This window comes from Thunnus albacares, chromosome 19 (genome assembly GCF_914725855.1).
Source record: "Thunnus albacares chromosome 19, fThuAlb1.1, whole genome shotgun sequence".
Taxonomy (NCBI): domain Eukaryota; kingdom Metazoa; phylum Chordata; class Actinopteri; order Scombriformes; family Scombridae; genus Thunnus; species Thunnus albacares.
This window is the reverse complement of record NC_058124.1, coordinates 22,750,656-22,894,834: the sequence shown is the minus strand read 5'-3', so window position 1 is coordinate 22,894,834 and position 144,179 is coordinate 22,750,656. Positions and strand designations below refer to the sequence as shown.

At 38.0% G+C, this 144,179-nt stretch overlaps 6 protein-coding genes and 3 long non-coding RNA genes across 21 annotated transcripts in view; 4 read left to right on the top strand and 5 right to left on the bottom strand.

Moving 5' to 3' along the window:
- Positions 1 to 13,396, bottom strand: part of rnf19b (ring finger protein 19B) — a 41,302-nt gene extending 27,906 nt beyond the window's left edge. The window contains exon 1 of one of the 4 annotated variants that reach the window (XM_044335252.1): positions 13,160 to 13,396. The gene's annotated coding sequence lies outside the window, so the exon portion shown is untranslated. Of the gene's footprint in view, positions 164 to 562; positions 674 to 13,159 lie in introns of those variants that run through there. The other 3 variants (XM_044335250.1, XM_044335251.1, XM_044335253.1) reach the window with 3 other exon arrangements.
- A 1,793-nt stretch (positions 13,397 to 15,189) lies between these two features.
- On the bottom strand, positions 15,190 to 32,098 carry ak2 (adenylate kinase 2). Of its 3 annotated transcripts, none has more exons than XM_044335284.1 (7): positions 31,900 to 32,098; positions 27,357 to 27,482; positions 26,606 to 26,716; positions 25,623 to 25,717; positions 23,006 to 23,078; positions 19,695 to 19,914; positions 15,190 to 15,495 (listed from the first exon to the last, which is right to left on the bottom strand). In XM_044335284.1, the coding sequence occupies exons 1-7, from the start codon at positions 31,996 to 31,998 to the stop codon at positions 15,488 to 15,490; spliced, it is 732 nt and encodes a 243-aa protein (XP_044191219.1). In that variant the 5' UTR covers positions 31,999 to 32,098; the 3' UTR covers positions 15,190 to 15,487. The 3 variants fall into 3 exon arrangements, with proteins under 3 accessions (XP_044191219.1, XP_044191220.1, XP_044191218.1); XM_044335285.1 differs by having other exon boundaries at positions 19,711 to 19,914; XM_044335283.1 differs by lacking the exon at positions 15,190 to 15,495 and having other exon boundaries at positions 18,935 to 19,914.
- LOC122969544 lies at positions 15,502 to 17,142 on the top strand. Its single transcript, XR_006399038.1, has 2 exons — positions 15,502 to 16,754; positions 16,801 to 17,142. It is a non-coding gene; the product is annotated as an uncharacterized LOC122969544 (long non-coding RNA).
- Positions 32,099 to 34,043: 1,945 nt separating the features above from the next.
- Positions 34,044 to 54,360, top strand: LOC122969533 (CD209 antigen-like protein E). 5 transcript variants are annotated; one of them, XM_044335278.1, is made up of 10 exons: positions 34,044 to 34,424; positions 34,677 to 34,754; positions 36,320 to 36,442; positions 36,676 to 36,753; positions 36,932 to 37,030; positions 52,102 to 52,200; positions 52,452 to 52,511; positions 52,653 to 52,804; positions 52,955 to 53,079; positions 53,171 to 54,360. In XM_044335278.1, the coding sequence occupies exons 1-10, from the start codon at positions 34,361 to 34,363 to the stop codon at positions 53,355 to 53,357; spliced, it is 1,065 nt and encodes a 354-aa protein (XP_044191213.1). In that variant the 5' UTR covers positions 34,044 to 34,360; the 3' UTR covers positions 53,358 to 54,360. The 5 variants fall into 5 exon arrangements, with proteins under 5 accessions (XP_044191213.1, XP_044191216.1, XP_044191215.1 ...); XM_044335281.1 differs by lacking the exons at positions 52,102 to 52,200; positions 52,452 to 52,511; positions 52,653 to 52,804; positions 52,955 to 53,079 and adding exons at positions 37,280 to 37,348; positions 37,490 to 37,641; positions 37,790 to 37,914; XM_044335280.1 differs by lacking the exons at positions 52,102 to 52,200; positions 52,452 to 52,511; positions 52,653 to 52,804; positions 52,955 to 53,079; positions 53,171 to 54,360 and adding exons at positions 37,283 to 37,348; positions 37,490 to 37,641; positions 37,790 to 37,914; positions 38,005 to 38,480.
- On the bottom strand, positions 36,356 to 43,962 carry LOC122969543. The gene is made up of 3 exons (XR_006399037.1): positions 43,404 to 43,962; positions 37,457 to 37,611; positions 36,356 to 36,440 (listed from the first exon to the last, which is right to left on the bottom strand). It is a non-coding gene; the product is annotated as an uncharacterized LOC122969543 (long non-coding RNA).
- LOC122969542 lies at positions 46,516 to 48,350 on the top strand. Its single transcript, XR_006399036.1, has 4 exons — positions 46,516 to 46,888; positions 47,040 to 47,273; positions 47,479 to 47,557; positions 48,276 to 48,350. It is a non-coding gene; the product is annotated as an uncharacterized LOC122969542 (long non-coding RNA).
- Positions 54,361 to 61,909: 7,549 nt separating the features above from the next.
- Positions 61,910 to 64,335, top strand: LOC122970315 (CD209 antigen-like protein E). The gene is made up of 4 exons (XM_044336447.1): positions 61,910 to 61,936; positions 63,096 to 63,290; positions 63,441 to 63,565; positions 63,656 to 64,335. The coding sequence occupies exons 1-4, from the start codon at positions 61,910 to 61,912 to the stop codon at positions 63,849 to 63,851; spliced, it is 543 nt and encodes a 180-aa protein (XP_044192382.1). The 3' UTR covers positions 63,852 to 64,335.
- A 2,589-nt stretch (positions 64,336 to 66,924) lies between these two features.
- Positions 66,925 to 112,660, bottom strand: LOC122969511. Of its 2 annotated transcripts, XM_044335236.1 has the most exons (48): positions 112,403 to 112,660; positions 111,531 to 111,644; positions 110,265 to 110,421; positions 109,919 to 110,111; positions 108,924 to 108,998; positions 106,702 to 108,589; positions 106,506 to 106,598; positions 105,556 to 105,669; positions 104,475 to 104,631; positions 103,852 to 104,044; positions 101,186 to 101,257; positions 98,537 to 100,430; positions 98,213 to 98,305; positions 96,366 to 96,959; positions 95,162 to 95,235; positions 94,735 to 94,854; positions 93,965 to 94,125; positions 92,720 to 92,879; positions 92,405 to 92,599; positions 88,203 to 88,362; positions 87,804 to 87,874; positions 86,969 to 87,222; positions 86,084 to 86,264; positions 84,571 to 84,774; positions 83,991 to 84,141; positions 83,450 to 83,520; positions 82,982 to 83,074; positions 81,944 to 82,176; positions 81,099 to 81,279; positions 80,642 to 80,827; positions 80,143 to 80,293; positions 79,701 to 79,816; positions 78,123 to 78,269; positions 77,619 to 77,769; positions 77,186 to 77,358; positions 76,524 to 76,659; positions 75,963 to 76,082; positions 75,731 to 75,768; positions 74,579 to 74,696; positions 74,320 to 74,432; positions 73,133 to 73,349; positions 71,707 to 71,975; positions 71,396 to 71,567; positions 70,662 to 70,813; positions 69,312 to 69,426; positions 68,976 to 69,224; positions 68,473 to 68,590; positions 66,925 to 67,642 (listed from the first exon to the last, which is right to left on the bottom strand). In XM_044335236.1, the coding sequence occupies exons 2-48, from the start codon at positions 111,637 to 111,639 to the stop codon at positions 67,411 to 67,413; spliced, it is 10,914 nt and encodes a 3,637-aa protein (XP_044191171.1). In that variant the 5' UTR covers positions 111,640 to 111,644; positions 112,403 to 112,660; the 3' UTR covers positions 66,925 to 67,410. The 2 variants fall into 2 exon arrangements, with proteins under 2 accessions (XP_044191171.1, XP_044191172.1); XM_044335237.1 differs by lacking the exons at positions 103,852 to 104,044; positions 104,475 to 104,631; positions 105,556 to 105,669; ... (5 more) ...; positions 111,531 to 111,644; positions 112,403 to 112,660 and adding an exon at positions 102,947 to 103,050.
- Positions 112,661 to 112,748: 88 nt separating this feature from the next.
- On the bottom strand, positions 112,749 to 136,409 carry zmym4.1 (zinc finger MYM-type containing 4, tandem duplicate 1). Of its 3 annotated transcripts, XM_044335240.1 has the most exons (29): positions 136,182 to 136,209; positions 135,871 to 135,936; positions 133,679 to 134,381; positions 130,856 to 131,017; positions 130,396 to 130,557; positions 128,588 to 128,664; positions 128,287 to 128,439; positions 126,662 to 126,900; positions 125,952 to 126,141; positions 125,515 to 125,718; positions 124,374 to 124,524; positions 123,357 to 123,472; positions 122,857 to 123,039; positions 121,927 to 122,077; positions 121,584 to 121,756; positions 121,331 to 121,475; positions 121,096 to 121,191; positions 120,936 to 120,973; positions 120,435 to 120,579; positions 120,058 to 120,170; positions 119,442 to 119,670; positions 118,578 to 118,808; positions 118,240 to 118,355; positions 117,852 to 118,029; positions 116,987 to 117,138; positions 116,520 to 116,634; positions 116,150 to 116,398; positions 115,196 to 115,325; positions 112,749 to 114,373 (listed from the first exon to the last, which is right to left on the bottom strand). In XM_044335240.1, exons 2-29 carry the CDS (start codon positions 135,901 to 135,903, stop codon positions 114,127 to 114,129), a joined length of 4,881 nt encoding a protein of 1,626 aa, XP_044191175.1. In that variant the 5' UTR covers positions 135,904 to 135,936; positions 136,182 to 136,209; the 3' UTR covers positions 112,749 to 114,126. The 3 variants fall into 3 exon arrangements, with proteins under 3 accessions (XP_044191175.1, XP_044191173.1, XP_044191174.1); XM_044335238.1 differs by lacking the exon at positions 135,871 to 135,936 and having other exon boundaries at positions 136,182 to 136,409; XM_044335239.1 differs by lacking the exon at positions 136,182 to 136,209 and having other exon boundaries at positions 135,871 to 136,175.
- Between the last annotated feature and the right edge of the window lie 7,770 nt (positions 136,410 to 144,179).

Here is a 144,179-nt window from a genome sequence, read left to right as displayed (position 1 = left end):
GCTGCTCAATTCAGCTCTAACACACACACACACAAAAACAAATGTGCACACAGACAAACACACATATACTAAACCTCCTCTTCACACTCTCGATGCACTGCAATGCATTTTTCTTTCTTCTATCCTTTCTCTTGTTTCAGTGTCTCACTCTTTCTCGTCTCTCTCTGACACACACACAGACATACAAACACACACAAACAAACGTTACTAAGGCTGCTTTTATGCACTGCCTCCCCCCACCACCCCTCCCCCGCACTCTCAGACCTGTTTTCTATATTAAAGCTTCAGAGAAAAATTCTGTTAAGTTGCTCCACTTCATCCAAAAACTCAAGTTTTTAGTTTTCAGTCATGGCAACAAAAAGCTGAGTGGAAATAAACTAATGCTCATGAGTCTGTGTGTGTTCATTTGAAGATAAACATCATGCAACGTAACCCTAACTTGGACCAAGATAAAACTGTTGCTGAATGCTTCACAGCAGCTTCTTCCAAGTGAGGTGATTGGTCAAAGTTGGGTAATTCCCATGATGCACAGATAATCTTGTGTCATAACACCACTTCTCACCTTCTCTGGTTTTTCTCACGATGAAGGTGCCTGCTGGTTCTCATCTTTGCCAACCAGCTGTGCCAGGTGTATGCAATTAACCACAATTAACAAGCTGGTAGGATGGGGAAAAAACTGCGGCACTCTACGTTCCCAAAGCAGAGACATGCTGCTTTATAGGTTGGGATTTTTCTAAGTCTCTCCTGATTGGCTCAAGCTGTCTAATACTTTAGTTAATTTGAAAACTTCAGGCAAAAATGCTCATGAAAGGTGGTAAAGCTGTTAATGATTCCCAGAGGATGATTCATACAGATGAAGGTGGCAGCATGACTTTTGTTCCAGGACACGAAACAGATCTAAATTTCCACTAGATCAACATTTTTGTCCATGACAAGTTATGTTGTAAAGTAATAAAATCTGCTGAGGATTATTTTCTCCATTCATTGATTAATTGTTTGTCTATGAAATGTTGAAAAATTATAATTAAAGCCCTCTGTGATGCTCTCAATTCGTTTTTTTTTTTTTGCCTGTCTGACCGTCCAGAACCTTTTTAAATGACTGTTATATATGTCAAAAGAAAAATAGCAAATCATCATATCTAAGAATTTTGGGCATTTTTTTCTTGAAATATTGCTAAAATGATTAATCGATTATGAAAACAGTTGCTGATAATTTTTTATCATCAGCATGTTGTTGTTTAATGTTTAATCCAACGTACGCATACTGTAGTGAACTAAACACTGCAGCCTGTAGAGGCCACTAGTGAGGCTTTTAATCTTGTGTCTTTATAGGATGTTACAGTAAAACTATAATGCTCAGTGTTTCTAAACCACTATAATGAAACTTTATGGACCATTTTCAAGTTCGTAATGAGTTTTTCTGAATTGGACAAGAGAGAGAGAAAGGTGGAGAGAGTAAGAGAGAGAGAGAGAGAGAGTGAGAGAGAGAGACAGAGAGAGAGAGAGAGGCTGATATGTTCTGCAGGTAATCTCTTCTCAGACAGACTGTTCTGTTTTAGACGGTGAATCTGTGCCTCAGCACTTTGGGATCCTCGAGTCTCTCGCTGCAGGGCACGGCCAACCTACATGCTGCAACTGGCTGCACACACTCTGCACATCCGTCACACTGCTGGTTGGACGATTCAACCAATTTAAAGACGTCACCGTGGGCTCTGGGAAATTGTGACGGGCACTTTTCACTATTTTCCAATATATTGTGGACTAAACAATTAATCAATTAATAGAACGTTAGTTTCAGCCTGAGTATGTAAATGCAGGCATATGCAAACACTGAAAAATATCAGTGTAGCAGCATCTTCACCAGTTTCAGAAGCACTTTACTGAGCATAAAAACTACAGAAAAACAAGACATTCATTAGAAATGTCTCAATAAGAAATACAATGTTTATTAAATAAATTAACCATGAAGGATGAGCAAAAAATTAAGAATCAAAGAAGCCATTTAACTGATTAAATAAGACAAATAAACATCTAATAAGAGTTTATAAGACTGAACAGACTGAGCTGGTGTACGCTCCTCTGGCAGGTTACTCCACATTAGAGAGACAATAATGAAGAAAGACTGGCCTCACACACACACACACACACACACACACACACACACACACACACACACACACACACACACACACACACACACACACACACACACACACACACACACACACACACACAAACAGATATGAGCTTCAGAGTAATCGGCTGTGTGCTACAGGTGTGCTGCTGTGAAGGCTGATTGCTGTTATGCAACAGATTGATTCACTGCCAGCGTCGACACGTCTGCACAGGATTCACACGGCAGCACACACAAACACACACACACCATGTGCACACTACAGTACATATATGTGCTTGTGAATGTCCACACACACATATATATGCACAGGCACAATCCAAACAATTCAGTTTTACAAGAATTTAGTGAAGTAATGGAGGAAAAACTCTGTCACATAGTCACAGATAAAGTATGCGACAACAACATTAGTCAATCATCATCTTCTGTCAACTGATTATATCTTGAAATATTTAACTAGGTGTGTGTGAGGTTTAAGCAAGTAGGTTGTTTGTTGTTGTATTCAATGACAGAAAGAAAACAAACACAGAGATCCATTGACCTGTTGCAGTGAACTGTAGAACAAAAGACTCATAGATCATACTCATAAAGTAAATAAATCACTCTGTAAATTTCCTGTTTTCAAATTTTTTGTACTAAAAGTACAGAAGCATTTTCTGCGAAAAGTTCTCATTATGTTTAATGGCCCCTATCAGAGTGTTATATTTTATTTATATGATATTAACTACTTTTCAAGCTTTTAGGAAGTTTAATGCTTCGTATTTTATAAGATGATCATATATTTTAGATGTAAAATCTGAATCTTCAAAGGAACTAGAACTGCAGCTGAGAAAGAAGCACAACATTTCCTCTTTAAATGTATAAAATAGCACAAAAAGTAATATTCAGACAGGGCTGCAACTAACGATTTTCATTATCAATAAATTAATCCAGAGAGCCCGAGATGACGTCCTCAAACATCCTTGTTTTGTCCACAACCTAAAAATATTCAGTTTTCTGTCATAAAAGACTAAAGAAACCAGAAAATTATCACACTTGAAGGCTGGAATCAGAGAATTTAGACACATTTTTCTTAAAAAAATTACTCAAAATGATTCATCAATGATCAAAATAATTAGTGGTTAATTTAATATTTGGCAGCTAATCAATTAAACTGACTTATCGTTGCAGCTCTATACTCAAAGTACAAGAACAGTTACACACTCAAGCCTTTCTCCAGTCACGTCTCCTTCATATAATCACATCACGTGTTTGTTTTTCTTCATTCTGCATTTCTGCCAAACGCAATAAAATTAAATGCTCTGAGGTTTGTGTTTCCTGAGAACTTCAATCCTGTTTATTGCGTTTTGCAGATTCCCAGGAAAACAGGCTGCTCTGGCACCAAACTTTGTTCCTCTTCCTGCTCTACGCTTCAGCTGCTGCAGATCTGCTGCAGGAACTAAATACCTCAAACCAACTAAAATACCTAAAAATGTCACACCCACAAGATGCACAAACATGCTGCTTCACCCTTATACATACTGTCAACAAACACACAAAAACACTTGGTGCTAATACTGTATATTTATGATTAGCACAGATTTAACATGCCGCTATTAATTCAAACCAAGCATGGAAAAACATGCCCTGACACACCACTTTACCAGCCTGTATTTGTTATAAAACATGTTCACATGATTAACTTTTATAATACTCAACCGAAAGCACACAAATAACAAAAACTTAGATTTAGCCTTTACATACAGTCACTCACAGTCACACAAAACAAAAACATAGTTATCTTAGAACTAATCAGACTAAACTGATTAGCCTGCTGCTGCCCCCAGAGTTCAAGAGCATCTTATCAACTTTGGAGAGGAACGTCAGCTAAAAGCCTGTGATCCAAATTGACTGATGACATTGTTTCAACATGAACAGACAGAGAGAGCTGAGGTCCAGCAGACGGCTCAGCTCAGCCTCTTAGCTTGTTTGTAGTGATACTTAGTAAAAACCCTGCTAATCTGAGAGAGCCGGGGGCCGACAGTCTTTTGCCAGAACAGGTGGTCCCGTGCTCAACCATAATGCATTATGTGTGCCTGCGTGTGTGTGTGTGTGTATTTGGGGGAGAGCTAATTAGAGACTATCAGCTAATAGGCCCTGTATTTTGCAAACACTCCTGGTTTAACCCAAATATGTCTAAAGTTGTAACTTCCACTGGAGCATCGGAGCCCTGGAGGATGCTAGGACAACATTTTATTTTGAAATGATATTTATATTTAGGTATAAAGGTGAAAATGGTTGTTTGGAGACTGTTAAGCTAAGACAAAGGTTTTATGTGGCTAATAATCTAATAAGGACTTCAATCTCTGCCTGTAACTCCCACTGATGAGCCAAAAAGAGTTTTCTAGCTTCTGCGTTATGCAGCCCACTGAATATGCATAGTAGTGTTTTGCAGAAGGGCAATAGTGTGTCGGCCCATAGACACTTTTCTGGGCGTTTTATACGTATAAAGCCTTCATGGATTAAAAACTCATACAAGAAACAGTAATAATTGATCTTAAAACTGGCAGCCAGGCTGTCAATAGGGACCCACGTCTTCATGGCGTCGTGCCCATTCATCTTGATTAAGCACGTGCCGACTCGAATTCTTAAGATCGGATGGCTTTAGAAATTGTTGAAGTTTATTTTCACAACGGGCCTTTATAATATAATATAGAAACAAGAGTCGCTTTTCTGTATGTTTTGATCTGTATTTAAGTCCCCCCTCTCTGTTTGGGCAACTTGGTTCCTTCCAGTAGCAGCAGAGCTTGTAGAGCTAAGCTGCAGCTCTGGAAGTCGTACAGAATAATTCACTTCAACCGATCTCAGCTCATGTCATGAAACAATATGACTTGTTTGTTGTTTTTGTCAACAAAAAAAAAAATTACATACAGAGATTTTTACAAACAGTCAAGAGTTATATAGTTTAAGTAAAACAGCTACATGTTTGTGAGCAGTCATGAAATGATCAACATCTGGCTGGTTAGTGAACCAGCTAATGTTACTGCTGAGTTTAAAACCTTTTTATTAACATTTTACTGAAAATAATTATTGTGAATAATTTAAGTGTCATTCATTATAGTTCTAGAAGTTCTAGATAGGTACTGATAGGGGGAGCAGTTTCATGATAAACATAGAACACGACGCAGATAATTACTGGTGACAACTTGATATGAACATTAATATAATATACAATATCTGCATTAAAAAATTGTGCCCTGTCAGAAATACTGAATGCATGACGGCCCTGGTTGGAGTAGCTAATGAAAGCTAGTGAGCACAGTTATTATGGGGTTTTATTGTTTTACCTGCACTTTCCCAAGGACACTAAAGTACTCATTGTTCTGTTGTCAGGCATCATCCAGCCCTGAGGTCGTTAGGGTTTTAATGGACCACAAATATCACCAGCACAGATTGCACATCCACATTATTAGTGGCAAAATGTTCCCTTTAAAGAAGTGAGGTCAAGCGAAATGTCCTCACTTTGGAGGATCTCTGTATATTTGTGAGAACATTTGGTTCTCGTAGAAATACAAGAACACACACACATACGAGTTAACGCTGCTTCTAGTGAGCAGAAGGACCGGCTGAGTCCCACAGATTAGATATCACAACTGATTAACTGGGTTATAATGACACATTAGAGCAGAAAGAACTGGGTGCTAGCCTCATGAGTCAGTGTTGATTCACAGTGTTCTGGGTGACTTCACCGCAGTCTCTTACCACACAGCTGCCTTCATCAGACAACCTTAAAACTTTAGGATCATTTTCGTTTTATTAATTATTCAGAACGGCCCTGCCCTGTTTCAACATCCAGATGTTATACTCACATTCACACATTCACTTTCACACCTGAGACCTGCTCAGTCCAACTGTAGTCCTAGATAGGATGTTAGTGGAGGTAAAAGGAAATTTTTCAGGTAAATATAACTAAATATAAATGTCCCTGGTTCGTGTCCAACCAGGAAGAGGAAGAGGACCTGCTCCCTATGTAGATACAAAGGGCTCATTATAAGGTACCAAAAACATGACAATTCTTATTTTCCAGTGATTATACACTAATTAAAACATACTTATGAATATTATATTCCATTTCTGCCAAGTCTGTTCCACTAGATGCCACTAAATTCTACACACTGCATCTTTAAGGTCCACTCACTAGTTTTTGACTGATGAACACTTCACAAGCTTCAATATCCAAATTAAAAAATGAACTTTCACACTAAAATGAACAAGTCTAGAGCCATGCTAGTGACTTTGTGAGCTAAATGCTGCTGTTTACCAAGGTTCACCAACTTAGTTTAGCATGTTAGCATGCTACAATTTTGCTAAATAGCACTAAACACTGAGTACAGCTGAGGCTGATGGGAGTGTCATTAGTTTTGCAGGTACGAATGATTAAGAGATCAACAAAGTTACTACAATTCATCCTGATGGGGACACAAATGTCTGCACCAAATTTGATGGAAGTCCATCCAATAACTGTCAAGAAATGTCACTCAAAACTACAAATGTCAACCACATGGTGGCGCTAAAGGGAAGTCAGAGGATGACCAAAGTCAGTGGGATTCATCCTCGGGGCGCCATGAATGTATGTACAAAATTTCATGGCATTGTTGAGATATTTCAGTCTAGACTTCACTACTCCGCTAGCGTGGCTAAAAACAAATAAATTTCTTACCCTCATGTTTGCATAAATGGTAACAGACAGCAACTTAGCTGGCACATCTCCCAGCCTTTCTCTGAAGCGACTGGAATGAACAGGAAACTAAATTTTTAATGGTCTTCAAGTGGAGCAAAAAAAAAAGGCCAATGCTCTACAATCCAAGTCTTCTGAATTCACACGATAGCACAAAACCAATATTGAAACTAAAACCCACCAGAGAAAACCACAAGTGTTCACCAACTCATATTAATGCTCGGCTGGATGTAATAATAATAGTAATATGAACACGCAATAACTATCCACAACAGTTCCAATTGGATTTTGTGAGCAGAGAGTTGCCTTAAATTAGTGGTGATTAATACTACAAAAGATCCTTCTCTAATGGTTAAGTTTCACACTTCCGAATGCTGTTTACAACAACACCACAATCTTTTACAAGTGTCTCATGCTCTTGCCCGTTCATCATGCGTTCAAACATTAATTCACAAAGCCAATTGCTCCACTGAATCACCAGAATGGTGCCAGACGCAGCTGTAGATAAAAAGAGTACACCTTATCGGTCTGTAGAAAATACCAAGAAGTCCAAGATACCATGATCAGTCATTGCTGGTGCCTTTTCAAGTTGAAAGCTTAAGTGGACTGTTACGGTCATAAAATTAAGCTGTTTCACTTCCAGTAACAGTATTTGTTCATGGAAAAATCTAGTTGGATGAAACTAGAATCATTATTTAGTCAAACACAGCCTGAAGAGAGCTGAAGTTACTCTCGCACAGAACATGAAGTACTTATTGTTTACTGTCAATATTTCACACATCGACAAGAAACACTTTGCGACCAGCAGAGCCACCCACACAAGGTGCTGTATATAGGCTGTTATTTTGTAAGCAAAGTGATTAGATTTTGGCTCGTACATGTGGGCGAGTTGATGGAATGATATCACCCGTAAGGGAAGCAGCCCTTCGTTCTGTGGAAAAACCATGCTCACAACCAGAAATGATGGTCCGCTCTTCCCTGGAATACAGCCTACACACAAGATATGCACTGTGTGTGTGTGTGTGTGTGTGTGTGTGTGTGTGTGTGTGTGTGTGTGTGTGAGAGAGAGAGAGAAAGTGAGAGAACAAACCTCTCACCAAGAAAACCATCCAAATATCTGGCAAAATGTTGCTCACCCTAAGATTTTTGTTTCTTTTAACACCCTAAAATGAACACCAAATGAATCTGAAAGACATTTGAAATGTGTGTTTGTGTGTGTGTGTGTGTGTGTGTGTGTGTACGTGAGTAAGTGGTTGAAGATGTGTTATCTATGATGATGTTTACACACCCTTTTTCACTGGAAGTGGAACAGTTGGAACGGCGGACAATTTCCATATGGACACAGTAATGACGCTGCATACACGACGGCAGAAACTAGTGTGTCTGTAATCTCTCCTCTGTCTTTCTGTTTATTACTGACTGAAAGAAACTCTTTGTCAATGAAAAGTCACTGAATTTTTTGAGTAATCGGTTAAATGGATTCAATTTAAGAGGAATTTGCAGAAGGATCTCTTAAAATCTAGTGCTTGTTGAAGAAGTGGAAGCATATTTGTGAATATTCCTCTGATACAAAGATGAGATGAGAAGGGCTGGATATCAATGGATATTTTTGAGTTTCAGTAGCCTGATTATCAAACTGATTTGCAAGTTCGTTTCACTTCATTATTCAGTTTGACACCATTCTCTGGTTTCAGTTAATGTTAATTGAAGAAATATGCTATAATCAATATGTTTTATATCAATAATAGGTCAAGTAATTACTTGTATTTGAAAAATGTCACTCAAAAAGCTCTAAAAACCTGCTGTAACCTGCTGTTATTTGCGTTAAGTCGACTAACAACAGCTGCGTCCATCTCATCCACGCTCGTTCCTGTTTTCAACATTTTTCTTTTGCTTGTTTTCAGGCAAAAAATGTAAAATTTGCAAACTTAATCGGGAAATCTTTGAGTATGCAAAGAAGTCTTGACCAAAAGCTTCAATGCTAACTTTTAAGTGCTTTCAATACTCTGGTGCAACAGACACATTAAAAAAATACTAGGTTTGATTCTACCAATAAAACAGGACAAGATAGGACAGCGCTATCAGTGAATCGATTAGTCGATCAACAGAGAATTAATTGTAACTATGTAAATATTCAATTAATCATTTAGATCATTTTTGAGCAAAAATGCCAGATATTTGATGGTTTCAGGTTTTCAAATGCTGCTTTTCTTCATCTTACATTACAGTCTATTTTTTTGTACTTGAGTTTTGAATTGTTGGTTGGACAAAATATGACTTTGGAAGACATCACCCTCACTCTTAAGATACTGTTATGACCAATTTTCACTGTTTTTTTTTTGTTATGTTTTATAGACAAAAACAATCATCAAATCAGGAAAACCTTGAACATTGAATCGTAAGGAATAAATGCAGTTGGAGGCAGATGGGTACACAAATGGAGGGATGGAGCATTTTCTCTCTTTCACATTGAGTGTCATTAACACCACTCTCACTCCCCCCGCCGCCTCCTACCACTACACATACACACACACACACACACACACACACACACACATACGAGGTACATTGAGAGTTCAGAGCGATGCAGTTGAAGGTGGAGGTAGAGAGAATCAGGCTGGGAGCTTCTATAATTAGAGGGGGCATTCAGGAGCTATACTGCTGAGTTGTTGAATGTTTAATGTCAGGCCTGCAGGCGCTACTGTCGCAAAGAGCATACCTCTGAGCCCCTTTACACCACCTATTAAAACACACACATACTCACAACTACCCCCCCACCACCACCCACACATACTGAGGCCTGCACAGAGACAGATGATGTGAGCAGCAGTAACTGTAGTAAACTGGACAAGTGTAGATTCAGGTTTCAGAGAGGAAACGGCAGCACAATGCACGGATACAGACAGTACATTTGACAACTGAGTGTGTAATTCCCAGCTATTGTCTGTAACCTGAGACGAGTGCTGATACGGGAACCCAACCCTCCTCTGGATGAGGTAATGTCCAAACACATGTCACGAGCACGAGGAACTGCTCCCGACACAAACCGAGAGGACAGAAATCAGACTGTTTGACCTCACATCCTGCATGAAATGTGCTGGTTTTTTTTAAGACAGTCTGGTTAGGATTAACTTTCAACAAAATAATAACATATGGTGCATGTTTTGCAATCATCATATGAAGGATTTTATTTCCCCATCACACCAAATACAGTGCAAATGTGGAAAGATGTTGCGGTTTATCAAATGATGACTTTAAAATCTTGAGAAACAAACCAGAGAAAATGCTATTATGTCATCCTAAGATCATTAAACATTAAAGTTGGTTTTGTGAGCTATCTGATATGCTGTAGAGCTGCACCTGTCCTGAAACAACCTTAAATGGCTTCTCCTTGTCAACTCTATGAGCTGTTTTGAGGCAGAATTGGGGCCAATGAAAAAATATTCACAGAAACCAGATGTGAACTAAGATATCCAGGGTTTAAGGTTAGTTTCCAGTACAGTTCTTCCATCAGTGCTGCTCAAATTAGCATCTGCAAACAACTCTTAGCCTGTACTTTCAGTGATGCACCAATATGATGAGACTAGATTGTATCTGCAGTGAATAGGGCTGCAACTAATAATTATTTTTATCTCTGACAAAAATAGTTGCTGATTCATTTTCTTTCAGTCAACTCATCGATTAATCGACTAATAATTGCAGCAAAATCTGCATCATGTATGTGCTAATATTGATCTATTTTTTAATATAAATGCATCACAAACACACATTGTTGATACAGATCCTTTATATCTGGTTATAAATTAATTGTGACCAATATTGCACACATTAAAAGACAATCCCAACTTTGATTATATAACATGTTGCCTTTCACAAACTTTTATGTAATATTAAATTATTTGTAACATTATTTTACATGTGTGCATATCAAGTTACATGTAAAACTTGAAACATGTCTTTTAGCACATGCTAAATCATGTCACATGTAAAATGTTTGTTTTATATGGAGGGAAAAGCTCAAATATACATGTGAAATGTTGATTTTCACATATAAAAGTTTGCATTCAAAACATGTCTTTTATCACATGTGAATGTTTCATTTAACACATGTGACACTATCCTTTTCACATGTAAAGTTTGCATTCACATGTAAAGCTAAAAACATGTTGTCTTTTTTATCACATGTGAATTTTATGCTACACATGTGATTTCCAAGTGTGAAACTTAAGTTCACATATGAAATGTTTAACTTCACACGTGACACTATCCTTTGCACGTGTAAAGCTAAAAACATGTTGTCTTTTTTATCACATGTGAATTTTATGCTACACATGTGATTTCCAAGTGTGAAACTTAAGTTCACATATGAAATGTTTAACTTCACACGTGACACTATCCTTTGCACGTGTAAAGCTAAAAACATGTTGTCTTTTATATCACATGTGAATTTTACGCTACACATGTGATTTTACGCTACACGTCTTTTTTATCACATGTGAATTTTAAGCTACACATGTGATTTCCAAATGTTTCACTTCACATGTGACACTATCTTTTGCACATGTAAAGCTAAAAACATGTTGTCTTTTTTATCACATGTGAATTTTACGCTACACATGTGATTTCCAAATGTGAAACTTAAGTTCACATATGAAATGTTTCACTTCACATGTGACACTATCCTTTGCACGTGTAAAGCTAAAAACATGTTGTCTTTTTTAACGTGTGAATTTTGAGATACACATGTGCTTTCCAAATGTGAAATTTAGGTTCACATGTGAAATCACAACATCACATGTGAAACGTTTCAGTTCACATGTGAAAGACTGAATTTCACATGTGCTTTTCTCAAAGGGGAAAAGAAACTTCTTATTTCATGGTGGACAAACTATCTAATAGCGAAACTGTTTCCAAACAAACAACCTCAAACATATCTTTAGCTGTGCTGCTATTTCATGTGTTATATCTGTGAAAAAATAATATTGTCTGAATAATTTCCGCCATGCTGATTTGGTCGAGCTGTAGTTCTGGTATCAAATCATGAAAAGTAAAAGTGGAACTGATGCATATTAACTCCTCAGTCGGGTGGGGTTATTGCATCAGTACACTTCAGACAACTAAGTTAGTCACAGAATGAGCACTCGGCTGCCCCCGACGTCAACTCCCATCCACTCACCACTTAAAAATGTTAAAACAAAGGTAAATAATGATCATTTATAATTGCTGTTCTGCATTAGAACCAAGAGAAAACCTGTCAACACCTTCAACAAACACTTATCATCTATTAAATCTAAACAAATCTAACACTTTCATCTGTTATACACTAAATCAAACATGTTAAATAAAGAGTTATTCAGTCATACTTTAATTATAAAACATGTCTATTGTTATATGAAAGTGGTTACATGGACACAAAGAATAGCTTGTTACGACTTACTACAAAAATTCACAGCTGTGCCTATGACAGTGCAACTCTTTAATGGGTATTTAATTACACTTGAGCCAGACCTCACCCTTTCTAACCCAGACAGTTGGAAATATTAATAATTTATAGTATTGTAATGATGTTCACGTGAAACCTACATTATATAAACGCTACCAGAACACAATACAATATATTATGATGCTGAAACATACAAAATCTGGCCTCAAATAGAAATAAATCTCAAAAATATTCACATAATCATCCTGAGTGTCAGCAGTGCTCAGTGCCTTTACCTCACCTCCTCTAACAGGCTTCTTTATCATAATATCTCTGCTGTATTGGGCTCCGCTGCTGGCTCGTGTATCCAGCTTTCTCATTAAATTCATGTTTGAAAGATGTACTTTGCCCCTCATAGGAAAGACACACCATGTCCTCAGACCAAACATCAGCCGGGGAGTGGCAGAGCAGACAGGAATGTTTTAAGGGGGAAAAGCTAGGGGAGCAGTTTAACTCTCAGACATCCTGGATGACTTGGACAATGACTGTACAGAAGATGAAGACATTTTGGTTTTTTTTATAGTTTCTGGTTATTTCAAGACATGAAGCAGGATTTGTATAATCCCTCCATGTACAGTAACAGCCTCATAGCTAACATGTTTTATGAGATTTTTGTCCTTTCTGTAATGATAATTTGGCTGTTTTCAGCATGAATGGAGCCTCCTCACTGGCAGATAATAAATGCTTGTGAATAATTATACAAAAAAAAAAAATCAGTTATTGTAGGGTTGCATCACTCTCTCCTGTTTCTATAAATCCAGGTAATTGAAATCCATGACATCTCTAACATACAGCAGCACAGACAAGAGGGTTCACTACCGGGCACTTACCGGATTTCTTCGACAGGAGAGGCTGGGCTGCACCTATCCCGGCTTCCCTCCCTGCGTTTTCTCGCTCTTGTCTAGGATCTCTACGTGGGAACAGTCCCCGTGTTACCGTGCCCGCCTCTCTGCTCTCGGGTTTGGGGGGCTCCGGGAGCTCGGCGTTGAAGCTCTGTAATCTCTGCAGCTCGCTCTCTCTGGCTGCAGCCCCGCCGCCACCACCGCCGCTGCTGCTGCTGCTGCCCGCCCCCCCTGACGTCATGGAGGAAAGCCCCGGTCGGTGACATCACGCCGTCGACAATTACGGAAACCCCACCCCGTGGCATGGCCTCCCCTCAGGAGCTTCAGCTAGTTCACTGGAAAGCCAAATGTGCATGTGTGTGTGTGTGTGTGTGCGGGAAAGACTGGACAAAAGGAGAGTGGCTGGAAAATGTTTTGTTTTGTTGTGAAGTAAAACAGAAACTATTGTGCTCAGTTTAAAAGGTCACTGTGCTTTAAAGCTGCATTTATCAACAGTCTGACTGGTTTGACCCTTAAAATCCACCGACTGAATCACACTTTATGCCTTAACGTGTTTGACTTTTGTCTGTTTTTTTGGTAATGTTTATATCAGACAATCAGAAATCTTCTCTAACATCATGTTCCTGTTGTTTGCCAGACATGTTCACACTGACGCAGTACATCTTCTGCAGACATAACAGAAGAGATGGTGTAGAAAAATCTACAATCTTAAGCACTTTATCTTTTTGGTTTGAAGTTAGAGAGAAAACAAGTTCATGCGTTTTTATCAAGATTACAAAAAATGAGAGATTTTAACTGAATTTAACAGAAATTGTCTTCAAAATTTTACCAACAATTGAAGAGTTTAAAAATAGGCGTGTCCTCCGCGCTGAGACAAATGTGTAATTTTGAGCTGAATAAATAAAATTTTATTAAGATTAGTTGATACTGGACAAGATCAACATTGGTATTTCCCCAGTTTCACTGCAATCGTTCATTTTTATCAGTGTATCACCTTTAATTTGTTGTAAAATCATGTTGATGAGCCAAAAAACAGTCTTTATTTTAAAGCTTATTTTCCTTCTGCTGCAAGTTTCATTCTGAAATAAGAATAGTATCTGCAGGCTGTGAATAGACTGAATAGCTCTATGAAGGAGAAATGAAATACCTTGAACTGAAGTTTATATTTAACCTACAGCAGGAAGAAGGAAGAAACTGAAACGGTCTCAATACGCTGCCGACTGCACAATAGCACTTCCTTCAGTAATAATAGTAACGGTTGAGGGTGTTACATGTGCAGGTCATAAATCCCTTTGAGACATTTTTTTTTTATTTTGGGCTACAAGAATCTAAAGATGAGTCAATGTTGGACAAAAATAAGATGCAAACCTACTGATCAATGCACGACCTTCAGTTTGTTGACACTTTGGCAAATTCAAGTTGACTTGTTGCTTTAAATGCAACACGTCTTTATCTTTAATTTGCTGCAGGTTAAGTTCTGAAACAGGAATATCATACAAGATTAGCTACATCAGACAGAATATGAGAGAAAACTTTTGGGGAAAATGTTTGAAAATCTTTGTTGTTGTGCAGCTGACTGGATTTTCAACCCCTTCTCGTAAGTTACATCCCTTTTTTTCCAAACCCAAACAACGAAGGTAGCTGGAAATGACACGTCCATGTGAACCAAAATGAAGGAATTTTACTATTACAATATTTGTCTATATTGAGGCTTCTGTTATTTTATATTTTCATTAACATTAATGCTTTTCTTGTGTTGTACAACAACAGCAAGAACATATTTTATGTAATTTCTGGCTTCTTGGATCAGGAAAAACAGTCTCAATTTGGGGAAACAAGTTAAAAATCAAACATTTTTGCACCCAGATGATTAGAAGTGCTATGATGCTCCGCTCTGTGACTTTAATGTAACTGTGATACATGAGAGGAACAAACTGAGGCTACATTAGGGAAAACCCAATATTATGACTAACACAGCGGGAGAGTGTTGAACAAAACACTGTGAACAAGCGTGTGATGATTGTAGAAAAGGATGAGATTTATTAGAAGGGGAAAACATGAGGAATATGGCAATAAAATGGCTTTGCTCATTCCTGTCATAATCTACTGGAAATACAAACATGCTGCCAACTGGGAGCCCGACAGCACCACATTATTTTATCTATTAGCTTTAACTTATGGAACATAAGGATTCCTCTTATTTTCTGATTCCCTCCCTCCAACCACTGACCCATCCCTCCGTCTGTCCACCCACCCGAGCTCCATTGCCAACTCCAATCCTTCGCCTCGGTGGGAATGGAGCAGCTCACGACTCAACCAGCTGGAAGACAAGGGAGAGAGAGGGGAAGAAGAGTCTTTACAGAGTGAATTTACAGAGAAACTGCAACACGACCACGACTAATAATTTTTTTTTTTTTTTTTTTTTGGTCATTTAAATGCTGGAACCGTCAAGAGAACTGGACAAAAAAAATGACTCCCGTCCATCTGCGAGTGCAATTAGCGTTCACATTAAAGTGCAAATTCAAAAGTCACATTCGTCTAGGTTGAACAAAACATTCACAGATTACAAAGAGTGATACATAAAAAAGGAGCCAGATATTAAGGGATATTTAGCATGAAAAGTCTTGCTAAGCTAAATAAAAAAAGACCTGAAATCTGCCTACTGGGACTGCTGAACATCTGCTACTGTTTTTCATCAAAACAACCCCCGAGAGAAAAGAAACACATCAGTATTCAAGGGAACCTGCAGGTGACAGAGTCTGCATGCTAGATGTTTCCACTGAACACAAACACCAGGTGACTACAGAGCAGAAGCAGGAGTCAAGGACAAATCCCCCAAGAATGAGGTCATAGGAGTGTTCAGAGGCTGAGCTGTGATTTCCAATACGTCAGTTATTATGGAGGGGGAAAATAAAAAAATCAATTACTTCTCTGTTGGGAATTTAAGATAACTGAAATGTTTTCCCACACCACTCCCCATTGTATGAAACAAGAAATGTCTTTGGAACAAAACATAGTGCGCAAGGACTGAAAGTGCAAGTGGAACAAGAAGTGAAAAGACACCTTTGGGAGCAGCAGAAACAAAAGCTCGAATTCAAAACATTTCCGAGAAGGTATTTTTATGAAGGTCTGAGCGTCCAACATCCTTCAGAGCTCGCCTCTTTGATCCCGATTCCCTCCACAGAAACTGTGATGTCAGAGACCCGGCGGGTCAAACCTCACCCTTAAAAAGTTAAATTTAGCTCAGTCTTAAAATACTTGTTTTTGTTTTTTTTTTTTTTACAACTGGCCCCTGAACACTCAATGACCAAAAAAATTACATTTCCCAGTTTTAAAACACATTTCACAATAGCTACAACAGACTTAATTTCTTTTAAAGTGCTTATACTTAAAGTGCGTTTTACATTCTAACAAAAAAGTCCTGTAACCTTTTTTTTTTTTTTTACATTTTTTTAAGCAAACTGTTTGACAGATTTGTACATGAAGAGTAAGACACTCTTTGTTAAGCATCTTTGCTCCAGTCTTTTACATGACTTGGTGTTAAATACTAAATTATAGGCAAATAAGCCACTTTTCAATGTTCAGTTGTGTGATGGGAAAAAACAGCAGTTACTGTCATTTCAAGAGTTTTTTTTTTTTTTAAGATCATGTCCGTGCATAAAAAAGAAACCTTAAGGTGCCTCCACACTGTGCCGTAACAGCAATCTTTTAAAGATCATTTTATGTCACACTGTGCGAGACGCGTCAAATAAAACCTTCTTCAATCTGTGTCAGACTGTAAAATATCAGTTATGAAGCAGGTCAGACTGTGTGATGAATGCCGTCGTGTTTCAAAGTAAATGGGAAAAAGAAAAATGCAACCAGAAACACGTTATTAACCAGACTTGGCCGTAGTGCTGCCATTTCTATACATTAACAAAAAAAAAACCTCAAGAGGAGAAAAGTGTGAAGCAGAGAAAAGACGGCATTAAAAGTGAGTTTGAGGGAAATATGTGTTTTAGCTTTAGCATTAAACCAGCTTGTCAATGTCTTCCGGGTCATTTTGTGTCGTATCCTGATCGGTTGATTTGTAAACATGGGTCGTAGTCACACTGTGGGATTTTCGTTCTAAATTTCTAGAGTTAGACGGATAAATCGGCTCGGTCAATATATTGGCTGATACGCAAAAAAAACTGCAGAACAAAAACACCAAACTAGGTTTAAGATTATTTAGAAACTCTCCAGAGAGCACTGACAAGACGTTTCTTTTTACTCAGTTAAATGGTCCACTCACTCTGTATCTTGGTCACATAAATAAATAAATAAATAAATAAATAAATAAGTAAGTAAGTGTAATTGTGCATTTATGTTAAATTTGCCAGAAAAGTTCCTGCACACCATGAGGTCTTTGTGATCGGTGTGTGGGATCAAAAAATCTTGACTTAAATGAAACCAAAGAATCCCACGCACAGACCTTCACCTGAACTCACTTTATTTAATAACACAATGTTTCTGTTGTCAGATCTTCGTGTTACGTCGTGTTATTAAAGTGAGTTCAAGTGATGGACAGAGTGTGGGATTCTCTTGTGTTCTTTTCAAGTAATGTGTTTATGTTAAAAAAACAAAAACAATCTGCCATTATGGATTTTTTAAACTACAAATACTGAAATCAATATTGGCCACGACATCCAGTATCGGTCAGGCTGTGTACACTTCGACAACGTCAGAATCTTAATGTTTGGTTGCTAAAGCTCTGACGTCGGCTGTCGATGGACTCACAGTCTGATCTAGGATAACGGTTTTTGACTGAGGACCAAATATTACACCACATTTCTCACCGATCATTAACTTTCATGTAGGAAAACCTAAAATTGCAGATTACGAGGTCCTAAAGGAGTTCAGCATGCATCGCAGCAGACTACATACTGGACTTAGATGACCCTATTAAAGGTCAAGTTGACCACATAGTTCCAATAAACTTATTAAAAATATTTCTACAAGTATTCTTTTTGTGAAGTCTGGCCTTATTTCAATTCTAGTCTCCATCTATTTCTATTACTATTACAGTTCTTACAGTACAGAGAACAAAGTGTCAGTGTTTCTTTAAACATCCAGCATCACCAACGTTAACAATTAACAGTTTCGTCCCATTAAATTCCTGATAAGAGCGACAGGAAGTCACATGCTTTGCCATGAGGAAAATGCAGCCAAAACTCTATGAACCTTACAAAAACAAGCGCTGGTGTCGCACCAGGCTGAGCCGACGTCACACCGTTTAGGCCTTCAAGTAATGATTCAGCTACTTCAGTGAAAACACAGTACAGTCTGTTTCACTGTGAAGCGCATATTGATTTAGCAATTAGCCCTATCAATCAAACACCGAGTTATTTTTCCAACCAGTCTGACGTCTAGAGGGTCGTTCATGGAGTGCCGCAGCGTGAAAGCAGAACGGAGGAGGAGAACAAGGAGGGAAGAGGAGAAAACAGGACAAACAAAGAAAGGAAAGAATAAAAAAAAAAAAAAAAGAGGAAGGATGTCCCAAGTGAGAGTTAGAGGAAACAACGAAAGTGTAATTTCATCACTTCTGTTTTGAGTTTCCTTGGCTTAGTTCACATATTTGGTTATTATTTTCACATTTTTTATACTACACAAATTATATTTTGGATTTTGGGTTTCATTAACTTGCATTTACTCAGGTTTGTCATGGTTTCTTTGAGCCGACGTTTTAGCAGTAACACCTAAAATAAAAATGTTGCATCATTTTCTTTTTCCTTCCAAACTGTTTAACGGTCATTACGGTGTCACGTCACCTTATGAAAAGCGACGGCTTTGTTTCTCTCTCAGTGCTATAAATCAAAAAACAATTTGAGGATGTCAAAGGCCACTGAAAATGACTTGCAAATTGGACAATCCACATCCAATGCTTCTATTGTGTTTCCACCTGTAGGGAAGTAAAAGAGGAGGAAATATAAGCTAGATTGAACAAACAGCAGTTCTACTGTATGTGCACAAGGAAGAGAAAAGGGCAGAGTTACCGATTAAACAAGAGCAAACCTGTCCGGCGAAGGCAAACAATATGCAACAAACGTCAATATTTTCAAACACATTCTGGTGAAAAAGGAACATGCACGGCGCTCCGCTCTGCTAAAATGTCAAATCCTTAAATCTCATCGTTTCTATATTAGGTGAGAAGCAGCAGCAGCAGAGTTTGTTTTGCGATTATTGATCACTTCTACATCGGCTTGTTCTCTTTCAGACTTCATTTTGTGATAACGAGTAACAAAAATAATCCTTTCTGTTTCTACAACAGGGATCACACTGGCGGAACGCTGTGAATTTCTTGAATCACGTCGCCACATTGAGTCTCCGTCTTCCGTCTTTACACCTTCGCAAAGTTACATTTTGTTGCCGCCGTGACACTCGATCAACTCTTGTATAATCTCCAACCTTGAGGGGAAACTGGAGGGGATACAGGAACGAAGGAAAAGGGTTTTTTTTTTTTTTTGTTTTTTTTTTAAATGAAGAACACTTGGTCTTTACAGGCGGTAGCGCGGACCGGGGTTTCCGTGGCAGCTGAGAAGGCCGCTACGATGGAGGCGAAGACGACGTTGGGGTTCTTGGCGGCGTCGATGGCTGTGTGCAGTCCCCTGGCTCTGTAGTAATCCACCAGAGGGACCGTCTGACGGTGGTAGGCGTCCAGACGGGACCGCAGCGTCGTCTCGTTGTCGTCACTGCGGCGGATGAGCGGCTCACCTGTCACCTGGGTGAAGACGAGCAGGGAGGAAACACATGAGAAGAAGGACAAAAGACAAATAACACGAACAAGGTGACTGAGGTGGTGAAACCTGCACAACGAGTTTCAATTCATGTCTAAAATTAGGTCAGTGCTCTTCAGTTTCTATACATCGATCTCGTCGTGGTTTATACGGCGAGCTAATCAAGTGTCGCTTTATGCCTCTCGCTTTCTTTCGCTCTCATTCACGTCACATCTGTTGTGCTCTTAGAAACCGCAGCCTTCTTTTCTAAGCTCGGGGATTGTGTGTCGCTTTGAATGTTGCTTTGTTAGCAGACGAGCCGCTTGGCTTCACATGTTACATACGTAAACATCACAAAGAGTAAAAGCACACTAAGTAGGGATGCACCCATCCGGTTTGTCAGATCGGTATCTGCACCAAAACCGACCTCATTAAGCAAATCAGGTATCGGCCAGACATTAAATACAGATTCTTTGTTATGAAATTCAGTGTTTCCGCCGTCGGTTACATTCATTCAGTCACAGCAGCACCACAATAATCCCTGGCCTCATGCTACTTTATGTAAAAATGATCCCAATGGTTTATAGATTTTAGATTTGGGGAAGAGAAGAGCACCTGTATCAGATCTGTAATCAGAATCAGATTAGAAAACAAGAGCGATTAGAGCATTTTTATCATTAAGTCTCTGTTTCACATTCCCTCAGAAACTGTGTTTACGGAAATCTACATTAAGAGCAAAGATTTAAAGTATAAAATGTGGGAAATGTGGAGGAAAGTTCTGCTGAGACCTGAACCCTGTCCTTGTTTGTGTCTTTAAGATCTGACTTTACTAAAACGTTGAGACTATATATTCATATACAGTACAGAGACTATATTTTAGCTTCATTTCATCCATTAGTGATCAACATCTCACCAGGCTCCTGTGACGTACTGGCTACAGCCTCTCCTCTCAACCAAACCCAAACTGAACCTGAAGCTTTATTTAACAGTTGGTAGCATTTCTATGGAAGCTGTCAAGATGTCTACACACAAACACTATAAAGACAAATCTTTACTGCAATTCATACACCAGTGGGGAATCGTCAGGGGCCTCACAAGGAGGCCTAAGAAAAATCAAAATCAAATTTTTAACATTTCCCTAAAAATTACAAGTCAAAATTAATCTTCCAAACACCACTACAATTTGTCTTTGGTGGAAAAATCAAGTACAGGCAAGAAATGAATCAGGACCTGACTTTGGCTGGTTTCTGGGTCTAAAACATGTCAGAGATCTCTGAGATAAGTAGTTCCTCTGTTCATTTATAGAAGGCATTGCCAATACAACTAAACAAAGCTAAAATCTGGAGTGACATTAAAACTAAACAATCAAGATTGCACCTCTAACACGGTGACAACTTCTGCCAGCTAAACGGTAACAACTGAGGGAAATGGGAGATATTTATTTATGGCTGCTTATTAAGACAATTTTCACAATTGAACTTACAAATTACAACAAATTACAACTAGTGAAGAGTGGAAGAGATTTGAAGATTTGGAAATTACTGTGTTTAGACGGCCAAAAAACACCACTCGGTGTATGTGGCGTTACACAGAGCCTCCGCCAAATCCACCTCTTGGAGGCTAAAATTCCACATTTGAAGAAAAGTTCATCTATAGGGTTTCCTGCAGGACCTTGTCGAGCTGGAACGGCAATTATTTGATTATCAACCTCAGACTTACGTCAACTTCAATTTCCTCACACGTCCTGATTGCTTAATGTGACTGATTGAGTCATTTTTCCTCCACTTTTCCCGACCAGAACACCGAGTATGTTTGCTATTTTTCCTGATATTGAGACATGCTGCATTGAATGATTACAGCGAAGGGAAAGAAGTGCGGCGTGCCAACTGATCCGTACGTCAGCCATTATATTATATTGGACATATCTCATTATAAATGTACATGTAGTTGGTAGATAAAGGTCTAATCAATAACCTCGCTCGTTAGATATATATGACCTTTGCTCTGTTTTATTTTAATCCTCCTCCGCTCGAACAATGTGTTTTGCTTCCTGTCACTTTAGTGTGATGTTTGAGCTTCACTGTGCAGATTTATGTGCAGAGTTTGACACTAGACGGCTGTTTTCACTTTCATCTGCTGAAGGAGGGAAAGTTTCTCTGCACCTCACCTGAAATCTCAGTTTAAAGCGAGCAGGATGTGACATCACAACTCGTTTGGATCCAGTATTTGACTTATACAAGCGTGATGTGGAAACTTTAAACCTCCAGAGCACAAACACTAAGAGCGGACTTTACAGTGAAGTAGGAGACATCATGTGTCCAGCAGTTAAACTTTTAAAATTAATAATATTTACATATTCATTGATTCTTGAATTTTTAATGAGGGAGAAGGAGAGAAGACGTACATTTAAGAATTTTAATAAGGTAACTGAACCTTTTTTTGGAAAACCCATATTAGACATAAATTATTATTCTATGTAGAGCATTTTAGATAAATCTTAAAACATGTCTGGAGGGGATCTATAAATATATTCCTCTGGCGTTACATAAAACACTGCAAGAAACCTTCAGCGGTCATCAACCTCTAAACACAATTAACCGAAAGACCTTTTTCACACAAGTCATTTTCACGTCACAGTAGGAAAAGCACACACGTATGTAAATAATAAATTTAATCTTCAGTTTCAGGCTGTTTGTGTTGTGCACGCTGGCTCACAGAGACACATTACACCTTTCTGTTCTTAGTAACATTTGTGTGCTTTCCTGCTACGACGAGTCAAAATCTCTGCTGTGAAAAAGGCCTGTTACTCTCCCACTCAAGGACAAATAGTCGCTTTCTCCAGCAATCTTCACAAATGAAATCCAAGGCTGATGGCTTTTAACCAGACACATCTCAAGTGTTTTTTTAAAAAAAAAAAACAAACAAAAAAAAAACAGAAAACGAAATGTCCCGAGCGATTTATACAACCGGGATACGTCAAAGCACTTAGTCTGAAGCTGGCTGACTGTCACCAATTCTCAGCCTGGCAGTCACTTTAGGTAGGTGGCAGTTTAGCCAGAAGTGGTTTCTAAGTGGGTTGATAGTGAAACTACTTACGTCATCCTTCATGGGCTCTTTGGGGGGGTTGAACTCCTCGTGGTAGGAGCGGCCACTCGGTTGATGAATTAGTCTGGGGAAAAGGAGGGAGAGACGGTGAGAGGACAAGACAAGGACGGAAAAGAAATCAAGAGTGAGAGCAGAGGAAGAGGAGAACAGATGAGGGTTAGACGGCTACGGTGACTCACTTAACTACTTAACTGTCCTTTTTTTCACATCCCACTCCCTGCCCCTGTCCTACTTGGGCTTGAAAAGGCAGCAGCCGGGGGCCCCTTCCACCTCACAAAAGGCGTGCGGATAATGTAGAGCGGTTATCACGAAGAAAGGGGACAAAACACTGCGCTGCATTAACAAACATCAATAAACGATTTCACAACTCCCCTTTTTTTTTTGTAAAGCGGTAACACGTGTACGGATGAAAGTCTGCCTGTTCCATGTGTGGGTCAGCGTGTGATATTAAGCGCTTCTGAAACCATTATGTAAATCATTATTTGTTGCTCAGCGGAGGCAGAGGAGCAGGTGGGATGGAAACCTACCAAGAAATAACAATAACAACACTGCTGCCAATTAAGCTGTTAAAAGAATTACAACTTTCTCTTCAGTTCTTTGGCCTCATCCTGCAGAGCTTACATAAATAAACCGGTGCCAGGTCAGACCAGAAAGTTACACAATAAAAACGGATTTGAGCATCTTGAAGGATGTAGCGACTACTGTTGAATGCAGGAAGTTTCCTTTGCAGCAAAATGGATTAAAGGAGGAAAGCTCTACTGGTGTTATTATTTCAATGTAGCAAAAAATAAATTACTCATGACAGCAAACAGTCTGAAAGCTGTTGTGTAGAAACGTCTTGGATTTGTCACCATGGATGGAAAAATCACAGACTAATTTGAGGTTAACCGACTTAACAGAAACATCACCATGACTACAAATCCCATGTTAGCACTCGTGTAGCTCCGCAAATGCACAGAACAATGTCACTTCTACGACATGTTTTATTCCCTCTTATCCATTTTATTTATCATTGTTCTATCTAGTTGTTATTTTATCTTAATCTGTTTATTGCTTTTATTGTGTTTTCATCTTTGTTGCATGAATTGGTCTCAAATTGTTCTCACTGTTTATATTTGTTCTGTCTTATTATCAACTTGTCAGTGATCTGTAAAGCGCTTTCAATGCACTAACCTGTACAAAAGGGTGATTGACGGGTTAGGAACAGGCTGTGTGTGGCTTTCCAATTAATTAGAGTGATTCATGTGTTTGTTCGTACTTGTTCAAACTAAATTCTTTTGAAGAAGTGACAACCCTATCTGGAATTGCTTTCGGCAAAGTAGAGTTCTATAAAATTGGGTGGTGCGATACTGTTTGTTTCTGTCAAAAGGTCAGAAAGTTCACAACAGGTGAAATCTGTCCCGAGGCGATGTGTGAGTTTACTTTGCCTATGCGAGCGAATCCGCAGCGATTCCAGTGAAAAAAGAAACAGGTTTGAGTCATAATTACAAAAACTGGTGTGACTTGTTTTCAGACTATTAAACATTAATCATCAGTATTTTAACTTTATTGTTTTAACTGTGTATTCACCTTAGTTCCTGGCTTCTGAGAGTGAGGAGTTCAATTTTCTTAAAGGGGACGTATAACGCACATTTACTCGTTCTTTACTCAAAACATAAACTTTTCAAATACATCTGTACACGTTCGAGCCGGAATTCGATCCAAAATATGCGGAGCGGACGACGTGAACAGCCCGTGGAACAACCTTAGCAACCGTGGCTAAAAATACGGACGCCATTTGTGGGCATGCGCAAACAATCTGACATCATCACGAGGAGAAAATAGAAGTGACTTTGCAAACGGAGCATTCAGAGCAGGCTGAAGCCCTGACTTTTGACTTGCAGGGAGCATTTTACATATGTTCACCTCAAGTTTTGGAGCTTTGACCATGTTTAACAGACACCCGACATACTAATAGTATTTTAAAAAATGACAAAAAGCATGAAATATCCACTTTTAAGCACCCGTACCTATACTGACTTTTGGTTTCCTTGTTGACTCTTTAACTTTAGAAGTTTCTTCTAATAGTATAACCATCAAACTAATGAATTGCTATAAAGTTCTGTGTTTTTCGCTGTAAATTTGAGTCTTTCCTGAGCTGTAGCTTGGTTCTAATAATCACACTGAGGTTTTTTTTTTTTCTATGCACATTTCCCAGTAGACATTCATGAAAAGTAGCGTTTCACCACACAGTTTAAAAGCTCGATTGGACATTAAGCAGCACATTTCAGCAGGGACGGACAAGGATTCAACCTGCGACCTTCCAGCTGCGAGACTGCTCTCAAACCCCTTCAGGCCACCTTCTCTGTTAATCGCACTCATTCACGCTCCACTTCCCTCCAACATTATCTCACTGTCCCAGACTCCTCTGTTCACATGAATCAATCTACCTGCCCGGGTGGATTTAAGCACGCGGACAGAACGAGGAGTTTCTCAGACAAAGAAAAAAAAAAAAAAGCAGGAAAAATCATAAACCAGTGTTGTGTACTGGGCACGTGCTTGGGGGAAATAAAACAGATTGAATGTCTCTGGTGTTGAATAATTAATCGTCTGTCACGCCGGCTCCTACCTGCCACAGATCCTGCGGACTAACAGAGAGTCGTCGACAGCAAACTCGATCACGGAGTCCAGATTCTCGTGTCTCTTGTCCAACAGGTTATCCAGCTAGAAGAGACGAACACACAGGAAGTCACATATGGTTGACTGATGGTTATTTTTCCCAGCACTTCTTTCCCCCAATATGATGACTCATATCGGACAAAAACATCAGCCGAATGCCTAACATGGTGAAAATGTTGCCATAATAATGTATTCCTGTTGTTGAGGTAAAAATGTGAATTCTCAGACGCTGAGTGGTGTCGTCGCTTGAGACACGTTATTACAAACAGACCTTAATCCCTAACTTCCCCTCTATTATCAGTTTATCTAGTTAAAGCTTTAGATATGTATTTTTCTTCTTGTCGACGTACATCCTGGACCATTCAGTGTTTAGGCATTTTATCTCGGGGTGATGGTGAGGCGTTAACAAACACCATCTGGATCTGTTATTTGGGACCCGGTCTTTACTGAGTGTGGACTTCGATTTGCAAATTTACATTAGTTTTAAGTCAGACCACCATGCAGGTTTTTATTGAGTTTATTCTTCTATTTCGAGAAGGTCTCACAAGACTTAAGGTTGTAGGATTTTCTGCTCATGTGCAGAACTTTGAAAACTTTCCATTTAAATAAAAAACTTTGAGATGATAGTTAACTCTGACAGTTAGGTACTTGATTATTGTACTTGATTTAAATGAACCTACCATATTTTTAAGGATTTCTTTGGCATTTTTGCTTTTGGAATTGGGATTGTATTCAGTATGAGCTGACAGGAAATGAGGAGAGGGATAAAGGGGGGTCAGGGTTTATAGTACATGGTCTTAAAACCTCAGTCCACCAGGGCGCCCCCTTTGCTGCGCTCTTAAACTCTCTACATAAATAAACTCTACTAAAGATAGTTTACATGACAGCAGCGAGGAACAACTGTAGAAACACCAAACAAATCTAAATCCTAACCATCTCTGCTTGTTTGACTGTGCGAGGGAATCCATCCAACAGGAAGCCTTTCCTGCAGGCCGGCGTGTCCAGGTTCTTCTCTATAAGCTCCACGACCATCTCATCGCTGACCTGCAAGACGACAAAAGACAATTTTGTCAGCTTCAGTTTGATCACCGTCTATGTTGGCTCGAATCTCACTGCCAACAAACATCAGTATGCTCATTTATTTCACCTTCAGCGTATAAAAGGATAGGTTGGATGAGCATGTGTGATCTTTTAAAGCGACATATATTAACGGTTACAAAACAGGAGCAGACAGTCATTAATAAAACAGAATAACAAACAATACACAAGGTGCAGGCTCAATTAATTCATTTTATATATAATTTTACCTCCATTAGCAGATATTGTTTTATACAGTCATCAAAAATACTTATCATACCACTAATTTTCTTCATATATGGCTGAGTTCTAACTTGGAGGAAGGGAAACTTATAAGGAAAAACCCGGTTTGCCGTCTTATAGCGTCACACGCTGCATGCTAGTGTGTTCAACATCGGCGTCAGTTAATTAAGGCAAATGTAAACAGTAACAGGAAACAAATCAAAAGATCAGAAATGTGAAGCGATGTGGGACTGAGCATGAGGGGCTGTAATGTCAACAGCTCCACCAAGAGGGCAAAGGGTAAAAGAAAAACAACACACACACACAGACACACAGACACACAGACACACTCAGGTCATGAGAAGAAGACATGCAGAAATGTTACCAGTTTGCCAGCATCCATGGTCTCCTTGAGCCTTTTGCCCAGCTCGGAGCCTGAAGCCACCATGGCCCTCAGCATGTCTCCAGTGGCCAGGTGGCAAACGCAGTACTGCTCTGCTAGTCGAGGAGCCTGCAGGGAGGGAGAGATCGTTCACATTAAAGCTCTTTATAAATAATCAAGCCTAGAAATTATCATTACAAACCAGTCAAAATTCAGAACATTGTGGCTGTGGATTTGAACTTTTATTCTACTGCTATACAGAGACAGACGTCTGTATTTATGGCTGGTTAAAGCATGAAAGCAGCTTTAGTATTTTTCTAGTAGTTCAGTATGTAACCCAGTTGATGACAACTACATTTTAGAACATGTTCTCTGTATACTGATCAGGTGAAATTGTGGATCCTTAAGAGATTAAGCTGGATGTGATGCAACAACACAGCATTAAAAAGCAGCTCTTCAAAAAGGGATAGTTTGCATTTTTTTGAAATGGGGTTTTATGAGGTAGTTATCCACAGTCAGTGTATTACCTGCACTAGATTTGGGTCACCAACCCTCCAGCTCGGAGAAGCAGGCAGGAGTACTTCTGTAGAACTTATTCCTACACGTGCCACACACTGTATTAAGCCTCAGATGAGCTGGTCAGAAAGTGCTGCTGCGGCGTAATACAGAGCACAGCGTGTGTAGGAATACGGAAGTTCTATGGTTAAGAAAGTGTGGTGCTAAAGGAAAGGGTTGTCTTTCAGCAAGGTAAAGCTGTGAAAATATTCTAAATGTAGCGTAAACTTAAACTGATAGTGGGTTTTTTTTAGGTGGCTAGAATACATTTTGCTGCTGGCCCCGTCCACAGCAGTACATCACTTAACTTCCGTGCCAGGACTCCTGTATGCTTCTGCAAACTAGGAGCGTGCAGACCCAAATCTACTGCAGGCAATATACTGACTATAGAAAACAACCTCATACAACCCCACTTCAAAAAATACAAACTATCCCATCCATATGAAACAGTTTTTTAAAGTTGTGTTGAATATTAACCTCAAGAATACAGTCAAGAATATCCGTCTATCCAAGACAAATTAATTTACAGAACACTTAAAACATATAACAAGAATGCCACAGAGCAACGTACTGAGTACAGAGCATTCAAACCAGATTACAACACAGGTTAAAGAAACAAGAGACTGAACAAACGGGAGTAAATGCAGAACACGTGTCTGTGCTCTTCAACACACACATGTGACTGATCTGAGAGCACTACACGCAGCAGAGAGGACAGACAAGGTCATTTTGACATTTTTAGTGACAACACTTCACTGACTTCTGGGTTTCTGTGGCCTATAAAGTTGCAACACAGATTAATCTGAATTATGTAATTATGGAAAAGGGTTCTTACAGGCAAAAGACCAGCATGTTCTACTGGGAATGAGTCACTGCCCTCTACACTAACTGGCACTCTCACTGTCTTTAGTAGATCTCTGGTGGATTTTTCATATTAGTCAAAGTCAAAACTGCATATCAGTATTAGTTAATATACTGCAGAAATTACATGATATTTTTCACCAGCTTTAAAACACTTAATGGTTCATCCCCACTGTTCATTACTACATTATTAGAGGCCCAGCTAACCTACCTGAGGCACTGGTTTGACAAGAATAGACGCTGCTGAACTTCCACCAGGACATTCTCTACAACAAGACCTCTCTTGTGTTCTGTCACATACATGATGCTGGAAAACTGCAGGCTAAGCCGCCATGCTTAATGATGCAGCTTTGGTCACAGGTACCTTCGCTGTCCTGGCACTGTGTTATGTGGCATCAACAGCCAGCAGAACGATTTCATTAAGATAAATAGTGATGCCGGTAATTATTGGCTGGACTGGCCACGGACCGGCCCTATAATCGCGGTTTCCTGCTCTGATGCTCTCAGCTCCAGTGTTAAGTTGGTTAAAATCCTGTCTTGTACCAGCATCTCTACCGTCTCCTCCTCTACCGTCCAGTGTGATCGACTCTCCGGCTGACAGCGCCGTCAGCAGCCGGCAGGAGAGATGCTCCGCGATGCGTTTGGACTTTATAACTGAACTAATTACCAGGACACAAGCTTTTTATTTGAAAGACAGCATTACAACACGAGTCTTGCAGGTAAAACATGCAAACTCATGTAGCGGTTATATCAGTTTAGTGTGGGGCGGCTGCTCTGTAGGTGCGCTTGATTTGACTGTAACTGCAGTGACCAGGCAGACACAAGCCTCCAGAATTTGCAAACAAAATGCTGTCAAAACTTTCATTTACAATTTCCACCGCAGCCTCCTTAACCATGAAGGACGCAGAAAAAAGGTGCATAGAGGCATGAGGGAGAGCGCACAGTTAAAGCCCCCAAAATAACCATCATTCTGACAAAACACTCAATACAGAGTGAAAAACAAGAAACATCCTCAGAGTGAAACAGATGAAAGAACAGGCAGAAGTTAACAAATAATCAGAATCGTTATAATTAGAATTAAAAGAAGTTCTCTTTCAAATCAAACATCCCAACATATGAATGGAAAGTATTGTTCTTGCAGCTGAATTTATTTTTGTTTTACTCAAACGGTGCTTAACCATGACATGTGATGCTACTTCAGTACACTTTAACAACAAATGTTACTGGGACCATGACAGAAAATTGCAGATGAACATTTAATATCTAGGAGTTCACATTATAGACACAACCACTGACTATCCCTGTAACAAACTGGCCACAATTTCACACACTGACCACACGCTGTCCAGCTATACACTAGGTTTTGACCTAGTCTTGTTTTTACTATCAATTATCTTTTATTGTCTTAGTGAAAATTCTTGTTTTGTGTGACCACCACTCACTGTAAATCTCAAAGATATTTAATTTACAACGATATAACAAAGAGTAAAGCAGCGTCTGGAGCCAGAGAGTGTTTGTCATTTTCTAATTTATCTAATTAATTGCAACTTTAACAGTTAAGTGATCATCAAATCTGTTGCAGATTAATTTTCTGTTGATCAACTACTTGATTCAACTGATCATTTCAGCTCTAATACAAAACAAAGACAGTAAATCCTCATATTTGAGAACCAACACTCAGCAAATATTTATAATTTCTGTTTGATAAATTAAGTTGTTATCAAGTTTGATTTCAGCCGCCTAGTGAAGAGGCTTCAGTGTGAAAACCACATCAGACACAAGCGGCAAATAGACCCACAGTAACACTTTGTTACTGAGAGTGAACAGTTAATACTGCAGAAATGATAAATCGACCTATTTATAGGTTGACTGTCTGATAACCAATCTATGCCAGTTTTAATAATGTATCAATGCAATCTCTGCATTATATTACTCTGAACTAAATGGCCTTGTAATTTTTGCTCATTTGGCTTTGATAAACTGAGATAAGCATCGCAAACGTTTTTATAGTCTGATTAAACCAACTTATCAAGCAATAGCTGACCAATAACGAAACTAACCTTTAAACCAGTTCTGCAATTAAAGGTTCACAGTTTTTCAAGTCTGCTTTAAAACAACAGTCACGTGCCTAAATGAACATTGAAATAGTTTCAATGTTCATTTGAAACTACTTTAAACTGTCTTGACAGTGTCTTGACTGTCAAGACTTTAAACTGTCTTGACAGTTTAAAGTAGTAACTTTATAATGGAACTAAAAACATGTGGTGTACACATATTGTTTTGAGTGCCTGATATAAATTAGGTTACTATTAGTGGTGGAAGAAGTACTCAGTTTAGTCCAGTGGTTCGCAACCTAAGGGTCAGGCCCCTCCAAAGGGTCACCAGATGAATCTGACGGGTTGTGAAATGATTAATAGGAGAGAATATAATAAAAAAAACAAAGTTCTGATACACAAATCTGTTTTCAGTTTTTGGACTTTTTCCTCTAATCTTTGATTTTTGGTAAAATGTCATTTGACATTTATTGAAATGAAAGCATGTGAGAAGTTTAGAGGGAAAAATCACTATTTGGTGGAGCTGTTAACAACTCATAGACATCTGAAATGTGACCCTGACTACACAGTGCTTTTTGTAAGACGTCAAAAAAGTTGGAAACCACTGGTTTCATCTTTAACAATGTGATGTATTTTAAAAGCTTGTTATATTATCCATTGTGTCAAATCTTCATCTGAAAGTAACTAAATAAATATAGTGGAGTAGAAAGTACAAGATTTCCCTCTGAAATGTAGTGGAGTGGAAGCATGAAGTAGCATCAAATGGAAATACTCAAGTAAAGTGCAAGTACCTCAAACTTGTACTTAACTACAATACCTGAGTAGAGGTGTTTCATTACTTTCCACCACTGGTTACTATGATATTTAATTAAATTAATCATAAACCTGACGAACATATTGAGAAATAATGCAACCATAGTGAGTAGTAATAACTATATCGACTGTAGTTAGCAGATATATGAGTCCAGCTGCTAACTGCTGCTGTGATATCTCATAGAAACAAGTAGATTAGCATTAGCTTGTATTAGCGACCATGCGCTAACGGCTAACAGCTAATGCTAGCTCCGTTAGCTCACCTGAGTTCCCTTCCCGGCTCCGGGAGGTCCGAGCAGAATGGCACGGATCCCCTCCTGCATATCGGCTACTGCCTCTTTCAGCTGCGTACTGGGGGCCATGTCTTCACCGGGAGACCACCGGGGCAGAAACTTTACCAAACTCTGTCCTCGGTGTCCTGCTGACAGTTCAGCAAGTTGGCCAGGAGAGGAAGCGCCTCCGCCTCTTTTTTCACTACAACGCTGAAACCCCGCCCCTCCTAGGAACGCGTGCGTCTGATTGGCCGTCAGACTGTTCAGTTAATTGTTTTGTGCGCCGATTGGCTAAAATTCTTGCAACGCCTACCTTCGTAACATCCGATAAAGGTTTCAGTCCGGAATGTTAAATATTTAAAACAAAAACCAGAAAGTTCAACGGACTGCCAATTTATTAATTTTACTGGGAACATAATCAATAAATCCAAGTTTATAAAGTATTTTGAGTATACTGCTTGGAACAATAATCACCACTTTAAAATCATTAAAATTATATCTCCTCCTTCTCCCTCATTAAAAATTCCTGAACCTATAAATATGCAAATATATTTCATTTAAGAAGTTTAACTGCTGGACACAAGAAGTCTCTTTGTTCACTGTAAAGTTCACTATCAGTGTATGTGCACTAGGATTGGCTTGCAAACTAGTTGTGATGTCACAAATCATGCTTGTAGATTGGCCCCTTAAACTTAGATTTCACGTGAGCTTGTGAGAAACTTTCCATTTTCAGCAGATGAATGTGAGAACAACCTTCTAGTGTCAAACTCTGCACATACATCATTCTGCACAGTGAAGCTCAGATATCCAACTGAAGGAACAAGAAGAAAAACATATTTTTGAGTGAAGGGGGACATTAACTCATGTTCCACTCAAGCAAACCTTCATTTATTGATTAAGACTGTGGGGTACAGCTGAAAGCTCCAGAAAAATCTCTCTACATTGAGTGTTAAAGATCATTTGTGATGTTGGAAATTGTACAAAATAAATACAAAAATAAATAAAGGTCTGTCTGTCTGTCAGTTTACTGTAAAATGCTGTGAAGAGAAGAAGTTGAGGCAGAGCAAAAATGAGGAACAACAAATAAGGGTTGTAAAAGGGTATAAATATTTCTTCATCCGTTTGTCAAAGTGTGAAAGCTTTGTGTTTCCTGTTCGTCTTTTTCTTTTTTCTTTTTATATTATACTATATTGTTGTTGTTTTATTAACATCCAACTTTAAGATTCTGTGTGTGGGTGTGTTCATGCATAAGTACACGTGAGTACTCACAGTTGTGTGTCTGATGTTTAGATCTTAAACTGTTATGTGTGCAGAGACACCTTGAGTGATATGTACTATAAATAGAATTAAGTTGAAGTAGAATAAACAGCTCAGAGCTCTGGGTAAGGGAAGTTAGAGCCTGCTCAAGATGTGTGAGTGTGTGAATATGCACCAGATGCACCTGGGCGTCCACTAACTGAAATGTTTCACCGTGTGAGTGTCTTTAACCTGCAGAAGTACTTTGTTAATTTGCCAATATTTTGCATGAAATTGAACTATCCTGTACATACATCCTGTTTTTCTGATTTGCCAAAGAATCTGACTCCTTGAAAAAATGTAAGGATATTTGAAAGTTGTTTTTTTTTATTGACACATTAACGTTCCTACAGGCAAAAATTGTTTTATTATGTGCAGAGAGAAGGTGTGAACGCAGTAATACTAACATCTGTGTAAACTAATGCAACAAATGCCATTTTTATGACATTTATAATCTTTCATTTCTGTCATAATGATATCAGAGAGCTGTTGGTTCAACTGGTAATTTCTGCATTTAACAGAATGTTCAACAGCTTCCCAACAAGCGGTGTCAAATGGAGGGTCAAAGGTCAAATCACTTACTGAGAAAACCCCATATACTGATCTGAGATGTACTTGAATGCTCCTAAGTGCCTTTTAGGCTCCATCTATTTTTTGGAGGAGGAGTAAAAAACTGATTATGTTTCAGGAGAGTTTCAGAAGGTTTCTGATTGGTTGTGATGAAATAATAATGTACAATACCATAGCAGATAATCTTAAAACAAATGATAACTTTAATTCAAATTTTGATACTACTATTTTTTTGGCATCATCCTTTTACACAAAGACAAATCTTTCACTTCTTAAGAGTAACTGATGTTAGCGTTAGTCAGAGTTCAGATTCCTGACTATCTCACTGTTTCCATGAAACCCTCAAACTTAACCAAAAAAAAAAACAGACTACATAATAGAACACAACATCCATCTCTGACTTCATTGATAAAAAAAAAAATTTTAGTCCGAACAAAAGGGAAGTGACACAAATTTCGAGGAGCAACAATCTTGATAAAGCACTTCCTCGGACTTGAGTCAGACAGGAAGATTTTTTTGTGAAACTCAAATATAGTTCTCTCTCCTTCGTGTCTCTCAGAGTCACAGATGGTCACACAGCGGAAAAATGCCTGAAACTGAAGTACTCTACTCTGATGTTAAATTCACAAAAAAGAAAGGAGACACCACTGGTAAGTCTTAAATACTATTAATGATGAATGATTGATTTCTCCTCACTCTTACATTTCTAAGACTGCTATGAAAGCTGTCAAAGCAATGCTTCCAAGAGGAGTTTCTTTTGTTTATCAGAGCTCGAGTTAAACGTGAATATTTATAGAATAAATGGAACTCACAGCTTCCACACTCACACGGATGATTTTAAGAGTTAACACATGTTTGTGGCGCATTTAGCAGCAGTTTGAGGTTGTGTTTTTGTGTTGCAGAAACCGCTTCCTCATCGATTGAAGCCACTTACTCTGAAGTCAAGATCTCGAAAACTCAGCCATCCACCGAGCTGCCTGGTAGGTAATAAACAGAGATAACTAAACTAGAGGGTGAACTGTCACCTCCAGTCAGTTACCATAATGCCTTTTTGATTTTGGGTGCTTTAAACGAATGCTGCTGTTCAATCATACAGAGCTTTCTTCATTAGATCATTAAAGATGAGCTCAGTCCCTCGAAACAAAAAACATAAGATTATATTAAAAATACAAAAAGTTCAGGGCAGTAGATTTGATTCCTTTGATAAATTGTATTACGTAAAAATAAAATGTATGTGTTGTGTACAGCAAAATGTATCAAAGAAATCAAATTGCCAACCTGAGTTTTTTTGATATTTAAAAATACTGTATCCTCATGTAACTTTAATGAACTTGAAACCACCTTCAGCAATGTATAATAATGTTTAGTTCAGCTAAAAGGAGGATGAACTATATTCTGAAGTTCATTAAAGGCTCAAGAAGGGATAGATTTGAGATATATTCACAGTTGTAAATGAATAATTTTAGGTAAATTAGGAAAATTGCCATTTTGTGTGTTTTTCACTACTGATTATAGTATATATTTATAGTTCTGTGCAAAGGTTTTAGGCGCTACAAGTAAAGTTAGGGTGCTTTAAGAAACACTGCCATGAATAGTTTTTATTTATCAATCTCCCTCTTTCAGTTTGTCTTTCACTGCCTCTCTGCTAACTGTTAACTGACAGACTGTCAATCAAGAAACAATGAAAGAAACTGCTGAGTGAAGAGAAAGTCTGTCTGTCAGTTTACTGTAAAATGCTGCGAAGAGAAGAAGTTGAGGCAGAGCAAAAATGAGGAACTGCCAACAAATAAGGGTCATAAAAAAGGTTATAGATATGTGCATAAATATTTAGTCATCTGTTACTCAAAGTGTGGAAGCTTTGTGTTTCATCTTTTTCTTTTTTCTTTTTCTTTTTATGGTCCCTAATAGTTTTACTGGGTTGGTAAACAACATCAGATTTTACCATAATATTATATTATATTATATTATTGTTGTTTTATTAACATCCAAATTTAAGATTCCGTGTGTCTGATGTTTAGATCTTAAACTGTTATGTGTGCACAGACACCTTGAGTGATGTGTACTATAAAAAGAATTAAGTTGAAGTAGAATAAACAGCTCAGAGCTCTGGGTAAGGGAAGTTAGAGCCCGCTCAAGATGTGTGAGTGTGTGAATATGCACCAGATGCACCTGGGCCTCCACTAACATTTCACTGTGTGAGTGTCTTTAACCTGCAGAAGTACTTTGTTAATTTGCCATTATTTTGCATGAAATTGAACTTTTCCTAATCCTGTACATACATCCTGTTTTTCTGATTTGCCAAAGAATCTGACTCCTTGAAAAAATGTAAGGATATTTGAAAGTTGTTTTATTTATTGACACATTAACGTTCCTACAGGCAAAAATTGTTTTATTATGTGCAGAGAGAAGGTGTGAACGCAGTAATACTAACATCTGTGTAAACTAATGCAACAAATGCCATTTTTATGACATTTATAATCTTTCATTTCTGTCATAATGATATCAGAGAGCTGTTGGTTCAACTGGTAATTTCTGCATTTAACAGAATGTTCAACAGCTTCCCAACAAGCGGTGTCAAATGGAGGGTCAAAGGTCAAATCACTGAAAGTTGCCCTGGTGATTCTCTGTGTTCTCTTGGCAGTTGTGGTCATCGCTCTTTGTTATGTCTGTAAGTTTGAGCAGTTTTATTAAAGTGGGTTGATGTAGATTAACCTTCAAAATTCATAAGATATCTGCAGTAGTTATTATTCATAGTTACATAATCAGATAAACATCATCAGTCTAATCTTGGAAAGGAGTTAAGTTTCCTCTGATAAACAGACTCCTGCTCATTATCGAGCACTAACTGAGTTACTAAAGGAGTGTTTAAAGCTTTACTGAGTACTTTGGTTTTAAAAACAGATTATGATCACATGCAAACCAAGGAAATGTACCAAACATTGACAGCCAAGTATAAAGATCTGAAGAAAAATGTCACAGGTAAGAGTTTGAGTTTGACTCTTTCTACAAGGTTCTGTCCACATTTTTCATGCAAAACTGTTAACTCCATCTGCTGTTGGCTTTGAAATAAAATCCCTCAAAGTTTAAATACATTTTTTTAACTGAGTTACTAAATGAGTGTTTAAAGCTTTACTGACTACTTTTGTTTTAAAAACAGATCATGATCACATGCAAATCAAGAAAAAGTACCAATCACTGGAAGAAATGTACCAAACACTGACAGCCAAGTATATAGATCTGGAGAAAAATTTCACAGGTAAGAGTTTGAGTTTGACTCTTTCTACAAGGTTCTGTCCACATTTTTCATGCAACACTGCAATGTAACTTTAATGTTACTTTACACATTTTAGATTATAGTATATTTTCATTTCAGCTGACCAGTTAGATGATATAAATTTATTTTCAAGTTGTTGTCAATTATTATTCTCAACTTTTTTGACTAGTGTGAAAGATTGTTAAAAAAGACAGGATAAAAAAAAATGTCACTTTCATCAATCTTATTTAGAAGAGACACTGAAATTCACTCAAAACATGGTGCCACCTTCCTGCCCACAATCTCCTGAAATAAAACCAAGTAAGTGATGGATTCTTCCTTCACACTTTTGTAACCTCTGATGATGATTATAGAGGCTATAATAGATTGACAGGTAACAGAAGTTAGATAAACAGTGATTTGTTCCACCTGACTCAATTCCTTGCTGTAATCTCTTCAAAGATGATTCATGCTCGAAATGTGACAAAGGCTGGCTGCAATGTGGAGGGAAGTGCTATTATTTCTCCACCACAAATTCATCCTGGGAAGAGAGCAGACGTTACTGCCAAAGTCACGGAGGAGACCTGGTGAAGATAGACAGCAGGGCTGAGCAGGTATAAAACACTGCAGCAGGTTCATGTAGCACACTGACTGTGTTCTTGTGCATTTTTATCACATCCTTATGTTTCTGAATCAGTTAACATGGTGTCTCAGCACAGAAAAGTCATGTTACATATCATCATTTCAACTTTTCCTCTTCAGATATTCTTGACAAAGGAACTGAGTGACAAAATGAACTATCATGAGGACAAGTTCTGGATCGGACTGACAGACTCAAAGGAAGAGGGCGAATGGTTTTGGGTGGACGACTCACCACTGAGCACAAGGTTTGATTGTTGTGAAAACATTTCTAAAAATCAAAAAATCTAATCAACTCGTTTTTATTTAACCAAGTCTTTCTGTTCTCCATCCTTTAGTTGGTCTTTCTGGCGAAAAGGTGAGCCGGACAATTGGGAAGGGGAAAATCCTGAAGGAGAGCACTGTGTGAGGATGGGAGAGAAAGGAAGACCTGCAGAGCTGAACTGTTGGTCTGATAAATCCTGTGACGTGCCTCAAAGAAGTATTTGTGAGAAACAAGCAGAAAAAGGATTTAGTAGGGTTATGTGTTTCTGAAATCCAGTTGAGCTCAGACTTCTCAGACTATTTACAGTTTTTATCAGTTGCTTTGGCACAATTATCAGATAAAAATCATGATTCTTACAACACAGTGTGCTATTCTCAAACCTGCAGTTCATTTTCTCACAACTGTATTCACATTTCTTGTTTGTCGTTTCAAATATATGAGTCCAAATATGTTCAGATGATCCAGTGATGCATTGAGTTAGTGTCTCTACACTAGACGTGTATATCAAAATGTTCATTGTATGCAGAAAACTGTCCAAACTTTTCAAATATACATATTTCAAAAATATAATAACAAATTGCCGTTTTAGTGCAGCTTTTCACATGTTAAATGTAGTTTACAGAGTATCTCAGGGATTCCCATGTGATATGGAGGGGAGCGTTACACCATGACAAAAATATGTTGCTGGAGGACATTTACAATGTTTCTTTTTAAATAAATACTTACTTATGCACATGCATTTCTGTACTGAGGCCTTTGTTTTTACTGTACTTTCATTTATGTATTGTCTTTTTTTACATCACTGTTACATATATACTTACTGTCATTAGGGGACATGACAGAAAGGTGAACCGTGACAGTAAATACACAGTTGAAAACAGTATTTGTATGACATGAGTTTATTCAGTTGGCTGTAGAGGCTATTTGACTTTATTATTTGGTTTGTGTGTGTAAGTCTCAATAAGAAATTACATTCTGTCACACTGTCACATACTAAACATGTCGAGGAAGTTATTTACTTTAAAAACATAAGTTAAAAGTTTTGAGTGCTCAGTATAAAATGGTGTGGTGATTGCTCTTAGTGTTCACAGAGCTCTGACAGTGTTTCAGAAAATGGCTAAAAGGATAAGGCTGGCGATTTTCTACATTTTTCTTATTGTTAACAAATCTCATGTTTGGAGCCAAACCAACAATGAATTGATCTACTTACAAGTATTGTATGTCTAAAGCCTAATTTACCTTATTCCTCTGTGCTGTAGACCTCCATTGTTGCCCAAGAACTATTAAAAAACACGTCAATTAGGCAAACTGTTGCACTGGGTCGCATGTTCCTTCATTACAAGGGTTTGGTCACGTTAGTTTGTCTAGAGACGGCTCCAAAGACTAATAATAGCGATCATGTTTTCAGCCTCCGGAAGTTAAACGCAAGTTACGAAACACCTAAGTAACAATTAACAAGCTGGAGGCAGATCTAGCAACCAAAGAGGAACTCAAAAGAGGAACATGAAAAGAGAAACTATACATCATCTTAAAGAGATACGTCTCCAAAAGAATTCCCTGGAGACCCCACAAATGGAGCGCTTCTGGAAGGCGGAGTACACCTCCATGACAGCAGGATGGGAGGCAGGCAAAGTAGCGGCCTCGGAGCTGAGAGATGAAACGCTCCAGGTGAAGCTGCAGATTCAAGATAAGTGGCAGAAAAAGGTGAAGTAGCTGGAAGAGCCACTCAACCAGAGAGACACTGAAATCCTGACGCTCAGGAAAGAGAAGAAGAATCTGTCCGAGAGGCTGACGGAGATCTCCATCCAGCTGAGCAGCAAAGAGACTGAACTCCTCCAGAGCCAGAAAACTTGGCAGAACAAGTGCGACGCTCTGGAGGAGAAACTCACAAAGGAGCTGGCTGAGACAGAAGAGACCTGGGAGGCCAGAGTTAAACAGATGGAGGAGGAGAAGAAGAAACTGGAGGAAATTTGAAAAAGAAGAAGATGTTCAGATGTTCCTGGTCTCGCAAGAAGAAGGCGAAGACAGACAGACAGAGGAGGAAAAAACAAAGAAGGAAAAGAAGGAAAAGAAACAGACAGAAAAAGAGGAGAAGACTGAGAAGAAAAAAGCTTTTTGGAGCTGGATGTAGAAGAAGAAGAAGTGTGACAGCGACAGTAACGTGGAGGAAGCTGCTGGTTGTTCAGCACAGGCCGGACAGCAGTAGCTCCCTCTTCCTCCCCCCTTCACCTCTCCACCCTCCCTCCATCTCCCTCTCTCTATCCTCCCTCCTTTCCTCCCTCACCCCCACCCTCTCTCCAGTCCTCCCTCTATCTTTCCTAACCTCCTTCCCTCTTCAGGGCGGCACACTGGCTCAGTTATCAGCACTGCAGCCTCACAGAAACACCTCCACCTGACCAGCTGCTTATTTCTGTGTGGAGTTTGCGTGTTCTCCTCGTGTCTGTGTGGCTTTTCTCCCAGCACTCCAGTTTCCTCCAACAACACAAATACATGCAGGTTAGGCTGATTGGAAACTCTGAATTGCCCCCAAATTGAACAAAATACCTGATTAAAATTCAAATATAAAAAAATATTTGACAGTGTCTGCCTCCATCAGTAAGAACATATCAGTACAAATATATGACTTTATACTGGGAATGTTAGAAAGTAGAGGCTCTCTTATCAAATATTATGTTTCTAAGTTATGATATAAACAAGATTAAAGCTCCTTTCAGACAGAATGAACATCACAGGAGGAGATGAGGAATGAAATATTCTCTGTGCTTCTCTTTAATGGTTCCTGACAGCATTTTAATCGTAGGGAAATGACAGGATATGGCCTGTAATAGACATGGACATTCAGCAGGACAGAGCAAAAAGCCAAGAATATCAATACATGTTCATGTTTCACATAAACATGTATAAATATCATTCAGTGTAACTTCTTCTGCCCTCACTATGCGTGTAGGTGCACAGCTCTGCAGCGAGTTAAACACACTTCCAGTAAAGGTTGAATACAGCAGGTTGGGGCACATATCCACTTGATATGACTAACTCAGACTGCTGACGCCTCATATAAGCTCCACATGATTTTTAAATGAATTTTCACACAAAATGACTGTGTGGACACACTGTGGATTTTGGCCCCCATCACTTACATTGAAAGCACAGTTGAAGGGGATCTTTAAACAGCCAGTATGAACAGGAGGAATGATTACAGATTACTGAGAACCTCTTTCACTGTTCATTTGGGCATCTGACTGTTGTTTTGAGACAGACTTAAAAAATGTGAACCAGTCCTTTAATATTCTGTTCACTTTTTGTTCTGCTGCCCCCAAGGGGCCAAAAAGATGAATGCAGATTTAAGTTGACTCTTGTTTGATAGATTGCATCCACTCCTTTCACTGGGAAATCTTTGAATATGTAAATATTTTTCATCTTGAAAGTTTAACTGCTGGACACAAGATGTCTCGTAATCCGCTGAAAAGTCCATTCTCAGTGTTTGTGGGCTGCAGGTTTCAAGTTTCCACATCACACTTGTGTTGTTTCATACTGGACCACGATTGGTTTCCCAAACTAGTTGTGATATCACAAATCATGTTTGTAGATACACACCTTATACTCAGATTTTAGGTGAGCACAGACTTTTCCCCCTGAATACAAACTCTGCACACACATCATTCAACACAGTGATGCTGTGTGTAGCTTCACTGTGTTGAATGTAGTAAAATGTAGTTTCTTCAAGATGCTCCACAAAGGAAGGGATCACATGTAACAGATGACAGACAGTGATTGAACATAATTTGTGCTAAATATAATCTGACACATTGTTTTTAAAGGGGTCTGCATGGCAGTAAAAATGCATTATTATCTCATTTCAACTGTCTTATTTGTTGTATTCTCCTGCTCCAGTTCTTTCTTTTCCTGCTGTAGAATATGTTGTAACTAAAGAAACTTGCAACTGAATATATAAAAAAGGTAAAAAGACCACAGCAATAAAAACAGATTTAAAAAAAATATTCTGCAAGCAAAGATTCACAGTAAAGATACATCCAGAAGGGGGCAGTACGTCCACATCTGCTGTACTTCTAAATTTGTGTTCATGAATATGAAATGTTTTGTTACTGACTCTTGAGACTCTAGAGCAGGGGTCAGCAACCTTCAGCGTACAAAGAGCCATTTGAGCCCATTTCCCACCAAATAAAACACACCTGGAGCCGCAAAATCTGTTTGATCCCTAAAATGACGATTACACCACTTATAGTTACACTTATGAGTGAATATCTAATTAGGGGTGCATATTTCGCATTAACAAAAACGTATGAATGTATTGTGTTTTCTAAAAAAACAAAAAAACAATCAGTGGTTTAAGTTAAAATATTCATTCATTCAACATTAACAGCTTTTTTGATATTTTAAGGGAAAACATATTTTTGCTAGTTAGTTAGTCAACTATGTTATGGACAACCTGTCTGCCATTACAGACTGACTAAATGCTTTACTATTCTGCCATATGTACAATGATTTTTTTAGTTATTTTTAAGAATTTAATATTTTGCAGATATAATAGTCATATGCTCATGTAACATACACGTCTTGCATGTTACATTAAATACATTAGTTGTGCTTTAAATGGTCACTATGTCTAACAGCAAAATCTTTTAATATAGAATAGAATTTTGTCAGTAATTTTACCTTTATTTAATATTTGTAAGTTGTACATTTTGTGTTACTTTCATTATTTTATGCTGTTATGTTATATTTAATATTTAATACTTGGCTGCATAGTATCCAAGGTAACGATGCAGCTATAAAGCCCATCACCGGGGGAACAAGTCAGACCGGGCTTGTATCGTCCAGGTGAGTGTGTGACTATTAAATGAAAACCTGTAAATAATAATGTATAGCTGACCTGAGATAGACTTTATTACTAATTATAATTATATTGACATTCAGAGTGATTATCTATGTGAACTGATTCATCTGTATCAAGAGTGTGTTTGTGTAATCTGTAATATAGTGAGTTTTTGATCCTGATCAAGGTTAGACCGTTGACCCTGTAATTTGTTATTTAACGGTTATTAAGCTTCGTCACAGAAATCATTTATTAGTATTGTAAGTTTCCTTTGATTATGATTTTATTTATGTTAAATAGTTTTATTGAGACCGGGCTTGTATCCCCCAGATCCCGGAGTGCTTGTAAGCAATAAACAGACATCATTGAATCGACATCGGAGCTGTCTGGGTGTCTTCGTTGGAGTCAACTGATGTTACTAACTGTCAGCCGTTAGTCCACCATCATCATCATCATCACAACACAACGCAGAGACTGTAGGCTGTCACTATTATCAGCGATATAAAACAAACTTAACGGGGGTATTATAACCCCCCGTTACACTCGGCACTGTCATTAAGGTCAGGAGTATTTTTAATCATAAATCTGCCTGACAGGTCATTAAGATAGTTTTAAGATATGTTATGCAAAACTCCAACCTGTGTGGATGTACGATGTACCTCAAAGGAGATCAGAAGCAGCATGTTGAACGGCTTCCCGTGCCTGGTGATCTCCTGAGCTGCTACAAAACTAACCGAAGTGCATGAATTTGTAGACTTCATCCACCTCTTCAAAGTGTTTTTGCTCTGGTCAGTTTTCCGCAGCAGTTCCGAAACTGTTCTTTTTCGATCATCTCCAGTTGGGTATTTTTCAGCGAAAGCTGAGTGTTTGTTTTGGAAATGTCTCTCAAGGTTTCATTTGTTGTTGTTCACCAATTTCTCCCCACATATTAAGCAAACAGGTGAACCATTCTCGTCAACAGTAAAAGCAAATAAATCTGTCCATGAAGCATTAAAAGTTCTATTTTCATTAGAAATCTTTCTCTTTTTTGGATTTTTCCATCGTTAGCTTACCGGGGTAGACCGCTCAAAAAATGCACTTACCTGTTGCCCGGCAACGGCCCGGCAGGTGACGTATATTTCGACCGACAAAATATTAAAACACGTTTTATTTTTATATTACAAGATCACCTAACTCTCCAAAATAACAAATATTACATTAAAATAAAATAACTAAATAAAATAAAATAAAATAAATTAAATAGCCATTATTTATTGATATTTTGTTTCAAAGCCACAGGGAGCCAGGGCAGAGAATTGAAAGAGCCGCGGGTTGTCGACCCCTGCTCTAGAGAGTCTGACTCTATATTCATTAGTTGCCGTTGTCCACCAGTCCACCAGATGCTCTCAGACTCTTTCTCTGTTTGATGAAGACTGGACTGAGTAGGAGATGTGTTACTTCTGTACTTAAGTTATTTTAATGTATATTTGGTTAAGCTATGCCAGTCAGTGTGCAGAATCATTTCTTATGATGTTCTGTTGTTCACTTTGTTGCTGCAGCTCAGCAAAGACAGACTGGACCTCAGTAGTTACGCTGAGTAACAGAGACTCTGTGGCACTGGACTGCTGAGAGAGTCCAGGAGTATCAGGAGCCATGGGGACCACGCCTCCTTTTGGAGACTCCTCATGGAAGATACTGGGAAAAGGGCAGGGATAATGAGGATGATGCAGGGCAGGTGAAGAGGGAAGAGTGGAGGGAAAAGCAGGCTGGGAACACAGGAGGACAAACACAGGGCAAACTGAAAACTAAAAACACAGCATACACATGAATATAACTTAAATACACAAGTCACACTGAGCAGAAACAGCACAAACACCTCAACGTAGCATTGACAACCTTAGCATCCTTAAAGAACTCAAACATACATTGCTGTTGACATAAACATCAAACAACAAGTTTGTCAAGAGGAGTGGCCTGCATGTAACAATAAAAATAGGACTGAAAGACAACTGTTGCTCTCAGTTTCAGTTCACTTTTGCACATAATATCTATGAGGGTCAGTGTGTAGCAAGCAACAGTCTTCAGTCACATTTCCTTAAGATAAGTGTCAAAGCAAACTTCAGTGTCAACCTGCAGGGCCTACTGCCACTCAGTCCAGTTCAACAAACTGGGAAAAAGTCCGAGGGCATCTGGTGGACTGGTGGAGGGACATAGAGCCAGACTGGGACAGAACCAATGATACGGGGAAAGGTCAATGGTGAGTCTTAAATACAAGTCTGTCTATCTATCTATCCATCCACCCATCTATCTATACATGCCAAAGCTTTTCAGAAAGGTACTAAATACTTCCACAAGGTGTTTTCATTTGTTATAACTTGAGTAAAATATGAACTTTTACAGAATAAATGGAAATTTTATCTTCCGCAGTTACACCAATTATTTCAAAAGGACCCAACAGCAGTTTAGTGTTGTGTTCTTTTGTTGCAGAGAAAGCTTCCTCAGTGACTGTCACCCTTTACTCTGAAGTCAGGATCTTGAAAACTCTGCATGATGAGTCACACAGAAGGTAAAAACTAGAAATGGAGGTGGTGGTTAATCTACTCGGAGGGGAACGATGACCTCTGACCCCTACAGTCAGACCCCAGAGGTCATCATCAGGCAAACAGCCACCAGTCTAACTGAAATTGAGTTTTTTTCCAAGAGAAAAACATGTATTCTTCCTCTAAAAGACTGTAATTTAAAGTAATTTCAAAGTGCTTGAAACCAGCTTCAGCTTTGTACCTTATAAATATTTATTAACATTAGCATTTCAACACAAGTATTTCCTGTTTTTACAAAGTAAACTTGTTTGTGCAAGTTTGTGGTTAAACTTCTTTACCAGAGACACCACCAAGATCCTCTTGATGACCACTTTTAAGTTGATGAAATTTTCTGCAACTTCAGAATTCTCAAATACATCAGATTTTTTTTCCATATAAATTTGAGGTATATTTACAGATATGCTATTTGTTTAAGGTAAAGTTGTATTTGTATTTAGTGTACTTTGGATTATAATTGAGGAAGTAGGCCTGCTTTACTGCTTTAACAGCAGCAGAAGAGGTTCGTCACACAGGCTTCAGCTGCTGTGAATGAAATATAGACATACTTCCAAGTTTGACCAAACCTTATGGCAAATATAATCAAACTTTAAGTTTTTAATCAGACCATGTTTGTGCAGCTTTATTTGTACGTCATCTCGTTCTCCTGTTAAATCTCTCCTGTTTTTCTTAACTGTCTCCTTACCTTTTGCTAAATTACTTGTCTTGCTGATTGTTATTTGTATGCAACCAGGAGTGTTTTTAAGGCAAAAGAAGTTAAAAGTAGATAAATAGTTTTTATTCTTAAAGCTATAATATGTAACTATTCCACATTAACATGTTTAACAACAACTAGACCTATGTTATATGTTTTGTTGAGTTGTGTACTTACATTATCCCAAATGTTTCCAACAATTTTCAAACGCAGTGAAATCAGTCATTTTAATCAAGGTAACGGACCGTTTCATTTGGCCCCTGTCAATGGCGTCATCCTGAACGATGGAACGATGAACACTGGAGTAATCCTATCCCGGAGGAGCTTGTTGTTTAACAATGAAGACAACAACTCCCATGATCCCACGCTACTTCACACCGTCATCACACTCCGTCTTTTGTTATTGTTTTGATTGAGAGACCCCCAGTGGCTGAAATTACATATTATGTGTTTAAATTTGTGAGTAGGAGTAAAAGTGAAGGATTTTTACTTTAATCTTACACTTAAGTTCAAAAGTTTACTCTTAGCAGTTGGATAAATACTGGCCTTGTTTACCTCTGATGTTGAAATCAATCAAATTAAATTATCTCTAAATAAGGTTTGTAACCATGTTTACATGTTCTTATAGTGATAGCAGTACTCATATAAAGTGTTATTTTTGTGTATCAACTATATGTTTGTTGTTAAGTTGTTGTTAAAGATGATTCAAGGCCTGAAATGTGAGAAAGTCTGGGAGCAATTTAGAGGAAAGTGCTATTATTTCTCCACCAATTATTCATCCTGGGAAGAGAGCAGACATCTCTGCTTAAGTCATGGAGGAGACCTGGTGAAGATAGACAGCATGAAGGAGCAGGTATAAAACACTGCAGCAGGTTCATGTAGAGCACTGACTCTGTTCTTTTGTATTTTATCACATATGTGTGATTGTGAAGCAGTTAACATGGTGTCTCAGTACAGAAAAGTCATGTTACATATCATCATTTTCATCAACTTTTCCTCTTCAGACAGTCTTGGAGAAGAAACTGAGTGACAAAATGAACTATGAAGGGGACAAGTTCTGGGTCAGACTGACAGACTCAGAGGAAATGGTTTTGGGTGGATGACTCATCACTGAACACAAGGTTTGATTACAGTGAAAACATTTTTGGGTAACAGGAAGTTTTTCACACAGCGGTGAAATACCAGAGATTAATGTGGAAGCTCACAACCCTAAAGAGAGCAGTGGAGAAAGGTCAATGGTGAGTCTTAAATACAATGCTCTATCTATCTATCTATCTATCTATGCCAAAGCTTTTCAAAAAGATACCGAATACTTCCACAAGGTGTCTTTATGTTATAACTTGAGTAAAATATGAACATTTACAGAATAAATGGAAATTTTATCTTCACAGATTATTTCAAAAGGACCCAACAGCAGTTTAGTGTTGTGTTCTTTTGTTGCAGAGAAAGCTTCCTCAGTGACTGTCACCCTTTACTCTGAAGTCAGGATCTTGAAAACTCTGCATGATGAGTCACACAGAAGGTAAAAACTAGAAATGGAGGTGGTGGTTAATCTACTTGGAGGGGAACGATGACCTCTGACCCCTACAGTCAGACCCCAGAGGTCATCATCAGGCAAACAGCCACCAGTCTAAACAAAATTGTTATTTTTCCAAGAGAAAAACGTGTATTCTTCTTCTAAAAGACTGCACCCTCATGTTATCTTAATGTGCTTGAAACCAGCTCCAGCGTTGTATCCTATAAATTTATATTAAAATTAGCAAAGTATTTCATGTTTTTACAAAGTAAGCCAAGTTTGTCGTTAAATTTCTTTACCAGTTAATCACACGTCATTCATCCTGTAAGATCCTCTTGATGACCACTTTTAAGTTGTTGAAATTTTCTGCAACTTCAGAATTCTCAAATTCATCAGATTTTTTTTCCATATAAATTTGAGCTATATTTACAGATATGCTAATTAAATAGTTTGAGGTAAAGTCGTATTTGTATTTAGTGTACTTTGGATTATAATTAGGAAGTAGGCCTGTTTTACTGCTTCAACCGCAGCAGAAGAGCTTCGTCACGCAGGCTTCAGCTGCCTGAATGAAATATAGACATACTTCCAGGTTTGACCAAACCTTATGGCAAATATAATGTAACTTTAAGTTTTTAATCAGACCGTGTTTGTGCAGCTTTATTTGTACATGCCATCTTGTTCTCCTTTTAAATCTCTCCTGTTTTTTTTAACTGTTACCTGCCAGTCAACAAAGAAAAACAGAAAAATAAAAAGAAAGAAAGAAAGAAAGGCACTGGGTGTGAGGAGATCTACAATTATACCATTAAAGGAGTGAAGACAGGAAGGCAGATAACAAATGAGGAAGTTATCTGACACACAAAGTATCAAGTCTGAAGGTCTCTTTACCTTTTGCTAAATTACTTGTCTTGCTGATTGTTATTTGTATGCAACCAGGAGTGTTTTTAAGTCAAAAGATATTAAAAGGTGATAAATAGTTTTTATTCTTTAGTTTGAGTAAAAGTGAAGGATTTTTACTTTTATCTTTCAATTAAGTTCAAAAGTTTACTATTAGCAGTTGCATAAATACTGGCCTTGTTTACCTCTGATGTTGAAATCAATGAATCAATGAAATTATTTCCAAATAAGGTTTGTAACCATGTTTACATATTCTTATAGCGATAGCAGTACTCATATAAAGTGTTATTTTTCTCTATCAATTATATGTTTGTTGTTATATTTGCTATATATTCATATGTCAATGCATGTAGCAAACACAATAAGTGCCCAGTTCAGAGGACCACGTCTTAGCTGTCGTGGTCATTCGGCTTCAATAATATTTTATTAATAAGAGATTTTTGGACTATGAAAAGATGAAAATCCAAAATTGCAGACAAAATAATTCAACATTAAGGTTTCTGCAGGTACAGTAATATGAACATTTGTGTGATCCTCTAATAGCAAAAAAATGCTACCTCATAATATTCTGTTTCTGTGGAGATTATGTCAGAGAGGTTTTAAAGGACGGGTTCCCAGTTTTTCAAGTCTGTCTTAAAACAATAGTCAGTTTTCAAATGAACATTGAAACAGGTTTTGCTCACTTTAATCATTCCTCCTGTTCATACTGGTTATTATAAGATCCTCTCTAAATATGTTTACAATGTAAGTGGGGCCAAAATCTACAGTCCTTGTTTTGTGCAAACATTTATGGAAATGTTTATCTGCTTATATGAGGCTTCAGCAGTCTGAGTTAGTCATATCAAGTGGATATCTGCCACATTTACAGTCTTTTTAGCATCAAATTCTCTCTTTGTGTTTCCTTGTTGAGTTGCGGTGGAAGTATAATAACAAAAAGAGGAACTTTGCCACTAAAAAGACTGTAACGTTGAAAGATATCTACTTGTTTTGACTCATTTGGATGATTGAAGCTTCATATTAGCTTCAGATAAAGTTTTAAATACATTTTTGCACAGAAGGAGGACTGTGGATTTTGTCCCCCATCGCTTACATTGTAAATGTATTATGAAGGGATCTTTTTATGGTCAGTATGAACAGGAGAAATGATTACAGCAAGAAAAACATGTTTCAATGTTCATTTGGGCTCCTGACTGGGAGACTTGGGAACCTGTCCTTTAAGTCTGGCTGCATTATATTGTACAGGTGTGCATGTTGTTGTGTCAATACTCTGTACCCAAACTCAAGTCTAATTTACATCTCAGTCTCTTCTAACTGTAACAGGTGAAGCTCTTGACTCCCAACAACATGCAGTGTCAAAAGGAGGGTCAAAGGTCACATCAGAGAGAGTGGCCCTGCTGGTTCTCAGCGCTCTTTTGGTTGCCACTGTCATTGTTATTTATCGTGTCTGTAAGTTTGTACAGTTTTATCAATGTAGTTTTACTTTTAGAACAATCAGGTGGCTGATCTAAAATAACTAAACTTAGCTGAAAGACTTTTATCACCTCATTTACAGTTTTTCTCAGTTGCTTAAAGCACATTTTCTGAAACAATGTTGCAGTTCTCAAAACACTAAGAAATAAATCACCACATCATTTTATACTGTGCTGCGCTTCAACTGTCCAGCAAAAGACCAACTCAAGATATTTATCTTTATTGTCAAAGTAACTTCATCAATCAGTGCTTCTCTGCCAGCAAGTGATGTTTCTTATTGTCTTTGCTCAGGTCAAGACAGTTAAATGTCAAAGGATTTATGACCAGAGTCCCTTTACCTCTATAGTACATGCACACAGGTCACTTATTTCACTATTGATGGAACCTGTATTTAACAAGTCCACAAAAATAATTACTTGGGCACTTGATTTAATCATTTATTTAATCATTTCGTGATCTCAAATTAGTAATTTGTGCTCTTGATTTAATAATTCAATAATTGTTGTGAGTGTACAACATGCAAGCATGAATTATTAAATCAAACAATACTAATCAGTCTTTTTTTTTCATTTTGGAGACATGCATAATCTCATTAACATACACTAACCCAACAGTAAAATCAAATATCCTTTACAGCCAACTGAATGTGACCCATGAAATCTTCTGATACAAAAGTCAAGATTTATAGTGAATTGTGTAACTTAAAATAATGCCTGTGAAGATTCACACAATGAACATAAACTCATCTAAAAGGAACAAAGTTTCTAATGAAACAGCAGAGTGATCCGCTTAACATAATTGTACTTTTGAATGTGTAAAAGCAACAATAAATGCATACTCTGATGCTAGAAAACCTGTGAATTGAAGAATTTCATTTTTGAAGAGTTATGAAATTTATCATTATAGAGTTATTTGTGCCAAAGCTACTGAGAAAAGCTGTAACATTAGTGAGTTTTGTCTTTCAGTGAAACTAGATTGTCATCATTGCTCATTATCAAGCACTGATTAACAAAAAGATGTGTCTCTTTTCCCCCATCAGCTATGGTCAACATGCAAACCAAGGAAAGTCTCCAAATGCTGAAAACCAAGTACGAAGATGTACAAAGACATCTCAATGGTAAGACTGTCAGAGTTTGAGTTTGAAACTGTCCACAAATCTAACACAAAAATGTCATCTTAAAATACAAAGTTTTGGATTTAACTTGGATTGTCATCCTTCTTTTCTCATAAAATGTTGTTTTCTTTTTTAATTTTCAACACACATAAAATACAGATCTCAGGATAAGTTGAAACGTTACAGCATCATACCTGCATCAAACAGACAGAAGACAGACAGACCTTATCATAGGCCCCTGTCCATTGTGTAACACTTCTCTCACTTGCACCATGCATTCTAGCCACTGAGAGCTCTACAATGATCACATTGAGAAATGTGTTCAGCCATTGTGTTCATGTAAGTGTGTGAGGAGGTTGCCGGTGGAGAGCCAACATCTTCTTAGCTGCGGAGCTTGGATTGTCCTCCTAACTTCAGTAGGCCAATGATCCCAGTTATTAATGTATTTTAATGTAATTGCTCTTTCTATGTTGACAATAGTGTGAACAGTTTTGTTAACACAACTGAAATTGATTTTCTAAATCATTTTCATAACAGACAGGCTCTAATAAGTAATGCATTTTCCCTTCACATTTGTTCTCTGATGCTGTTACACCCTCTAATAATACTACAAACAGACCCAAACACAAACAACAGATACAGTCAGTCAGATGGGATCTATTTTATTATTTATTTTGCATCAGTTCATACTGAATGTGTCAGTAAGTTGCAAGGTAGGTGCCTTGCTCAAAGGCAGCATGTTGTATCTATGAAGGTTCATTAATTTGTTCTAATTGTTTCAGCTGCTCTCAGATTCAAACTCTTCCTTCTCAAAGTTTCTGCTGCCCCCAAATTACACAAATATAAACTTGTTAAACCTCACTGAAGTCTTCATGAGAATCTCTTCAAAGGTGATTCATGCCTGAAATGTCAGAGAGGCTGGGAGCAACATTTCTAAATAAGAATGATGAAAGTGACATTTCTTTTTTATCCTTTCTTTTTCAACAGAGACACTCTCTAGAAAGATGGTGCCACCTTCCTGCCCAAAAATGACTGTTTAAAGCTTTACTGACTACTTTTGTTTTAAAAACAGATCATGATCACATGCAAACCAAGAAAAAGTACCAAACACTGGAAGAAAGGCACCAAACACTGACAGCCAAGTATAAAGATCTGGAGAAAAATTTCACAGGTAAGAGTTTGAGTTTGACTCTTTCTACAAGGTTCTGTCCACATTTTTCATGCAACACTGCAATGTAACTTTAATGTTACCTTACACGTTTTAGATTATAGTATATTTTCATTTCAGCTGACCAGTTAGATGATATAAATTTATTTTCAAGTTGTTGTCAATTATTATTCTCAACTTTTTTGACTAGTGTGAAAGATTTCTAAATAAGAATGATGAAAGTGACATTTTTTTTATCCCTTCTTTTTCAACAGAGACACTCTCTAGAAAGGTGGTGCCACCTTCCTGCCCACAACCTCCTGAAATAAAACCAAGTAAGTGATGGATTCTTCCTTCACACTTTTGTAACCTCTGATGATGATTATAGAAGCTATAATGGATTGACAGGTAACAAAAGTTAGATAAACAGTGATTTGTTCCACCTGACTCAATTCCTTGCTGTAATCTCTTCAAAGATGATTCATGCCCGAAATGTGACAAAGACTGGGAGCAACATGGAGGAAAGTGCTATTATTTCTCCATCACAACTTCATCCTGGGAAGAGAGCAGACGTTACTGCCAAAGTCACGGAGGAGACCTGGTGAAGATAGACAGCAGGGATGAACAGGTATAAAACACTGCAGCAGGTTCATGTATCACACTGACTGTGTTCTTGTGCATTTTATCACATCCTTATGTTTCTGAATCAGTTAACATGGTGTCTCAGCACAGAAAAGTCATGTTACATATCATCATTTCATCAACTTTTCCTCTTCAGATATTCTTGACAAAGGAACTGAGTGACAAAATGAACGATGCTGAGGACAAGTTCTGGATCGGACTGACAGACTCAAAGAAAGAGGGCAAATGGTTTTGGGTGGACGACTCACCACTGAACACAAGGTTTGATTGTTGTGATAACATTTCTAAAAATCAAAAAAATCTAATCAACTCGTTTTTATTTAACCAAGTCTTTCTGTTCTCCATCCTTTAGTTTGTCTTTCTGGCGAGAAGATGAGCCGGACAATTGGGAAGGGGAAAAACGGGAAAATCCTGAAGGAGAGGACTGTGTGAGGATGGGAGAGAAAGGAGGACCTGAAGATCTGAACTGTTGGTCTGATAAATCCTGTGATGAGCCTCAAAGAATTATTTGTGAGAAACAAGCATTAAACTGGATTTAGTAGGGTTATGTGTTTCTGAAATCCAGTTGAGCTCAGACTATTTACAGTTTTCATCAGTTGCTTTGGCACAATTGTCAAATAAAAATCATGATTCCTCAAAACACAGTGTGCTATTCTCAAATCTGCAGTTCATTTTCTCACAACTGTATTCGCATTTCTTGTTTGTCGTTTCAAATATATGAGTCCAAATATGTTCAGATGATCCAGTGATGTATTGAGTTAGTCTCTCTACTCTAGACGTGTATATCAAAATGTTCATTGTATGCAGAAAACTGTCCAAACTTTGAAATATACATGTGACATATATTTCAAGAATATAATAACAAATGAACATTGCCGTTTTAGTGCAGCTTATCACATGTTAAATGTAGTTTACAGAGTATCTCAGGGATTCCCATGTGATATGGAGGGGAGCGTTACACCATGACAAAAATATTTTGCTGGAGGACATTTACAATGTTTCTTTTTAAATAAATACTTACTTATGCACATGCATTTCTGTACTGAGGCCTTTGTTTTTACTGTACTTTCATTTATGTATTGTCTTTTTTTACATCACTGTTACATATATACTTACTGTCATTAGGGGACATGACAGAAAGGTGAACCGTGACAGTAAATACACAGTTGAAAACGGTGTTTGTATGACATGAGTTTATTCAGTTGGCTGTAGAGGCTATTTGACCAAACCAACAATGAATTGATCTACTTACAAGTATTGTGTGTGTATCTAAAGCCTAATTGATCTTATTCCTCTGTGCTGTAGACCTCCATTGTTGCCCAAGAACTATTAAAAAACACGTCAATTAGGCAAACTGTTGCACTGGGTCACATGTTCCTTCATTACAAGGGTTTGGTCACGTTAGTTTGTCTAGAGACGGCTCCAAAGACTAATAATAGCGATCATGTTTTCAGCCTCTGGAAGTTAAACGCGAGTTACAAAACACCAAAGTAACAATTAACAAGCTGGAGGCAGATCTAGCAACCAAAGAGGAACTCAAAAGAGGAACATGAAAAGAGAAACTACACATCATCTTAAAGGGATACGTCTCCAAAAGACCCCACAAATTGAGCGCTTCTGGAAGGAGGAGTACACCTCCATGACAGCAGGATGGGAGGCAGGCAAAGTAGCGACCTCGGAGCTGAGAGATGAAACGCTCCAGGTGAAGCTGCAGATTCAGGATAAGTGGAGGAAAAAACAAAGAAGGAAAAGAAAGAAAAGAAACAGACAGAAAAAGAGAAGACTGAGAAGAAAAAAGCTTTTTGGAGCTGGATGTAGAAGAAGAAGATGTGTGACAGTGACAGTAACGTGGAGGAAGCTGCTGGTTGTTCAGCACAGGCCAGACAGCAGTAGCTCCCTCTTCCTCCCCCCTTCACCTCTCCACCCTCCCTCCATCTCCCTCTCTCCAGTCCTCCCTCTATCTGTCCTAACCTCCTTCCCTCTTCAGGGCGGCACATTGGCTCAGTTATCAGCACTGCAGCCTCACAGAAACACCTCCACCTGACCAGCTGCTTATTTCTGTGTGGAGTTTGCGTGTTCTCCTCGTGTCTGTGTGGCTTTTCTCCCAGCACTCCAGTTTCCTCCAACAACACAAATACATGCAGGTTAGGCTGATTGGAAACTCTGAATTGCCCCCGAATTGAACAAAATACCTGATTAAAATTCAAATTAAAAAAAATTGACAGTGTCTGCCTCCATAAGTAAGAACATATCAAACAAATATATGACTTTATACTGGGAATGTTAGAAAGTAGAGGCTCTCTTATCAAATATTATGTTTCTAAGTTATGATTTAAACAAGATTAAAGCTCCTTCCAGACAGAATGAACATCACAGGAGGAGATGAGGAATGAAATATTCACTGTGCTTCTCTTTAATGGTTCCTGACAGCATTTTAATTGTAGGGAAATGACAGGATATGGCCTGTAATAGACATGGACATTCAGCAGGACAGAGCAAAAAGCCAAGAATATCAATACATGTTCATGTTTCACACATAAACGTGAATCAACATCATTCAGTGTGACTTTTTCTGCCCTCACTATGCGTGTAGGTGCACAGCTCTGCAGCGAGTTTAACGCACTTCCAGTAAAGGTTGAATACAGCAGGTTGGGGCACATATCCACTTGATATGACTAACTCAGACTGCTGACGCCTCATATAAGCTCCACATGATTTTTAAATGAATTTTCACACAAAATGACTGTGTGGACACACTGTGGATTTTGGCCCCCATCACTTACATTGAAAGCACAGTTGAAGGGGATCTTTAAACAGCCAGTATGAACAGGAGGAATGATTACAGATTACTGAGAACCTCTTTCACTGTTCATTTGGGCATCTGACTGTTGTTTTAAGACAGACTTTAAAAAATGTGAACCAGTCCTTTAATATCCTGTTCACTTTTTGTTCTGCTGCCCCCAAGGGGCCAAAAAGATGAATGCAGATTTAAGTTGACCTTTGTTTGATAGATTACATCCACTCCTTTCACTGGGAAATCTTTGAATATGTAAATATTTTTCATCTTGAAAGTTTAACTGCTGGACACAAGATGTCTCGTGATCCACTGAAAAGTCCATTCTCAGTGTTTGTGGGCTGCAGGTTTCATGTTTCCACATCACACTTGTGTAAGTTTCATACTGGACCACGATTGGTTTCCCAAACTAGTTGTGATATCACAAATCATGCTTGTAGATACACACCTTATACTCAGATTTTAGGTGAGCACAGAGAGACTTTTCCCCCTGAATACAAACTCTGCACACACATCATTCAACACAGTGAAGCTGTGTGTAGCTTCACTGTGTTATAGATACTAGGAAAAGGGCAGGGCTAACGAGGATGATGCAGGGCAAATGAGGAGGGAAGAGTGGAGGGAAAAGCATGCTGGGAATACAGGCGGTAAAACACAGGGCAAACTGAAAACTAAAAACACAGCACACACATGAATATAACTTAAATACACAAGTCACACTGAGCAGAAACAGCACAAACACCTCAACATAACATTGACAACCTTAGCATCCTTAAAGAACTCAAACATACATTGCTGTTGACATAAACATCAAACAACAAGTTTGTCAAGAGGAGTGGCCTGCATGTAACAATAAAAATTGGACTGAAAGACAACTGTTGCTCTCAGTTTCAGTTCACTTTTGCACATAATATCTATGAGGGTCAGTGTGTAGCAAGCAACAGTCTTCAGTCACATTTCCATAAGATAAGTGTGAAAGCAAACTTCAGTTTCAACCTGCAGGGCCTACTGCCACTCAGTCCAGTTCAACAAACTGGGAAAAAGTCCGAGGGCACCTGGTGGACTGGTGGAAGGATGTAGAGCCAGACTGGGACAGAACCAACGATATGGGGAAAGGTCAATGGTGAGTCTTAAATACAATTCTGTCTATATATCTATCCATCCACCCATCTATCCATCCATGCCAAAGCTTTTCAGAAAGGTACTAAATACTTCCACAAGGTGTTTTCATTTGTTATAACTTGAGTAAAATATGAACTTTTACAGAATAAATGAAAATTTTATCTTCCGCAGTTACACCAATTATTTCAAAAGGACCCAACAGCAGTTTAGTGTTGTGTTCTTTTGTTGCAGAGAAAGCTTCCTCAGTGACTGTCACCCTTTACTCTGAAGTCAGGATCTTGAAAACTCTGCATGATGAGTCACACAGAAGGTAAAAACTAGAAATGGAGGTGGTGGTTAATCTACTTGGAGGGGAACGATGACCTCTGACCCTACAGTCAGACCCCAGAGGTCATCATCAGGCAAACAGCCACCAGTCTAAACAAAATTGAGTTTTTTTCCAAGAGAAAAACTTGTATTCTTCCTCTAAAAGACTGTAATTTAAAGTAATTTCAAAGTGCTTGAAACCAGCTTCAGCTTTGTACCTTATAAATATTTATTAACATTAGCATTTCAACACAAGTATTTCCTGTTTTTACAAAGTAAACTTGTTTGTGCAAGTTTGTGGTTAAACTTCTTTACCAGAGACACCACCAAGATCCTCTTGATGACCACTTTCAAGTTGATGAAATTTTCTGCAACTTCAGAATTCTCAAATTCATCAGATTTTTTTTCCACATAAATTTGAGCTATATTTACAGATATGCTAATTAAATAGTTTGAGGTAAAGTCGTATTTGTATTTAGTGTACTTTGGATTATAATTGAGGAAGTAGGCCTGATTTACTGCTTCAACAGCAGCAGAAGAGGTTCGTCACACAGGCTTCAGCTGCTGTGAATGAAATATAGACATACTTCCAAGTTTGACCAAACCTTATGGCAAATATAATGTAACTTTAAGTTTTTAATCAGACCGTGTTTGTGCAGATTTATTTGTACATGTCATCTCTTGTTTAATCTCTCCTGTTTTTTTTAACTGTCTCTTTACCTTTTGCTAAATTACTTGTCTTGCTGATTGTTATTTGTATGCAACCAGGAGTGTTTTTAAGGCAAAAGAAGTTAAAAGTAGATAAATAGTTTTTATTCTTAAAGCTATAATATGTAACTATTCCACATTAACATGTTTAACAACAACTAGACCTATGTTATATGTTTTGTTGAGTTGTGTACTTACATTATCCCAAATGTTTCCAACAATTTTCAAACCCAGTGAAATCAGTCATTTTAATCAAGGTAACGGACCGTTTCATTTGGCCGCCTGTCAATGGCGTCATCCTGAACGATGGACACTGGAATAATCCTATCCCAGAGAAGCTTGTTGTTTAACAATGAAGACAACAACTCCCATGATCCCACGCTACTTCACACCGTCATCACACTCAGTCTTTTGTTATTGTTTCGATTGAGAGACTCCTAGTGGCTGAAATTACAATGCTGAGGACAAGTTCTGGGTCAGACTGACAGACTCAAAAGGAAGAGAACAAATGGTTTTGGGTGGATGACTCATCACTGAACACAAGGTTTGATTACTGTGAAAACATTTCTGGGAAACAGGAAGTTTTTCACACAGTGGTGAAATACTAGAGATTAATGTGGAAGCTCACAACCCTAAAGAGAGCAGTGGAGAAAGGTCAACGGTGAGTCTTAAATACAATGCTCTATCTATCTATCTATCTATCTATCTATGCCAAAGCTTTTCAAAAAGATACTAAATACTTCCACAAGGTGTTTTTATGTTATAACTTGAGTAAAATATTAACATTTACAGAATAAATGGAAATTTTATCTTCACAGATTATTTCAAAAGGACCCAACAGCAGTTTAGTGTTGTGTTCTTTTGTTGCAGAGAAAGCTTCCTCAGTGACTGTCACCCTTTACTCTGAAGTCAGGATCTTGAAAACTCTGCATGATGAGTCACACAGAAGGTAAAAACTAGAAATGGAGGTGGTGGTAAATCTACTTGGAGGGGAACGATGACCTCTGACCCCTACAGTCAGACCCCAGAGGTCATCATCAGGCAAACAGCCACCAGTCTAAATGAAATTGAGTTTTTTTCCAAGAGAAAAACTTGTATTCTTCCTCTAAAAGACTGTAATAATCTTAATGTGCTTCAAACCAGCTCCAGCGTTGTATCCTATAAATTTATATTAAAATTAGCAAAGTATTTCATGTTTTTACAAAGTAAACCAAGGTTGTGGTTAAATTTCTTTACCAGTTAATCATACGTCATTCGTCCTGTAAGATCCTCTTGATGACCACTTTAAAGTTGATGAAATTTTCTGCAACTTCAGAATTCTCAAATTCATCAGATTTTTTCCATATAAATTTGAGCTATATTTACAGATATGCTAATTAAATAGTTTGAGGTAAAGTCGTATTTGTATTTAGTCTACTTTGGATTATAATTGAGGAAGTAGGCCTGTTTTACTGCTTCATCAGCAGCAGAAGAGGTTCGTCACACAGTCTTCAGCTGCCTGAATGAAATATAGACATACTTCCAGGTTTGACCAAACCTTATGGCAAATATAATGTAACTTTAAGTTTTTAATCAGACCGTGTTTGTGCAGCTTTATTTGTACGTCATCTCGTTCTCCTGTTAAATCTCTCCTGTTTTTTTTAACTGTTTCCTGCCAGTCAACAAAGAAAAACAGAAAAAAAGAAAGAAAGAAAGAAAGAAAGAAAGAAAGAAAGAAAGAAAGAAAGGCAGGCACTGGGTGTGAGGAGATCTACAATTATACCATTAAAGGAGTGAAGACAGGAAGGCAGATAACAAATGAGGAAGTGGCCATGAAGAATAATTTTGAAGAACTTTAAGTTATCAGTTAAAGTATCAAGTCTGAAGGTCTCTTTACCTTTTGGTAAATTTCTTGTCTCGCTGATTGTTATTTGTATGCAACCAGGAGTGTTTTTAAGTCAAAAGAAGTTAAAAGTAGATAAAAAGTTTTTATTCTTTAGTTTGTGAGTAGGTGTAAAAGTGAAGGATTTTTACTTTTATCTTTCACTTAAGTTCAAAAGTTTACTAGTAGCAGTTGCATAAATACTGGCCTTGTTTACCTCTGATGTTGAAATCAATGAATCAATGAAATTATCTCCAAATAAGGTTTGTAACCATGTTTACATGTTCTTATAGCGATAGCAGTACTCATATAAAGTGTTATTTTTCTCTATCAATTATATGTTTGTTGTTATATTTGCTATATATTTGTATGTCAATGCATGTAGCAAACACAATAAATACCCAGCTCAGAGGACCACGTCTTGGCTGTCGTGGTCATTCGGTTTCAATAATATTTTATTTATAAGAGATTTTTGGACTATGAAAAGATGAAAATCCAAAATTGCAGACAAAAATAATTCAACATTAAGGTTTCTGCAGGTACAGTAATATGAACATCCGTGTGATCCTCTAATACAACAGTCCTGCAAAAAATGCTACCTTATAATATTCTGTTTCTGTGGAGATTATGTCAGAGAGGTTTTAAAGGACGGGTTCCCAGTTTTTCAAGTCTGTCTTAAAACAACAGTCAGTTTTCAAATGAACATTGAAACAGGTTTTGCTCACTTTAATCATTCCTCCTGTTCATACTGGTTATTATAAGATCCTTTCTAAATATGCTTACAGTGTAAGTGGGGCCAAAATCTACAATCCTTGTTTTGTGCAAAAATTTATGGAAATGTTTATCTGAAGATAATATGAAGCTTCAGCAGTCTGAGTTAGTCATATCAAGTGGATATCTGCCACATTTACAGTCTTTTTAGCATCAAATTCCCTCTTTGTGTTTCCTGGTTGAGTTGCGGTGGAAGTATAGTAATAAAAAGAGGAACTTTGCCACTAAAAAGACTGTAACGTTGAAAGATATCTACTTGATTTGACTCATTTGGACAACTGAAGCTTCATATTAGCTTCAGATAAAGTTTTAAATACATTTTTGCACAGAAGGAGGACTGTGGATTTTATCCCCCATCGCTTACATTGTAAATGTATTATGAAGGGATCTTTTTATGGTCAGTATGAACAGGAGAAATGATTACAGCAAGAAAAACATGTTTCAATGTTTATTTGGGCTCCTGACTGTTGTTTTAAGACACACTTGAAAAATTGGGAATCCGTCCTTTAAGTCTGGCTGCATTATATTGTACAGGTGTGCATGTTGTTGTGTCAATACTCTGTACCCAAACTCAAGTCTAATTTACACCTCAGTCTCTTCTAACTGTAACAGGTGAAGCTCTTGACTCCCAACAACATGCAGTGTCAAAAGGAGGGTCAAAGGTCACATCAGAGAGAGTGGCCCTGCTGGTTCTCAGCGCTCTTTTGGTTGCCACTCTCATTGTTATTTATCGTGTCTGTAAGTTTGTACAGTTTTATCAATGTAGTTTTACTTTTAGAACAATCAGGTGGCTGATCTAAAATAACTAAACTTACCTGAAAAACTTTAATCACCTCATTTACAGTTTTTCTCAGTTGCTTAAAACACATTTTCTGAAACAATGTTGCAGTTCTCAAAACACTAAGAAATAAATCACCACATCATTTTATACTGTGCTGCACTTCAACTGTCCAGCAAAAGACCAACTCAAGATATTTATCTTTATTGTAAAGTAACTTCATCAATCAGTGCTTCTCTGCCAGCAAATGATGTTTCTTATTGTCTTTGCTCAGATCAAGACAGTTAAATGTCGAAGGATTTATGAACAGAGTCCCTTTACCTCTATAGTACATGCACACAGGTCACTTATTTCACTATTGATGGAACCTGTATTTAACAAGTCCACAAAAATAAGCACTTATTTAATAATTTATTAAATTATTAATTATCTCACACTAGTAATTTGTACTCTCAATTTAACAATTCAATAATTGTTGTGGGTGTACAACATGCAAGCATGAATTATTAAATTTAAAAAAAATTAAAAACCTGTGGATTTGAGAATTTCATTTTTGAGAATTCTGATATTCATTTGTGCCAAAGCTACTGAGAAAAGCTGTAACATTAGTGAGTTTTGTCTTTCAGTGAAACTAGATTGTCATCATTGCTCATTATCAAGCACTGATTAACAAAAAGAAATGTTTCTTTTCCCCCATCAGCTATGGTCAACATGCAAACCAAGGAAAGTCTCCAAATGCTGAAAACCAAGCATGAAGATGTACAAAGACATCTCAATGGTAAGACTGTCAGAGTTTGGGTTTAAACTGTCCACAAATCTAACACAAAAATGTCATCTTAAAATGTGAAGTTTTGGATTTAACGTGGATTGTCATCCTTCTTTTGTCATAAAATGTTTTTTTCTTTTTTAATTTTCTCAAAGGAGAGCAATGAAATTACAACCAACACACATAAAATACATATCTCAGGATAAGTTGAAACGTTACAGCATCATACCTGCATCAAACAGAGACAGAAGACAGACAGACCTTATCATAGGCTCCTGTCCATTGTGTAACACTTCCCTCACTTGCACCATGCATTCTAGCCACTGAGAGCTCTACAATGATCACATTGAGAAATGTGTTTAGCCATTGTGTTCATGTAAGTGTGTGAGGAAGTTGCTGGTGGAGAGCCAACATCTTCTTAGCTGCGGAGCTTGGATTGTCCTCCTAACTTCAGTAGGCCAATGATCCCAGTTATTAATGTATTTTAATGTAATTGCTCTTTCTATGTTGACAATAGTGTGAACAGTTTTGTTAACACAACTGAAATTGATTTTCTAAATTATTTTCATAACAGACAGGCTCTAATAAGTAATGCATTTTCCCTTCACATTTGTTCTCTGATGCTGTTACACCCTCTAATAATACTACAAACAGACCCAAACACAAACAACAGATACAGTCAGTCAGATGGGATCGATTTTATTATTTATTTTGCATCAGTTCATACTGAATGTGTCAGTAAGTTGCAAGGTAGGTGCCTTGCTCAAAGGCAGCATGTTGTATCTATGAAGGTTCATTAATTTGTTCTAATTGTTTCAGCTGCTCTCAGATTCAAACTCTTCCTCCTCAAAGTTTCTGCTGCCCCCAAATTACACAAATATAAACTTGTTAAACCTCACTGAAGTCTTCATGAGAATCTCTTCAAAGGTGATTCATGCCTGAAATGTCAGAGAGGCGGGGAGCAACGTTTCTAAATAAGAATGATGAAAGTGACATTTCTTTTTTATCCTTTCTTTTTCAACAGAGACACTCTCTAGAAAGATGGTGCCAACTTCCTGTCCACAACCTCCTGAAATAAAACTAAGTAAGTGATGGATTCTTCCTTCACATGTTTGTAACCTCTGATGATGATTATAGAAGCTATAATAGATTGACAGGTAACAAAAGTTAGATAAACAGTGATTTGTTCCACCTGACTCAATTCCTTGCTGTAATCTCTTCATGCCCGAAATGTGACAAAGACTGGGAGCAACATGGAGGGAAGTGCTATTATTTCTCCACCACGACTTCATCCTGGGAAGAGAGCAGACGTTACTGCCAAAGTCACGGAGGAGACCTGGTGAAGATAGACAGCCAGGAAGAGCAGGTATAAAACACTGCAGCAGGTTCATGTAGCACACTGACTGTGTTCTCGTGCATTTTATCACATCCTTATGTTTCTGAATCAGTTAACATGGTGTCTCAGCACAGAAAAGTCATGTTACATATCATCATTTCATCAACTTTTCCTCTTCAGACATTCTTGACAAAGAAACTGAGTGACAAAATGAACTGTCATGAGGACAAGTTCTGGATCGGACTGACAGACTCAAAGAAAGAGGGCGAATGGTTTTGGGTGGACGACTCACCACTGAACACAAGGTTTGATTGTTGTGAAAACATTTCTAAAAATAAAAAAATCTAATCAACTCGTTTTTATTTAACCAAGTCTTTCTGTTCTCCATCCTTTAGTTTGTCTTTCTGGCGAAAACGTGAGCCGGACAATTGGAAAGGGGAAAATCTTGAAGGAGAGGACTGTGTGAGGATGGGAGAGAAAGGAAGACCTGCAGAGCTGAACTGTTGGTTTGATAGATCCTGTGATGAGCCTCAAAGAATTATTTGTGAGAAACAAGCAGAAAAAGGATTTAGTAGGGTTATATGTTTCTGAAATCCAGTTGAGCTCAGACTTCTCAGACTATTTACAGTTTTCATCAGTTGCTTTGGCACAATTTTCAAATAAAAATCATGATTCTTACAACACAGTGTGTTATTCTCAAACCTGCAGTTCATTTTCTCACAACTGTATTCACATTTCTTGTTTGTCATTTCAAATATATGAGTCCAAATATGTTCAGATGATCCAGTGATGTATTGAGTCAGTGTCTCTACTCTCACGTCTCTCTACTGAACAGTATAACTATCAGACATGAACATCAAAATGTTCATTGTGTGCAGCAAACTGTCCAAACTTTTCAAACATACATGTGTCATATATTTCAAAAATATAATAATAGATGAACATTTCAGTTCAAGTGGTAAAATGTTCATCATGACAGACAGTGATTGTGCATAATTTGTGCTAAATATGATCTTACATATTGTTTTCAAAGGGGTCTGCATGGCAATAAAAATGTATTATTATCTAATTTCAACTGTCTTCTTTGTTGTGTTTCCTGCTCCAATTAGTACAGTAGTAGTACAAAACTTTTTCTTTTCCTGCTGTAGAATATGTTGTAACTAAAGAAACTTGCAACTGAATATATAAAAAGGTAAAAAAGACCACAGCAATAAAACAGATTTAAAAAAAAATATTCTGCAAGCAAAGATTCACAGTAAAGATACATCCAGAAGGGGGCAGTACGTCCACATCTGCTTTACTTCTAAATTTGTGTTCATGAATATGAAATGTTACATATTGTCTCATATTAATTAAAAATAGACCAACATCTCATCTAGCTAAAACATAAAAACATCCTCCTCCTCCTATACTAGACATTGACCTGGAAGTTCACAACCCTTAACAGAGCAGCGGGGTGTCAGGGGGAGTAGCAGGAGACAGAACCACCAGACAAGGTGAGCCGGACAATTGGAAACGGGAAAATTCAGAAGGAGAGGACTGTGTGAGGATGGGGCGGAACGGAGGAGCCAAAAACTTGAATAGCTGGTTTGATAAATCCTGCAACAAGCCTCACAAAAGTATTTGTGAGAAACAAGCAGAAACTGGATTTTGTTAGTGTATGTTTGCGGTATGTGTCTCAAATCCATTTGAGTTTAAATTTTCAGCCTATTCATCTAACAATCTCAGTACAGGATGAAGAGCACTGCTTTTTTTGATAAATAATGTAAAGCTTTTTACAATTTATAAACATAAATTAATTATATTTAAAAAGCTATTATAAATCAATTAAATAAGTAGTTAAATGATGCACTGATACATTAAAGATAAAATGTATGTATAAAAAGATCAGAAACATGTTCAATAATGACTAAATTTCCTTGTTCTGTCTCTAAATTAATAATTTAATTTTAAAAAGACAAAATTAACTTTAAAAACGTTTACTTCTTGTAATGTGTATGTTTGCTTTTTTTTTTTTTTAGCTTAATGTAAACATGTTGTTGTTGATTGGTTGTAATTAAAAAATTTTTAAGTCTTCAATTATTCCTGATGAGCCTGATCTAATGTCTACAGTTAATGAGTGAAGAATATACATTCTGTGATGTATTTGGATGAATTCATAATAAAAATGATTATAATAAAAAAAAAACTCCTCTGAATAATTTCGATTGTATTGGTCTGTTGATGTTAGTGTTTTACAAGAGACAACAGTGTATTTGAATATTTCAGACCAAACTACTGAGAACACAGACGAACAGCATCGATGTGGATTATGCTGCAAGAAAAGTTTAATAAAGTTCTACAGATGTTGTGATACGTTTACATCTGCTGTAAAAATCTGTTACAATTGACAGAATTAATTCTCCATCAATGAGAAAGCAACAAGCCTTTCAAACCTACAGAAAGTGAGTGTTTAATACTCAAAAAGATTTTGGTGTCAGTTTCACTTTAGGAAGAGAAAATCTGCTCAGGAAAGAAATCTTTTTATCTTTTGGTTATTTACCACAAGGGGGCAACATTTCAACATCTGGACTTCAATATCTCCTTCAGACATGTTTTAAGATGTATATAAAATACTCTACTTTGAATAAAAATATCTCTGATGTTTTTTTCCACAAAAAAATTCAATTATCTTGTTAAAATCCTTAAAATGAAATCTACTCTTTCTCCCTCATTAAAAATCCACAATCTCTCAATATGCAAATATTTTTAATTTCAAAAGTTTAACTGCTGGACACAAGATGTCTCAGTGTTTGCGCACAAGAGGTTTCCACATCACACTTGTGTAGGTTGAATATTGAACCAGGATTGGCATCTTAACTATTTGTGATGTCACAAATTATGCTTGTCGACCCGCCCATTAAAATCATATTTTCAATGAGCACAGAGAAACTTCCAGCAGATGAAAACAGCCTTCGAGTGTAAAACTCTGCACATACATGATTCTGTACAGTGAAGCTCAAACATTCAACTGTAGGAACAAGAAGAAAAACATTTTTCAGTGGAGGGGGACTTTAAATATACACAACCAAAACCCTGATCAATAAGCTTTGAACCACCATGTTGATTATGAGGACTCTTCAGTTCACGTCAGAGTCAATAACAAACGTTTGTCAGGTTGTTGATTAAAGCGGCCTGAAATGTTTCTCAGCACCCACACAGGGGTTTTTACTTATTTTGTCTGATTTAAGGTGCTGTCACATTAAATTTCCACCATGCGAGTTCACCTTTGTTCAGCTTCGACCAGGCGGATGTACTCGGTTGACCAATAGAAACACTGCTGCACTGTGTTTGGACACTATCACACTGCAAACTGTTTGTGATCAATATTTATTACCTACATCAGAAATATGACATCACATCCTTTTTCAGAGCCGAGGCGGGGAAAGTTCGGTGAACAGAAATGTCATGTGGTCGCACCTTTAGACCTGTGTGTGTGTGTGTGTGTGTGTGTGTGTGTGTGTGTGTGTGTGTGTGTGTACTTGTCACAGGGAGGGAACAGAACTGGAAACATCTGAGTGGGTTTACAACATGCAACATGATACTCATCAGTCTTTGTCTTTTTTTCTTTTTCCATTTTAGAAAGATAAATTGCAAGGTCATAGAAAGTGAGGTAACACAAGGATTTCTTTAAAATATTTTTTTTTAATTGAAAATCAAAATAGAAAATCTCAAATCACAACTGAAAGCATCAACATTCAACTGTCACAAGGGAAACAAAAACCAACCAAACTGTACAAATCAGCAGCTAATGTGAACCTGTTTCTTTCCTCAGAATTTCTTTTTCTCTTTACAGTTGAAAGACAGCTGAAGTGTGCGAAAATCCCCCCAAAAAACCGTTTACTTAATCTGAGTCTGGGGCTGCAGATAGATTGAAGGAATCACAAAACATGAATGTGAATTTATAGTATTTGTAAAAAATAAATAAATTTTGTCAAAACCTGCAAATGACTTGATGAAAGAAGCGTCTTTTCAGCAGTTAAACACATTTTAGGGTCTTTATTTCTGTTTGATGGAATGCATTTCTCTTGAGTTTTCAGACCATTTACAGATTGTTTAACAGAACTCGATACCTGAATGTAAACATAGTCCTCCAAAAAACCTCCCTTCATCATTCTGAATCCTCCTCATCAGGTATAAAAGGCGGGTCATCTGACGTCTGTTGGTCCATACCACCTCTGTCTTCCCTCCACAGCTCTCTGATGGTGAGGATTCGTACGAGCATGGCCTCCATGGTGCGGTCATCCAGAGGCTCGGAGGAGAACCACAGAGGGCTGTTGGGGACGCAGTGGCGATCTGGCTGAAGGTAGAACAGATCAGAGGTCCGCCTCGCTGACTTTGAGCTGGATGGGAGGAGAGAAAACATTTAAATTTTAGATGGTCATTAGGTTTAGACATTTGTTCTAAATTCTTGTGGAATAAATGATAAATCACACGACACACGTCATCAACTATCTGTGTTGATACAAGATCCAGTGTTTTTAAATGTGTCATTCTGTATGTGCACTATATTATGTATTTTAGACTATGTGTCAACACTTGGAAACTGATAATAATAGTACTTAGATCTCTGTAGAATAATAACATTTTGCTAAAAGTGTTTATAAAAATGAAATTAGGTTAAAATGTTAACATTGGAATATCTGGTGCTACTGTATTTGTTTTGATCTGATTGTCTTTTCTGATTGTAAAAGCTACAAAGATCTATTTTCTTTCAATTTCAGATGATTAATTAAATCTTTAAACCCGATTACTGATTATTTTTTGGCCACTTGAGGGCAGCGGAAACATGTCGACACAACACTGACATATCATCACCTTTTAAGTTGATATGTTGAACTTGTTAGCAAACAGTTGCTTATTTCCACAAACAGCAGTTACGGAGCAACATTATCATTCATTTGGAGTCGTGTTTCTGTCCACCTGGTGAACATAAGTCCAATATTCACTCTCTTTTAGCTCTCTACCAACTCCTGAGGGAAATATCTGACTCTTTAGCTGCTAAATGCTCCACTATGTTCACCAGCTAGTCCACAGCTAACTGTGTCTGTTAACTGTTTGGTGCTGAGCAGACAGTGTAAAGACAGCTGCCTGCTGCGGCCGAAAATGACACTACGAGAGTGCTGAGAGTGAACCAAACCACTAAAAATGCATAAAACCATTTAACACTCACCACTTGGAGATGTAGAACTCGTAGAGTCTGACCGGACAGCGAAGAGGGTTCTCTGTGTTCTCCTTCATCTGCAGGATTTCCTCTTCATTTTTTCTACGTTTCTTAGCCGGGACGCCGTCTGCGTTTATAGAAGACACACAGATGCACACACACAACATCCTTAATGTCAAAAACTATGACACAAACATGCATGTGACAAAGCTTTTTAATGCATTTTCTCGTCACGTTATTTATGATGCAGTGGAGAAGGCCAGGAAAGGTGTGTGTGTGTGTTTCAATCAGGTAATCAGGTACATGATCATGTGACGGTTATCTTCCGCATGCCAACTTCTTTTTAGACAAAACTATCTGACTTGTATGAAGACATTCATATTGAGTACGAACACAAAGTGTGACTGTAATAATCAAACCGCACTGATTCCAATTTAAGATGTTTGACATAATTTTCATTATTATTACAGTATTGTCAGGTATTTCATTCTGACCCACAGCTATAACAGTACCTGACTCTGCTTCGTTTATGGATACGGGCGGGTAGAAGCGCAGGAAGGTGGTCTTGGTGTTGTTCTTGTTGGTTTTGGTGCAGCGCATGACGTGTGCGAAGGACAGCTGGCGATGCTGCTCCACCGTAGTGAAGCCGAAGTACTTGCAACAGAAGAAGAGCAGGGTGTTGAGGAGGATGACGGGGGAGTACGCCCCCAGCTGTTTACAGTCCCACAGAAACTCCTCCTCAATACGGAAATGAATATGACCTGCAGAGGAGAAGACAGAGACTTGTTAGAAATGTGGTCGGTTAGAGTCAGAAAAAAAAAGAGACAAAAACGTGGATGAAGACTCACTGCTGGCTGTGATCGAAGGTTTGAAATCTTTCAGGATCTTGGTGAAAACTGTCAAGAACTTGCTGTAGATCAGATCGCTGAATATATTCTCCATTCGGCCGTTGTTAAATAGATGCTACAAGAGGCAAATTAACAGTCAGACATGAGCAACAAGAACTGTGTGAGCATTTACACTGTTGTCCCAAAGGATTTCTGAAGGTGTATCCACTACAGTTTAGTGTATATAAGAAAAAGAGAATGAAATCTTTAAGTCCTCGTCAATTCAAAAGTGGGTTTTGCTTATTGATACTTCACTCGGATGTTTGAGCTTCACTGTGCAGAAGGATTATGTGCAGAGTTTGTTTCCACATTCATCTGCTGGAGGGGTGTTCACCTTAAATCTGAGTTTAAGATTGATGACATCACAACTAGTTTGGGAGCCAAACACTGAGAACGGACTTCTCAGTGAAGAAGGCAGTTTAACTTTTGATATGAACAATATTTACATATTCATAGATTCTGAATTTTTCAATGAGAGAAAAGGAGAAGATGATAATTTCTAATGAAGTATTTGAACTTATTTGTGGAAAAACCATATCACACACAAACTATTATTCAAAACAGGGTTTATTTATACGTCTTAAACATGTGGAGGGGATTGTTAACGATGTGGTGAATGAACATTGCAGGTAGGGGGCGCTGAAGCTGTCAGAGTCTGTTAAAGATCGCTCCCTAGTTCACTGTAAGGTGCACTGGATTTTGGAAACTCATTGATCAGTGTCTCAGTGTTCATATAATCAATAACCTGTGCCCCGATTCAAACACCTTGTGATAAAGACATGATATAAAATACATACTGTACATGCCAACTCACACTGTATGTAAATTGTGGTGAAAATTAAGAATAAACTGCAAAAAACGTTCTTCTGCAAACGCTGATGTGAGGAGTGTAAAGTCTCTGTCGTCTTCAATTGTGAAGCGTTTTGTGACGTCTGTTCTAGAAAGGTGCAATATAAATACATTTTACTTATTTACTTACTTTAAAAAAGTACTGTTGCATTATGAATTAAGAATTGAGGCAAATGTTGATTAATTGGCTTTTTCACTTTTTGACTTTTCTGCAAAAATCACAAAAATAAATATGCAATTTCCAAAAGTATAAAAGTACAAGTAACCAACACATACATGACTTATTTAAGAGTTCAATAAAATTTGCCTGTTTTTTAAGGGCAGCTACAGAAATCAAGAAGACAAACAAGGAGACAGATCAAATCTCACCCTGATACATAAAGTCAGAGATACTATACAGTATGTACAGTATGTGTATTCAGTGTGTGTGTGTGTGTGTGTGTACAGTGTCGGTCATCTTGCCTGCTGTATACTGAGGCAGAGGTAGAACAGGCTGTCAGGTGAGTACGGCTCCCCGTCAGATTGTTTCACCTCAGTGATGAAGCGGCAGAGGCCGTCGCTCAGCTCAGCCGCGGAGCAGCAAAGAACGTCCTCCTTTAACGCCGTGTTGTGTGCTAAAAGAAGAAAGAAGTGAGGGGAAAGTTTTACTGGATGTCAGCCATATTGTATTTGTTTCAGACTCTTTAGATTAGTCTATCAAATGTGAAGAAATCATGAAAAAAAAAGCTCATCGTAATTTCCCAGAGCCAAAGATAATATCCTAAAATTGCTTGTTTAGCTGGACTAACAGCCCAAAACCAAAAGATTTAATTTTCAATGATATAAAACAGAAAAAAGCAACAAATCTTCACAATATTTGAATGTTTTCGCTTGACAACTGTCTTATAGTTAGCAATTAATTTTCAGTAAATTGACTACTTGATTAATTGTTCTTTTATTATTCAGAATAATAATGTTGTTGCTAGTCATGTGAAATACAGTCATCCAATGTTTATGAAATACCTCATTACCAAAGCTTATAAAATGACAGAATAAAGGCAGAAATTGCCAATAAATACAACGCAAAAGTTAAAATTGTACATGGAGCCATATGACATTGTTTCCAGTTTAAGGAGCTATTGTTCCAGTAACAACTTATACTAAAGTTTAAGCCGACTTCAAGGAACAAAAAGGGAGAAAGACAGAAAAAAACATACAAGAAACAAGGTCCAGGTTGGTTTGTGATTCCCTCCACTGTATCCATCTCTTCCAGGCATCAATCCCGTACTGACTGCTCAGTTTGCGGGGCTGGTTAAACGTGGCCTTTGAAAAGTCTCTATAAGAAGTTTCCTCTTTATTTGTCTTAGACAACTGTTGCAGCTTACGACCCTTAAACAGAGAGGACAGACTGAATTACATCACATGCAGTATCTTAATCCTACATTTAATTTAAAAATTCTCTTTGCAAATATAATCTGATCCACAGTTCGGCTCGTTAACAGTTTTTGAACTCCAGGTGGTTTGTTACCTTATTCTTGTTGTGGACTTTCCCCACAGTTTCTTGCAGTAGTGGAGGGGCTGGCACAAGGCTCAGTGAGCTCTGGGGATCCTCTTTCATCTCCACAGCGAGAGGAGGAGGAGCTGGAGGTGGAAGCTCACTGGATGTGCCCACATCTAAAACCAGAGGGGGTTTCTTGTGGGCATGTGGTCGACTGAGCGACCTGAGTCTGGTGAAAGAGGAGCAGACCTCCTGGTTGATGAACGTATCCAGGTCATCACTGCAGCTACTGGTGTGGTCTGAAAATAATGAATGATATAAGTTAAAGGGGTCATATCATGCTTTTTGTGATTTTCTGTTATTTTTATAATGTTATAATGTGGGATTTCTCTGTTAAACATGATCAAAGGTCCAAAACTTGAATGTGTGAATGTGTGAATATGTGTAAATGCTCCCTGCAAGTCAAAAGTCATGTCACCTCTACATTGCCATCAAACTGACGGCAGTCTCTGTTGTTAAGGTTGTTCTATGGGTTGTTTGCATTTTCCATTCGCATACAGCACCAGTGAAAAGTTTGGACACACTTTCTCATTCAAGAGAATAGGAAGGTGTGTCCAAACCTTTCACTGGTACTGTATTTCAGATCATTTTCGGTCTCAAACATTTACGGATGTACTTAAGAAGTTTCTATTTTGAGCTAAGAACAAGAAAAAGTGAGATCTGACTACTATAGTTTGTTAACGTAGCCTCCAGAAGTCTGCCCAGGGCCAGTTTACGGTAGCTGGCCAATAAGAACAGAGTGTGTTCATTGGGAAGCGGACCTTACAGAGACAGGAGTGAAAACTGCCAGTTTCAGACAAAGGCTGAACCGAGGGGCTGCATAAAGAGACAGTGTAAGATAAATAAGGAGTTTTTTGAACTGTAAATTATGCAAAGATATTCACGTAGAGCCCCAGAGTATAAATATAGCCCTGGAAATGTGTAAGGATAAAGCAACAGAGACCACATAGAGTTTGCATTTTCTTTTGTTCTCTACAAAGATCAAAAGTTCCTGAAACAGTGGATGTAAAGCTCTGCAGAAGAGAAGGACACTCCTGAAATCTAAAATAATGTGGAGTGCAGTGCCTCCAATAACAGACTGCTGCTGCTGCATCTGTATCACGTGACTTCACAAGACTGTGCACAGAGCGTCTTTGTGTGTTAATTTCATGTTTTTTGTATACTTTGGTTGTATAAACTAGATGCTGCCCTGTGAAGGTTTGTTGGCAGACATCAATGCACACGTTTGTGTACCAGGCTCAGCTTTAACTCTCATATGACAAACATAAAGACTACATGAAGAGCTGGACGAGTTCCCACAATATGCCCTCTTAATCCAGCGTCTCTTTAAACCCAAATAAGCTCTCCCCTTTATTATACCAGTATAATTAATTCATATAATTAAGCTTTTTGTTACCTTTGTGGGCATGAGTGTCTTGACTTTCTCCTTCTTTTATCACATCTTCGTCCTTCAGCTCGTCACCTCTCTTGTTCCTCTCATTTAGCTTCGCCTCCATCTTAGCCTTGAAGTTGAGCTCGCCCTCGAAGCCGTCGGGGGGAATCCTCTCCTTCATGGATTTTATTATTGACTCTGAGTTGTCCGGCGTCACAGGGAGGAACATGGGCACAGGCAGCTGCGGCAGGCATAGAGAGAACCCAAACAGACCACAGTGGTTAGAAACACCTGAGCCGTTGTTTTTTATGTCATTAAGCCTTTCTTAGATACTTTGACAGTAAAGAGTGACCGAGACCATCAGGAGGGAGAGAGTGTCGATGACGTGGAAAAGGTTGCTGGCTGAACTCAAATTGAGGATGCAGCCGTTACATGTTATATGTGTCTTATATGTGGCTGAGCAAATAATATTCTGTAGTTTTTTCCCCAAATATAAACAGAAAATTAGCAACATATGTCAGCATCAATATCAAAACTGCACTGCACATAATACGAAGAACAAAACAAAAGTAGTTATGATGTAACGCCACATAAAATTAAGGTAAATCAATCAGTTGACCAATCGACAGAGAACCAATCTGCAACTATGTTGATAGTTGATTTAAGTCATTTTTAAAAGCAAAGATATAAATACTTCTTAGACTTCTGAGTAAATTTACTCCTCTGATTCTTGCAGTATTTTCACCTGTATTGTTTGAGTCCTGAGTCTAAATGTCATAAATCAAAACTTCACCAGAGTCAAGGGTACATGAGAGTGATTCGATGTTGACGTAATGTGAGTTAGTGTGAATTAATTTATGGCATGACTGAAAGTCTGAAGCAGCTGAATGATGTGTTGAATTTCAACAAAGCGTAAAACACTGAAGGAATGAAATTTTAAATCAAAGAATGTAAACAAGAACAGAAAATAATGAGGCTCCTTTCTCAGACTAATTAAAAATGTGAATGTTTTAGAGAATCTTCAGATTTAAGTAATTTTCTTGACAAGCACAGTGCTGTGCTGATTTTCTGATGGCAAAACCTCAATCTATCAAATCAACATTCAAGAAAATGTACAAATTTAAAGAATGACAGCATTTTTCTTTTAGTGTAGAGCCTGGGTGTTAAGTAAAAACAAGGTTCATGAGGGGCGTCAGATGTGATTTTCGTACCGGTAACGGCAGGCCAACGGGTTTGGGTGTGTACTGGCTGTACATGTTCATCGGCACAGGAACGTAAACCGGCACCGGCACAGGCAGGACTATGACTTTAGGTACAAAGTTGTCTTCACACAACAGAGAAAGAAAACAGAAACAATATCAGAGCTTTTACTTCAGGAAAGAGTTTGTGTAAATGCATCACAACTGTCTGTTCACTTATCGACATACTGTAGAGAGTTCAGCGTTTAAAACACCTGGATGACGGTTTTACCTGTTTGTGCTTCTGCATCGACTGTCTGTGTTGAACAGGAGACTCCTTTGTTGTGGACTAACGGCGTACAGAGCATGGACTTGTTCTTCAGTTCCTTGGGGACGGTTTGGATGCTGACCTGTAGAACGGACAATTAATAATTATAATGATTAACACCAGCAACAACAACAACCACTATCCCAACATCTAAATGAATGCACTGTAAGTCTTGACTAATCTTATTATTGATTACAGGTTTTCGGCAGTGTTCATCAAATTTGATTTCTGATTTTTTAAGACCTTTTTACCACCACATAGAATACAATTTAATACCTTTTTCACACCCATATCAGTTAAAAAATAACTGAACTGCACTTTTCAGCTGTGTTTAACAATGATGCCTATTAATATAATTAATCAGTTAACACAATGGATGGATTACCACTTTAAAAATAATACAATTTAAGTTAATTTAAGTTTTTGGTCAAATTGACACTTCCTCATTATGAGCGGATGAGCCTCCGAGCTACAGTAGGAAGCAGCAGCGACAGTGTTTGCTGCAGGTCTGATGGTGCTGCCTGAAACAGCTTCCTGCAGCACAATCCACTGTCACACCAGTCTCTCATGTAGTTTATAGATGCATTATGTCTCCCGTCAGCCCACAACCACATAGGAAAAAAAAAATATATAACTAATGTTTCTGTCTACAACAGAAATATTCATATTCTTAAATTAAACCTTTCTTATACCTTCTAGGGACTTTTTTTGAGGAAATCAAGCAGCAAAAAAGCAGCAAATCCTCACATTTGAGAAGCTCAAAACAAATGATGTTTCGCATTTTTGCTTAATAAATGATTAAATAATCAATCAATTATCAAAACTGTTAATTAGTGTTCTGAGGATCATCAAGGTGATTTATTGAATGATCAGTTTGGCACTAAATAGGAATAATGACCTGCTGCCATGTCTGTCCTCAACCTCAGTCATAAAACATCAGCTGTAAACATCTGGTTGTTATTCTTAAAGTTACAACTTGGCTGATTCAATTATGTTAAATTATAGTTTTTTTTTCTACAATTTGTCAACAAAATCAATATATTGATAAACAGTACACTGATAACTGTGTGGAGGCCTTGATATGTGGATATGAGTGTATTCAGCTCCTAAACTTACATGTCCGACAACCTTTGTTTGAATGTCAGAGACAGAATCTGTAAAGATACGACAGAAGAAAACAAACAAATAAACCCAAAACAAAACTGACGTCCACATAAATTAAATCTGTGCAGTCAACAGAACCAAAATATCTGCAGCATGTTAATTTCTCACAATTACACTAATATCTATTCAACAATATATTTGTGCATAATAACGCTGTTATGAGAGAGTATTTGTGTGTGTATACCTCGATGTGAAGTGCTGGTTGAGGTGCTGTGCTGCCCTTTTAGAGCACCAGCAAGCGAAATAACGTTAGCGATGACAGGAGAGGACTCCGCTGCACCTGCAGATCCAGGAGGTGAAGAGACTGTAGGCAGGAAACAGAGTCGTCAGCAGGATCCCACAGCATTTTACTTCAGTAAATAAAAACTAAAGTCAGACTGGAAGTCTTTAATTAGTTCTGATCCTTTGAAAACACAGGAATCTAACCACCTCTGGTTCTGTGAAATTAACATAATTGTAGGATTTTTAAACCTAATTGTGCACACTTCTTTACAGGAAAAAATAAAAATCAGCTACTGGATAAAGTAACAGGACGCAAGTGCTCTACATTGGCTTCAAACTAAATGGAGATCTATTCCAGTTTCATCTCCCGATGGTCTGACTGGTGTTTGGTCCAGTAACTGTTGAGTCCATTTGGGTTTCAGTCTGTTTTGTTTTATAATTAAATTCATATACAGGTAGTGTTACAGTTATACAGTTTGTGTTTGGTTTGGACAAAACATAAAATACCAACAATGATACAAACCTGTGTTGACCATTTGGCCTTTTTTATTGCAGAACAGCAGCAGACATTTCATATCACAGAAGTGTTTGACCTCCCCCAGCATGGAAAGACTCTGCTTTAGTTTCCTTTTGCGACCGCAGGTGTCACAGCTGGCAACCTGAGAGAAAGCAGTACAGAGGATTTGTTCATCATCATCATCATCATCATCATCATTTCTGTGATTTTAATAACTTACATTTTCAGGCTTTCTTACAAGCAGGACACAAAAATAAGCTGGCAGTGATTTTGGGAGCAGCTGAGTGAGTCGATCAATTAAATGAACAAAACTCATTGAAAAACAAATATATTGAGTGTTTTTGCAGTTGCACCACCACAATGACCTGCCACCTCTGTTAGAGACACCTCTAAAGCACTTTTTATTTTTACTGAGTTCAACAACTATTAGCACCTCTGCACCGATGATGTCATTGTTCAGCTTAATGATTTTATTTTTAAAAAACATATTATTGAAATACAATGTACATATATAACCTTAAACAATGGTTTGCCAGCGCTACATTGCTTATACTGAACTCATAAAAATATCATAAACACAAAATATGAGATACAGAAAAGGACACACACACTGGAAGCTTGAAAACAACATTGTTGAAGCCAGGCAGGTAATTTTCACCTCTACTTACGCGGCAGTGGAGCATTTTATAATTTAAGTTGCAGTCTTCAGAGCAGAACTCCATGGTTTTATTTTCATACTGCGCTGTCACCACCGACTTGGAGATGGAGAGACAGTAAGCACACGAGCGACAGTGTTTCCCCCACTTCTTCTCCAGATTATGTTGAAAGAGCATCTTGCAGCCTGAGAGGAAAGAAAGAAGAAGCTCAGGATTGATTTTTTTCCTCATTTTGAATTACACACCTTTTCTAGATGTAAGACTCTTGACTCACTTTCTTTATTGTACTTTTATCTTCCATTAATAAAACACAAAACAAGGGAACTGAACCATAACAGCTGCACTCCATATCTGAATATTATTTACTATTATTTTAAGCAATAACAAGTGCACAACACAAACTGTGTTACACAATTCTGCATGGAATATTTTCATGTCGTCTTACCGTCACTGCAGAAGTAACAGTCTTTGTTGTCGACTCTCTGGGCTTCTCCGATGATCTTTTCAGTCTTGCAGTATTCACATTCACCGATGATGTTGTTCACTCTCTTAAACTCTTGAGAACAGGTCGGACTACACACGAAATTCATTTTGCCCTGTGCACACACACACACACATACAGAAAATGTATTTTAATAAACAGCTAACGCAATAAGAGAGAGTTAAAAGTTGACATGTAAACAATGTCATCATAAAACTGTGAACTATAAATGCACAAAGCGTGAGATTTCTCCCCGGGGTCAAGGGGCATTTTAACAATTGCAGTTAAAGAGAAAAGGGAAAAAGCTTCACTCAGATCTTTCCAGCTAGTTAATGAACTTGCTTTCTTTGTCAAATCATAGTTGTGTTTACATTATCATTCTCTAAAACAACTTATGCCAACTGTGACCTCAGATCACATTCAATGAATGATTCCTCTTTTATTTTTTTAAAAACAGACGCAACAAACCTTTTTCTGGACGACTTTGGGAGCAGTTTTTATGATGCGGCGACACTGGGCGCACGGCAGTTTCTCTGGTGGTTTAATGGAATCACCCTGTGTTTGATCGGGGACTCCTGCAGGGTTTGTTACAACATTCACGTCTTTCTGAGTCTCCTGTGTCACAAAAAAGCAAAGAATATGTTAAGGTTTTAATTGTGTACAGATAAAATACCTGGTATTTGCAGAAGATGGTGATGGACTAAACTTGCCATCAGCAACAAAGTACCATGTTAACTGTAATGAAGGACTATGTCTCCCAGTGCAGTTGGGCTCTTTAATGTCCCTAAAAGCTGAACATGTCAACCTGCTGGTGACACTAGAGGAGAAGTCAGGCACCAAAGTGGATAAGATTCAATGAATATCTGTATAAAATCTGATATTTGTAAAGATATTTCAGTCTGGACCAAAGTGATGAACCAACCAAGTGACAATGTTGGTAGCATGGCTACAAATGGGAGAATCTAATATATATTGTAGTTTTATGTTTTAAATGAGGCTCAGTAAGTTCCTTGAACAGCGAGGCACTGTGGTTTCTGACAAACAGTAAATCAGGATTAAATAGTGCATCTGCTGTAAACCAAATTCAGCTGCTGAGTAATATTCACTTAGTGCTCTAATGAGTATTTAAAGCACCACAACAAGGTTTGTGAGATTGACTCAAAATAACCTTCAATAAGTCCTGATCATTTCATAAACTTGGTACTGGAATTGCCCAAAAGTACATTCCTGTAGGCAGGAAACAGTGTGGATCATCTCCCCCTGACTGAGCGAAATCCTCTGATGGATCCTGCTCTTCATCTCTTTAAGGACTCTTTTCCACTCTCAGAAAAGACACATGAATATGTGATATAAATATATCAGGTTTTGGCTGCACTGGCAATACTTTGGTTTGTGGGCTTAATTAACCCCTTGACATCCACCCTTTTTATAGAATTTTCGCCTATTTGGCATACCCAAATGGAAAAACTTATAACAGAAGAACTGAAGGGCCGTGATGCATGCATTAGGCTTCATTTGACAAGTAACATCTTCTAGTTTCTGGAAAAGTGTTTGTTTAGCATGTGGCTAAAACACAAACAAAACTACATCAGTTCAAATAAGGCTCAAAAAAGTTTTTTTGGTCCTTGTCTACAATGAGTCTTATTTGAATAACAATAATGAGGACATGCTTTACACCTGAACTATGCAGAACACCATAAACCTTCTACATCTTGTCAACCTGTATAAAATTAGGCCTAACCTTATGGGAGCTAGGGGAGTTTATAGTTTGTGGTGTCACTGGTGTCCCCGAACTTCTCCAAACATCTCAAGTTGGCCAAATTGTGCCGATTGCTTTCACTCATTACTGTGTGATGCTTCCGCTTACAACTGGCTTAAGCGGGTCGCCGGCAACCCGGTGGATGTTAAAAGGTTAACAGCTGGTCAATTTGTTGTAAAATACAGAAAATCGCCAGCCTTATCCATATTGCATGTGTATTTAAAAAGAGTATGACATATTCTTATATATAAATTTCAAAATGTTTTCTAGTCTAAAGACTGTATTACCTTAAAAGCCATGGCACAGGTTAGAGTGCAGAAGTTTCTGACGGAGGCATCTGACATGGCGAGGTGGCAGGCCGGCACTGTAGTCCTACCACAGTTACCACAACTCAATGCAGCACCTGTGGAGAAAGAGAGGTTTAATGATGGCCCACATGGAGACTTTCAGTATGTCACAAACATAAATAAATCTAAAAGTGAAAACAAGTCTCTCAGCTTTCATGGGAACAGACAAACTCCACTGCTTTGAGCTTTTAGGTCCCGTTACATTTGAGGTTGTTGAAGGTGATTGAAAACCTGCACAACCTTCAGTTTAATGAAACGTGACCAAAACCAGCAAAATTACTTGATTCACTGAGAGCTGGAAACCTATTATAGACAGCAGCAGATAGAGACAAAGAATAAAAACACAAAGAGATGCTGACTTGATGAGATAAATGTCCAGTACCTGATGCACTGACCGCCTGAATCTTAGATGCCATCAGACAACTGCTGGTACAGAAGAGCTCCACCACATCCTCACTGTTTTTGTTTTCCACCATGTCTGAAACCTTACAGGAGATGTGGCACATGGAGCATGTCTGCGGTGTTTTGATCCCCTGCCAAGTAATAAATACACAGAGCATTTTACATTTAGGAATTTAGGTGACCACCTCATCTAGAGCAACTAGGTTGACATTCAACAAAAGGCAGTGGATAGACATGAATGTTTTTACAAAATTTCCCTACTTTTTTAATCTAGTTTATTTTTTTTTGCTTCTTTATTTTAGCCAGCATAGATCATTTTATCACCTCCTTTACTTAAATAATTCTGTTTCATCATCATAAACTAAACAATAAAATTAAACTAGATGCTGCAAGTCTTTAAGAGTTGTAACATAACTTAAGAAAAATATGTGCAAATCTTTTTCATACATTTCATTCGATATTATTTCAGATTTCCTTACCTGTTTGAATTGTGCCAGACACTCTGCGCCGCACAATATTTTGCTGCCGTCATCCATCTTGAGCCTGAGTGGCGTGTTGCAGCGGGCGTTACAGTTCTTGCAGATGGACAGGTTGCAGAAACGGAGGAAGCAGGGTTCACTGCAGATCTTGTGGACTGTGTCCTGCTGTATGATCTCATGTTTGCTCTGCAGGAGGATTAACAAAGGGCAGCGTTAACGCTAAAATATTCTTATTTCAATTCATATAAACTAATATAACAAAAGGACACAGAGTTAAAATGTTTCTATGTGACAAAAAGTGAAGATTTGCATTGTCATTTTGTTGCTTAAAAAGGAGGATATGCTGTATTGAGGAGTAATAATCATGAATCATTCCTATAACAGTCAGTGTTTATTCAATATTACAATAAAATAAAACATAATTTGATATTTGGGAATCTGTTCACTTGTCCCTTACAATGCAGTATCTGCCGCACATGCTGCATTGTGAACGTGACCCGAGTGGCACGATGGGTATTTTGGTGGACATGATCCTCTTGTAGTTGAAGGAGGAGAAACAGGTCTGGCTGCAGAAGTCCTTCATCGTCCCCTCGTTATCCACCGGGGCATGGAGGATGTCCCGAGGCTTCATTATCGCCCTGAGAGTACGAGGGAGGATGAGATCAGTTCAAAATCTACAGTCTTTTACACTGTAATGATGTTTAGATGCAGCTGAGATGAAGGACGTCGGTAACTGTTTGAGTATCTGCAGGATAAGTGCTTTTAACCCACAGAGGATTATGTAGGTGGACGTGCACTTAAAACAACTGCATTGCCTTTCTTTCAACGCCAAATGAAGGCTGCAACTATTATTTTTATTATTCATTAATCAGTTGATTATTTTTGATTATTCGATTAATCATTTAGTCTATAAAATGTCAGAATAGAGTAATAAATTCCCATTCACATTCCCAGAGCACCTGGTATTATCTTCTAATATCTAAAATGACTTTTTTTGTCCAGCCAACACTCAAAAACCCAAAGATATTCAATTTACAAAGATAAAACTGAGAAAAGTAGCAAATCCTCACAGAAAGAAACTGGAACCAAATTTTTGCTAAATAAATTATTTACACCACTAAACGATCACATGATTACAGTCAGTCCACTAACTGATCAACTAACAACTGCTAAATCGTTTCAACACTTCGTCAGATACCAAAATGTATTTATAAATAAATACATTTAATACATTTCTTGAAAATAAAAGAAGAAAAAATGAGACAAAGATGGATCAGTAAAAAACATGACCGTAAGACTCACTGAAGGCAGAAGTAACAGGTCTTCTTAACTGGTTTCATTTGGTAAAACTGTAACAGGCAGGAGGTGGAGCAGAAGATGTCTGTGTGGCTTTTCCTCTGGTAAACAGTCTCTCCGTCCATCAGGACCTTTTTGCAGGAGGAGCAAGACGCAGGCAAATCCATGTGGGTGAAAGTGGGAGCTGTAGACGTGGAGTCTCCCATCAAGGAAAAGACTGAACCGATCTTCAAGCCCTCCTGTCAGCAACAGAACAGCGAGAATATGAACTTTAACCCTGCTGGCTTCGGATAAAACACAACATTTATATATCTACTGCAGAGCTAAGTGACAACAGCAAAACGTAAACACAGGTACATACATGTATCTGACATACCATCCTTCATCATTTAAAGCAGGAAGCTTGAGCAGGACCCAGGATATTATCAGTGAACAGTGGAAATCATGTAATCAGCTCAAATGATATTTTAAACCAGCATTAACTCATTTTTTGTCCACTTCTAGGCTGCAAAAAATAATCTGTAACACATTACTGTCATTTCATCACCTTTTAAGTTGTTATAGCGAACCTTTATGCAAACAGTTGCTTTATTTACACATCCAGCAGACACAGAGCAACATTATCATTCATTTGGCATCAAGTTTCGGTCCATCTGGTGAACCTACAGTAAGTCAAATATTCACTCTCCTTTTGGCTGTTTTTAGTCTCCACCCACTCCTGAGGGAAATATCTGGCTTTTTAGCTGCTAAATGCTCCACTATGTTCACCAGCTAGTCTCCAACTGTGTCTGTTGTTGCTATGAAGCTCCGTAGACGTGAACTACAGAGTCAGGTGATTATTCTCTGTGGCTTCATCACTACAAGCGACATCTTCTCACATGCAAGTAGTCATATGATCCATTATTAATATAAAAATATTGATTACTAAGGAAGAGAGAGTCCTACTTTATTTCAACAGTGATCTCATTTTTTCCAACAACCATGGTTGATGCAGCTTGTAAAAAATGTTTCCCAGTTGCTTATGAACGGCCGTGTTTGTCCTACCTTTGACATATTTGGCTCATCCTTGATGTCTTCTGTCGATACAGATGATGGGAGGTTCTGGTTGTACTCTTCATCAATAGGCTCTTCTTTTATCTTGATGAGGAGTGAAGAGAGAGATGGATTAGCTGTGTAATATCACCGACAGACATCTGTGTTCAGTGTTACGATGATTCTAACTTGATTCTAACAGTAATGATTGCAGCTACCTGAAAAAACCATAAGGTACACATTTATTTTACAATAAGTGGATTCATTTTGCTTGTCATGTGAAAGACTATGTTGTAGTCTAACTTTCTAGTTTTAATATATAATCAGCTATACTGTACATCAGGACCATCCCTACATAAACAGTAAACACCATACTCATGATGTGGCTGCTCAAATCAGAAACTCTGTAATTATAAAGTAATAACCTTGAATCAGTGTTTTACAATTGTTACGGAAGACTAAATTAAACATGATACTCACAAAGTCCAAATTTGGTACTAATGGCTTCACTTCTTTAATGTCATTCTCGGTGTATGATGGACTTTTCCTCCCTATAGAAACAAAACGTGTGATTATGTTTATTGCAAAGAGGCTAAAAAAGTTTAAAAAAAACACAACACAAACTAGTTTTCATTCAGTGTGGAATCGTCTGATATGTTGTTAAAACTGTAGAACCACGTAGGAGAAATTGTTATTTATAAAAAATTATGATCAGAAAGAGAATTTTCTTTGCTGGAGACACTTGAAACACATTCTCATGTCTAGTATAAGTGAGGTCAGCTTCACTGAAGAAATGGGAGCACAAGCAAGAGATTTTAACATTCAGGTTTTAGTGTTATTCATGTTCACTGAGAACTATTACAGAGCTTAAGACAAACTATTCCTTATCTTATATTTGTTAACTGCTGTCAACGCGATTAAGTTATCCTGTGATTCAGTCAACAGGTAATAACTGCGATGCATAAAGGAAATGGAACGAGTGAAAGTTGCGAGGAAGGGAAAAGATTGTTCTGTACGTTACCCGCCACAGTGAACGCCTGGGCCTTGTATACCATCATACATCGGTTGCTACAGAAGAAGTCCAACTTGCCCTCATCGTTTTTGTTTTCAACCATGTCTGATATCCGATGGGAGGTCTGGCACATGATGCACAGCTGAGGTGTCTCAACTTTCTGCAGAGTGAAGAACAACAACGTCAGACACCGAGCAGAATCACGCAGGTTAACTAACCAACTAACTAGAGATGTGAGACTCGATGTGATTGAACTTGAAACTTTTAAATTTTATTTAATAGCTACAACTTTGTTCTTTGAATGTATCAAAAAGAAAAGATTTCATTCTGCTGTTTGCATATAAGCTGCAAATGTTTTCTTCTTCTATTAAATATTCAAATCCCTCTTTATATCTGAAGTGTTATTGAAAGCGTACGTTTTTCTCTTTTAATGTTTATTAATATTTTTTAAACACCCAGCATTTATTTTCCCTATAAAGCTGGAGGCATTTTGGGTTTTTTTTGCCATCACTGTACAAATAAACCGACTACTGTAAATTAAAACGGACTCAGATTGAGTGACCGAGATTTCTGCGTTTGTTTTCTGCACCTCTTTGAATTTGACCAGACATTCTCCGCTGCAGATCGTTTTACCGCCGTCCTCAGTCTTCAACATGAGCCGTTTGTCGAGGCAGACGGAGCTGCAGATGTCACACGTTAACAACGGTAAGTTGTTGACTTTGTGGTAGCTGATGAAACAGGCGTCGCTGCAGACTCGGTGGAGCACGCCATCCACGGTCAACTTGTATTTGCACTGAGGATGACAAAGGAGCAGGTGTCGGTTACTGCATGTAATTATTGAGTAATAGAGAAAAAAAAACATTTATACTTACAACAGGTGGTAATATATATTATTTAAAGGATAAGCCTGGTGATAATCTTTATTTTTCTTAAATAAAATAAAATAGTTCAATAAAATAATTTAATGAACTGATCCTATTAAAGTAAGTCCTTGATATCTTATTACTCTGTACCATAGAGCCCCAGTGTTGTCCAAAAACTATTAAAAACACATCAATGAGAATTGATTACTAGTTTTTCATGCAGTTGCATTTCTCCAAAGATCTAATATTAATACAATGTTTAAAGAAATGGCAACACGTTTATCCAACTGAAAATAACGCACAGATCACAGCTGACACCACAACAGTTATATAAATGGAAATTATTAACACCAGACTCTTGATGAGTCAAAATATGAAGAAACTGTTGCCTCTATGCTACATAAACATTCAGATTAGGACACGTCCAGCACTTCCTGTCCTAGCAGTTCCAAGTCTCTGCAAACTGGGATGAAACATTGAACTTTAGGACTTTTCCTACAATTGAATGGATGCTGCTGAGACCTTGAAATAAAAAAACATCCACAGCTTTATGAAGAAAAGACTACAACTAAAATGGCTCAGCTGGCTGAGAGGGTCACACACTCTCTGTTGAACAAACGTGATCAATATGTTTTCACATTTCACCCTTTCACTGCCAGGCTTTCTGTAACTTAGGGATCAATTTAGTAATCCATTATAACCACTAGACTGCTGTGTTTAAGATTACAGAGATGTTTGTGTATGTGTGTATATGAGCCACAACACTGAACTGGGTGAAACATTTCTTCATTATAAACATGGAAAGTGTTGTTTATTTTGAGTCAATGTCACTAACTCTGCTGCCAGAAATACTCACCACTTGTAATAGTTAAACAGCTGAAAACAGTCCCCAATAAATACACTATTTACTGCTGTTTCAGTCAGTCAGTGTTTCCCAAAAACTACAGTACCTCACTGTTTTAGGAAATTACTTACACTTTTTTTCCTAATAAAACAATATATTTGCTTTGAGATGAGAGTCACAGACAGGGTAGGGAAGTCGGAAAGTGTTGAAAGACAAAGGCTTCGTTGGTTTTGTTCTTCTCATAGGATTTGTTAACAATAAGAAAAATAGAGAACAGCCTTTTCAACCAATGTTGTTCTTTAAATATCATATCAGATCAACATTTGTTGCACAATCCCTTCTGTAAAATATTAAAAGCATCAGGCAATAGTCAGTTCAATTTCTTTTTTCCTTACAAAGCAAAATCTGGCACACATCCGGCACTCTGACCGAGGTCCTTCCAGCGGCGGAGGTTTCGGGGCGGCCATGTTCCTCTTGATTTTGACAGAAGCGAGGCAGGTCTCGCTGCACAACTCCTTCATAGTTCCCGAATCATCCACCGGAGCCAGGATGACGTTATGAGGTCGCATTATCACCCTGAGGGAACGAAGAGGAATGAGATCAAGACGAGAACAGGAGGTTTGTTACAACACAGTGAGTATTAGAGAGACTGTCAGAGGAAAAAATAAGCAGAGATTTCGAGAATAAAGATGAAATATTTCCAGAATAAGTTAAAAATTTATGAGAATAAAAAGTCAATATTTAGAGTAAAAAGTTGTAATATTACAAGATTTTAATACTCAGTCAAATGAGTGGTGCTGATAACCTGAGATTACAAGACGTAAGACCTCTGTGTGGCTCCACACAAATGTCCATTCAAGTGCTTTTCAAATGGGAAACATTCAGACTGTGGGAGACTAATTCACAACATATGACATTTTACTCCCAAAGCAAAATGTTTTTTTCTATTTTGATGGGTTTTTTTCAAATGTTATGACTTTTGGCCTGCAGCTGTGGCCCTAATCTTTGTTATGGAGAAAGTGAACAAGAACAACTGTTGTCTTAATTAATTAATTAATTAATTACTTGAAAAAAATTGTATTGATTCACATTTGATTAACTTCAGTTTCAGCCTCTTTCTCTTCCATACAATTGCACACATAAGCTAAATAACATTTTTGATTTATTTATGGATTTATAAGAGACACCAATGTGGTCCTAAGATGTCATTCATCCTTAGAAATCTTCCTAAGAAAAGGAGGAGAGATGGAAAAGCATGAAAGAAAGCATCCTGGACTTACTGACAGCAGTTGTAGCAGTTTTTGGTGACTAATTTGATGTGGGGATGCCGAACGGAGAGGCAGGAGGCAGAGCAAAAAACCTCCAGTGAGCTCCTCGGCTGGTAAAGTGTCTGTCCTCTCGGCAGCTTCTTTCCACAGTGGCAACAGACAACACACGAGTCCGCGATGATTAATGTCGGCAAGGTCTCCGACGCCGCAGCTGGAGACGCGTCGTTTTGGTTTGCAGCGGAGTCTGAGACCACCTGTACGTCCTCCTGTGAGATAACACACAGTTATGGTACAGTGATTATGTTCTACTGCAAACAATATGTAGTGACATGTTTTTTGTAAGTAGTGTTTGCAAGTATGTTTATTTATTTAATTTTTTAAGTTTTTAGTGGCATGTCTGTTTTTATGCCGCAATTCCTTAAATCCACAATAATTTCCTTCTTTGGTAAACAATTAAAGCAACTTTGACCTTGATTAGGAGTCGTGCATGTAACCCTGCTGACAAAGATCAAATCCAACAAACTTTGTTGTTGAATATAAATTTTTTATTCAATATTTTTTCATTAAATCTTGTAATTTATTGACAAAATTTTGTATTTTTCACTCTTGATTCAGTCTCTTTCTCTTCCATGTCATTGTCTCTTTCACTGCTTTCCTGTTGTGTCTCCAATCAAGTAAATAAACAGAAGAAAGCTTCACTAAAAAAAACATGAAAACAAAGGCAGCAGCAAACAAACACTTCTGCTTTACGTAGCCGTCATCTGTTACAGATTTATCTCATACCTTCACATTTATTGTCACTGTGTGAAATATATTTGTTGTTGTTTATTTGTTGAAATATACTCACAGTATTTGATTTTGCATTTGGTCGCCTGCCTCTTCTCCACTTCTTCAACCGACCCGATTTGCCTTTCTTTCCTGATGGAAGAATCAGAAACATGATTTGTGAGCTGTAGATCTTTCCATTTTTATTGACCTTCATATGATCCTCAGTGCTTCCAAACCACAACAGAGAGAGCAAAGTAAGACAATAACAACAATCTCACAAAGTTCATGTCTTATCACACTGTGTGAGATATGTCTAATGAAGTTGTTACAATAAAACCTTCCTGGTTCTTGATCTCACTGGTACATATAATTTTTTTTAACGTAGTCCTACTTTCAGTTTGAACCTTGAAAAAAGGGCAGAGAGGACAGACATCAAGAAAAACAAAAATGCTATCTTGACAAACTCGTTGTCTGTTACCTTGAAGCTTGTAAACAATTGCAGGCCGTAGCTTGTATGACGTCGCACAGGTGCGAGTGCAGAAGAGCTCCACTGTGTCCTCGCTGCTTTTGTAGTCAACCATGTCTGACACCGGTCGAGATGTGTGGCACATGGTACATCTGTGAGGTGTCTTGATTTTCTGCCAAGTAATAAAACAGAAGACAGAGAGTCAGGGACATCTAAGGATGATCAGTGAGCAGGCGTCTCTGTGTCTTGTTTACGGTTAGTTTGAACACTGATGGTAGACCATATGGGGGCTCGTCCAGGAACAAACGAACCGTTTCTGTAAGATGAAATTCAGCCTTTATGGTTATTTGGGCCGCTTTTGGTTTTGCTTCCTCCAGTGATGACTGAGTTTTCTCAATTTGTTTGAAGGCATTTGGGTTTTGGTAAGTCTGCTATTGCTTTTTATCAATTTGGGGAGAATCATACATGAGTTTTGTTTTTCATTTGGAGGAGGACAAATACTTCATTCTTTGTCCCTTTTGGTTTTGTGTTTTGAAATTAGATAAGGGCTATTCTATTACAAGCTAAGTAGTTAAGTACACAGATGCTGTAATGTCACCATCAGAGTTGATGCTGCTGCAATGAATGGCCTCAAAATACACTATACAGTATGGCTGGGGCTGTTTTTAAATGCTTTGGGCTAAGTTGCTTACTTCAAATGAAACGTTATCTTAAAACACAAAGAAATTATTTTCCCAGTTTGGTGTTGAAGAACTTTACTGGCCTTCACAGACCCGAGACCTCAACCTCATTCAACAACAATTTTGTGATGAACTGAAACACCGACTGCAAGCCGGTCCTTATCGCCCAACATCAGTGTTGGACCTCTCTAATGTTTCTTGTGGTTGAATGACAGCATGTCCCTGCCGCCATGCTCCAAAATCTTGTGGATCCCAGAAGAGTGGAGGCTGTTTTTGCAGCAGCTTAATTCTCGTGTTTATGGAACGAGATGTTCAGCTCATATATGAGTGAATGAATTTTGTCCACATAGTGAAAGTTACCCAATTTTACCCTTTTCTTATAAACTGCCCATTTTGAACATTTTCATATAGTTTATTCTTTAAATTATAAGGCTGGTGGTGGTGTTCTGGTTGTTTTTTAACACGTCATACATACTATACTGTGTAAATTATTCTGTAATTCTGTTTATGAACACAGAAAAGAAAGTTATTGTATATAATTTTGATAATATTGATGCTAATAATCATTTTAGTCATTTATCAGGTGAAAATGTCAAACATTCTGTGGCTACAGCTTCTCAAACATGAATTTGCTACTTCTCACTGTTTTATATCATTGTAAATTGAATGTCTTTGGGTTTGGGACTGTTAGTTAGACAAAACATGCCATTTAAAGAGTCAGCTTGTGCTCTGAAAACTTTCGAAGGAAATATTTTTGAATTTTCTGACGTTTTATAGACCAAACAATTATCACTTGACAGAATAATTGCTTCTTTTGAGTTTTAATGTGATAGGGATGAAGTTGTCGATATATTTTGTTACTGTCAATAAAATCCCACTAAAAGACGAAAACAAACAATGAATTTATCATAACAAGCACCACCTGTGCAGCCAAAGCCTATTATAGCTTACTCCTCTGTGCCCACAGACTTCTATTTCTGCCCAAACACTAACAAACACACACCACCCTGCTACTGCACTGCATAACATGTTTCTTTTATAACCATGAGTACACCCACTGTAGTTTATTTTGAGACAGTTCCAGAGACTAATAATAGTGGCCTTATTCACCATCTTTGTAAATAGTTTGACGGGTAGGCGCCGCTGCGCATGCTCGGAGTAGCGTTTCCGTGGCATTGCGCTGAAATGTAAACATTACCTTGTGTGCTGCATCAACAGCTGGATTTGTGATAGTCTACTATCAGGAAAAAACAGGGGAACTAAATCTAATTAATATAATGCAATGTGTAAAGCTACAGATGCATTATATTACACGTAATCCAGGAAATGTTAATGTTAGAAAAACCCCAAAAAACACATATTAGCCAGTTGCCCTGATTCACTGCTAATCTGTGCAGATTTACAGTTACCTCCTGTTGGGACAGACTTGTTGTCGGTAACGTTACGGTGTCTGATTCAGACTCTGGCCAGGAGAAAAGTGATGGGACAGATCCTCGCTTCAGCGCAGCGTAATAACTTCTCTGCCCTCCGATGTAGTCCTGATGTCTGAAGTGGTCACTGCACACTCGCAGCCCGTGGATCCTGGTCATGAACGTGGTTGTAACTTTCGGATCGAAACGGGGGTTTTTGATGGCTTCCAGCCACTCGCAGCAAAGCGCCGGATTGGAGGGAAAAACGTGAAATTTGTGTTGTGTGGATAATCTCGAGGTGCGGACATTTCCACAGCCCGGTACAGAGCACTTCATTTTCCAGCGCTGGCCTCGGAGAAGATGCAAAGATGAAGAAAAGTCGGAGATTCTTCGCTATGTGCGGACCATGTAAACACTACCAGACCAGCATCGGACCCGACATGTAAAGCACGGTGAAGTCAACCGCCCACTAGAAGCTACTGCTCGTATACTCCTGCAATTACGGTACAGGTGCTGCGAGCAGCCAAAAAGTACCAATAAAAATGAGAAACTCAACAAATTCTGACATATCATAAAAAATTTATCTGACGTTGACGAAATAATCTCACCCCAAGATGCATTTAATGGCTGTTCAGGAGCTTTTTGATCACGCTAGATGTTCAAATTTCCATTTTTTACTGACCACTTTAGGCACAAAACTATCTCACAAGGTCTACCAAATGGACCTCGAGGTGAGATTGTTTTGTAAACTGCTTTTTCCAAGACCAAAAAGGAGTTTTAATGGACCCATGTGTAAGATTTAGGGTGATATTGGCAGAAATGGAATATAATATTCATAAGAATGTTTTCATGTTTTATATTGAAAAGTGAGGGGGACTAAATATTAGGAACACTTTGAAATATGATGCAATCCATTAAATAATAAATAAATGGTGCATATTTCCAACAAGGTCTATGTCATACTGTATATAATTTGAGCTTCAAGGTTTCTACATAGTCTTTATTAGATATGTAAACTTTCATTAGTGCTTTTTGGCCGCTCACTGCTTGTTACCATAATCGCAGAAATAGATGCGCAACAGGATCTGAACAGCAACTGGGCTGACGATCTTTGTACCATAAATATTCACTAGCACACCCAAATGTGTATTAATCTGTGGCTGAGAATAGTGCCTAACAAATGCACCATTTAATCTCGTCTCAGTAAATACTCTGTGGGTTAATAACGATATTAGCTCGCTGCTGGCTGGCTGAGTGCCACAGAGAGGGTAGGAGAGTGTTGAAAGACTAACAAAGACATTGTTGGTTTTGGTGTTTTTATGGGATTTGTTGACAGTAAAAAATATGTAGAATAACCACAGCTTTATCCTTGAAGTGTATTTCACCAGATCACTTTCATTTTGTTATTTTGCTTATTTGTTTTACTGTATTTATGTTTTATTTTAAGTTCTATAGTCATAACTGCAGTATTCTGGGCAACAGTTTTGTGTGTGTGAGGGGATTAGAGGAGTGTATTTTTTATTTAGGGAGCCAGCAGTTATGTAGGGAGAACATAGCACTCAGATAACTTTGTGCAGCGTTTTTTTTGGTATTGTTTCTTTTTATGATTTGTTTCCATCGTTGTATTTTTGTATTCCATCTGCATGTTTTTGCACCTTTGATTAAATCAATTTTCTTCCCCGTTTCCTTTAGATAATAAAGTTAAATGTGATTTGGTTTTGATTTGATTCTATTTATTATATGATAATGGTAGAATAACCTCAACCAGATAATTCCGATTTTGTTATTTTACCTTCTGTATATTTTAGCGGTTTTCCATCAACTCTGCTTCTGTTTCACTGCTGTAGAACTAAACAATAAACTAAAACAAAACTAAATCTGACCAAAAATGTATAAAATATGTTTGGTTTATATTTGTTCTGGTAATTATTCCACTAAGTCTACTACCTTCTCTACAGTTATAACCTTATTTAATTGTATTTGCATATGTAAAGTCTCCTATACTTTCATCTATGAAATAAATTGCTCTAAACTTGCCGACTATATGAGGCCCTGTTGTCCTTGTAATACGTGTGTTTTCTGTCTTTGTCAAATTAGGTGTCTGTAATTTCATTTTTTTCTGCACCTCTTTGAACTCGTTCAGACAATTTTCACTGCAGATGGTTTTGGTGCCCTCCTCCATCTTCAGGACAAGCGGTTTCTTGTGGCAGTAGCAGCTGCAGTTCTCACAGACAACCATGTTGTCCCTGCAGAAACTCTCCAAGCAGGCGTCGCTGCAAAACTTGTGGACAGCCTCGTCCAGCGTTAGCTCACATGTGCTCTATAGAAGGGTTGATAAAAGAAGAATGAGTACAACAAAGACAATAGCTTAAATAAACATTTTTGTTGGCAATGATTTCAAAAGTTGAAGAAAATTCTGAATATATATATTTTCTCTTACAGTGCAGAATTTGTTGCACTTGCTGCAGATTGATTGTGGTGTTCGGGTGGACGCGGGGTTGGACTTGAAAGAGGAGAGGCACGTCTGGCTGCAGAAGTCCTTCATAGTTCCATTAATGTCCACTGCAGCCATGATAAGGTCCAAAAGCTGTGATATCGCCCTGACAGAATAAAGAGGGGAGACGATAAGCGGTTTATTACAATGTCAGCCTTTAACATGGTGAATAAACTGACGCAATGATTTGTGTATAAAAGGATCTGATCAGATAATCAGGGAAAAGAAGATGTTTAGAGGCCTGCGTGATTAGCTAATTTAATAACTTTGAAGGATGTGATTTTCTACAGTAAAGCAAACTTTGATATCTATTTAAAGCAGCTATGATCAATATTTTTATAATAATGAATCAAATGATGATGTGTAATGTGAAAGCGGCCGCTCATAGTGATTCCGCTCAGCTCCACGGAGCTTTATAGCAACTTTCAGCTCATTGTTTTGGTTTTAAGGCTTAAAACTTTACTCTTTTTGTTCACTCTAACCACTCTCATAGCCTTGTTTTCGGCCTAAACAGGCAGCTGTTTTCAGCAAAAAGGTCTAAATATCGACTGTACACTACCTGCCCATCACCAAACTGCATACAGGCAAAGTCAGCAACTAGCTGGTGAACATAGTGGAGCATTTAAAGTGCCAGATATTTTACTCAGGGGTTAGTGGAGACCAGACCGGAGCTAAAAAGGTAAACTGTTTGTTAACAAGTTTGCCATATCAAAATGAAAGGCAGTCAGTGTTGTGTTCCCAGCTTGTTTCCGCTGCCCTCAAGTAGAAAAAAAAACATATTGTAGGTTTAACGTCTACATTTTCCAAAGTGCAGTCCCTTATTAGATTTTTATTGCATTTTTGCTACCTTCTAGGCAGCCATTGGTTTCAATTCATTTGGGAACATTATGAAATTCAACTCGTAGAAACTTGAAATACACAGACTGATAAATAATCCATCGCTGTGAACATTGTGTTCTTTTACTGTTGTCAAAGGTGGGAATCACTGGAGGTTTAAACCAGCAACTTAAAAAAAAACAGCGCACATTTTTCACCATGATAGATTTAGTACCAAGCAAGTTTTAAGCCTCCACTAGTTCTTCAAAAATTGAAACCACTAAAACATGCTTTTGTACTGCACAGGCTACTACAGTACATACAAGAACACCAGTCTAGTCCTTTGAGATTAGGTGATGTATTTCACAGACTCACTTGAGACAGTAATGACACGTCTTGGTGACTGTTTTGACGACAGGGAACATTTCTAATAGGCAGCTTTTTGAGCAGAAGACGTCTGTGAATCCTTTCTTCTGGTAAGCCGTTTGGCCTAATATCATGTTCTTCTTGCAGTGGGAGCAGGTCATCTGCATGGCCTGATATACAAAAGAACAGATTTTAAAAAAACATGGCTTGTTTGATTAATCTTATTTTGTTGGGTAGGTTTTATATACACAAATGCAAATGAACTAAAGGCAGACAAACACATGACATTAAAATAGTAATACAACACTTAATAGCTGTGAAACCTTGTTTTTTTTTTTAAAGATTTGACCTATACTGTCATAGAGTGCGTACTTTTTCATGTTTTTTTTTTTTTAAATCTTTGCACTCAAATGATTAAAAATGGTTCACATTGGCCCCAAAGCAGGCTAAATAATTACATGTCCAAATTAGAAATGTGAGAAATATGAAACTGCAAAAGATTTTTAAAAATTATTTGTAATTTCATCTCTTGTTAGCATGATAACATTTTCTAAATTAGCACTAAACACAAAGTACAGCTGAGGCTGATGGGAATGTAATTAGTTTTGTAGGTATTTTACATTGAAGTGATTACAGTTTATCATTTGACGAACATGAATGTATGAATCAAATCATGGAAGATCATCCTACAGTTAGAGACATTTCACCCAAAAACACAACTGGTGGCAGTAGTTGAAATGTGAGGCAAACACCAAAGACTCAGAACTGTGTTGCTCTACCTTTGTGTAGCTAGCGTGGGTGTTGTCGTCGTCATAGATGGGAAGATCTTTCAATGGCGACTTGAAAGAGTGACACAAAGATGGTAACTGGGACATGTGGACTGGAACCTGTAACTTCTCCTAGGACAAAAAAACAAAAACAGCCTGTGATGCTTGTTCAGCAAAGGATGTGTACCTTGAAGACTACACCTTATATTACAATAGAAAATTAATTTTTTTTATTCTTTGACTGTATACAGTATGAATAACCTGGAAAAACCAGAGGAAAATAAATCCACAGCTAAAAGTGAGCACATTCACGTCAGCCATTACACAGTAGAAAAATCATGTGGTTGTCAAAAGCGTGAATATAAATAAAGTTTTAATTCATACTTTGAACCAGTTTTTTTAGTTATGACAGAAAACAGCAAGAAATTGGGAGACTCACAATGTCCAGTTTTGGGATTAATATCTTCACTTCTTTCGTCCCAGTCAGTGCAGCCAATAATTTCTTCTTCTTTCCTGTAAGAAAATTTGATAAAAAAAAGTGAGAAATGAGAAACAGTTCCAATGCCACAAAGAACACCAATACTTACACAACACCATTTTATGAAAAACAAAACAAAAAGGTCCCTTCACTATTAATTTCTTTTTACAGATATACAAGGTGCCTATAAAAAGTATTCACCCCCCCGTCCAGACTGAAACAACTAAACAACTACTCTTTGGATTGCCGTGACAGTACAGACATTCATGGTCTCCAGAGGATGAATCCTGATACTGATTCCCTGACTTTTCATCACCAGGCCAAAGTTTTGACTTATTCAGTGAAAAAGCTCGACATCTACTGGATGATATTTTATACAGACATTAATGGTTCCCAGAGGATGTATTCTAAAGACTTTGGTGCAATTTTTGGTCAAAGTAAAATTTCTCAGTAACTGTTGGATGGCTTTCCATGAATGTGTCCCTCAGGACGTATCCAACTGGATTTGATAATCCGCTGACTTTACCTCAAGTGCCACCAGCAGGTTGACATTTTTTGGGTTTGAGTGAAATATCTTTACAACTATTAGATGGATTGCTTGTGACATTTGCTACAGATATTTAAAGTCCCTAGAGGATAAATTCTATTGACTTTGGTGATCCCTTCACTTTTTAATCAAGCACCACCATGAGGTCAAAACATAAATTTGTCAAATACTTTAGTTTATGACAAAAAATACCTGTAAAACTAATTCCCACCAGCCTCAGTCGAACTTTGTATTTAGTGCTAATTAGCAACTGTTAGCAAACAGATAAATGGAAAAACTAAGATGGCGAACCTGGTAAATATTACCTGCTAACCGTCAGCATGTTAGCATTGTCATTGTGAGCATGTTAGTGTGCTGATGTTAGCATTTAGCTTAAAGCACCACTGTGCGTACAGCCTCACAGTGCTGACAGCATGGCGTTAAACTCTTAGTCCTGTTTGGAGTTAAGGAAAATAACATGAAGAGGGGCAAAACTAATTCAAATCATAAATCTATTGAATCATAACCAGCACTAAGATAAATCCTATTTATATGTCTCATACAAATCATTTCATGAGAACACAATACAACTGAGAAGCACAGCATCAATGATTGTATTCTAACTTCAGATTATTTTACCTTTATTTAAGATGGCAGAAGAATCCCTGCGATCCACATCCATCCAGTTATTTTCTTCCCCTCCTTTCTTTTGATCTTCTTTCTCCTTATTGTTCAATGTATCAGTGTCCATGGTGTCTTCCAGGTAAATGTCAGGGGTGTGTTTGTTGCCTTTCTTCTTATTATCACTGCTGTGTTTGTCCCTCTTTCTCATAACTTTAACATCTGTTCTCACAGGAGTTGCTGCTGGGCTGTTTGTGTCACCAGCTCCATCATTTTCCACATTTCTGACAGTGTCCTCATCAGTGTCTATGTCCATGTCAAAGTCCACATTCATGTCTTCATCATCATCACTAAAACAAATGTTTGATGCGTTGTCATTGCTACGAGACGGTGTTTCCTCACGTGTGTTGACAGCACAGCTCGGAGACATTTCCTCTGACCTGTCATCCTTCTCTGCGTTCACCTCGTCACTTTTTTCTTTATTCAGCCCAGAAGACACCTTTTCACGCTTAGTGCTCTTGCGTGGGCCACGTTTCTTTGAAGAAGAAACTCTGCAAGCTCTGCTGGGGGGGTTTTTAGGAGCTGAAAAGGAGCGTTTTGAAGAGGAACGAGCTGGAAGAGATAAAGGCAGAAGTTATTTTTGTTGTTCACTATTTACTTTTTATTTATGGGTTTTATTTCCATTCTGCTGGTGAAGTATAAATTCATAGATCTTATAAATAATAGATTTTGACATTATGTGAACAAATCTCTTAGACCAAGTCACCAAACTCCTTGTTAGTTAATAAAGGTCACATCTTTTGTTGAATCAAAGTCACACTTTAAGTAATTTGAGTAAAGAATCAGCATATCTTGTTTACATGTATACTGTATTTGAGCACCCACACATCTGATAAAAGAAAAAAAACAAATGTAATGTAATATAATGGATTTATTTTGCTTCTTACTGTCCTTCACTAAGAATTCTGCTGATGTTACAACTTTAGTGAAATGGAAACATAAAAAAGTGAAACTAGCTCCATGGTCACCACACAACTGATATAACAAGACTTCTCCTTAAATGGCTTGAGAGCACCTTTCAGCAACCTCTCTTATGTGTAATGTAGTTTTAAAAAGGAGCATGTCTCAGTAATGTTTAGAGTAGAAATAGCTAAATCTATCACCTGCCTTTGGAGGTAGTGGCCTCGTCCTGAGAAATTTCTGTTGCATTTTGTACGTGATGCATTCACTGAAAAGCTTAAATGACGGACAGTAAAGGAGTAAAAAATGATCTTTTATTTTGTAGATCAATTACAGCTACATTTTCATTCTTCTTTCATCTTCTACCATATTACTGTAAACGCTCCTCATCTGAAATGTTCTCTCTCTACCTTCATAAACTGTAAGATTCACTGACACAGATACAAGTTACCTTCTTTTATTTAAAGAAAACAAGACTTAATTTATAATAATTTATAGCTTGAGACTGATAGCCAGAAAGTACATACATTATCTCAAGCATCATTGTTTTGATGTGGACTTTTAAACTAATCCTCCACTTTCTCATGTGCAGTAGCACTGAAATTTCTAATATCAATTTTGTAAAAAGAGCTAAATTAGGTAGAGATGAGAAAATCTATTGAATTTAATCCTCATTAGTGCACAAAATACCTTTAAATGTAACACCATTTCCAAATGTTTTAAATTTTTCTGTCTTATTTTGGATTTATTGGTGGATAATCTTTTGTCAGTAAAACAAATGTAGAGTGATGTAATGTGAATTTTCAGCTTCGATGCCCTTGGAAATCTCTGTTGGGGAAAACTACTTTGAAACAATGTATAATACAGACCAGTGGCTACATGGAGAGTTCATGTCTGTGACATACCGCTCAGCTGAAGAGAACTTTCTGATTCTTCATTGTCGTCCTCAGCATCACTGTTTTTAGGGTTGTCCTGCTCCACTTCCGGCTCCAATTTATCTTCAAAGGAAAGCAAGATATGTATACATGTGTCATGCTAATAGGGCTGGGCGTAATCAATATTAAGGCACTAATGTTATTTCTTCTGCAAAACTGATATCACCCTCAGCTAAAACAGAAAACTTAAATAACTAATTTTGATTTTACTGATGTTAAGCCCCTTATTGACTAAAAAACACACTGTTGTCTTGGCAGGTTAGATATTCTGTAAGGATTTAATTGGACACATACCTGGAATCTCAATTTCCTCAAGAGTTTTTCTTTGGAATTTCTCAAGAGATCCATTCTCCGTTGCCAACAGCAACACTGAAATTTTTGCAATGTCGACAGCTGCCTCTGGTGACTGATAGTAGTCCTTGTCCGTCCGAATATCACAGCCCAACAGTTTGGCTAGCTGATCGAGTTCGTCATTCGTGAGGCTGAGAATCTGGAACACTCTCGTAATGTACTTACGAAAATACGCAGACCTGAGGTGCTCGGGTTTCTTTGCCTTACACCGATCTGTAAAAGTCCTGACGCACTGGTGTCCCTGGTAGAAGCTCATATAAGTGGCAACAGGTCTCCCAAATAAGAAGGGATTATTTTCATGTACACCACATGATTCTCTCTTGCTCACAAGCAGTTTTATTGCACTGAGCAGTTCAGGGGTAAGCATAACAGCTACTTTTTTGCCACCATTGCTCGTAACATTGATCTTCATGGAGCCCTTGGTCAGAATTTGCTCAAGCTGTGACTGGCAAACAGCAGCATTGTCATGAGGCTCAGTCTCGTCCCATTTCTTGAATGACTTGAGTGTTACTTTTGAAACTTCTAACGCATTTTTGTTTAAGACTGACACTTGTGCAACCGTGACTCTGAGAAGTGCATTATAGACCTGTGGGCTTTCATACATCGTCAGGCTTCCAACTCCAGAAGATGCTGTCTTTTCCATGCACTGGTAGAAGAGCTGAACATCCTGTATGAACGGTACAGTTGATGGGCTGTTGATTTTTGGTTTAGATGGGGATGTGGATACCCATTCTTCGGCACACAATTTTACAAATGCCTCCGCTTCATGTATTGTCTGTTTATCTGCATCTTCTTTTAAAGCCCTAGCAAGATTAAGGTCACCAATATTCTTCAGTGAAACTCCCAATTTCTGGAAGACAGTTGGTCTCTCGAAGGAGTTCATCTCCTCATTGAAACCTGTGACCTCTCTGACAGCTTCAAGAAGTTTGCTGAAGTTTTGGGGTTTGATAGCTTCTTCAAAGCTAAATATTGACTTTGTTTTCAATGTTAACAGGAGTCTTCCCAACTCCCTCACCCTCTGTTGGATGTATGTATAATTTTTTGCTTTACTTTCAGTATTGCGGAGCAAATACTGTGCAATCTGCAATATGTGGAAATCACTCTGAACTACAGATGCAATATCATCTTTCTTCAGTTTATTGAGGATGCTGCTCAAATCTGACGAAAGTTCTTGGGAGTCTGTTGACTCCGCAACAGCTACCATAGTTGAGATTTTAGCCCTGACCCCTAATGGAGATTTCATACATTTCTTTGAAGGACACTTTTGCAAATGCCGCCACATTACCTTACGAACATACGTGCCTTTACAATAGAGACAGACTGCAAACACTTTTTTATCAGTGTTGAGCATGCTCGCTTTCCTTCTCACTTTCAGTTGTCCAGAGTGACTCTGCAGAACCTCCTGATTATGTTTGTAATTTCCTCTGTTTCGTAACTCATACAGTAGTCTTTTCCGTTCCTTGGAGTTTCGGGGTAATGCAAACACTGCAGCAATATCAGCCTCTTCATCTCTGTGGGTGTAAAGGTGACGAGCAATTTTGGTCTTAGATTCCCCACAAACGTAACAGAAATTTCTGTTACTGGAACAGTAAGGGTCTTCCAACTGTGATGAAGCGTCACTGTGTGTGGAGTCGCCATCAGAGTCTGACCCATCAGGGCTGTCATCACCCTTGTCCTCCTGCTGGACGCATGAAGCATCTGTGGGTTGTTGCACAACGCTCTGCTCTTTATAACAATCAGACTCAGTGAAATCTGGATTGTTCTTCTGGTTGGTGTTGCTGATAAAACTTCCATCACTGCAGGATTCTGCAGAGCCGCAGGCTGCTGAGTCCTCAACCTGGAGCAAGTAACCACACACAAAACCATGCTAATCATGTACTTTCACAAAATACCATAAAATATTAACTGCTCACATTTTAAACTTTTTAAACATACCCAATGTGGGAGCTGTATTCCATGTTCACTGTTTTAGACTTCACTCTTTAGCTTGCTCTCGTCTCTTTCTCTGACTTCTCTGTCCCACTGACATTAGGCTTCATCAATTAATGTACATGTGCTACTATTACAGCTGTATTGATGCTGCTGTAGCCAGAGACACATTAACACTTCAGTTAATGTATTAAAGCAATGTTTGATCACTAGGGGACTGAGAGACTCAAAAAACAGAAGCAAGCCCAGCATGAAACATGGCATCATGGGCATCCCATTGGAGCCCACTTTCTGACTACCTGACTGGTGTAAGTCAAATAGTTACTAGTTTTTTAGCTCTGGTCTGTTACAGACTTAACCAATGCTGTTTCTCTGCTGCTGCGCTGGGAAACTGGTTTGAGTGTGAACTTAGAGGAGAATATTTGCTTCTTCACTAAATTTCATATCTAGAAATGTACTCAAAATAAATTTGGGTTTTGTCTTGCTAAATAAGCAATTTTATGAACTATAGAAGCACTTTTAAGATATGAATTTTGTAACTTGCATTGATTTAAATAATTGTCAAACTGACATGTTAAGGTTTGCAGTCAGTGTATAACAGCTAAACCCACCAATGCAACATCTAACTACAGCTTAATACAGAAAAATCCATTCAACACATACCCTTTCACGCCCTTGTGAAGACGCAGCAGCATTTCGGTCTGTTTGTGACCTACTCAGTCCTTCACCGGATTCCTGTAAATATGAAGAAGATTAAGAAGTCATGAAGAAATCAGCAAACATAACATATGTCCTTCACAGAGTCCTGTGTGTTGTCTTGCATTAACTTGAATTAATATGCCCTGTGACGGCAAGAATGTGCATAAATATCCTTTACAAAGGCTGAAATGTACACGTTTTTTACACCACTGGAAACCCAAATCCACAATAGCCTTCTAACTATGTAATTTAGGGTCTTATGTACATAATAGTAAGCATCTAAAATGCATTAGAAATTTGTTTCAATCCAAATTCGAAATATTGTTATTTAAATTTTTGTAAACTTTCCTGACATTGGGTGGTTATGCTCGGGCGTTTATTACGGAAATTACTCAATTAATTCTGCAAACCTATTCGTTTAGCAAATAGATTTACAGAAAAGTTATCAGTTTATGTAGCTGAGACGATGGCGGTGATTATTGGTCTGCAGTGGGTAGCAGAAGTAAGACCTGATAGAGTAGTGTACTGTGTATTGACTCTGCTGCAGTTCTTATGAGCTTACAAAGCTTGAAATCAATCAGGAAAGATTTATTGTTTGAAATTTTGCGATGTTTATTTAAAGTTAATTTAAAATTTCAGAGAATGGGAATAGTGGTAGAATTTTGTTGGGTACCTGCACATATGGGATTAAAGGGTAATGAATTTGCAGATAGGATGACAAAAAGAGCACTAAATATGAGACATAATGGACGTTCTGTTTGGAAAAGGAGAAGGGAAAGCACTAATTAAAAAGAAATTAATTATTAGAACTTTGGCAGAAAAAGTGAGACGAGGACAGTAAAGGTGAAACACACTATAGGATACAAAAACAGTTTGAGTGATAAAAGAAGAAATAGAAGAAAGGAGGTGGTGCTATCCTACTGAGATTCGATCACACTGGTTTAAATAAGACACTATTTCTATTAGGAAAAGTGAAGTGCACATTGTAATATAACTGAAAATGTTGAACACCTATTAATGCACTGTGTCAAATATAATGAAGAGAGAGTTACAACAAAGGGTGAGAGAGGCCAAACTGGGGATGGGATTTGGAGGGGATAGTAGGAACTAGTGGTGATAAGGTGAGGGAAATTCAGAGAGGGGTAGTAGAATTCTTAGTAAGCACTGGCTTATTTAACAGAATATAGTATAGTTTTGTTTTTTTTGTTTGTTTGTTTGAGTAGGCTATTGTAAACTGGATCCCGTTCTACATACTCTGGTGCGGTAGGTGGCGGTATGCGCCTATAACTTGGTATTGCAATCCGCCAATAAATGCAAAGAAGAAGAAGAATTCCACGAACCAATGGAACACGACGTGACGTGCCGACGTAAGCGTAAAGTCTTATTTCCGGTTTCTGTGTTTCTTGACAGCGTTCCTGCATCTCTACCCTGTCAATTTTTCTATATTCTTCATTACTGCGACTAATTACCCGTTGTACATTTAAAAGTACATTAGTTCTGCTCAAGCACTCTCAGCTTTCTCCTTCTTTTAGTGAGTTTCTCGCTGTTAAAACAGTTGTTATCACGCTTTTCAGATCTGCTAGTTACTTTAGCTTAGCTGCTAGCGATGGCTTCCCTCCCTCCCTCCTACTCTCCTGCTCTCTCTTGCCCGGTCAGTCTTATGTTTAGCTATTGCTCTGCCTCATTTAGTAATAATGGTGCATGTAATAAATGCAGTATGTTTACCATATTGGAGGTAAGGCTCAGTGAGTAGGAAGCGCGGCTCTACTCCATGAAGACCCAGTCGTTAGCTAACCCCCAGTGGCCGGTACGGATGCCAATCCAAACATGATCTACCACGCCTACATAGACTTAAATGGTCTAATCAGCAAACTGCGCTGAACTAGGTTTTCTAAGAGTTGTGAACGTTTATTTTCACTCAGATTTTCCGTTGATATCATATATGCATTTTTACTATTTCAAGCCAAATTTCCAAAGGCTATAACAGTTAATTAGGTACACTTATACAATGTAATGCAATCCAGTACAACTTCTCTGTTATAAATCCTACCTTTACAAAGCTTATAATGTTCAGTATCTGTTATATGTCAGATAGATTGTGGTAATTTTTGAGGTGTTGTATTGGACTGAATTAAATTGAGAAGATTTTCTTACATTTTGTCCACCCATTTATATACAGAGGAGCAAAGAACAGTAAAAACATTTGTTGACATGTCTGCAACTAATGTCAACAGATGTACTTGAGTTGCTGAGGAGGTAATAAAAACAAACAACCTATTTCTGTCAAAAATAAGGGATATATTTACAAGTGTGTACTTGTGCACACACATTTGTATACACACACTCATTACATTATTATATTTATTTTATGTCTTTGCTTGATTTATGCTGACTACTTTACTGCTTATTTTTGTGGATTACATGACTTTTGTATTTGTTTATAATGCATACTGAGGTGACATTCCCTCTATAAGCCTCTACGGGTTTTTATAAATCTCACCTGCACAATTTGCTTCTTCTCTTTTGTTGTTATTGTTTCTGCTGCTTTGTTTTACTGGGCAAATACATAAATAATAATAATATTTAAAGCCAAATTCAAAAGCAAGGCATGTAATCTGACATAAACGTACCCTTGAGCGCCATGGATGAGAGGAGTCCCCATAGTTGTAAGTTATCTCCTCGCCTGCAGATATTTTCTTCACTGCAAATAGGCACAAATGTGGTTTTCCTTCACAGACAATTTTCTTCATTTCACAATTGGGACTTATGTGATCGTCATTCACAAGTCTTCCAAGGGTCCCGTCCTCTTTAGAAGCATCAATGCTGCAAGAAAAATACTCTTAAAATTGCTGCTTTTTATCACATTGACTGATGGTAGCAACAGATTTTGTCATTCTGTGAAACAAGTCAATCTTATCAGTGAATAAAATATTTTTTAAATGCTTTACATCTTTTCCCATTCTGTGCAACTTGTCCAAATGCACACTTGTTAATGAATGTTGAACTATTTGATCTTTAATAAATCGTTAATTTTTTTAATAAATTGAACACATAAGAAAATCATGCAGTATGCGTATGAGGTAAAAAACTTAATTTAACGAGTTATGTATGCATGCTTGTTTACACTTTTTTACATCAACTGGGATTCTGTGAATTTTTCCCTATAACATAAACTGATATTGATCATTTAGAGACAAGATAACTGCTTTTACCAAAAACAAAAAACTAACTAAAAAACAATCAGTAAACTCACCGCCAGTTTGTTCCATTCCACGAAAAGTCAAAGAAATAACTGTTCAGAGTATCACCACATTTCTTTTTCCTGGTTTCTGTGTGAGGGAAGATGTTCCCCCGATACTCAACAACGAATGTGGATGGTGCAATGAATTCACTGGTGAACACACCTCTCCCTACAAAAGAAAAAAGAAAAAACAGTTTAGGTGGTATAAAAACAGTTATTATACAACTGTCCCCTTGATAGCTTGTTCTAATAAAACATTAAACACCCCAAACCATGTAGCAATTAAACAATAATCATAAAACATGCCTACCCTACAGAGAGATCTGTCTTTTATTACAGGATGTGGCAGAGGTATGTAAGTGATAATCCTCAACTTTAAGTCAACTGTAGCTGTGACGCTCTAGTAAAAAAAAGTTTGTAGCCATTCTGCCCAACCAGACAATTACTTTTTGAGTGCTGATCAAGGTTTTGACTCTACTCATGTAGTTTTAATTCCAAGATAAGAGTGAGCTATTCAAGACTACTCCATTCAAAATCAACAAATTAATCCTTCATCTGCGTTTGAAGAAAAAACTGAAGATCATTTCATCATGTTAGCCTGGATTTGTTAGGTGGTGTATATAGAAGGATTTTCAAGGTGTCTTCTGTGTTCTTGCTAATATGGTCACAACCTGACAGTGTTTTTAAGAAAACTTTAAGTGTGTGGTTTTGTATTTGGTTTTTTAGGGGTGGGGATGCATTAGAGAGAGAGTAGACAGGAAGCGATGGGGAGAGAGAGCCGGGGAGTTGACATGCAACAAAGGTCCGCTACCGGAATTGAACCACACACGTTGTGGTTATGTGGCATGCATCTTTAGGCTACCAGAGTGATGCAAGGTTTTGTTTTCTAAGATGTGCTTTTGCAGATAAGCAGGTCAGAAAAAAGGGTTAGAGTATCAACTGCACTTAGAGCCTGGAGTGATGCATATGTTTAAAATGGACATCGTAGCTTCTCATACCACAAAAAAATGATTAAAACTGACTCCTCCTGCCAGTTGTAAATGACTACCTGGAACATGAATGAATGGACTGCTATGGGAGATGCATCACCTACCTTTAGACGGGTCAATAAACCTTTCCTCTAGGGACGGTTTGTCTCTGTAAGCCTTTATGTGCTCCAGGGCATCTTGCTCAGGAGTCAGTTGACTCCCCTGTTGTGCCACAACATCTGGAAAATTTTCCAAAATATTAAATAGCATTAGCAAACTTCACTTAGTCCACTTGTGTGACAATAACACCTTTCTTCTGTGGTGTCTTTATTTTACAACTCACCACTGCCCGAGCAGTTCTGTCACTTCTGGTGAGTTTAAAAAAAACGGTTTTCTATAACATTCTGGACATGGTTTGATCCAAAAATAAAAATCTTTAAAGTTGAGATATCACATTTTAAATTCTACACATGTAACGATATTTCACCCAAAGACATTTTTATAACTGTTAAACAACTGAATAGTGATTACAAACATTAAGTTTGATCACAAAGAAGTCACACAATTCTAAAAATACCTATAAGCTAGTTTAAAAAAAAAAAAAGTTTGGTTGGTATTTTTAATATTAAGGAAACGACAGAACTACTGATTATGCAGTTGTAAGCAATCATGAAAGGTCCAATGGCAATTATTCATACCTTATATACATTTGCACATCCTATACACCATAATATTACATCTTTACTTTTTTCTGTGCTACACAGAATACAGATACATGAATTGTATTTTGCCTCAGCCCCAGGTCACCGGCATGGCATTTTGGTTGCCTCATCACCATTCTTTTTAATTCTGTTTAATCCATTTCAATTCAGTTATAGTGCATCACCTTTGAGATGATTCTGTTTTTCTGTTTATTCTTTTACTATCTGCCTTTCATGCAGTGAAATCCCAATGAGGATAGCAATATGCATTATCAACTTCAGTGACTGTGGCAACCTAAGCAGAGAAGAAGAGTCCCGAAAGAATGAATATTACAGATCAGGAGGCAGTGGGAGCGGTTATCTTCATCACGTACCACTCTGCTGAGGAAAGCAATCTGATTCTTCATTGTCCTCCTCAGCATCGGCGTTATCAGGGATGCCCTGCTCCACATCCGACTCCAATTCATCTTGAATAAAAAGCAAGATACAGTTTATATACAAATGTAGCTTAAGAAGTGATTTGTCTCTTCCAAACAAGCACTGGCAGGTTATATTACACTGGAAACATACCCTCAATCTCAATTTCCTCAAGAGAGTTTCCTTTGAATCTTTCAAGAGACCCCTTTTCCATTGCCAGAAGTAGCTTTGCAATTTTTGCAAGTTCAACAGCTGCCTCTGGCAGCCGATAATAATCCCTGTCAGCCCGGATGTCATGGCCCAGCAATTTAGCGAGGTGATCCAGCTCGTCATTCTCGAGGTTGAGAATCTGGAACACTCTTGCAATGTGCTTGTAAAGTTGCATCGACCTGAGATGCTCTGGGTTCTTCGCACGACACAGACTTGAAAAAGCCCTGATGCAGTTCCTTCCGTGGTAGTGGCTTGTAGCAGAGGAGTTAGGCCTTGCAAATAAGAAGGGATTGTCTCTGTGCACCCCACATGCATCTCTCTTGTTCACAAGCAGCGTTATTGCACTGACAAGTTCAGAGGTCAACAAGACAGCAATGTTTTGGCCACTCTTGCCCAGAAGATTTATTCTGATGAAGTTCTTAGACAACACTTGGGTAGTGTCGTCCCTTTCCTGAAATGTCTTTAGTGTCATTTTTGAAACCTCGGGTGCACATTTGTTTAAGACAGATGCCTGTGCAAGTATCACTCTGCAAAGAGCGTTGTAGACCTGTGGGCTTTCATACATCTTCAGGCTTTCAATGGCAGTAGCTGATGCTGTTTCTAGGTACTTGTAGAAAAGCTGCACATCATGTGTGAATGGTATGGTAGATGGGTTGTTTACTCTTTGTCCGCTCTGAGAAGCGTGGGCTGTTTGAGAGAAAAGCTCTGTCCATTGTTTTGCACACAGTTTCATGAATTTCTTTGTGTCCTGCATCATCTGCTCATCGCCATAAGCTTCTGCAAGGACAATGGTGCCGATTGCTTTGAGTGAATGCCCTATTTTTGAAGCAAGACCTGGTATTTTATAGCACTGCATCTTTTCATCGAAACCAGCAATGTCTTTGACAGCCTCAGCAACTTGGTAGAAGTTTTCAGGTTTGACAGCGTCTTCAATGGTAAATATTGACTTTTCTCTCAGAGCTAGCAAGAGTCTTCCCATTTCTCTCAGCTTCTGTCTGATATAATCATGTTTATTTGGATTATATACATACTTCTCGGACAGATACTGAGCCAGCTGTAATAAGAGATAATCATTTTGAACTGCCAATGCAACCTCATCTGGTTTCATAGTCAAAAGCATCTCCCACACATCAGATGTAAGTTTTTCAGAGAATGGTGACTCTGCAAGAGCAATCTCACTTAAGACTCTAGTCTTGCCACCTGTCGCAGAGTTTGTTGTCTTAGAAGGACATCTGGCCACATGCCTCCACAGCTCCTTACGCTGAAACATGCCTTTACAATATAGACAGTGCATGCATGTTTTAGCATTGATTAACACAGATGTCGGACGTCTTCGCAGTTTCAGCTCTCCACTGTTATTCCTCAACACGTCTTGATTATGTTTGTAGTTTCCTTTGTTCCGCAAATCATCAAGCAACTTCTTTCGTTCCTTGGAGTTTTTGGGTAATGCAAAAGCTTCGGCGATTTCAGGCTCTTCATCAGCATGTGTTAAAAGGTGTCGAGCACTCTTAATCACACCTTTCCCACAAACATAACAATAATTTTTGCTGTTGTGAGTAGAGAATTTGGGGTTTCGTGTAGCCTCACTAGGTCCATCATCTCCATCCCAGCTGAGTTCATCAGAGCTGAAAGCAGCCTCGTCCTCCTGCTGGCTGCATGAAGCAGTCATGTCTTTAAAGGAATCTGACTCTGTAAAAGGTGAGTTGTCCCTGAAATCCAGATGACTGGTGATGTTGGTGAAACTGTCATTGTCATGACTTGGCCCACTGACACATTCGTCATCATCATCAAAGTAGAATTCATCAGAACTGGAAGCTTCTGAGTCCTGAAGCTGGAAAATATGATTAAGAAATTTTATAGAGCTCATAATAATAATAATGATATATATAATAATAAAACCTAATATCTACTACTTTGCCAGTATGCCATTAAAAATTTGGGGGAAAAATTGTATAAATTGTATAATAACCATTGATATTCTTGAATTTTTTTCTTAATCTCCTCTGTCTCATCTTGTCCTGGTCTAATTTTTTTCACTGAGCTGAGGTAGGCTGGAAGCAATGTGTATCCATTTCTATTATTGCAGTACAAGTGTATTTGCTGGAGTGGCAACAAAAAACAAAGTTCACAGGAGGTGAAAGCGTTAAATGTTGTCTTTTAAATACTGTTTCATTCTTTGATGTTGTTGATGAAGAAGCATATAAGTCCATGTTGAAAGAACTTAATTCATCATATGATTCCTGTAAATATCAACGGAGATGGAAAAGACATGAAAAAATATAAAACATAATAAAAAAATAAATTAGTCAATAAAAAATTTAATGGACAACAACTTAGATGGTTAAATAATTTCTTTATTGCTGGTTTTAGCTTCTCAAATGTGAGGATCTGCTTTTCTCTGTTTATATCAGTGTAAATCACTGTCAGTTGAATATCTGGGTTTTGGACGGTTGCTCAGACTAAACAAGCAATTTGGAGTCATCATCTTGGACTCAGGAAACTTGTGCACAACATCTTTTTTTTTTTTTACTGTTTTCTGACATTTTATATACTAAATGATTAACAGATTAATCACAAAAAACTACATAGATTAATCAATAATGAAAGTAATTGTTAGTTGCAGCCCTAAACATAACACATTTCCTGAATCACTTTGTGTACTGCATTAATTAAAATATACTCTGGTTTAGCAAAATATGTGTTAGGATTTTCTTTAAAGGGCTGTATTGTACATATGTTGATTTTGTGGGTTAGGTGACAAGACAATATATACTGTCAGACAATACACATTTGTCTACTGTGGTATCTATAACTTTAGCATCTCTGTGTATTAGACTATTGTGGGCAATGTTGCAAATCAATGAGCAGAAATACTTAATGGCTATATTCAATTATTAATTTAATTTCGCATCAGTGTATTGATGTACCTTTATTTATTTTTATTTAACATATTTATCCCTGTTTATTTTGTCTATTAACAGTTGTTCTAATAGCTTTTTTCAGAAACTTAACTGAATTATAAATATCCATATTGCAATATAACATGATAGAGAATTTTATTCATCCAAGTCAAAAACTTGATTTAATCAAAAAAAAATTCTTTTAATTTTAATTCTGATACAAAATCAAATGTGAGGTTCCATTTATAATATTAACTTACCCTTGAGCGCCATGGATAAGAGGAGTCTCCATAGTTGTAAGTTATCTCCTCACCTGCAGATATTTTTTTCACTGCAAATAGGCACAAGTGTGGCTTTCCTTCATAAACAATTTTCTTAATTTCACAGTTGGGACTTATGTGATCATCATTCACAAGTCTTCCAAGGGTCCCGTCCTCTGTTGAAGCATCAATGCTGCAAGCAAAATACTCTTAATAAAATGTCAACCATCCTTAAAATTACTACAGTTGATTATATTGTTTTCTTATAGAACATATTAATAATCTGTAGGTTATCTAACAACAAGGCCCCTTTATGATAAGGTGAAAAACAAGCTAGATAACTTACCACCAGTGTGTTCCGATCCATGAAAACTCAAACAAGTAATTGTTCAGCGAATCACCATATTTCTTCTGAGGCCTTCCTTTGTGAGAAAAGATGTTCCCCCGATATTCAACAACAAAGGTGGATGGTTCGATGGTTTCCCAGGTGAACACACCTCTCCCTATAAAATGATAAGATAAAAATTTTAATTAAAAATTAGTCCAGCAGGTTAATCCTGGTCAACCATTCCACTGCCCACTATCATACAACTCCTGTCCTTTGTTGTTTAATCTGAGACAGTTACTGGAGTCATGATGTGACCATGATGGTTGTATTACTTTGCATTTAGTATTCTGCCTGTATACTGTATACTGCCTGTTTACTAAATGCAAATAAATAGTGTGTAAAAAAATATTTTTCTGTCTCTCTGTGACCCTCAATGTCAGTTATTAAATGCTAATTACTGTGACACACTACACAGTCATTTATGATCAAAGCGTTCCAGAAATTATTTATCATTATTTTATTACATTTGCCCTCAGTCAGCCTTATCTAACTCTAAACTGTGATGCTGTACATTTTTCCAACATGTCTTAACTCCCAAAGAACATGAATATACCTGGCTGTTACAAAGAGTACTCCACTGATTTAGCATTGCACTCCTAAAACATTACTCACGATGGACAGTTGTTGTTGTTTTTTTTAAAAAAGGATCAAAATCACCACAGATATCGTCTTTTTTATTCCATTCTTTATTGTGAAAACCTGGTACCTACATTACCCACAGTGCAACTTAACTTGATTTACTTAACTGTACAGTTTTGGGCGTGTTATGATAGTAGCAGCTAATGTAGCCTTGAGCCACTAGCCAAAAGCAGATTTGAGGAGCAGGCTTCAGAGTTCTGGTAACTTCGATTATTTTTAACTCCACATGAAGCTCACTCTGAGCCACAAAAGGCTTTATATACCTTTTTTCACATATGCAGTGGTACTCCCTAAAAACTGTAAAATCAGTGGAGTTCCCCTTTAACAATTATAAGAGGGTGTATATGGGCATAAGTGGACAATATTCTTCTAGTAAATCTATAAAAGTTTCATACATAATACCTGAAAGACACTTAATTCACTCCAACTTCTCCTCTAACCCAAACATTGATGATATTTTGTTTCATGAGTCATTCTTCTAACACCATAACACATCACTGTGATACAGTGTCAGGGACCCTGCAGCCTAAGATCCCTGTAATGTCAATACAGAGATCTGCCTGCTATGGGAGATGCAATACCTACCTTTAAAGAGGTCTATAAACCTTCCTTCCAGGAAAGGTTTATCTCTACAAGCAACTATGTGCTCCAGGGCATCTTGCTCAGGGGTCAGTTGTCTTCTCTCATTTTCCATGACAGCTGGAAAATTTTCCAAAGATACTAAATTAATATATATATGAGATTGGTGAGCATACTACAGACAATAGAGTTGTAGCTGAGTTTTATTGATGTCCTGTATTAACTTGCTGATCTTCCATGGCTGACAACAATGTAAACATATTTCAAAACATTACATCTAGAGCTGCAACAACTAATCGATTCATTGATTAGTTGTCAACTATGAAATTAATCACCAACTATTTTGATAATCGATTCATTTAGAATCATTTAGAGTCATTCTCTAAAAGCAAATGTCCAAATTCTCTGGTTCCAGCAAGCTCAAATGTGAATAATGTGTTTTTTAATGATAGTAAACTGATTATATTTGAGTTGTGGATTGTTGGTGGGGACAAATGAAGGCATTGGAGGACTCATCTTGGGCTTTGGGAAATAATGATTAATATTTTTCACACCTTTCCGACATTTTTGAAGTGATGAAGCAACAGAGACCATAGCTCACGTGGATATGAGCATAAATTTATGTTGACTTGAAACTATAACAATAAAGATAACAGCACATCTAGCTATCTGGTTAAATTGGCTGTTGCACTACTGTAAAAGGTATTATCTAATTGTGTTTATATCAAACCAGCTTGGTAAGATAGTTGTACCTAACTGTTATTAAATGTAAGGTGCATATACCTTGCTATCCTACTAACATTGACTAGCTAGTAGTGGTTTTACCAACACCTTTTCAATTGATTTTGACACAAATATATGTAATTTATAACGTTTACCTTTGCTTCAATTTCCAAAAGCAGTAGCAAGAGTAGCTAATACATTAGCAGCCATCTCTCTTTTCCTTCGTCTTTTTTAGAGAGGTCACGTGACGACGACGTTGTAGGATCTAGGGCGAGCGGCGGTATTTGCAACCAATCTGTGACTGCAACGTCACTAACTGGCGATGCCAGCGGAGGACCATCAAACAGACGGAATTACTGGCATATATGGTTTACGGGGACATACGCGAAGAAGACTTCCATTTTCCCCATATACTGTCCCCATATTCAGGTACGCACACACACACAGTATATAATACAACCGCACGCAGACATTCAATAACTTAAAGCTCAGCAACTAAGACATGTTTTATATTTTTATTCAAAAAGAACATACAATATAGAAAATATTCAAGAGAACCATATTGGTAGATACCCTAAAGACTGGGGGTTAACATAACCAAGGTATACATGAAGGGATAGTATTTTATTTTTACACACTTAACACCAGGGTCATATGCAAAAAGTCAGTGTCTCAGAAGATGTTTTGGATGACACACATGTCCAAAATGTCCTCAACATCAGACTGTTTATTTCAGTGTTCAGTCAAGAAAAGGGATAAAATTGAGTTTTCAGCTTTATCGGCTACATTCACACAAACATTCTTCATCCCATTGATTGGACACTGATGATCAAAATATGTCCACTGAAGAGGAAATATAGAAAGCACAGTTTGAGTCTTTCATTAACAACGATAACAAAAAAAGTCAGTTTAATCTCACAATCAAGTGACTAGACCTCTCAAAGTAAGATTATCCAATGAATATGAAACACAAATATGAATTAACAGCTTATTGTACGAATTCATCTGCTACTCATTTTGCCATGGCAAGTTGGAGAGGCCTCTGGAACATCAATTAAAACATGTTATTAATAAGGAGAGCTCCACCCTCATGTCACACTTTGGTATAATCAAATTTGTGATTTCCATTTGTGATTTTTTTTTTTGTGTGTGTTTGCTGAAGTTCAGATGATTTCCTAAATTTCCAAGACTGACTTTCCAATAACCTTCAGGGTATATCTGTGCAAAAAATATTGATTCTGTTCATGAGTATTTTCTCTTTGACTGAGAGACTGACAACTAATTGTGGCCTTTTTTCTGATGAATTGTGTAAAAATAAAAAGTTATACTGCAGGTTTGCCACTCAACATGACGGTTGGTCATTTACATCTACATAGCAGAAAATTATTTTCAGTTTGTCTTCTGAGGTCAAAGTTTTCTCTACTGACATCAACAGAAATCAAGATTGTTTTTCATTGTAGCTCTTTCAAACAAGGACCACCATCCCCCAATAAGAAAGGTACATGCCTTACAAAAACAGAACGAAATGAGAGTAGCATTGTCCATGAGAAGCAACCATTTAGCAGACAAAACACAGGACAGCTATGTGTCCTACCGAGCAGTAGTAAACAGCCTGAATGCTGAACTGAATCTTGCATCTCATTACTCAAGTCCCAGCTACACAAACACTGTGCGTTTGAAGATCTATAAATCCTGATCAACATATTGTTTAGGTAGTCTGACTTTCCTTACAGTTCAGCACATTTTAGTTATGTATGTGAGAGAGATTTATTCTGTCCATTTCAGTTTATTGGGTTGTGTTTAAATGAACATTTCGGTTCATCTACAAATATTTACACCACAAGCTGCTTCCCCAATTAAAAGGTCACTTCTGTTTTCATCACTCTGATTCCTCATCTTCCTCCTCTTCAGGTATAAATGGAGGGTCTTCGGGTGTCTGCTGCTCCGTCCCTTCGTCTTTCTTTGTCTTGAGATGCAGCTCTCGAACTGTGAGGATCCTGATGAGCATGGCCTCCATGGTGCTGTCATCCAGAGGGCTGGATGAAAACCACAGCGGGCTGTTGGGGACGCAGCAACGCTCTGGGTGAAGGTAGAACAGGTTGGTGCGCTGCTTGACCGACTCCGAGCTGGAAGGAAGACAGTTGTTGGATTAAGGAGACCATCTAGCGACACAAGGTTCATTTCATACAAAAGTGGCCACTGAGGACATTTAATTTGGTGAATAGGATCTACAATAGAAACCTTTTAATGAGGACTTGATACCAGACATTCAATAGATTTTAAGTCAATATTGGGTTTAGGTAAAACTGAAATTCAACACCATTAACAGCAGTGCGCCGTAACAATGGGCTACAACTAACAATTATTTTCATTATTGATTCATCTGCCTATTTTTTTGAATAATTGATTAATCATTTAGTTGTTTTTTGTGAAATTGTGAAAAAAGGGCATTCACAATTTCTCATAGGCATAGGCACTGTCTTCAATTTCCTTGTTTTGTCTGACTAATTGTACAAAAACCAAAGATATTTGTGGTTCCCAAACTTTTTGGCTTGTGACCACAAAAAAGCTATTACTGCTTGGGACGTTATTATTATTATTATTACCATATTTCTATGTCTGATTCAGTTCTGCAATATTTGTAGTGACTATTAATTTAATAGACGTTAGTTATAAATAACTGTTAACAGTGAGGTTTGTTGATTATCCACAATAACCAGGACGTTGTTTCTGGAAAGACGTGTTGTAAATGTAGTTTCTAAATGTTTTGAACACCACAAACATTTTTCCATTCACCTTCACTGCACCGGGGTGGTGAAAAAAATCTGGGAAACCTGGAAAACCCCAAACTCTTTTAGGCTTATGTGAGATAATACTTTTTGTGATTTTAACTGACATTTAACAAACAGCTAGAGATATAAAGAGTGCTAGGGAGTTACCATACTTACCACTTGGAGAGGTAGAACTCATAGAGTCTGACCGGACAGCGGAGCGGGTTCTCTGTGTTCTCCCTCATCTCCAGGATGTCCTCTTTACTCTCCTCCTCCTTACGCCTCTTTGCCGGAACACCTTCAGGATCTAAAGAGGATACAGTGCACAAACACAAAAACACACACAAATTACAACATCCCTAATATAAAGACATTTCACAGTTCAGTGCTCTGGTGCACAATTTAACACAGAACTGCAGGTTAAAAAAACAACTATATAACACAACATTCAGAATAACACTAAGGTGCTTTTCAAGTATGTGAATGTACAGGACAATTACATAGAGGTTCATAGTTGTGTGACTTCTATAATACTGCCTGATGTATCACTGTTTAATAAACTTGCCCTAGATTACAGAAGTTAACATGCTAAATAATAGACATAGATGAAGTTTGTACAGACAGTACTGTGCTTTCTAATGTTTACAGTGCAAACAACTTCAATTTAATTAGGTTCAAGCTCATTAAATCTGTCAGTTTGGGCCAGAACGCATCAAAGACAGTTAAAACCAGAAAAGTTAAGCATTGTAGTAGCTGCATTTGTATTTTGTGCTGTCTTTTGATGCCAATTTGTTTATATTTAAGTAACATGTAGTGGTTCAGATAATGCAGATTTCACATGGATTTAAAATAATATATTCTATTCCCTAATACCTCTAATGAAAACAAGTTTCATGATAATTTTTGTAGCATTTCAGCACAGAATCAGGTCTTTTGCAAAACATTTCTGCATGCCAACTGCTGGATTTCCTCAAAATATTCCTATAAAAGCTCAAACTTTGTGACTGGTAAAATGCAATTATGATGATTCCAGTATAAGAGGACCGTTAATGTGCTTCATTATTTTAAAAGTACCAAGGGTTGGTATGGAACTAATCAGTATTTCATTCTGACCCCCAGCCATAATAGTACCTGACTCTGCTTCGTTTATGGATATGGGCGGGTAGAAGCGCAGGAAGGTGGTCTTGGTGTTGTTCTGGTTGGTTTTGGTGCAGCGCATGACGTGTGCGAAGGACAGCTGGCGATGCTGCTCCACCGTGGTGAAGCCGAAGTACTTGCAGCAGAAGAAGAGCAGGGTGTTGAGGAGGACGATGGGGGAGTACGCCCCCAGCTGTTTACAGTCCCAAAGAAACTCCTCCTCAACACGGGAATGGATATAACCTAGAGAGGAGAAGAGAGAGGGCTGATGTAAATGTGGTCGAATGTTGGTTTCTCGAGACAGAAACTGACAAAGTGAATGATTAACAAAAAAATAATTACTAGAACTTGGATGCTGACTCACCACTGGCTGTGATTAAGGGTTTGAAACCTCTCAGCATATTGGTGAACTCAGTGGAGAACTTGTTGTAGAAGCGATCCATGAATATGTTCTCCACACGACCGTTCTCAAACAGGTGCTAAAGACAGACAAACAGTAGCACAGTCATTAATTTTACTTTAGTAAGTACATTACTTTTTAGTTGTATTGAAGGAGTTTTTCAAAGAACAAGTGTTGGCCATCCAGTTGTCAAGTTTAGACACTAATGTTGTGAACAAGAGCTAAAGTTGAGACTTGCAGGGTGGTGTTGTTGACTTAAGAGATATTTGATGCCGTTATTGACGGGGATGGTTCATATATGCATGACTTTCTCAACGTCACCTTTACCAGTGTTTGCTAGTTGTGTGCTCAACTGTACATGTTTAAACAGCGCTGTGGGCCCTACCTCTTATGTGTTAAGTGTATTTGTGTGAGTATGAAACACGTCTTGCCTGTTGGATGCCGAGGCAGAGGTAGAACAGGCTGTCAGGGGAGTAAGGCTCTCCGTTGGGTCGTTTCACCTCAGTGATGAAGCAACAGAGGCCGTAGCTTAGCTCGGCCGTTGTACAGCGAAGAATATCCTCCTTCAACTCCATGGGACGTGCTGAGAGTCAGATAAAAACGAGTCAGAAGTGATCATTGGGAAAACAATCTTCATAAGCTTGTTTTTCATGTATGAGAATCATACAAAATAATTATGTAAAAATACATTATGTAATAAACAAACAAACAACATGAGAACACCGTCTGATGAAGCTCAAGACCACCTGGACGAAAGTTGTGGTCATTTAACTGAAACCAAAAATTTGTCTCAAAAACAATCAAAAGGTGCCGTCTCTGCAAGCTGATGTTTAAAACTTATTTGCACATTAAAACATTTTTTAACTAAAAGAATATTTGATTTGTACACAAAGACATTCCCGTATTATAAAAACACACTTTTAGCTCCATACATTCAGCTGTACATGAATTAAAAGTAAACATTTGCTTGTGCAGGAGTGGTAGGAAGCTATATTCAAAGACCTCTCCTAAAAACTCGAGACAAGTTTTCCAAATATTGTTAATGCAAGTTTTCTTCAGACCTCTGTAAGCTTGAGATGAAGCTCTAGCTGAGATAAATGCAAGATTCAATTATCTATAACTTTATAGAATCACTAGAATTTCTCACTGACGCTAAGAGTTAGGTTTAGGTTTGATTTTCCCTGAAGCCAATATAACAAAAACATGTTAAATTCACTGTTTAAAAGGTTCTTTGAATCAAAATGTCCTCCACATGGTCAGCTGTAGTGGTTGTATTTAGTGTATGCACAGACTTACAACCGAAGCGTGGCTTCTCCAGGTTTGGTTGAGTTTGCCTCCACTGGATCCATCGCTTCCAAGCATCAACTCCATATTGACTCTTCAGTTTAGGGATCTCTGCAGCTGCTGTTTTGTCAGGGGAGTCTTTTTGAGATGTCGTCTCAGCTGCCTTTGTCAACCGTTGTGATTTACGACCCTTGAATGACGCAGAGAAGGAGAGACGAGGCTGCATCATGGATTCGATCAGGGTGAGACCAACAGTGATAGTGTGCAAATCCAAGCCAGTCTTTTCTCCAGCACATTTTTGACATTCCCAGTATCTTAACTGTAAATGATTTTTGCAAGTAACATCAGTTCTAATCTTAAATGCACAAGTAGCACCTTCACTCTTCTCCCAGGCAGTTACCTTCTTTTCTCGGGCTTTCCTGTGAACTTGTCGTCGTCGGCGTTGTGAAGTGGCAGGCGGAGGACTCGGTGATCGCTGGGACTCCTCTCTCAGCCTGGACATTTTCTCCAGAGTTTCTGGCAATGACACAACATGACACATTAATGCTGAAACCCAACCAAAGTTTCCCTGGTTGTTGATGTCACTCACACTCACACTGTAGTCTCCAATTAAACTCTTACAGACCTAAACACACATCAAGGTGGATATTAAAATGATCCCTAAGTTTGGATGCACGAATAACAACAATAACTAATTTTCAACTTTATAAAACACATTTGTACATCTCGTCCCCTCACCAACAGTAAAGTCAGATTCGACGTCCATGGGAGGCGGGGCTGGAGGTGGGGGCTCGGAGAAAGGCTCACTGGGCATGCCCACAGGAATGTCTATGATTGGGTTGAGCTTTTCATGGGCGTACAGTCGACTGGGCGACCTGAGACCAGCATCAGGGGAAGGTTCCTCCCAGTTGTTGAGGAAACTGTCCAAGTCATCTGTGTCCAAATCGTCGCTGTAGTTACTGGCGTGGTCTATAAATTAAACATAAGAGGAAGTCACCACACGTTTTTCTGATATTAAAAACAGAAATATGTATGAGAAGGTCCACAAATTATATTATATTATAAAAAGAATGACAGTTTGATTGTTGAGTTTTTTTAATACACTTCTCCAAAGAAGCAATTGCAGTTCTTATAATTCAAAAATATTAAAAAGATATTTTGGATGAAAATATTTGGATGACCAAAGCACACAAATTGGAATCTTTAAAAACCTGATTAAAATCATTTAAAAAAAAGGGTCATTGCTTCATTAAATGGACCAAAAATTGCCTCAACACTAGGTGAGCAACAGGAACTGGTATCATCTTAACCATCACAGCCCTAATGTACAAAAATTTTCAGTTTTTTTTCTTCACTTTAGGTTTTACAGGAAAAACAAACTGCCAATTGTCTCCTGTTTGAATTCTTCCACTGTAGTAATGGTAAACTGGTTTTCTTCACCTCAAACTTTTCACAAAGCAAAATTAAATATAATCCCTTTCTCCTCTTTTTTAAGTTTTTCAAAAAGTTTCATTTCTTTACTCTTTATTTTGGGTTACTACAATGTCATCAAACAGTAGGGCTTCAAAACCATGACTTCCCTCCTTTTTCACTCTCTCTTACCATCTGGAGCCGGTGCTTCTTGTCTGTCTGTCTCTTTCTCCACTGCTTTCTCTTTTGGTTCCTCCTGTTTGTCATTCTTCTCTTCTTCTTGTTCCGCCACCATCTCAGCCATGAGGATGAGCTCTGCCTCGAAAGGGTCCGACGGGATCTTTTCTTTGATCTCCTGGATGGTTTCCACGATGCGCTCGGCGCTGTCCATCGTCACAGGAAGGAACATGGGCACAGGCAGCTGTGGTAGACAGATTGATAACATCCTGTGAGCTGAGTCTTAATAAGGACAAAGAGGCTGAATATTTACTAGTGTTGTCTAAAATACACCTTTCATTTTGAAATCCTGATCATAAGAGGATCTGTTTTGGATCAGATTTAACTTTGAAAACACACTGCACTTCAGAAAAGATGTTGAGAACAGAGCAGTCCTACAGGTGTATTAAAGAGAGAAGCCTTCACTGCTGCTAAACTAAGCATATGTGGAGCTCTACAAGGAGACGGCTATTTTGAATACACAGCTCATCATTGTCAGGAAAATGACGTTATAGTTCAAATGAAACAGAAGTATCCTTTAACAGTATTTTTGTGAATCCAGGCCCAGAGGTGGTTGTGGTGTTTCACATACCGGAAACGGCAGGCCCACAGGTTTAGGGGTACACTGACTGTACATGCTCATAGGTACAGGAACATAAACTGGCACTGGGACAGGCAGGACCAAGATTTTAGGCAAGACGTCATCTATGAGAAAGAAAAAATCAAAGTTTGTTTATGACCGAGGAAATCTTTCAACTTGAGCAACGATAATGTTGAAAATTAAATCATAACATGGCAAGTATTTATATGTGAATGTTGAATAAACATAAACAGGAGACGGTACATACAGCAGTTGTGAAAATCAGTGGCTATGAGCTCTAAAGACAAAGTGTTGTATATTGGTTACAAGTTAACAGACGACTACAGAGCAGAGATCTCATTATCATGGAAGCACTATAAGATTTTTACCCGTCTGTGCCTCGACGTCGACTGTCTGCGTTTTACAGGAGACCCCCTTGTTCTGCACCAGCGGTCTACAGAGCAGAGCCTTGTTCTTCAGAATTTTGGGGCCAGAGGGAGGATGAGGCTTCACTGTATCTGTCTGAATACTTATCTGAATGATAGACAAATGACGAAAAAAAGAATAAAAACCCAAAATACAACTTGACAATATAAACTTTATTATAGGAGTCTCTATCGTTGTTGCACTGTCTAAAGATCTTTAGTGTGGTTTTGGGCCACCACAAGATTACATAATATCTTCAAAACTGAGGTGAACGGGGTCTGCTCAGCATTTTTATACATCACAGGACATAATGGCGTGTGAATTGCTTTATTAACTGTCTAGTATCATGTAGTATCCCTGTAACGAAACTTATTCCTTTAAATTTGTCCCTTATCTGTTTATATAAATTATTTAGTTTTTCTGTTTTTCTGTATATTAAATACATATAATAAACACCAACTTACATGTCCAGAGTTCTTTGATTGAAAGTCAGTGACAGTACCTGTGGAGACAATGACATCAACACTAGCGATTAACTGAAAGTGTATACAGCATGTTTTCTGTCTTATTTCTTTGACGTACAGTACATAAATACTGTACAGAGGTACTGTGTGTGTTTTGTACTTTGCTGGGCAGTTCTGTTGGGAGCAGTGGGTTTCCCTGTTGGAGTTCCTGCAAGCGAGACGACATTTGCAATGATGGGTGTGGCCTCTTCTGTACCTGCAGGAAACACAGCAAAAAATACAGAATAGACAGTGGGAGAAATTACTGATTAGTTTCATAACATTTTAATTAAAGAGTCACAATTAAAACAACAACACTAGAAATTACATCATGAAATGGCAACAACAATACACACCTTTGAACACCTCCCCCTGTGTCGACACCTTATCACAGCAGAACTGAAGCAGGCATTTCATGTCACAGAAGTGTTTGACCTCTCCCAGCATAGGAAGACTCTGCTTTAGTTTCCCTTTGCAGCCGCAGGTGTCGCACTTTGCAACCTGATAGAAAGCAGAGTAAATGTGAAAGAACGGCAGAGCTAGATTATCATTATCACCATCATTTTAGTAAAACTGTGAGTTTAATAAACTGCAATGAGCCTTGCTTACGTGACAGAAGAGCATGGTGTACTTGGACCTGCACTCCTCAGAGCAGAACTCCTCGGTCGCGCCTCCATACTGTGCCGTTACCAGCTTCTTGGAGACAGAGTGGCAGTAGGAGCAGGAGTGACAGTGTTTCCCCCAGCCTTTTGACAGGTCGTGTCTAAAGAGCAGCTTACAGCCTGAGAGGAGGAAGAGGAGAAGATCCAAATGTGTTGCATGTAAACAGTTATATGCATGTTGATGGTGCTTGTGTGTTTGTAGGTTCTGCTCAAAGTAAGCGCAATAGATTTCACAGTCTAGCCTATAAAAACCCTGCATTATTCCTCAAATTAGACATCTGTCTACTTACCATCGCTGCAGAAGTAGCAGTCTTTGTTGTTAATTTTCTTGGTGTCTCTGGTGATCTTTTCGATCTTACAGTATTCACACAGGCTTGTCACAAAGTTGACCTTCTTGAACTCCTGAGAGCAGTCCACGCTACACACGAAAACCATCTTGTCCTGCACACATGCAGAGTTGGCATTGCTTTTAATTTGACAAGCTTACATTATTAATTTCTAGTTGACATTGAGGGGGTATGTGATGTGCTGTTGTGTGTAGCTTTGTATTTTGTATGTGTCTTGTGTATTTTTTGCTTTGTACTGTTTGTTATTGTGCTGTTATGTGTTTTAATTGTAAGGGACTGCAGATGAAAATTAGCTTGAAGCTAAATCTGGTGCAGTACATCAAATATTAACATTTATGTTTCACACTGTACATGGTCCCATTAAATACAACAATGCTGTAAATGTGCAATGCATCACATTTTCTCAACTCTCCATATATTTCCTGTTATTACACAAAATCTAACTTTTGTTGCTATAACAGATGTTGTTATTACAAAAAATGAGGAAAACATCCAGTCAAGAGACACTGTTGCCTTTGAGCAATCATTGGTAAAACAATAATTAGATTTTGCACTTTGTGTGTGTTTTTTGTTCTAATTTCGCTTTGAGGACAAGAGAGTTGAAGTATCACAGAGTGGCTGTTCAGGGGAAAACCATGGAGTCCTCACGGGTGCTAACAGGTTGCCATGGGGATCTCTTTGGGTTTTTATGAACTCTCATTATCACAGGACTTTTTCTTGAGGCATTATTGGAACTTTCTGTCCTCTGACTCTTTCTACTTTCCTGTTGTATCAATAGAAATACTGATCAATGCATCCAAAAGCTATTCCCATGCAGTGCTGTAAGGATAAAAAATCATCTTGACTTGGGAATAGAAGAAGAAAGTAAGTTACCTTGATCTGGATGAGTTCAGGTTTAAAAGTTATTTTGCGGGAACACTGGGAGCAGTTCAGTACGGCGGGTGCTTTGGGGACTTCTTGCACGGTTTGGTTAGGGATGATGGACTGGATTTGAGTGGTTCCAATTGGCAACTTGGTGAAAATGTTCACCTGTTTATGGGAATTCTTGAACTTTTCCTATAGAACAGAAAAACAAGACAAGAATGGAGAACAAAAAAAAATTGCAAAAAAAAAAAGGCAGTTTTGAGTTAACAATGACTGTAAAACCAACAACACCAACACTCAATATGTTCTCCACGAAGGATGAGCACTCGATAACAGATAGGCACTTTGATTTGAGCTGGGAAAATACAGTTAGTGGACTGCATATTGTACAGGCAACATTTTTATCAGTGCTTGACTATGCAGATGTAATTTAGGGTGGTGAAGAGTGTAAAATAACTCAGAGACTCTGTCTTTTGAGTCTCTATTTTACATCTTACAGGCTTCGTTACCTGAAATGCCATAACACACTGGAGAGTACAGAAGTTCCTGATGGAAGTATCTGACATAGCTAAGTGGTAGGCTGGTACTGTGTTTTTTCCACAGTTATCACAATTCAACCGAGCGCCTGTGAGAAAGAAAAAAAAAAGTTTCATGAGACAAAAGCAAGAATGTGAAGTTGAAAGCAATCGTCAAAAAAGTCTGTAATTATAGATGTTTTCAAGCCTGAGCTGTTAAATCCGGTTGAACTGGACTCGGATTAGTTTTCCCCCTTGGTACGATTCATTTGGGATGATCTGAACACAGCAATCGTATTCATGTATGGACCAAAAATGCACCAACACCCTTTAGAGGAAGAAGGTCCGGTCCCTTGTTTTGTTTGTGGCGGGAACCTGATCCGACCTCGATCTGAGCCAGCTACAAGTCTGCAAGTTTAAGCTAACTGGCTCCTGTAGCCACGAGTGCTTTGCATGCTGGGATGAGCGAAATCAACAGTTGCAGCGAGCCGGAATGAATCAAGGCCAAAGTCCACTGCCTTGAGTAATATTTGGGCAGATCAGACCTCATGCTTCAATGCAATACTCCATGGGCCTTATTTTATCTCAATCACTTATTTTATTGTATTTGTGTTTAAAAATATTAATTTCCTTTTATTTGTCATTGTTTTTCTAACTTATTTTATTTAGTTTTTATTGGATTCTATTTAATTATTGTTATGTTTTATCTATTTCTCATGTGCATTAATGTAAGATGGTTTTAGTGTTTACTGTTATCTTATTATTGGCTTGTCAGTAATCTGTGAAGCACTTTGAATTGCACTAACCTCTATGAAAGGTGCTATGCAAATCAAATTTGACTGATTAATTCTTCAGGACTTCCTTTCTGTATTTACATTTTCGTTTCCGCTACAGACACATCTAACCACACTAAGGGGGAAAACACAACAAGTTTACCAACTCATCGACTGATTCGAACCAAAGGAAACCAACTACAGGCTTGAAAAGACCCAGAAGCTTATTGTCAAGTACCTGATGAACTGACAGTCTGGACCATATATGCCATCACACAGCTGCTGCTACAGAAGAGGTTCACCGAGTCGTCAAGGTTTCTGTGGTCAACCATCTCTGTCAGCGGCCGGGACGTTCGACACATCGTACACGGCTGAGGTGTCTTTGTTTTCTGTTAAAAGATACAGAAAATAAGAATGTGAGACACATCCCAGGAACACTTTTTCATTTTACAGTTTTAGCTGAAAGTCTCTGAAGGATGTTTTGTGATGTATGCTGGGACAAATTCCTCTGTCTATTTTTGGCTGGACTGGCCACAGACCAGTACTATAACCGAGACTGTCTGTCTGTCACTGACTCATTGAGTGATTTTCCCCATTGGCGTTTGCTCTTTTAAAATGAATTGGCGTGAACAGTTTCTATTATGTCATCAGGGGGCATTTACAGCAATTACACAGTCATGTCCGCAGACACTCAGCCTCTCAGTGGGACTGAGCGCAGCCCCTAAATAAGTTTTAACAACACACATTTACTGACCGAAGGCTTCATCACTGACAGAGTCATGTTTCACATGTGCAAACTAGTAAACAGGGTGCTGTAGGACTGTTAACGTCACTTTATCAGATCTGAATATTTTTCAGGCGAGAAAGTAACCATTTAGATTCCTAATATGCGGTCAGTTCATCCAAATATCGCCTATTTCTGTCACGACATTTACATGAGAAGAGAGGATCTGTGCACTGTCAATTTCCTCATGTTACATGTGTCTAGTGTCTTTTCAAAATGAAGCACTTTGTGTTTATAGTAAATAAAATAAAAACGATAAAACAACATGAAACACACCGTATTGAGGTCATTTACACTTAACTCCGACACTTCTACAGCATCATATAGTCTGCACCCAAAATCTGGTGCAACGTATTTTAAGTATTTTTAATGTTTTTCTTACGTGTAGCACCTTGAGTTACAACTACTGTATGAAAAGTGCTGTACAAATAAATAAACTTACATAAAAGCAAACATCTTACAAATGGTGGGGATATCCATGTCTAATGGTAACCAGGCAACGAACCAATTAAAAGCCCTCTAGTGTTTCATACATGGTCAAGTCATATAATAGGTTTTGACCTTGTATTGTTTGTTACACTCTGCATTCCTGTACCTCCTTGTATTTGTTCAGACACGCTGCATTGCACAGAGTTTTGTTGCTGTCTTCCATCTTCAGCAAGAGCGGTTTGTTGTGGTAGTACGAGCCGCAGTTTGCACATCCAGCCATGGACAGGTTGTTTACAGTACGGAAACGGTTAAAGCAGGCGTCGCTGCACATCTTGTGAACGGCGCCACTCAAGATCACCTCATGTTTGCTCTGGAGGAGGGATGACAAGAGTAGCACGTTATTTCAGACAATGAATAAAAGGTTTTATGTGCACTATTTTACATAGTATAAATAACTAAGTAAAATTATGAAAAATAGTTTTTTTAAAATACATACATAAAGTATGTATTGATTTTATTTATTGTTTGTCAGTTTCATAGCTCTACAACTAAAGATTATGACTTTCTTATTAAGTTATGAGAAGAGGAAAAAGACTGACTTACAGTGCAGTATCTGGTGCACATGCTGCAGAGTGATTGTGGTTGAACTGTTTTTTGAGGGGGGGGGATTTTTTTTACGTTGGAGTTATTTTTCTTGTAGTTGAAGGAGGTCAGACAGTTCTGACTGCAGAATTCCTTCATAGCTCCTTTACTGTCTGGAGCCAGGATGACGTCCTGAGGCCGAAGTATCACTCTGTGTGAATAAAGACGAATAAGATCGACACAAGGTCCAAAAATGAGTAATGAAGTTAATCGTCAGGTATGAAGTTGATTACTCTGCTTTTTCTCACCCATGTCTAAATGTTGTATAGCTGCATAGACTACTTGGTTAATCGATTAGTTGAATCAACAACTATTTTAGGAATTGAATACCAGTAATCACTTCAGTTATTTTTGAACCAAATATGTAAAAAAAATTGCAGCTTCTAAGATGTGATAATGTAATGTTTTTATTTGTCATTCATTATACTAAAACTGATTATCTTTGGGTTTTGGACTGTTGATCAGACAAAAACAAGATATTTAAAGACATCAACTTTGAGTCTTGGACATTATAACCTATTTTTCACTATTTTCTGACATTATATAGATAAAAAAATGTATCAATTAATCAACAAAGTAATCTCCAGATTAATCGATAATGAAAATAATATTTGGTTGCTCCCTAAAATGTTGAGTTAACAGGTAAAACAACATGTTTCTAATGAACTCACTTTTGGCAGTTGAAGCAGATCTTACTGACACCTTTGACCGTGGGGAGCGACGTGGTGAGGCAGGTAGTGGAGCAGAAGAGCGCCGGGGAGCCTTTCCTCTGGAAAGCTGTCTGTCCTTTCATCAGGTTCTTCTTGCAGTGCGAACAGGACATGTGCAAAGACGACGGGTGGACGATCGGCAGCGTCTGTGTTTCAGCAGCAGGAGTCACGGAGAAGACCGATCCGATCCTCAAGTCCTCCTGTCAACAACAGAACGATGAGCCAGTGATGGTCCAGTTATTCTGGACCCACTCTGTGCAAAACAGCTCAACGCAATTTAAATACTGAAGATGTGGAATAAGACGATATTATTTCTGGATATTAAAAGTTGAAAAAGAAGGGGTCGGATTATATTCAAGGACTAGGAACTTATATATTCAAAACAGCAGATTTCCTCTTTGAATAAATTGAACACTGGTCCCTATGTTGTATTTCATTGTGAGTGTTGCATTATGAGTTGTTTGTAGCCTTTATGTTGCTACAGCAGACTGTTGAGTTTTTTCAAGTCCGTTTATAAGGGTGTCTTTTAAAGTTGGTGGGCTTCTGGTAGCTTTAGTGTTTTGCTGCCAGGGAGAAAAAAAATTCTCGACGTGAAAATGAATCTTTTCTGCAGCAGGAGTTTAAAATTACAGAATAGCTCAATCATCACAATGAGGAGCTCAAAATGAGTTTAACAGTGTTATAGGAGAGTGTGTGACTGATAGACAGAATGAAGAAACAGCTGCACTTGAAGACAGACTGGGACAAGATATACAAATGTGGGATTTACGTTATACTTTCAGTTAAATATTCATGTTTCGCTTTACTGAGAGAAAAAGATTAAAGTATGAGGATCATCTTATCCTCGGACTAACAGTATCTCAGACAAACCCTCCCAGCAGGACTCTTCTGATAAAGTGTGTCTTATCTTTGAAAAGTCCTTTTCCGTCTTATCTTTGGGGCAATACAATACTTATCATCATTCTCAGCTTTCCTACTGAGTCTCAAATGCTCTGATTTACAAAAGGCAGGCTTGTCATTTTTAACCAGCAACTGTTGATTCCCACAGCTGACATACCAACTGTCTGGCAGTGCATTTTAAATTAAAGTCCAATCCATTATTTTGTATTTTTGTACAAAACGAGAATCGTTCGACTAGAATCACAGTTTTTAGTTGATTCACCGGCAGCAGTAAAGTAGCTCTATACTGTGCTTTCATGCAGAGTTCAGCTTAAAACTTGTCTATACAAATTCTTACTGTTAACCAAAGTATTTCTGTTGGAGGGAGCAGTTTTGCTCATTTAAAATCAATACAATAAATTCCTCTGCTGATCATTCAGATTCAGAATTTACCCACACATTTCTAAAATACTCAGGATCGAATCAAACTTCTGCTCAGATCACCATAAAGTAAGAATAAACTAAGTTGCAGAAAACTTCCTTTGCTGTGTGGATGTTTTCTTCTCCTGCCATGTGATTTGTGTCCCATCTGCTCTGCCCAAAGGTGTTTGTAGCGCCGTTGCACTTACCACAGCTCTCACAAAAATACTTTGTCCGTACAGCTGTCTAACTTTCAAAATGCTTGTGAAAAGAAGTGTGTGACCCACCTTCGCAGTATTAGGCTCATCCTTCACATTTGCTGTGGATGTGGAGGATATGAGAGCTTGTTCGTAGTCTTCATCAATGGGTTCGTCCTTCACCTTGACCAAAGGTGGCGAAGGAGACGACTTGATTGGCTGAGCTGCTGCCTGCGATCTCTCCTACCACAAAGAATAAAGACAAAAAAATTGCCTGTTTGGTTTTCTATGATTGTAGCAGATTTTGATAACTAGAGTTTGTGTCCTAATAAATAACTTTCTATGCACTTTTCACTCACACACTGAAGCAGGTGTTCACATTTATACTTACATTGTCCGATCTTGGTTTTGATAGCTTTACTACTTTCGTCCCGTTCACTGTGGTCGCTGGTGATGAGCTTTCCCTTCCTGCGAGAACATGAATAATTAATTAACTATAAATGTGAGTGAAAATGAAGATTTGTAAGAAACACAAAACAACATAAAAGCACAAAATAATCATCCATTCGTTAGAAACATACAAATAATCTGAAAAAAATCCCACAGTCTGTGATTGAAAAGCCGAAAATTTAATCAGCTAAATATTTTCTCGATTAATTGTTTCATTGTTTCGTCTGTAAAATGTCCAAAAATAGTGAAAAACGTCCCGTGTATTTCCCAGAGTCAAAATTTACGTCTTCATATGTCTTAGTTTGTCCGACTAATGGTCCAAATCCCAAAGATAATCAGTTTACTATCATGTATGACAGAGAAAGACATTAAATCATCACATTTGAGAAGTTGAAGCTTGAAAATGACAAATGATTATTCGATTATCAAAATAGTTGGCGATTGACTAATCTTTACATTTCAAAATTTAACGATAACCAGACAGTTTAAACCTCTGAGTGATGAGTTTAAATAGTAAAATATATCATTTTTAATTGCAGGTTGTGTCACCTTAAAATGCTCCTGAACTGCCAGTCCTGATTTAAAGTGTATAAAATGATAAGAGTGTGAATCTTTGAGAAACGACGATCTGATTCTTAGTATTCAAGTCAGGATCAGTATCAATGGGCTACTAATGATTTTCACTCGTCGACTGTGCGAGCACGATAGCACCCTACGTTACCATGTAATTGTTTTGAGTCATCCTCCCTCTCCTCATTCTTCAAAGGACATCTACGTGAAAGGTACTGTTAGAAGAGTAGCGTAGCGTAAAGTGACTTTATATGCGAGCCGAGCAAAGGAAAAGATTAGCAATAAGTTGTCAATCTGGCAGTAAATGTACAGAACAGACTACAGCGTGTTGGTTAATAAATGCTGCAGCTTCTCACGACCAAGAAAAGACTCGTCTATTGAAGGGGGTTAGCCTTGAAGTTAGCGACAATACGTTAGCCCAACCTGACCAGGCTCACTTAAGGTGGACTGACCTTTAAGGTGGACCAGCAATTTTCATTTTAGTGTCAATCTCAGCTGCTCTTATACAGAGAACGGAGAAATGTCTGGCTGCTGAGTGTCTTCCGAGTTTTTGATCAGCCACCCCACTACCCTGCTGCCCCAAAGCAGTCAACCTAGGGGAAACACTGTATGTATGTATGTATGTATGTATGTATGTATGTGTGTGTGTGTATATATATATATATATATATATATATATATATATATATATGTATATGTATATATATATATATATATATATGTGTGTGTGTGTGTGTGTGTGTGTGTGTGTGTGTGTGTGTGTGTGTGTGTGTTCTGGTTACAGCTTTTTTTATTTAGGTTATTTCTTTAAGTTATTTAAGTTAACTGCTTTATTTGTATGAAAATAAAAAAACTAAATAATGAAATGAAAGTGTAATTTACTGACAAACATCACCGGTTAAATATTTTTTGTAAAAACATAAATTTCACTCAGTCGCTCTCGTTTATTAGCGCTAGAGTTCAGTGATCCAATAACACTCCACCTTCATGTCATAGTGCTAATTATTAAATCCAAAATGCACCTAAATGTTTGCTTTTTTGTGAAGATGAACTAGAAGACGACTGTGACTTGTAGGAGAAATTGTACACATGGGATGAGAATTTATTTTTAATCACACACTTGTTTATAGTAAAAGACTCTTAAAGGATCCTGAACATTACTCGTCTGAGGTCACTCACCTGTACTGGCTGTGGCTTTGGACGATGGAGACGAGCTGGACTGCATCATATCCAAAGACATTTTGACGTCCTCAGACTGGTCGCTTTCTGTGGGTGGTGGTAACACGGTGGGTTTCACATCAGTTTCGTCCTCAAAAGAGTTTCCGTCCTCTGCCACCGAGACTGAAAGAGAAAAATACAATCAAGGATGATGGGGACTAATTTGTTAGTTATTACTAATTACTTGTCTACTTTGTCACCTTCTGTTCTCCAATTTCAAACACCTAAAAATTTTGGTAATGCTTTAATTTTATGCAAATTTCCTGGAGATTTTCTGTATAATTTGCCAGTATGCAACGGTTAATTTTTAGGACATCTTACAGAAGATTCTCCTGAATTGCCAGTCCTGATTTAATGTGTACAAGATGATAATAATCTTACACACAGATCCCGAACACAACTCCTCTAAAGTTGAGCTCACCTGTACTGGCTGTGGCTTCGGACGATGGAGACGAGCTGGACTGCATCAAATCCAAAGACATTTTGACGTCCTCAGACTGGTCGTTTTCTGTGGGTGGTGGTAACACGGTGGGTTTCACATCAGTTTCGTCCTCAAAAGAGTTTCCGTCCTCTGCCACCGAGACTGAAAGAGAAATTCAAAATGAAAAGAAATTATTGGGATGTTAAAGATCAGGGCTTTTGGAGAAATAGAATAACTGCAAAACAAGTGTTGTAGCTGGAGAAGCAGGATTCAAGTAACTGCAGTATGTTGGGGAGACACTGAAGCTCCTCATTATTTAAAAGTTACAGCATGAGTAAACGTTTGAATACTCAATACTGCCATGAAATTGCTCCACAATGCCCATCACAATTACTTATAGCCCAAGGTGGCATCTTCAAGTTGCTTGTTTTGTTTGACCACCAAACAAAAACCCAAAGAAATTCAGTTCACATTGATATAAAAGAGAGAAAACAGAAGATCAACAGTTGAGAAGTTGGAACCAATTAATGTTTGGTATTTTTGCTTGAAAAATTACCTAAAAAGATTAATTAATTATTGTTAGAAATTTCATTTTCTTTCTATTGACTAATAAAAAAATTATCAACTGTACTATACAACACTTGGAACTGCACCTGCAGCGATTAGTTGATTAATCAGACAGTAAATTATTGGGCATTTAAATAGTTCATTTATTCAATTTGTCTAGAAAAAAATGTGAGAAGTTGCTGTTTTTCTTCGACGCATAATAGTCAATTGAATATGTAAAGGTTCTCGACCAAACAATTAATCAAGAAAACAGTCAGCAGATTTAACAATAATGAAAATAATCGTTAGTTGCAGCCCTACTTGGAATTAACTATAAAACTGTACATGAGAAAGAATGAAATATATTTATTTACTACTTTATTAACTACTTTTTTCTTCTCTCTGCTCCTTCAATTATGCAATGTGTATTATGTTGTTGTAAATTATATCTTATATTTTGTGTAAAAGTCTGTTTATTGAAGTAGAACACTGAAGTGAAAAAATAAAACAACAGACCTGAAACGATAAGTTGATTAACTGATCAACAGAAAATCAATTGGCAACTATTTCAATAATCAATAAATTGTTTAAGTTATTTTTCAAGCACAAATGTCTGATTGGATTAAGAATTTGCTGCTTTTCCTTGTCTTACATTATAGTAAATTTAATATTTTGTAATTTTGGACGGCTGGCTTGGAAAAAAACTTCACCTTGAGCTCTAGAAATGTTTTCACTGGCATTTTTCTGTGTTTTCTGATGAATTATTCATCAACTGACTAATGGATTCATCAAGAAAATTACAGACGGATTAATTGATAATGAAAAAATCATTAGTTGCAGCCTGAAAAAAAAAGAATAAAGAGCAAAAGAGAGAAAGGTGCAACACTTGCAGTTATTCAAATGTTAAACAGCTACAGATGTCAAACTGCCAGAAGACAAAACAGTTCAGTAAAAATGTTTGTAGTGAAAAACACCTTAGTATCCTCGGAGAAAATACCACAATACTTGAACTAATGTGTAATGTGAACGTATCATAACAGAATGTATGGGGATATAATGTAGAATCGATTACCTGTCACTGTGTGAACTAAAACTGATTGTGATTTTTGATCTTTGGAGTTTGTGATTACATGTGTGTGTGTGTGTGTGTGTGTGTATATATATATATATGTGTGTGTATCGTTCATTACAAAGAGCTCCATAAACAATGTGATGTATAGCAGCAGTTTTTCCCCCCAACAGAAGTATGGCTGAATGTGAAGCCTGCACAGAAAAAAATACAATAAAGTAAAGGGTGATGATGTAAAGCCAGGGCTATTTGTTAGTAATTAGTAATTACTTGTCTACTTTGTCACCTTCTGAAAATTTTGGTAACACTTTATTTTACAAGTCCCTTAACTTTATACTAATTTCCTTGAAATTTTCTGTGTAATTTGCCGGTATGCAACAGTTAATTTTTAGGACATTTTACAGAAATGGTGGTGAAAATTGGTACAAATTAAATGAAAAACAGAGTTTATTTGGTAAGTGCCCACACATTGCATTTGGGTTGTTAATTTTCAAAAACATTGATAAATTAGACTCTTGACAATTCTTTAATGGACAGAAATACTCAGTTTTCAGTGTGTAATTCTGTGTTTCAAACTATATATTTGCATACAAGATTGTTTCTTAAAAACTATACAGAGCTCATTTCTCTTTTACTCCCGAATTACATAACCCTTTTAAAGAATTGTCCTCAGAACAAACAGTTACATAGAAGCTATTTTCAGGAAATTATTGATTAATGGAAAGTAAGGAATCTGCAAAATAAAGTGCAACTGAAATTGCTGATAGAAGTTCAGTCATTATAGAGTTTTTAAGAAACAACCTAATATGCTAACATATTGTTTGACACACAAAACTACACACTGAAAAGCAGTTTTTTTCAGTCTGTTAAAGAAATTGTTATGAATTTAATTGATTACATTTTTTTGCAAATTAAATGTTTGTTTTTTTAAAAATCACTAAACCAACTTTTTTTTCCATTTTTTAAAATAATTTGTACGAAATTGCAACAAATGTTTTGCAAAATGTCCAGAAAACTGACCGTTACCTGCAAATTACATTAAAATTTCCAGGAAAGTTTGTATATTAAGGGATCTGTAAAATAAAGTGTTGCCAAAATTTTTCCTCCAGCATCAATGTGACTTTTGCTTTGCAACATGAATCTGGAAGCTGGTTTGAAAACATTTCTCTGCATCAACACAAAAACTTTGTGAAGAACCTGTATTTTACCTGTATTTGAAATGGCAGGTGAACTTCTTCTATCCCCATCCGACAAATTGCTCTGTTCCTCCTCTTTCATCTGAGCTTCTTGTTCCACCTCATCCACTGTACCAATGTCCATCATCTCATCGAGATCATCAGCTGTAGAAACCCTCAGATTACAGCTGAGGGACTCATTTTCCTCCTGTGCGACAATGTTCTCCTTAGTGTCAGTGTCTGAGTCCATCTTTTCATCAGTGTTTGTTTTCTCCTCTTGGCCACTGGGAGTTGTGTCCATATTTGTATCTTCACTCACATCTGGTCCTGCAGGACTTTCCTCTAAGCTCTTGTCTTTTACTGTCACATTTTCTTCATTTGACTCAAATCCTTCCTCAGTTTTCACCTCAGTACCCTCTTTTTCAGACTCTGAGGTGCTATCTGGCCCACCACTGTGAACCAGAACTGTGTTGACTGTCTCTTTTGTAGAGAAGGATGAGTGTGAAGGGGATGGATTTAGCAGAGATACAGAAACGGGAAGAGGAACCACCTCAGCCTCAGTTTCTTTATGTCCTAACTCTTTACTTTCCATTTCTTTAGCAGCAACAAAGTTATTGTCTTCCTCATGTTCAGACAGTCTAGAAGATCCAGGAACAAGCTCTGTGTCTCCAACATCTGCTGATGCACCAGCATCCACAGCTGCTTCTATGGATTCTCCGTCTGCCCCCTCTGTTACCTGCATAGAACAATGAACAATTGACATACTGCACACTGACACTGACTTTTATCTTGCTATTAAAAAGAGGTTCTAGAAAATTTTTTAAATCATTAACAATTCCCACCATCCACACCGTTTCACAAAGCAAAGATGCAACCTAAAATGTTTTGTTTTGTCCCGAACAACAGTCCACAACACAAAGAAAATATTAATATTTAAGTACCTGGCACTAGAGAATTTTAGCATTTCTCCTGAAATATTCCAAATCCTTAATCAATTATCAAAATAGTTGCTACCATTGAGTTTAGAAACTATCCTGCTATTATACCAACGTTACCATACTTAAAATGAACTTTGTGCTGAAAGTGTTGAGGTATTGTTGAAATATTAGTTACACAATACTTGTCACTTACAAAATGGTCGCTGTAGTCGTTATAGTCTGTCTCTGACACTGGTGTTAAAGTACATGTTCACAAGTAACCACAACTTCTGCCTCGCGATTTTGTACATTACATTTTACTGAAGTGTCCTTAAAGGACGAGTTCACAATATTTCAGGTGTCCATATGAACAGTGGAAGAGGTTTTTCCTTTCTGTAATCATTCCTCCTGTTCATACTGGCTATTAAAAGATCCCCTTCAAATGTACTTTCAATGTAAGTGATGAGGGCCAAAATCCACAGTGTGTCCACAAACTCATTTTGTGCAAAAATACATTTAAAAGTTTATCTGAAGTTTATATCAGGCTTCAGCAGTCTGAGTTAATTATATCAAGTGGATATCGGCCACTTACCTACTTGATTTGACTCATTTGGACGGATGAACCTTCATATTAGCTTCAGATAAACTTTTAAATACATTTTTGCACAGGAGGATTGTGGATTTTCTCCGCCATCACATACAGCAAGTGCATTATGAGGGGATCTTCTAATGGTCAGTATGAATAGGAGGAATGATTACAGCCGGGAAAACATGTTTCAATGTTCATTTGTGCTCCTGACTGTTTTTTAAGACAGACTTGAAAAACTGTGAAAACTACTAACCACTTCTGCTGAAGAAAATCGAAATTGACGTCAAATGATTAGCTGACAAAACGCCCAGTGCTGCTAAAATAAAGGCCACTGATAGTAGAAAAAAGTTATATTTAAGGGATTTAAGTTTTTGTTTCTTCTGAAAGGGCAGGTTTCGGATTCATTTTGAAACCTTTATGGATTGTTGCAATGTGATACTCAACTTTACAATGGAGCTAAAAAAAAAAAAGTCATAGCCGACAAGCATGTATGAAAAGAATAGCTATATAAAACACGGGTTGTACAGATATACAATAACGTTGGCATGCATGTGCACAATCTGTCAGTTTAGGGCTGTTCTGGGGGAGATTTAACCATGCACGACCTACATTAGCTTGTTGCAACACTGCTTTCGCAATGTAAACACAACTACAGCGTTGCAGCTGCACAGCTAATAGCCACAACCTGGCGTAGCTTCTAAAATGCGGGGTTTCGTTACCTCTTTCTGGGTCGCGTCACTGGATTCAGCCATGTTATGTTGATATTAGGAGACTAATTTCATGACCTGTAAACAATAGAACTTAGCTCAACGTTTGCTAAGCTAACACATCTGCACAGCGCTCTGCCTGCCTGTTAGCTCGCTACGGTTAGCTGGTCTTTTATCGTGTAAATACGTCTACACGATGCAATAACTAACCACAACACTCATGAAATAACTTGTCTATTTGGTGTAATGCTAGCTATACCAATGTTTTCATATAGCAGCGTTATGAGGAATGTATACAGCCGTAACAACGTGCAGAAAATTACCGCGCCAGCGTCTCGGACGGACGAGACTTGATTGGCCAACCGTTGGTGTCCGTCGCTAGTTTCCGTAGCCGCCATGTTTGCGCCAAAATCCTGATTTTGTAAATAATTCCTTCTTCTTCTTCTTCTTCTTCTTTTTATTTAATGGGCGGTTGGCAAACAGCTTTCAGGTGCACTACCGCCACCCATTGATATGGAGTGTGGACTAAAGTTCAACCCTCTCTCTAGTATTTCTACCGAAAAAATAATGGACGTAGATAGTAATGATGCACGTCAATGGGGCGTGTCATGTAGTAAAGTGGGTGTGTCGTGTGGGTCTCCAAGACTGTAGATAGACCCTTGTCGGAGTTTTGAACATGGATGTATAAAGAGAACTGGATACAGCGTCGGAGGCGGGGCCCCGTTCATTCTTATGAAAGTTGCTCAGTGGCGCATGAAGCCAAAAAAAATCGACTTCCGGGTATGAAAGTACCTGGATCTTCCGCATTGTGCGGCCCATAGAGCATGCGCAGTAGTGACTTTCGCTGGCCGAGTCGACTACTTCCGGTTTAGCCCTCCGGCTAACTTGAATGGGGATAAAACAATTCAATCATGCGGCTCTTCTAGGCTTTTGAAATGTGATCGGACCGAACGGATTTAATCCTGATAGTGAGACAAGTCATTTCGCGGGGGTTGTGACGCTCAGAAAAAATTATCCGCTGATTTACAGACGTCTCTTTCACAATGTAAGTCTATAGGAAAAAGTCTTTTTGGGCCAGTGTGCATCACGTGACGTTGTAATTACACGGTTTGGCCACTATGTCAAATTGGCTTCAAAGCCTGGCGCTCTTCCTGTATCCAGTTCTCTTTATACAGAGGGCTAAACTGGAAGCAGCCGACTCTGCCAGCGAAAGTCCCTAGTGTGCTTGCTCTATGGGCCGCACAATGCGGAAGATCCAGGTACTTTCATACCCGGAAGTCGATTTTTTTTTGCTTCATGCACCACTGAGCAACTTTCATAGGAATGAACAGGGCCCCGCCTCCGACGCTGTATCCAGTTCTCTTTATACATCCATGATTCAGTGGGCCGCACAACGCAGAAGCAAACCCAGAAGCTAGAAACTTTTTTAGCATATGCGCCAGCTGAGCAATTCTCATTGGACTGAATGGGCGCCATTTTTGGTCCAGTATCCAGCTCTTATAATACATCCACGGTTAGCACGGTGCATTTGCAGTCTATGTTTAACTGTGATAATGCTAATGCTAATTCTCGCTAGCAAAAACTGGCTTAAAAAAATTAAAACAAAACGTACTGACCGAAAAAATTGAACATCTGACTCCTTAGAGGGTCTTTTAGTATAACCAAATGGTGAACAAGACTTGTTCCAAGGAAGACCAAAATGTTACAATTTACTTTCATGAACTGAAAACACACTGTGAAATAGAGGCAGCTACGCCTATACTCTGTGAATCTGGGGTTATGCTATAGTTACGTTACCTAATCAACATTTTCAAAGCATACCCTGCTTTATCGTCAATTTACAAAATGAACATCATGTTGTGTTGAAGAAGACTTGATAAAAGCAATTGAGACCATAAACTCTTAGGAAACTGTTTACAGAGGTAATAAAACAAGTGAGAAGTAGGGTCATTTTCCCATAGACTTCCATACAATCTGACTTCTTTTTGGAGCCAGTGGAGTCGTCCCCTGCTGGCCATCAGAGAGAATGCAGGTTAAAGGCACTTCCCGCTAAACATTTCATCACATTTAAAACCTTCTTACACTTATTTACAATTTTATCAGTATGTACTTTCCAAGTAAGTCCAGCATCAAACCACATGCATTAAAATTCTTCCTCATAAAGAAAAGCGTATTTGTTTTCTCAATGGAAAATTTGCAAAGTCCATTGCTCCACTCTTTTAATTGTTTCCTGCAACTGTTCCACAACCTATTAAACATTCCTACCTCTTTTTCCACAGTGCCCCATCACCTGCGAACAAAGTTCTCCCTATACCTCGCCCACTATTATCATATACATCTAGATACATGGTATTCCATTGTTAAACAGCTAAAATTGGGAAAGGAACTGGGACTGTTAAAATTGATTGCTTTTGATGGTGAGTTTAAACCAGGGAGGTCTGACTTCAGAACATTGGATGGGAATGGGAAACAGCCATATGCACAGTTACTCAAAAGGGTGAAATGAGAAGCTTTCAAAAATTAAAAAACACATATGACCTAACAAATTAGGACTTATTTAGATATTTACAAATGAGGGACTATTATATTTTTTAAAAAATTAAAAAAAACAAGAAAAATGGGACAAAACACATCCTATCATGATGATACTTGTACAAGCATACTGCAGTGCTTTTCCCAGAGTCGTGTCAATCCTGTACTTTTGTTTGGATGGAATCTAGAAAGGATTCAATATATTATATGTTAAGGCTAAATGGAAAAGAGAACTGAATAAAGAGAAGATCCCAGAAGAAAATGTGGTATGATATGTGGAAAATACACCAGACCACGACACAATCACAGAGATGGAGACAATTTATTTGGTAGAATCAAATTCGTTACTTCATCACACCCAAAATTAAGAGTAAACAAATGGATATTCAGCAACCACGCTGGAGACAACGAACCAAACCACACAAACATTTTTTGGAGTTGCATGAAAATACAACCTTTCTGGGATGGTGTATGTTCTGTTCTGTGTGAGGTATTGGGGGTTATGAAATCCCTCAATCCTAACCACTAAGAACTGGTTCAAGACCGATGTATCAGATTACAAACAATGGCTGACCATCATAGATGATATCCTAGTGATAGAGAATCTCACATATAGGTTAAAAATGAAGGAAGAATGTTTTGCAAAACGCTGGGGAAAATGGTTAATATATAAATTTAAAAAAGGAATAAATAGTAATGTTGTTTAAAAAGAATTTAGACCTGTTCGTTCACCTTTTATTTTATTTTATTTCATTGTTATTTCCTTTCTCTTTTTTACCCTCTGTCAGTAAAAAGAAAACATTAAAGATAGTTTTAAAAAAATAGGATTGGATGGTATTGAGATTGCAGGTCTGTGCAGGCCAGGCAGGTTTTTCTGCACCAAACTGATAAAACCATTTTTTTTATGGACCTGGCTTTGTGCACAGCAACATTTCATGTTGAAACAGGAAATAGACTTCCCCAAACTGTTACCGCAAAGTCAGAAGAACACCATTGTCTAAAATATCATTATGTTGTTGCAATAAGTTTCCTTTTACTATTGGCATTATTTTATCTATGAAGCAATTCCTGGGCTAGCTGTGTGTCTACACATCTATGTGTTTACATGAAAAGGAAACTTGCAAACAATTATGCTCTTTTTGTTGACTGTAGCTAAGGTTTGGACAGAGTTTGGTAAAAGAGCTTTCATGTATGCTGCTCCCTGTACTTAGAATCTTCTACAAAATGAATAAAAATTACAGTCACTAGTTTCTCTGGGCAGGTTTAAAGGTTTGCTGCATCATCATCTATCTGCCAATGTCAGAATGCTTGCTAGGAGGTTTTTAATGTGTCAAATTGCTGCTGTTTCTCAGTAAAATTCTAGTATTAAGGTTGTATTTTTATTTTCTCTTTTATTGTAATTTAATTATTTTATGTTGTTTGAAGTTTATGTTGCTGCCTGTCTTGGTCAGAACATTCTTGTAAGAGATTTTTAATCTCAATGAGGTTTTCCTGGTAAAATGAAAGGTAACAAAAGTAAAACAAAATCTAACCCAAACCATAAAAACAGCTCCACAAGAGTAGTGTCCACATACTTTTGGCCATATAGTGTAACAAAGATTCATCTGTTTTTGTCTTTCAGTCGCCAACCATCTTTGGCGCTCCCTGCTGGAGCTTCAGGGAAGTTATCTTACTGTCCAACTCATCCATGAAGCCTTCATCCACAGACTCACTGTCCACCTCCTCTCCCTCCGCCTCAGTGGGCAGAAACACATGAAGCTGGGTGCGTCCTGGACCAGCGGCCATGGCAGGGCGTTGACTGCAGTTCAGAAGACACGGCTTCCCGACGACAGACAGAGGCTCAGCCTGAGACTGCATCGCTAAAGGTCGGAAGCCACCCTGTGCCATCTCTGAGCTCAGGGTTGGGTTATGTGAATGACGCCTCACCGGTCTTGGCTTGGAGCTGGGCTGGATGGCCTGAGAGAAGTGAATATAGGCCGACCTGCTGCAGCTTTGTACCTGGTGCTGGTGCTTCTGCTGCTGACGAGGCTGGCTGCTCTTCCAAAATGGAGGAGGTGGGGGTCGTTTTTGTAAAACATTGGGGCGACGGTTGCTGGAGAATCCCTCAAATATAATGTTCTCCTTTGGGGTGAGGAGGGATGGCTCACTGAGGCTGTGGAGACAGAAATGGAAGGTTTAGTTGTAAAAACATTTTCAGGAATAAACAGTATGATGATAACAAGACTCAGAGTCTACAGCTATGTCGAGGCACAGCGGTGCTTTAAAGGGAACGTAACATGCTTTTTGTGATTCTCTATCATTTATATACTAAATGATATATTATCAGATATAAAACATGGTCAAAGTACCAAAACTCATGGTGAATGTTTGTAAAAAGGCTCCCTGAAAGTCAAAAGTCAGGGCTTCAGCCTTCTCCAAACGCCCTGTTTGCAAAGTTACCTCCTTCTGATGTTATCAGAACGTTCACGCATGCCCACAAACGGCCGTCTGTTCAGTAGCCTTTGTTGCTAAGGTTGGTCTGCTGGCTGTTTGCGTCACATATTTCAGATAGGACTCAGGCTCGAACATGAACGAATGTATTTGAAGTTGAGATAAATTGACATTTTGAGTAAAGAACGAGAAACAGAAATTAAATCTTGCTTGATATAAAGTTTGGCAGATATAATGTTTACCATCTTCAGCATTTTAGTTTAGTTTTTTGAATGCAACATTTGATAATTAGCACTCAACACTTCCTGCTGAGGCTGATGTGAATGTCATTCATTAGCTTTGCAGTATTGGAGAAGTTTTAGATTATAACCGATCACTGGCGCTATATTCAAAGTTAAGGGCTTGCCTGTGATTACAATTCATCCTGTGGGAAACATTGATGTCTTAACCAAATTTCATCACGATCTATCTGATAGTCATCAGCTCAGAACTCCTCCCTACTTCCTCCTCATTTATCTGATAGTCATTCAAACCCGGCTCTGCTTGTGGTAGCCATCAATCACTCAGACAGTGACAAAAGTGTGTTTGTGTGTGTGTGTTTAAGAGCCTGAAGAGTGTGTGTGTGTGCGCCTCACTCAAGTTTCTCCCTCCTCTGAGTGAAACCAGCGTGGCACCACTGGGTGCTACATCAGGCGACGGATCAATTTCCACACCTGAGATTTATGGCACACTGGTCCCTGGCCTTCTGTACTCAAAGCAAACCAGTGGGGGAGCGTAGAAGCGGCCTACATAATGCTATCAAATGGGGACGGACCCAAGAGGAAACAATTACAGTGTAATTCCAGTCAAGCACTCAAACTAAGCTTTGGCAGGCAGTTTTGCTGAAATGAATAGGAGACAGTGGAGATAGGGGGAAGGAGATGACACACAGGGGATTAATCACATTCAAATCCGCAGTGATGCAGGTACTGTAGGTCACCAGGATATCCTGGTGTCAGTTATCTGAACACACCACTGACTCTGCCCTTTGTTTTGTGTTTTTTAAAGATACTTATTGTGATATTTCAGTCATTTAATGCACACTTGGCATAGCAAGTATATGAAAGTGTCCAGTCAAGTGAAGTCAGTTTTATTTATATAACAAAAAATTACAATCTGGACAATTTTACAACACCTTCTGTCCTTAGACCCTCTGTTCGGAGAAGGAAAAACAGTCCTTTAGAGCAAATTAACAGCTTGAGCAATCACGCCAACATTTGATCATCATATTGTGACTTTGGCTGCATTTACATTGATGTTTTTATGTCAATGTAAATGCAGTTAATCCACTGGGACGGATCCTAAAGCAGACACAGGCAACAACACTTAATCTGCAATTACTGATTTCAATCATTTTTACAAACAAAGACACACTGAGGACAAGATCAAAACATTTTTGTAAATAAATCTTGATGTATCTTTTAAAATAATACAGTTTGGTATCATATATATAAAAGTAAAGCATCCTCACATTTGAGAGGCTGGAACCAGAGAGTTTGAATTCTTTCAATCATCTAATTAATCGACAAAACGTTTCAGTTCTACAACAAAGTTTTTCAGGTGAAATCCTACAACTCTTCTGAATGTCTCACATTGGGATTTACCACATAAGAACAATCTGAGTAAAGTCAGCTTGATGTTGTCACTCTCAGAAACCTTTAAATAAACAGCCCACCTTTACCAGCCCCAGTTTGGTTTTTTGCCTCTTATCAATGAGTCACAGAGTTGAAAAACATTGACCTGAAAGTATTCCCATAAATCCTGTAAGATTCTTCTAATGATCAGGATGAAAAAATGTAGAAATTTTGAACCCATTTCCAAAACTGTGTCTCCTAATCCAAATAAAGATGGTAGCCAGAAGTTGTCAGTGCTTGTATGACGTTGAAACACAGTGTAAAGTTATATTTCTCTATATTGATATTATTTTATTTTATATTTCATTCATACACAATTACACGTTTATAGTTTTAAATATGGTCACAACTTTGGTAATTACTTTAAAATCTTTTTTTATTGAGTAGTAGATTGAATTGCTTTTCATACAGATGGTTAGAAGAGTCTAGAAATACCTTAACAACAGCAGTAAGTATTGTTGAATAAGCAGAAATGTTTGAACAACGCAGTGGGAATGACAGTACAACGATTATTTTTTTCGATTAATTGATTGTTTGGTCTACGAAATGTTAAAAAATAGTGAAGAAATAACATTCACAATTTCTTCAAGGCCACAGTGATGTCTTCAATTTGTCTGACTAACAGTCTAAAACCATAAGATATTAAATTCACTGTCATATATGACAAATACAGCAAATTGTCACATATGAGAAGCTGGAATCAGAAAATGTTTAGCATTTTTGCTTGAAAAATGACTAAAATGATTTAACATTAATTTTCTGTCAATCGACTTATCAGCTAATCAATTAATCGTTGCAGCTCTTCAGTACATGAAGAGCACAAACAGGGTCCACATACACATAGAGACCCCTGCAGCAAACCAAACCCACCTGGTTCTTTAGCCAAAAAACTAAATTCTGTGAAATTCTTTCTTAATATACAACTTCAGCTCACCTGAGACGAGCCATGCTACTTCGCCTGCGAGGCCCTTTGGCTACAAGGGAGGGCAGCCTCAGGGGGGTCTTGGTCCCCCTGCTGCTCCCTCCTGCTGTGGGTGGCGGGAGCACAGTGCTGGTGAGCAGGTAGGTCTGGACTGAAGCTCTGCTCTTCTGTGCGGCTCTCTGGTGCCACTGATGGGGCTCACTGACGTCCATGCCCAAGCCGAGCACAGCTGTCGGGGGTGTAGATCCAGCGGTGCCACTCATGGATCTCTTGAGTCTGTCGCACCTGGAGGAGAATATACCTGAAAATGCCCTCTGATGGTTAAACTAGAGAGTGATTTCTCCTGGCACACCTGTGCAGCTCTAAGCATAATCACTTAAAGGATGACAGATATGAAACAAAGACCTGGATCTCTCCGTCTGCTGAGCTACAGGCCCCGGGGGGTGACTGGAGAGGGGGACAGTAACGCTCTGCCTGTGGGCAGCGGACGTCATCAATGATGCATGTCCATTAATGATGCATGGCTGAGGCTGGTCAGGTGGACGGCACCTACTTTACCTCGTCTCCCTCTCTCCCTTTCCCTCTTGCTCAGGTCAGTTTACAGACAGGTGGTAAACACACACAGAGTGAGTTTTAAACAGAAAGCCTCGTTCACTGGTTAAAGATGTGAAAATGTTCAACTGTGGCTCACTCTTACTGCGAAACACTTCAGTTGTTTAATGGTTTTACTAATTTTTCCACATAAGAAATATCTAAAACCACCA

Bases quoted from the DNA above. Each gene is read 5' to 3' on its own strand.
- LOC122970315 (XM_044336447.1), top strand. From the start codon at position 61,910: ATGAAGATGTACAAAGACATCTCAATG. The intron at 61,937-63,095 runs GTAAGACTGTCA...AACAAAAGTTAG, and splicing joins TGTACAAAGACATCTCAATG to ATAAACAGTGATTTGTTCCA. The intron at 63,566-63,655 runs GTTTGATTGTTG...TCCATCCTTTAG, and splicing joins GACTCACCACTGAACACAAG to TTTGTCTTTCTGGCGAAAAC.
- LOC122969533 (XM_044335278.1), top strand. From the start codon at position 34,361: ATGCCTGAAACTGAAGTACTCTACTCTGATGTTAAATTCACAAAAAAG. The intron at 34,755-36,319 runs GTAGGTAATAAA...TGCATTTAACAG, and splicing joins GCCATCCACCGAGCTGCCTG to AATGTTCAACAGCTTCCCAA. The intron at 52,512-52,652 runs GTAAGTGATGGA...ATCTCTTCAAAG, and splicing joins ACCTCCTGAAATAAAACCAA to ATGATTCATGCCCGAAATGT.
- ak2 (XM_044335283.1), bottom strand. From the start codon at position 31,998: ATGGCCCCCAGTACGCAGCTGAAAGAGGCAGTAGCCGATATGCAGGAG. The intron at 27,483-31,899 runs GTGAGCTAACGG...CCCTCCCTGCAG, and splicing joins GAGCCGGGAAGGGAACTCAG to GCTCCTCGACTAGCAGAGCA. The intron at 23,079-25,622 runs GTAGGAGCCGGC...CCTTTTCCCCAG, and splicing joins GTCCGCAGGATCTGTGGCAG to ACTAATTCATCAACCGAGTG.
- LOC122969511 (XM_044335236.1), bottom strand. From the start codon at position 111,639: ATGGAAAATGAGAGAAGACAACTGACCCCTGAGCAAGATGCCCTGGAG. The intron at 84,142-84,570 runs GTGCAGAAAACA...TTCACTCTGCAG, and splicing joins GTCTGGTCAAATTCAAAGAG to AAAGTTGAGACACCTCAGCT. The intron at 79,817-80,142 runs GTACTGGACATT...CTTTCTCCACAG, and splicing joins TCAGGCGGTCAGTGCATCAG to GTGCTGCATTGAGTTGTGGT.
- zmym4.1 (XM_044335238.1), bottom strand. From the start codon at position 136,256: ATGGCGGCTACGGAAACTAGCGACGGACACCAACGGTTGGCCAATCAA. The intron at 128,440-128,587 runs GTAAGTATAAAT...TCTTTGTGGTAG, and splicing joins CAAAACCAAGATCGGACAAT to GAGAGATCGCAGGCAGCAGC. The intron at 115,326-116,149 runs GTACTATTATGG...TATCCTCTTTAG, and splicing joins CATAAACGAAGCAGAGTCAG to ATCCTGAAGGTGTTCCGGCA.